At 41.5% G+C, this 143,038-nt stretch overlaps 5 protein-coding genes across 5 annotated transcripts; 1 reads left to right on the plus strand and 4 right to left on the minus strand.

Annotated features, from left to right (window-relative positions):
* Window positions 1-14,850: 14,850 nt before the first annotated feature.
* ANXA5 (annexin A5) lies at window positions 14,851-34,492 on the minus strand. The gene is made up of 13 exons (XM_082281764.1): window positions 34,371-34,492; window positions 34,257-34,299; window positions 27,692-27,776; window positions 26,535-26,629; window positions 26,049-26,162; window positions 23,682-23,772; window positions 22,654-22,733; window positions 22,173-22,229; window positions 19,595-19,688; window positions 19,121-19,216; window positions 18,617-18,675; window positions 16,453-16,575; window positions 14,851-15,384 (listed from the first exon to the last, which is right to left on the minus strand). Exons 2-13 carry the CDS (start codon window positions 34,263-34,265, stop codon window positions 15,322-15,324), a joined length of 966 nt encoding a protein of 321 aa, XP_082137890.1. The 5' UTR covers window positions 34,266-34,299; window positions 34,371-34,492; the 3' UTR covers window positions 14,851-15,321.
* Window positions 34,493-56,460: 21,968 nt separating this feature from the next.
* On the plus strand, window positions 56,461-61,145 carry EXOSC9 (exosome component 9). The gene is made up of 12 exons (XM_082282256.1): window positions 56,461-56,554; window positions 56,737-56,831; window positions 57,416-57,535; window positions 57,624-57,726; window positions 58,122-58,259; window positions 58,359-58,441; window positions 58,594-58,726; window positions 59,193-59,281; window positions 59,473-59,619; window positions 59,829-60,019; window positions 60,317-60,395; window positions 60,884-61,145. The coding sequence occupies exons 1-12, from the start codon at window positions 56,489-56,491 to the stop codon at window positions 60,963-60,965; spliced, it is 1,326 nt and encodes a 441-aa protein (XP_082138382.1). The 5' UTR covers window positions 56,461-56,488; the 3' UTR covers window positions 60,966-61,145.
* Window positions 61,146-64,352: 3,207 nt separating this feature from the next.
* Window positions 64,353-68,818, minus strand: CCNA2 (cyclin A2; the record flags this gene model as incomplete). Its single annotated transcript, XM_082281261.1, has 8 exons — window positions 64,353-64,404; window positions 64,814-64,947; window positions 65,217-65,330; window positions 66,081-66,285; window positions 66,823-67,046; window positions 67,377-67,492; window positions 68,344-68,572; window positions 68,678-68,818. 8 exons carry the CDS (start codon window positions 68,816-68,818, stop codon window positions 64,353-64,355), a joined length of 1,215 nt encoding a protein of 404 aa, XP_082137387.1.
* Window positions 68,819-70,428: 1,610 nt separating this feature from the next.
* Window positions 70,429-86,505, minus strand: BBS7 (Bardet-Biedl syndrome 7; the record flags this gene model as incomplete). Its single annotated transcript, XM_082281763.1, has 19 exons — window positions 86,388-86,505; window positions 86,159-86,224; window positions 84,846-84,908; window positions 83,828-84,003; window positions 83,056-83,242; window positions 82,240-82,312; window positions 81,213-81,329; window positions 80,243-80,373; window positions 79,581-79,665; window positions 78,053-78,155; window positions 77,292-77,484; window positions 76,156-76,230; window positions 75,021-75,086; window positions 73,983-74,122; window positions 72,857-73,021; window positions 72,671-72,780; window positions 72,459-72,562; window positions 70,878-71,001; window positions 70,429-70,562 (listed from the first exon to the last, which is right to left on the minus strand). Exons 1-19 carry the CDS (start codon window positions 86,421-86,423, stop codon window positions 70,429-70,431), a joined length of 2,148 nt encoding a protein of 715 aa, XP_082137889.1. The 5' UTR covers window positions 86,424-86,505.
* Window positions 86,506-87,407: 902 nt separating this feature from the next.
* Window positions 87,408-121,081, minus strand: TRPC3 (transient receptor potential cation channel subfamily C member 3; the record flags this gene model as incomplete). Its single annotated transcript, XM_082281412.1, has 12 exons — window positions 87,408-87,550; window positions 89,854-89,929; window positions 90,403-90,486; window positions 91,908-92,117; window positions 93,208-93,403; window positions 93,906-94,170; window positions 95,275-95,508; window positions 96,612-96,828; window positions 98,888-99,052; window positions 103,575-103,760; window positions 111,901-112,672; window positions 120,855-121,081. The coding sequence occupies 12 exons, from the start codon at window positions 121,079-121,081 to the stop codon at window positions 87,408-87,410; spliced, it is 2,775 nt and encodes a 924-aa protein (XP_082137538.1).
* Window positions 121,082-143,038: the final 21,957 nt, after the last annotated feature.

The raw sequence follows: 143,038 nt of genomic DNA on the forward strand, positions 1-143,038 counted from the left end.
AGGAGAAAAAGCAGCTTTTTCCCTTCTTACAGTGAGAGCTTTTCAGAATGCACATGAAATTGTGACCAGCATACTTCTCCCCACTTTACCTTACTCCGCTGTCACCACAGTATTACTCAGTCCTTTATATGGCATCCACAACACAGCCAAGACATCTTGAGACAGACAAGAAGCCTAGGAGTAATTTATTCCATAAAAAGTTGCAAACCCATATATAAAATCCTCACATCAGCAGCGAGGACATAAGAGAAGTGGGATCGATTCCTTTTTCTGTAATGCTTTGTTTTCCCTGTTCCAAGATCCAGAATTACCTAATCTGACTATTTTAAACTTTTGCTAGAATCCATTCCCTTTCAGATAGCTTGGAGTCAAAAAAGCCTTAAAGATAACACAAAGGTATCATTTAAAGTGACTTTCAATGTAAATCATATAAAGTCTCTGTGTCACGGCCCAACCCAAAAGGCCAAAGATGAGGGCAAGGGAAACAAAGTGTGCAAGTACGAGCACAGGATGGTACCTCATGGACTTTATCCCAGTTTTACAGCTCCACTTCCCCCTTGTGCTGCATGGATTTCTTTTTCCTTAATCAAACTTACCTGCTTACACATTTTATAAGCAAAACACTTGGATTGTTTCTCTTGTCACCAGAAACAAGCCCATTTTTTCATTACATTTGCTCCCAGCCAAATGAAATATCTTTTCATTTGTAAAAGCATAATAAAGAATCCAAAGTTAAGAGTTTGCTCTCCTGCTCCTCAGCTGTCTCTGCATGCTTGTAATGCAGTCACTGATTTGGGAGTAAAAGATTCATACTAATTGGCACAAGCTGCAGCAAGGAAAACTCTGACCAGCAATAAGAAAACAAATATTTACAGCAACAGCATCTAAGCACTGAGACAGACTGCTGAGCAAAGCTGGAGGATATTCCTGGAGATACTCAAAACTCAGCTGGACAAGCCCCTGAACAACCAGACCTAACTTTAAAGCTAGTCTTGGGTTAGACTGTATGACCTCCAAAGCTCCCTTTCAATGTAAATTTAATGCCAGATCAAACACTAGGTATTTATTATCAGCTTGTGTGCCTACAAATCTTTGTAGATTTATACCCCAAATCAATTTGTTATTGCCAGCCTGGTGGAAATGAGGCATAAGCCATGCAATTCCATGCTCTTTGTTCGACCATTGTTCCTTGCCACCTTCTCCCAAACCTGCAATAACTTTGGAAACAACTGAGCCAACATCACATAGATTTGATAGAGGGCTCAGAGCTAATCATATTTCTAAGTGTTTCAAAATAAATATAAACATTGACACACACTGAGCAGTCACACAGCTGGAGGCAACCAGAGCACACGATCCGCAGATGACACTGTCATTAAATGTTCTACAGCATTCCTCTTTCCCTGCCTAAGGCCTTCATCCTAAATGAAATACAGCTATAAAGGGACTGGCAGAGCAGGTCAGCTGCATCACTGAGACAAGATGTAAGACAGAGGATAAAGATATCCTTGAGTGTGTTAAAGGGGTCCAAGGAAAAATACTGGGCAGGAGAAGGTGCATTTCATCCACCTATATATGCTGATTTGCCTCCTCATGTGACAACTTCCCTTATGACTTGCTGTGTCTTGGTAATAGCCTAAAATTTTATAAAATAGAAGGAAAAAAACCAAACCAAAACAAAAACACCACCCAAACCAAAAACCACTTTTTATAGAGTCCTTGTCAGTAGAATAAGAAAAACCAACAGCAACAGGATCTGTCAGCAGGACAGGTCCCTCCTTGTCACTAGGAGGGTTACAGCAGCACTAACTGTACACTAGGCTGGTGCACAGCTGCTGCTGATTTTCTGTGTGGCCCACACTGGAGACAGAACTGCTATTTTAAACAAGACACCCAAGAGGAAATCTTCAAGGTTTCCTGCTCCTTCACGAGAAACTTCTTCATTGATAAAGGGGCCACAATCCAAATCACTGAACAGTAATTGGAAAGCAGATCAGAAGCACAGTAGAAAAGCAAGAAGCACCGACAACAGGCACTTACTGTGCCTTTCCTTGAAAAGCTCCACAATCTCAAGTGTTTGTGTCCAACAGACAATATTTCACACAATACACTGGAAAAACGCAAACGCCTAAGAGCTGTTAGCCCCAGTGTACCTGCAGGAAGCATTTTTCACTGGTTCATAGTTTTCCACAGTAAACAAAAAAATCTATAAATCAGATAGCGAGACTGTTGAAAAGAGAGGTGCTTTGGGGCTTACATGTTACAAACACAAATCCATCCAAACAAGAAGCTGAATGAAGGTTTTCCTTCTGCTACACACAATTTTTAAGCACTTCAAGGTCATCTAATTGTGATATCTTCTTTCAAATGGGGATTTGTCTGGTTTTCAACAAAACAGTAACTGAAGTCCCCACTTGAAAGAGAGGGTTCTGATTTAGGTGTGGGACTTCAGTGGTAAGATGTAACTCAAGCAATTTTAGATGCCTTTTCTCATAGCTTTTCTGTTTAATTATTCCATTATCAGCCTTTTGGACTCTTAAGTCATAGTCTTGTGAACAAGCCGGTACTGAATAACTCTCCTAAAGGTCAAAGTAATTTTGCATTTATGCCATTACCACAAGCAAGTTGTTACTGTGCAACAACCATTGCTTCAAGCCTGCTCTTACAGAGATCCTGAGCTCACTCTCCAGTAAGTGTTAACAATGAATTAATCTGCATTACTTTACCATATAGCCAGGTCAAAAAAACATCTAAGAATGGTCTGTACAGATATATGCAAGCCAACAAACCCATTTACTTTAGTCTACTGAGTGCCTAATTCACCGGTGAGATTGCAGCTGAGACCAACTTGAGCCAGCAACAAATACCTCTCAGTGTTCTGTTTTTATTTCTGTGAGACTTGTTTTTGTCTCATCTAAATTGTGGAAAGAGAAAAACAGCACCTCCCAATACACAGCACCCCACTGCCCCAAAAAAAAAACCCCACCACTTTTTTCAGGAATATAAATTAACACAGACCCAAAAAATGTCAACAAGAAAAATTGTCTTTCCTCAAACCTTAATAGACACAAGAAATTAAATAGCCCAAGGGTGCCATGTTGTGTCTTTTCTTAACATTATGAAAAAACTTCAGTCCTTGATTTTCAAGGGCTTTAGGGCTTTGTTAATATACACTGTTTTAATTCATGTAACTTTAATCACAAAAAGTAATTTAATCTTACTCCATCTACCAGCATATTAGCATTTCATTTTCTGAGCATTTGTTTCAGCTGGTTTTATATAACCATCTAGAAAAAACAATATCTCCTAACATTTTTCTGACACTGTTCATTCAAAACAACATCGCATTTCCTTAGTCCCCACTGAAGTCTCCCCTCTCATTTTTCTCTGTACTTATTTATTTAGCCAGGCCTCACAGAGCAGGCTAAATATCTGTCACCCTTTAAATAATGTCTTTTTCCAAAGTTCCAGAAGGTTGTAAGCTAAAGAATGTAAGTCTCTTGTGGTACCACCAGACAACCTCATGTATTTCACTGGAACTTGTAGAGATTACTAGAGTGGAAAACACATCACATACATCAAAAACAAACAAAAAAAGACAATTCTGATTTATTACTAAACCACATTTTTCAGACTTTATGTAATTGCATGCATGAAGTTTTTTCTACCCTCCGCCCAGAAAACATTTTACCTCTCCTCTCAAAATAAAGCAGCTGTTCACTGGTAGAATTGGAAATACATTTTGAGAGCCAGACAGCCATAAAATAACGTGGGACTGTCACGGCGAGTTCCTTTCTTCCTACCTTGCTTTCTCAGCTCTGCTTTGGGAAGGCAGAGCTCTTCCCCAGCACTTCCCTCCCCTGGCTCCTCAGTGCCCTGCCAAAGGGACACCTTCCCTGCTTATGGGACTGTCAACCCCATGCAACAGTGAAGGTGTTCCAAGTTCCCTCCTCCTTCACCACCTTCCCATCTCTCATTCCCTTCCCTCCTTCCTCTCTGCAGGTCCTGGAACTAGTCATATATTTGAACAAGAGCATTTTGTTACAGCCTAAAATCTCTTCAAACTATAATTTGTGACTGCATATTAGAAGCCATAGAAAAGATACTGAATTCAACCATCAGCCAGGAAAGGCCTTATTGATTACCTGCATTTACCTTTCAAAGAAATGCCACCTTTGTATTTCATGTCATTCTTTAAGTGTAAATTCCCTATGATGCGGGTCTCTCTGGCTAAATTTCTGCCATCAATTACTGTGAGAAAGCCACTGCTCCAAACAGCCACAGATTCTCACAGATTTTAAAAGTCATCATCATATTTGAGATCATTTTGTCTGGCTGTTGAGTGCACTGATGCCAAAAACTACATGAGGCAGAAAGAGCTGTCCCCTGAACTCGCAGTAAGAAAAGTAAAATACAATTCTGGGCAGAGAGAAAGATCCCAGGTATCCCTACAGCCCAGAAAACTGCCACAGAGCAGAGATGGCTCCCAAGTGGGAAGGACAGGGCTGGTAGACTCAGTGCAGCACTGAGGATGGAGCCAAGAGGTAGGAGCCCCTTGATGGGCCTGCCCAGAGGAAGTGGAAGGAAAAGCAGCAGGTAGTTTGAATTCTGTAAAAAATTGATGTACTAATGACAGAGTAAATCTAAGACCCGTGGCAAAAAGGCTTCACTGAAGTGGCCTATTCAAACATATTAAAAGGCACACATTTACCCTACCTGATCCCAAGGTCTCAGTAACCTTCATGTCATTAAAAGGCTGCCTAATGTTGCCAGATGTGATCTATCACAATCTACACCTGAACATGTATCTGTGTAACACAGTGCTTGTATAAAGCATCTGGTACTCTGTTAAGGTCTGATTTCCAGCTATCAATGCATTATTGAAATCCCCTGTATAAAATATTCTGGCAGTTTCTGAAGCCTGAAGATGCTAAGGTGCATGATTTCTTGCTGGAGCACATCTGTCTTCACAGCTCACCATCAATACCAAACCCAAGAGATCTTTTACCCTCAGTGCAGTGAATCTGCAGAAGTGCAGGTCTCTGGCAGAAATGGATAATGAAAGCTCTTCTCTGCCTCTGCTATTTTTCCACATTAAGCAGAGTGACTTCTACAAATCAGCAGTTTCCTAAGGAAATGTTATGCCAGTGCCCTGTTTTCAATACCCCTCTCTCTTGGGAAAAGCATGACAAACTGTGACTATTTACAAAATTTGCTGTTGAGAGATTTATGAGTTTATCCAACACTTAACTAAAACCTTTTTCAGTTCTACTCAGTAGAGATCCATAAAATAGAATATCCATTTAGCTTTATCAAGTTCTATCAAGCATATTACATGGAGGAAACTAAATTACATATCTTCATAAAGCCAGATGACAAAAGTGAGTCAACAGCTGAATTTGGCTTCATGCAGAAATGCATCAGTTCACTCTATTTTCCAGCTCCGTAGATTTTTTTTCTCCTCATCTGTGCATAATAGTGGTGCCATTAAAATGACAGATAAGATGACAAAACTTTAAATCTCCTGTACATCCAGTCAGAATTCCCACATGGCATGCAACCATTAGCACCCCATGAGTCATCAGTTGACACTTCTGCAGCTTTCTGAGCATTTTGTTGATTTAACAACAGTGATCCCAGAAAAGGGGGAACTCTCACTGATTTGCTGTGTTGAACCTGGACGAATACTTAGCTTTTGTTTCCATTTTCACTGCCCCAAAAATGACAAAATTCAGTCTTTTGAAAGGCTCCCTCATGGGTCAAGGAGATGGATAAAGAACATCTTTGTTGCTAATTCCAGTTTTGGTGGGAGATAGAGAGAGTTGAGCTCAGGAAACACCAGTCAGTCATTCTTAGGCAGACACAGAAAAAACATAAGTACTGCAAACCTACAGTGAAGCTGCTTAAACGTTTAATGTCTGGTTTGGGGCATGCCCAGAAGTGCACCAATCCTATGGGAGCTCAGTCAGCTCTCCCAAATGGAACTTGCAACAAAAGCTTTAGTAACATCATGTTCTGAAGTTGGCAGTGCATCTCTAAAGCAGGTGTGACTACAGCTATTAAAAGTTCTGTTAACTATGCACCATGTTATCAGTACAATGGTAACAGGTTCTCAGTGCAAAAGGCTCTGTTAGGTTCTGTTTTCCAGATACTAAACCAAACCAGTAAACCAATACATTTCTGAATAATTGGCAGCTCAGGATAGAGGTTGTTTCTCCCTGTTCTCTTCCACGAGTTTCAATGACATACCTTCTGTTACTGTAACACTTGCTAGAAAAATGATGAGGAAAAAGAGAAGCTTACACAGTCTGGGACTGAAAGCAATTTTTCAGGCCAGCCATGGTGTTTTGCGAGGTTTTCATTATGTGAGCATCAAATGAGACTCAAAGGCAGTCAAAAATTGTTCTGAAATGGCCATAAAGTCTTGATTTCTTCACTTCACTCAGTTCTCAAGAAACTTGCCCACATTGCAGCTTTTAGTGGTTGTGACTTGACACCATTTAACCCTAATCACAGCTCTCTCCCTATAACCCCTTTGCCACACACTGCTTTCTCCAGGACTGACAGCACGTTTATGGAATCAAAACCATCCCTCCTCATCTGTCCCAGTTCTCTGTGTAAGCCAGCAACAAATGAACACACTGCTCCTAGGAGCAAAGAGACATCAGGGAAGGAAGGAAAATATCACCAGGTCAGTGTTTCCCAGGATAACTTCAGAGCAACATAATATCCCAAAGACCCTAACCGCTGTGATCTAAGGCCAAAATCAAATTGTGCTTCCAGAATTTAGAGAGGAATAATCTTTTGCTCTATATTGCTCTGTTCATTCCACTTCTCTGTAATAGTGGACTGAGCACTGACAGTGTAGGAAATTACATTCTTTTTATAGACAAAACCCCATAATCTTGAAAGAAATTTTAGGGGAAAGAAGAGTGCAGTTAAGCACATTCAGAAGTCCTTTTATGGACAAAGGCCAGTTTTGAACTTACAGAAAAGGTTTAGACTTTACCAGAGAAGCAAAGAACAAAACTTCTGACCAGAAAATTGGCAAGGTCACTTCTTTTCCAACTTGCCTCTTGAACCGCTGCTGTGAAAGCCTGTTACACTTGCACTCAGAGAATGCTGAAATTACAGCTCCCACAGAAAAAATGTCCAGATCTTTTCTGATGGAAAAAATGTAACCATTACAGACTCTGCAGAAGTTGTCAATTGATTGCAAATGCACTCAACCGTGGAGTCCTCAGAGCCCCTCTGGTAGAGTGCTCTAACCAAAGCTCAAACTTTAATCCCCTATCTTTAATGCATGTTGCAGCCTGACTGCTATTTCCAATATGGGACTCTCTAACAAGTGCCTTAAAGCCTAAACTGCATCCAAGTCTTCCAATGGACCTCTTGTGTGCTTAAATCCACAAGGACTACAAGACAGTATAAGGACAGTTTTTGTGAAAGCTTCTCCATCGTTGCAGTCAACATAGACAAGATTCTCAGTAATTTCATGTAACTGATCCAAGCCCATGCATGCCCTTCCTGTGTCACTGGCCCAAGACACTCGGGCAGGCAGCCCCTTCCTGCCTCTTGCTTGCCAGGGGCACAGGACTGCCAAGAATGTATCAGCTACTATTGGAATAGATCCTTTGAAAAGATTGGTTTCCCACCACTGGGAACAGAAATTACCTTCAAAACATCTACCAAGAGATATCAGGGCAGTCCCAGTCTGCAGAGCCTTGTTGGTGAAACAGATCTGTTGAAGTGGTCATATCATACAGCAAGCCCCACTGCTCCTGGGAGCAGGTTTTGTACTGTAACACAATATTTTATAGAGCAGAACATTGCAGCTGGAGGGCAATCACTGTCAGAATAACACTGGACTTTCAGTCCAGCAGAGAAAGATTGGGCTCTACAACACAATCATGCCTCTGTCTTTTCTAACCACTATTCCAAACTGAAAACATAGACTGTATGTTCAAAACAGTGGTTACAGAGTGAAAAAAAGCCACCAACTTTGATGTGGTGAAGCATAAACTCAACCGTATTACACCAGCCTGCTGCAATGACAACTGTAATGTTACCAATACCATGAAAAATACCCTAAAGTCAATCCAGCCAATGCTGAACTAAGACATTTCTGTCTACAGAAGCCCCACATCTATGAGTTTAATGTTTGCATTTTAAAAATAAGAAGTCCCTTGCCTCAGGATGCTTGAAAAGCTTCGTGCTATTGACTATTTGACCTTTCCCTTGCTGTTACTGGCAAAGCTGACTTGACCGAGTTGAGGAAGGGACTTCAAAACCCGAACTGTCCAATTGTCAGGCCTTCAAAAGTAAATTTGTCCTGAGCAAGCAGCCTGTGCAGAAAGAAGGGAGTGCATCTGGAGAGGAACAGTGGCAGCTTTTAGCACGTGTGGACAAACAAACATGGCTGTTCCCACCGGTGGTCATAAGTAAAATTCAGTCTGTTCATTTATACCTGGTGTGGTTGTTACAGGCCAGCCCATTCGATGCTGGGCAGGTTCAGGGTCCTGCACTGAGAGCTGTGGGCACCCTGAAATGTACAAACAAGAAGAAAGACAGACCCACTTCTGTTGGTGTCAGATCCTTGCTGTCCATCAGTCTGGCACTGCTGCAGGTAAGCACAACCCGGAGTGCAGTGAGGTGGGACAGCTCTCCTCATCCACTGTTTCCAAGACTAGGGACTGGCAGAAGTCTGCTTAAAACAAAACTCCTTGAGCACATAGCCTTACACACCACTGCAAATGTTTACTAGAAAGGTCTTATTCACCTCCACACCCACACAAATGCTTTGCAAATGAATAAAGAGGGGGAGAAACAGATGCATGTTCAAAGTTTTCCTTCATTTTCACTGATTTTTTTTGTTGTTCGAAAATGTTTAGGTGAGGCTTCAACTCAAACAGGTTGAAAAACACTGCCCCATCTTCTCCCCTCCCCAAGGCAGGGCCAGCCATATCTACAACACTCCTGCCAGACTGTTCTGCACTGAATGGCTTAAGCTCATCTCGGCTGAGGTCAAACTCACCAAGGTCAGTCCCAAGAGGCCATTAAGTAACAGCCTCCTAACTAATGGCAGTACTTTCTTGTGTAGAGAAAGTCTTATAGGAGTATTTTGCAGGCAGGCATGGAGAAGACAAACTAACCTGCTGGCCAAGAAGGTAAGGGGGGGGGGTGGGTGGGGAATAACACCTGGCCCCCGGGTTGGGGATGGGCAATTTGATCAGTAACTGGCTGCCAGCAGCCAGCCGAGACAGTCACAAAATCCATCCCAAACAGGGCTTGCTGCTGGCTCCCAGAAAAAGCAGCTGGGAACAGCATGAGCTACATTCTGCATCTGGTTTTAAACTTACCCATGGACCTCTGCATGAACTTGTTACCTTCTAAGTGTAATTTGTAGTCATGGTCTCCACAGTGCTGCCTAACAGCAAGTTCTGTAACTTAATCATGTCATGACACATTCTTCCTTTCATTTTGTTTCTAAACTTCCTACCTGGCAATATTGCTGGGGTCCCCTGGTTCTTCTAGTCTGAGAACAGTAAATAATGATGACTCCTCCTGGTCATTAATCAGTTCACAGTCTTCTCTCACCCCTCCTTTCCAGTCTTCCCTTATTTTCAGTCTCTAGGCAGCATATACAGCTTATAGGCCACCATAACATCAAGGCTCTACCTGCATACGACTGAAGCAAAGTGTGGCAAGTGATCTTTTGTTTAAATGCAGTGTTAACTCGAGCCATGCCTGCTGTGAGGGCTGCTTGGATCCTCATCTGCAACACAAGAGCCGGATAAGACAGATGAGACAAACATCCAAATAAATACAGATGATGATATGTCAGCCTGGAGTGAAGGTGGGACAATAGGTGCTGAGCCAAGGCAAAACACAACATAAACAGGTTAAATAATTAGGCAATCATTTTGACTGAGTTTTGTTTCCTCTAGCCAGGGGATGCCTTTGATGGATCACAGTATATTTTTAGTCACTGTAAATGGCATTAAGAGGTGGTTGCTGTTATGCCCTTAAGGTTAACAGATGCTTTATACCCAGCTGCATGGGAGAATCACTATGTATGCTCCTCATGAAGCAGCAAGTCAGATTACCTACAGATAACAGCATCTACAAAATGTTTTAACATCTAAACAAAGCAGGAAAGAAAAGGGGAGGGGGTATAGGAAAAAAACCCCAAAACAAACTAAAAAACTGCAGCCTCATTCTTCCCTTCACAGGTCATGTCAGCTATGTCTGTATCATTGCTAAGGAAAATTTTGGCTGTGTCACTAAGGAACAACCTGAGAGACCATTTCAAGTGAGGCCCATACGTGGGACTGCCCATGCTGCAAGCAGAGCTGCTGAGATGGTGAATATGATAAAGTGCAAGCAGTGACAAAGCACTGCCTGACTGAATGTATTTGTTATGAGCAGTGAATGGCCATGGTGTAAAGTCAGTTCTCTTGCTAAGCTGCCACTGCTGAAACACATCAAAAATGAATGGGCCTTTTTTTTTTTTTTTTTCTTATTTTATCATTCATAATCACTCTGTGGTGCCAGCACAGTCAGGATCTATAAACTTCATTTCTTCCAGTCACCCTTATCACCAGAAGATTGTTTTCTGAAAGTAAACATAAAATGGCAGAAGGGTGAGCAGAGATAAATAGGTAAAGTAGTTAACAAAGCTTTAGGCGCATCCACAGAGTAACTTCCCTGATTTAATATTTCTGCATACAAAGACAAAGCAATCAGTGTGAAAGAACAGAACATGTGATGAATACTTGGCAACTGATACAGAGCAAGACTTCCAATGACATTTTCACTGGATTTCAGAGACACTACCCTGCCTTTTAAACCTCATATATGCAGCCTGTAGCCTCTTACTATTGAAGGAGGCTTTGAGAACAAGAAGGGTAACGGGAAAGTACATTTACTGTAAAGCATGTGGAAATAATCACCTACACGAGTCAGCTTTTATCCATTGTTCCTTCCTTCAGGTTCCCTCACTGTCATGACATTTCATAGATGTATGTAAGAATGACCAAGACTCAGACCTTTTGTTCTACCATTCTGCTACCTATAAAAATCAAGGCTAGAAGTAGCCAAAAAGTTAAAGCTATCAGATTATTCTGTGGATGAAATTCTATCTGCGTATGCTCTAGAGATCCCGGAGGATTTATGAGCCCATTTCCCACACGTATCAATAGAAAATTACTTCGGCCATTTTTTCTTGTGGTAGCAGACCAGATTAGTTTGTATCTTAAAACATCCTTCCCCTCTCCTGCTCTAAGTTTGTCATGACATCCTACAAATGCCACCTCTGTTGCCACAACTGTTTAAAAGTAAAATAAAAAATTTCAAAACATCATCTTTCCTGTCCTTTCCACTCCACAAGTTTTTCCTGCTAATTATAGTTACTTTATTAAATATCAGATCCTCCACAGCCTTTCAGTTTCTTTGGAGAGTGCAGGCCAATTATGCTGGTGCTTGAATAATATGAAATAACACCCCAGGCTTACTAAGCCATGGCAGTAATTCAGGGACTGCAGGTCAGAAATCTCTGTACATCAAATAATACTGCACAGCAAAACCTGTTCCACTAAACTCCCCACCTGTAAACACATGAGCTGAACAAAAACGTATTTTCTCATTTCCCATAACTGTGACTAGGAAGAGTGGATGTTGTCTATGCTCAGACTGCAGCAGCTAAATGCTTAACATTAATAAAAATGTCATGTGTATAAACCCAGCTTCTATTTCCAATGAAGTATTTTGTTCACTGTTCTCTCATTCCATAGAGGACACAAGATTACATTAAAAGATTCTGAAAATATAACAAAAAATTCCGTTGTCTGACTCATGCTTTAGGTCAAGGAAATCTGATAAAGCAATCTGGAAAAGGGACAAAAAAAAAATTAAGGAAGTGATTCAAGAGAGAATGGAAGAATTTGAGTACAACCACGGCCTGCATGAGATTACTTGGAACAACAGCACCATCCCCTGCCCACGCGGCAAATGGCACAGGCCTGGAGAAAATGACACTCCTGTCCCATTCAGGAAACGAATTCAACTCACTCCATCAACACCCAGAGGAACTGGAGCTAAACTACAGGCACTAGAAAAGGAAACAAGGCTTTCCACTTAACTTTTTGGTGAATAGAGCAACACTTCTTGAAGGCACAGCTAGAAAAAGCCTTGTGTGGTTTATCTGCAGCTACTCCATGAGGTTTCAATGTTTCTGCAGATGCTTTGTTGAACAGGGGCAAAATAAGCACATGATAAAAGCTTTTCTGAGACAAAGAGTTGAAGCCTTTTCATTTTCAAGTCAGAAATACAATGTCAAGATGAACTACAGATACTGGACAGGTGAGTTACAGAATTGACAGAATTCTGTTACCTACAAAGTGCTGTTTAGTCACACTCCACGTACCTATTCCAGGCAAGCTATCAAGTGGCATTTCCAGAAGACACCAGAAATACCCACAGAACACAAAAGCTGTGACCCACCACTCCTCATTGTAATGACTCACCAGTTCTCCAACTCCTAGATATATTCTACACTGAACCAAAAAGAAGAGTTATTGCTTAGGCTTTTCATGCATAACCTTGCTTTGTTCATAAATTACTGCTTCCAGCATGAATTTGAGTAATTGGATGCCCAGAGCAATTCCAACTGTCAGGGAGTTGAAATGGGAAAAAGAAACAATATGAATAGCACTTACCATGAATCTAAATCAAGCAAAATCATAACTTTATATGCTTCAATATCAAAATTGAGAGAAATCATGTAAAGAAGCTAGTAATCTTTTTTTCCCCCCATCAGTACAATGCTGCAAAGACAAATTCATTATGATGAAGATTATCATACTTCTATTAGTAAAATAGGAACCCCTAAAACACTTTCCTGTGGGGGGGAAGAGAAACAAAGCAAGAGGGACAGTAGCTCTTCAGTGAAAACCAACAGTATTGTAGTTACTGAAGGTTGCTTTAAAACATATTCTTCACAGGTAAAGAGGGCTGATTTTAGTGCTCATGCTCAGATCTTTGCAGACTGACTTTGCAAAGAGACTGATAGGATTTCTAAGCACTTCTGAATTGAATTGAAAATGAACAGAACACAAACTTTCATGACTCAAAATCAGAAGGAGGAGAGAAAAAACCAAACACACTAATGATTAACTACTGCCACAGATGAAGTTATTAAATTCATTGGCAGCTGTAATTTAAAGCTCTCTTAGGAATGCACTGTACTGAAGATTCCGAATTTTGTATTTCTAAAGGGATGTCATACAGTAAATACTAGAAATATTGCAATTCTATGAACTTCTTAAAGTAAGAAAGGTTCTCAGACTTTGTTTTCTCTGTTCAATTACTTCAGTAGGGAAATTCAAACACTTCTGCCCATTTGCATCTTAAAACTTTCCGTAGATGACTGATACTATACTGACCCCTAACAACTCCTGGTCAGAGTCATTACTTACAAATTCTGGCACTAATTTAGATCATTCTATTTCACTCACAAACATCAGGCTTGTGACAAGGGTCAGACTCTACTGGAATAGCTTCACATGTCAACCAAAAATCTACCAAAGAACTGAAAACAGATCATGAAAATCAGATGGTACTTTCCTCAGAATTCTAAAGAAACTGAAAGCTTTCTAAAGAAAGCTGAAAAATTAAATATAGTGTCTAATCTCTAAAGCAGTAGAAAGCAGTGCCTTAAAGATTTTTGTGCATGATTTTGCCTTGGCAAATATTAAATCGCTTATAAAGATAAAAACCAAAACCAGAAAAAGCCCCCGAAACCTCCTGTTATCCCAAGATATTTCCAGGCCAGTGGTCATGCCAAGTTTGCAGTGTATGCAGCTGGCCATGTCATTCCAGAATGAGTAGCTGTAAATGAACAGTCCTTGCTAACACATTTTTAAAAGCTCCACAAAAAGCAAAACTGACAAACCATTTCAGGAAAAGGAAGAAAACAAACTATGAACACAATATAGTTTTTTCTTCTGCATATTTTACACTGAAAACAAAACACTCAGCAGCTAGAGATCATGACAGTACTAATTCAGAATTATAATGAAAAAATTCAAATGTCACATTTATTCAATATGAAAGTTTTAAAGCTCCTAATAACCTGTGAAGAATCAGTTCCAGGAGGACTATTAAAATCTGCAGTTTCTGCCGCTGATGTATGTGACTGACTGATAAGCCAAGTTCAGAACCATGGTGTTCAGACCTTACAAGGCATGGAAGAGAAGCCTCTTTATTCTCCTTCACACACATTAATTTAATTTTCAGAGCCAGTCATAAATACTGAATTAAAGCAGAGAATTTAAGGCAGCCCATGAAACAGGCTGGTGCTTCTCTCACCCTGTGCTCTGCTCCCTCCTAACCTGAGGGGAGGGATGCTGCAACCATCTTTTCTCCCAAGATCCCTGAAGAACAGATCCCTGTCTTTCCATCTCTTCTTCACCTGCTTCCACGTCAGACACCCTTGACTGGCCCTAGAGTGCAGCATGTCTCTGCTCTACTTTGGCCCTGCACAGCAACTCTCCTTCCTTCCTTGCCCCAGGCTTTAGAGGGGAAGAAAAAGACAAAGCAGTACAAAACGAAAATGCAATGCCCAGCAAGCACCAATACTTTGGTTTTCCAACTATACTGAACAGCAGCATCACCACAACACCCATATCCTAGGCTAGACATGAAGATGGAGAGCTGCAAAACACCACAGATACTTAAACACTTCAATAATGGGAGGAAATACAGACCAACAGTCGGAGGCAGTGGAATCATATCAAAGGGAAAATAGATTAAAACCCATTGAATTAGATTAAAAACCATGTACAACTGTGATGAGAGGGGAAAAAATTTATTGGTCCTTTAGATTTCCAATGATTGCTTGTAATATATTCAGCAAGTTCATTAAAATATTACATACAAAGGATTTGTTTGCTTGCCATGTTAGAACTAGCTTAACATTCAGTGGAAATGTAAGGAATAAAAGCAAAAAAGGATAATCTTCAATTTATTGTGAAATACATGATTATATTTTCCTATTTCAGCAAAACACCTGTAAAGAACTGGGTTCTGTGCTCAGCACCCACTTTCCACAAAGGTGACTCTCTCAGATCACAGAAGGCACTTGAAATTCCTGGAAGTTGGGATGTCAGAAGAGGAGGGATAACAACGCGCTCATTTTTACTAAGTGCAATCCTAGTATAAATTCAAGCAGCCACAAAGCATTAAAGCATAAGACCTCAGGCAGACATGCTAATGAAGGGCTGCAAAGCTGGAGCACAACAAACGCTGTGTGTCCCTTCCCCATCAGTCATCGTCTCCGCCACAGAGGAGCAGCAGCGCTTTCCTGTAGTCCCCGGACGTGTCTTTCTGTTAACACAGCAGAGCAGCAGCGTGAGTCACCAGAGCAGCTGCCAAGGAGGGCCCCAGCACATTACTTGTTCATCCCACCCACAGGAAATCCACTCGGATGACTCGCCACTCAGGAATGATGCAAGGAAATTCTCTGCCTCTCCTATGAGAGTTATATTTATACAGACAGACTGCCAGAGACAAAAAACCTCCAAAAGCTTTACTAGAAAACAGAGCTGCCCGTTGCACATTTGATGCATTTGTCTGCAGGGGGAAAGTCCAAAGGAGAAGCCCAAAGCAACACCAAAAGCAACACCCTATAAATGAGCAAAGTGCACCTGCCACTGCCTAGAAAGGTGCCGGCCCTGCTCCCTGTAATCAGCGGGAAGCTTTGATACAAAATCCATAGATCAGTTGTACGGGCCTGACAGGCAGTGCCAAAAAGCAACTCCACCCAGCCTAGTTAAGGGAGCATAATGTCAGGAATGACAATAGAAAATCATAAAAAGTAGCATTTCAAAACAAAACAAGAAAAAAAAAATTCAAGAAAAAAAAAAAAGCCTTTTGGCTTAACTTTGCAGCAACAGCTGTCTCTGGATTCCTTGCTGGCTCCTTCCCATCCACTCAAAAGAAATTATGACTCAGACTGGTTCCACAGTGAAATCCGTTCCACTTGGAAATGCTGCAAAGGGTTCCACACCATAACCCAAGATGTAAATTTCAACCTGATGATAATTCAGACTCCCAACCCCAGTTTTATTATTCTGGAGCCTGCACCCTCTCTGAAGCACCGGACAATAAGGAACTCAGACAAGAACAAGGAAATGATGCAGTAGCTTAAAATGGTGTATGAGTAATTGCAATTTCAGAAAACCACATCATCTCCCCTGGTGAACACTGGAAGGAAACCCTGAGCTTTGCTTAGGAAGTGTCCCCCACTTAAACAATGCAATGTCAAAACTGAAGACAAGCCACTATCAATCTCAGAGCACAGTGTCACATCCACTCTCTCCCAAAAAAAAAAGCAGTGAAAACAGTGACATCTCAGTCACCCCTATGTTCCCTGAGAACAGAACAGTATTTTACCTGAATCATTTGATACAACGATTTAGCAAAATTCTTTCTGAATTCTCGTCTAATATCCAACAGATCAATTTCACTTCTTGAAACCATGACTCTGATCAGGGTGTCATCATCAGTACCAGCCCCCTAAGGAGGAAAGATCAAATCACATTAAAATATGAGCTTTTTCTGGACAGATGCTACAACAAAACATGAAATACAAACAACCATGGTAGAACATGAAAGCAACAAGTGGCATCTCAAAACACTCCTGCATTACAGTTCAGCTCCGAAACAGAATATTCAGGACAGTATCACAAGACATTCACACTGAAATGTGGAGAACAGAGGGCTGACCATGCCTACTATCAGGTGCCATATGCTCAGACCTCTTATTTCCCATTTCATCTCAGGCTTCAACTGTGAATGCCCATATAAATTTAAAACAATCCAGTTCCAAGCTTACCCAGCAGTATAGCTGCTTATCACCACAATCAGAATCACATGTAAATCCCCCTTGAAGTGTACTCTGAGGCTGCAGAACTGTAGTCAGTTCTGGAACTGGATACCTCAATCCTAGCAGTGACCAGTACAAAGGAACATCATACAGCAAGACACAGGCAGAGCAACTCATTCCATGAACTCTCCAGCTGTTTATTATGAGGGCAAACTTCACAAACCTTTTCCAACCACACAAACATGCCCCACTCCGTCATCTTTAATGCTTGAAACATTTCATGTTCCTGAGCAGACCAAGGCCCTGACCCCTGTGCCCAGACAAGGCAGACTCCACACAAGCTGAAGCCATACAAACTTTCACGTGCTGACCTGCGGATGCACCTCAGGGAAGGACTTGGCAGAGCCCCCACGATCATCTTCAGCCTAACGTCCAGGGTCACTCAATCCTTCTGGGTGCAATATTCTTGGTTTACACCTAAAAATGCCCTAAAGCTGCTCAAAAGTTATGCCATGAGTCCGGTGGTTTCTGAGGAATAAAAGCCAAGCTCTGCTCCACCTAATCATGAAAGCAAACTCTGCTCAGTGCAGAACCTTGTCATGCCAAACTGATAAATTAGAAGTACAAACTCCTCTGTCAAAATAATAATTGACAAAAAGCTTTCTTATCTGAAGTGTTTAATGATTTTTTATTTATATTCTAAAAAAAAAATTTGGGGATCTCACCAGCAGACATTGGTCAGGCTCCTCATAATAGAAGTGTGTAAGAATCTAAAGCCTACAGGAAAACTGCATTCTTAAAAAAATAAGAATTAATAAATAAGAAAAAAGTAATCCTCCTCAGACAGCTCAACCTACTGGTACAATATTTTGTTTTTTCACCTTAGCCTTATTCTACATTGTTATCTATAAAAGCAGTAAAGGACTTTTAAAAATTAAGCTATCATTTTGTGTTCCATCTCTAATTCTCAAGCTGTCACCTTGGAAGCTTTAGAATGATGGCAACAAACATACTTCAAGGCTTTCCAGCAAGGGAAGGGAGGAATTCTTCAGGGAAGCTGATAACTTGCCTGAAAACAACAGACTACCTACCTCTGGTTTAATTAATATTACCCACTGGGAGTTAAAAACTACAGTTTTGCCTGCTTATCTGTTCCCATCCAAGAGAAGGTGAAGCCAACAGAAACATGGATGCACTGCATAATGCAATTCCCTTGCACAATTTTTTGCAGCTGTTTAAGCCTTGCCTTTTCTCTGCTGAGTTTCTTCTGCTTCTCAAAACAGGATGGATAGTAACCAAAATGTGTTTCAAAGCTACCTAATGCCCTTGGTCTGTGAATACTCACACCCAAATCAAACAGCACTAAAATTTGCACAATTTACAGTTCTTTCCTTCCTCAGTACATCCAGCACCTAAAGACACTGGAGTCTATGCGGCTGAAAGTGCTCAGTGGATCTTGCCAGACATGTTCCAGTGTAGCAACATCAAGTCAAAAAATATCTGATGAGACTAAAAGACCTGTGTTCTGACAAACCTACAGAGAACTCCAAGGAAACCTTATGAATTGTTTGCATCCTCTCCCAGACCTTCGTTCCCTGAACCTTTTGCAGATACTTAGTGATACAGTAACCTGTGAGCATTTACAGTGGGAGAAGAAACTAAGAACAAGCTAATGGAGAGGAATTGTAGCCAGAGGAGATGGAAACTGACACAAGGAAAACAATTACATACCTTCATGGAATAATACAGGGTCTCAGCAAAATAGGCAGGCACACTTCGGATGCATTTCACTGAAAAAAGGCAAATGATTGAATTATTGACAGCTATTAAATACAGGGCAATCTTTGATTGCCAAGACAAGGTGTGTGTCACTGGGTCATTTTCTCCAGGGCTGTCACCTGGTCTGTTCCTCTGCTACAACTCTGTGGGTTCTGGGATTTAGAACAAACCATTTACTTTGAATAGCAGAAAGACTTTATTAGTCAAACTCTAAAACAGTCCTGGATGAACTGCCAGGAATACAGGTGAAGGCAGAGTTCGGTCTCACCTCTGGCAGAGGTGCACATGACCCAACAGAAGCAGTTCACCACCTCTTCTCTAGATATAAAAATAGATCCCAGGTGATTACCTTCCTAAAGGAACCCTGTTTTCATGCCAGTGTCTGTGACAACTGCAATTTAAGGAGGCCTGTGAGTAAGCAAAGGCAGCCAGTTCTAGATGTTAAGCCTTAATTACCCACTGCCAGAAGCAGCTTCTCCAAATCACCAGAGGTTTCCCGGTCAATGGTCTCTTCAATCTGGAAGCCAGAAATGGTCATGTACTTGTCAAACACTGCAAAACAAAGTGTACTTGGTCAGTGAACAGCCCACATTCCTGCCAGTCCCCCCCTCAGCTCAGGACAATGCCACCTGTGTGTCATTATCCACAGTTCAGGTGCTACTGGCTACTCACTGTCCTATTCTGAGCACCAATTTCCCATCAGATGCCCACTGTTCAACCCCTCCCTGCACCTGGAAGCAACAGCCCCATGCATTATTCCCAGTGGCCTAAACAGCTTGGTAAAAGAGACTTATGGATGGGCAAAGAGTCAGGGAAAAAGGGATTGTCTCTCTATTAGCAGCTCAAAGTATGCACCTCAAAATGGGCTGAGGTTTTCCAGGCTGGATTTCAGGCAGAAGCTTTTAGGCCCTCATTAACCACACTACCTACCCCTTCTTAAGTGGGAAACACTGCGGGTTCCCAAGATGGTGATGAACTTTTCTTCATCTGTTCCCCATTTCAGCTCCCCAGCTCTGAACAAAACCTGTTATGAATGCAAGAGATGAAAACATCAGCATTTGTTTTGCATCCTGTTGAAAAGCTCTGCTTGTCTCACTCTAAGGAGCATTAAATTTACTAACAAGCTACAGCTGGAGGGAAAAAAACCAAAAAATTGCCAAGTACTGAACTCATCTTAGAAATAAACGAAAATTGCGAAATCTCTTATCTCAGCAGACATCCCTCCAGGGCAGTGGCTGGGCATATCCCACAATTGAGTGTGACGGCATTTCCATGAGTAATGCATCTTTGGGCCCTGAAACTGACTGTGCGTAGTCCTTTTCATAAGCCTGGAGTTTTCTGAAGCCGTGATAATACAGCAAATAAAATCTATTCACAATACTGCCTTTTCTGCCCTTTTTTCCCTTCCCTTTTCCAAATCAGAGTAGCAAAACTTTGTTACATGACAGCTCTACAACAGCACAACCACGTCAGCTTGGCCCAGGAGGAAGTTTTCCAGGGAGGAGGGGAAGATGGATCTAGAAGCTCTCAGAAGCAGGATTTGTGGGCTGATAAATTGTTAGTTGTTTGAAACCACATTTTAATCACTGTTTTAGCACATTCACAGCTTTTTCAAGCAAGTCTGTCTTTGATGCAGACAAAGACCTGGGTGCATTTTCAGCACCAGGAAAGCAAAGTACTTCAAAAAGTTGGGATGAGCAAGAGAAGGGAGAAAATGAGAAGGAAAAAGAGATTTGGAAAACAAAACAAGTTCTTTTTCCTGCCGGTCGGAAAACTTTGCCTTTTTCCAAATTGTGTGCTAAACACTCTAAGGAGAAAGGTTGTACATATTGTAGTATATATGCTCTTTTTAATATTAATGGTACAGAGTAAAAGAAGGTGCAGAGGAAAAAGCTATCAAGGAACTCACTGCAAGGATATTTAGTACAAATAATATATGCTAAGCCCTCCAAATGAATAGCAGCAGTCTCCATCCAGTAACAAATGACAAGTCCCAGTCCAACATTTAGAAATACCAGCAAAGAATTTATTTAGAGATACTAGAAGTTGTAAATAGCACTTTATGCCAGCTTTAAGTTTTTGCCTGCCCTGCCACTGGGCAATACATAAAATATACCTCAACTGCACAACTTTAAAAAAACGATATTCACAAAATCTTTTCCAAAAAGTTTCCAAAAGAATGCCTTCAGGCATTCTCAGAAAAGTCTCACAATTACTTTGAATTAATATTTAGTAATCATATACACAAAAAATTTTAAAATCACCACTGAGCAAAAAGTTTGCCTTCTAATGTATCAAGTCCTTTCCAGAATATCATATGATTCGAGAAAAACGTTGGGAAGCCAAAAATCCTCCTACATTTGCCCAGTCATGTACCTCAGTTCTGACCATCTGTACCAGGCAAGAGCAATTAGAAAATGACTGAATCTCTTGAATGGAAAGTCCATTGACTCAAGGTCCCAGCTCAAGCTAAATATATGCAGCAAACCACAGAGACTATTTAGAAAACCAGGACCTTTTCAACAGCTGGGTTTGGTGCCTCCTCAATTTAGCTGCTCATTTAAACACAATTAAAGGGGCCAAAAGGAATCAATCTACCTACCAGGGTCTGTACTTCATGGGATTCCTCAATTACACAGGCCCAGCTAAAAGCAAGACTGAAAATTTCATGGAACAGTCTAGTTCATGATTCAAATGTTTGCCTCTCTAATTTTCCAGCTGGAATTGTCCCAGGAAATTAACTTCAACAGTAGAACAACAATACTTTCTAAATTTAAGTGACAAAGGATAGGCCTGTGCCAGTAAAATATATTCTGCCAGTCTGTCTCTCCATCTTGCTGTGCTATCAGGAGAATGTTTCCTTGATCTGATATTCCATGTTTACTCCATGTCACCTTGAACAATCCCTGTATTTCTTTAATCTCAACAGACAATTTATGAGAGAAACATCTTATGCAGAGTTATCTGAAATAACTAAGAAGAAACATGTATTAAATGAGTGGTAATCAAACTGCTGAAATACTGACCATCATTACAACAAAGCAAATGGCACCCAGCAAGAGACTGGCAAGGACACCAATTAACTGCTGGCATTCCCTTCCACCCAGAGCACAGGTCTAGGGAGCAGTCATGGACAAGGGATTAAATTCAGAGAGAAGTCAGATATTAAGGAATGACCTGTTAACATCTGCATTTTCCAGCAGTGGGTCCCTCAGCACCACCAAGCTTCAGCAATAACACTCTCTCTCACTGTTTCATTCAGGCCCCTCAGTAAATAATAAACAAAACAAGACACACTTTACACAGAAATGTCCAAGTGCCAAAAACTTTGATCTCGGTGTTTCAGGTTTTGGCAATTCTTTTGTCCAGAACATAAAAAAGTACATGAAAACATATTAAAAACCACAGAGAACCTGAACTATCACTCTTCCACATTTCAATTCTAGCTGTATACCATCTTTGTGACATAACTTGTAGAAATGGCCCAAACCCCAAGTCGTTCACCCACCTGAGCATCCTGCTCAACAAGAGCCTCATCAACTCCAGCATCAGGATCTCTGTTTGCCTAAAAAGAAATTCAGAAGTTGTTAAACTGAAGAATTGGAAGGTAAGTCCAAAAATACTTGTGTTATACTGAGCCTGTAAGTTACTGTGAGAAGTCACCCCCTAATGCATCTTCTCCAAAACCACCTTGTTTTTCCCTTTTGCTTGCACGTGTCCGTATGAAATAAGTGTTCTCTTGCCATTTTGCCATCAAAACCCCATGCAGCAGCACCTGCTGCACCCACAGGCATCACAGAAGTTTTTTGCTTCAGTGGTATGGAAATGACTCAGAAGAGAGCCCCAGGCTCACCCTGCACATCAGCAGAAGTGACTCAGCTCCAGAGCCAATCCTGCCCAGCACCAGGCCCCATCCAGAAGCCAGCTTAGTAAGCAGAAAGTGTTAAGTGCACCTAGAAGTGAGGATCATCACACAACAGGACACTGACCTGCAGGAGCACCACCAGCAGCCTCTGGAAGTGGCCTGATGTCTCTCCTGTGATCTTATCCTCCAGGTTGGCTTCATACTCTGCAAAAGAGGAATGCCCACTCACCACCTTACAGGCTCCCTCGCTATTTGAGGGAAAAGCAAGGAAAAGCAAATACTTCACTTGAGTCACAATTTGTAAAATCATCTATCAGAAACATCTCTAACACTCAGGACATATTCTGCTCTCACTTATAACCTAACACTACTGTAAAAGAGATGAAAATACAGCACCTCACACCTCATGTCAGGAGCAGATTACTCAAAATATTTTGAAGTACAAGGTGACATGTATAGATTTAGCTCCTTATGGACCTAAAGAGGATACAGACATGAAGTCATGCTAAAATATGGCAGTCTCAACTGTACAGAAACCATGAGCCCAGACAAGTCTACTACTTATACATTTTGCCCTTGGAGACTCTGGTTTTGGGCTCAAAATTTGTTAAGACATGAGACTTACTTGTGTGGCAGGAATCTGCATAGAAGTCAAAGACATTTGTTGAATAAAACACTGCTCTAAAAAACAACCCCACAATCACAGGGTAAAAGCACCAACTCCTGTAGACAGCCAAAAGCTGCACCTGCTTTAACACAAGTGCACTTAAACAGAACATAGAGCAAAAGGCAAAAAAAAAAATAAGGTCTGGGTTTTTTATGTGATACTAGTTTTCTTGTTTCCAGTTACTAAAAACTGCCTTTCAGTCAAAGGAATGAAAATAATGGGTGGAAGAAAGAAATGCATTTGAAAGAATTCTTACTGTAAAGCACAGAACACCGTAACCTGCAGTCATAAACCCTGAAATAAAAACTATTTAAGTTTCCAATGCAAATACTAGTTCCTTTCAATATGAAATCTTGCAACACAGCAGAAAAAACTCCCTCTTATTGGACACATCCATCAGTTCAGAGACAGACCTTACCTGAAAGATGAGCTAAAATCATATTAAGGGAACTGAACAGAAACCCTTATTTTATATAAAAAATTACCTTGCAGATAAACCTGTTTAATATTCTGCACTTCCGCAGGTGTTCTGGAGGCAAGAATTTCAGTCAACACTTTCTCATTGGTTCCTGCTCCCTGCAGGGGTGCAAGTAGGAATCAGTTGATGGAATAACAAAAGGAAAACAAGAATTCTCTTTGATAATCAAAACCAAGCATAAACTTATACATTTGGACCAAATAAAAAATATTTTCTTCTTTCTGGTATACTGTGGGGGTTTTGATGAGAATTTCTTCCAGTTCTGTCTTGATTGTTTTCAAAACCAACTCAACAATTTATAAAAGCCCAGTGCTGCAGGCTTCAGATGGGCCCTTCCATGCCCAAGCACAGCCAGGTGTGCCTCAGTTCTTTGCTGTTACAGCCAATGACGTCAAGAGAAGTGAATGAAGAGAGGAAGTTTCCATCTTAGCTCTAATTCATAGTGTCTGTCACCAGCCAGGACACAGATAAACACAGAGCCACCCAGCACAGATCTGCACCCTGCTGTGAACTGTGCTGTCAAACAAACCCCATCTTCCACTGCAAACACACTTCACAGAATTGCTAACCCAGACAGTTTCAGCAATTCTGCTGTTCTTAATAACAGCAGGCACAATAGCCACTCTTTCACTTTCACAAGGATAAAACTTAAAAAGCCAAGCCAGTATCTTGCTTCCACAAGTCTGAGCCTACTTTGTTTGCAGGAATAATCCATTGCTCTTTACACATACAAAGGAGTTGTTTCACAAATGCAACACTGAAATGCAATACTAAGCATTTTTTACTTTTATTTACAACTTTTCCTGTAAGGAAAACATTGAATACTAAACTCATACAAAGATATGCAACTGCACACAGAGCTATCCAGAATACAAGTCTGCCAGATTACAGGCAATCATTTCCAAAATACAGATGGTTTAATGAACATCCCTACTCAACAAGGGAGGCAGGCACAGTTAAACTCACTCTGATCCAAGTAGCAGCAGTGAAAATTGATAGGACAGCCTTCAGCACAGAGTTAGTGCTCTTAGCTGAGTTATCTTGCACTGAAGTCCCTGCTATCACATCTGCTTTACTGTTATCCCCTTAGCTGAAGTGCAGCCAGTATTGACATACTGTGCAGACACATTTTCTGAAATTCTATGGTCTTGGGTTTAATACCTTTTTTAAGTGACTAAAACAAAACCACCCTTGTTTCACTATCTCTACTTTCCCTCCTACACCCATCTGTTCTGTCATTTCCCTGTCAGTCCTTGACTCCTAAATCAATAAGAGGAGCTTGGGAATACAATTTTTTTTTATTCATCGACAAGGCCTTTATCAGTTTCTTTGTCAGGTACCATCTCCCCTTCCCCCAATGCACATAAAGATGTTACAGAAAACCTCCAGGAACGAAGTTTCTGTTGTCTGAGGGACTATTTGCTGGGTCACAGGTGCATGAGCACTTGCTGGCACAGTTGACTAAAGCCTACATATTAACCAGCTGCTCATCCAGGATCTTGGGAGTTTACACAGAAGTGTCATTCCATAAAGCACTACCTCACACTAGTCAAGTTCAATGTCCTCTACTTCAATCAATACTGTAAATAATCCAGGGACATCCAATTCCTGAAATTCCACGGGCTGATGAATCAGATAGGTGTGACCGGGGGGGGGGGGGGAAGAGCACATGGAAGAGACATTTCTACACGTCCACATTGTAAATTGTTTGTTTACCTGGCCTGCCCAGAAAGGCACTAAATGCATTCACTAAAGAGAAATGTTAGAAGGGTAACACTGACAGGGACATCAATTATTCCCTCTGCGTTACTGAAGGCAGATTTTAGAACACATTCCATTCTACAAACAATACCAGCTCAATTTTGGTGGACATCAGTTTACATGAGCTTGTCAATTTTGGACTTGCACTGCAATCCATCAGGGGCACAACACTCTGTAGCTTAAACAGGAGTCAAGAAGAAACAAAGAGCACCACACTTCCATTAAATCCTCTGAACTAATTTTCATACAGCTGTGTAGCTATAACACCTAGGCTGCTCACAGCACAAAAATCCAGAGCCCACTGGAGTTCAGCACTGCACTTGGAACAGCAAAAAGAATGTGAAAGCAAATGCACATCCACTCGTATTTAACCCACAAGGAACAATTCTTATGCTGTGTAGGTTTCTAAACTGCCTCTGAATTAATAGGATGAAAAAGAAATCAGGCAAAACCATGAAATTGGCAGATGTTAGCACAACTTTGCTAATTTTTATTTTAAAGCCTACTTCTATTAGCATTCCCCTTGGCAACCAAAGTTCATTCCTAGGGAAAAAAAATTAACCAAAGAGCAGCAATCATTTAATGGAACACATTAATTCTCCCCTCCTCTTACCTTGATGGCATGCTTCAGTGCATGAGCATCAAAAATATACGCTGGTCTCATCAGAGACACCATCAAGGTTTCAAATTTGCCAGTAAGTTCTGATTTCAGGTCATCCACAAGATCCTAGTGCAGAACAAACAGTGCTGTAATCAACAAGGACTAACCATTTTACAGGGATGCACATGAGTCTGCAAGCTGAAAGACCCCAGAGACACAGCAAAAAAACCAAGGGATGCCTCTCTTTTTGTTTTAATTAGTACCTCAGCTGAAACAAATAAGGCAGGAGGAAAGGATAAACAGGCATTTGGAAAACCTGAAACTCATTGTGATTTTTTTTTAGGATAAGGTAGAGGAGAGTGGAAGACCAAAGCAAAAGTAGATCTTCTTGCAAGGAATGTTTTACAGGGAACATAGTAAATGTGCCTCATAGTTTTGAGTAATCATTGTAAGCCAGAACGAGCTCATTTCCAGAAGTATTTTTTTTCTTCTTCTTACCCTGCCAAATAAGGTTTTAAAGGCAGAAGCAATTTCTTGACGCTGAGCATTGTTTCTGGTGGTGAGGATATTCAGCACAGTTCCTTCATCAGTCCCTGAAGTTAGAAAGAACAAGGAGTTACAAACACACTCTGACAAACAAACTGCAGTGGCCCAAACGCAAAAGGCAGTGAAAGACGCTTTGACAACAACAGCCTACTGGCAAACAGCAGAAGCATTTAAAATAACAAATGTTACCATACCCCAAGCTGAGCCACCAAGTTTGGTGCAGAAACATTACTGGAGGACTTAACATGTTGTTTGTTCTCCATCAGTGCTCTGACCCAGACTCTGCTCCAAGCACCAGCTATAACATTTAGTCACAGTCTGTATTCCACAGAAAGGCCTTGCCTTTGGGCTCACCAACAAACTACCAACTCCCAGCAAAACTCAGTCCAGCAATCCCAGACACCCCAGAGGGCAGCAGCATGGAACTCTTATCCATTTGATAGACAATAGCTTGCAAGGTAAGTCCTCCCAGCACAGCATCTTCCCAGCCCTACTGAATTTGCCCACAGGCTGAGGTGTATCACACATCCCTCCTTCCCTTCCTTCTGCTCCCTTCCACAGGTGGCTTCAGAGAAAGCAGCAAATCAGGGTTTGTTCTCCCAGGGAAGTTCTGGGGCAGAAAGCTACAATGTGAGTTTACAGAACACTTCTTAGTCTGCATTCACGCTGTGTGCTCGTACTCCTTGTCCCAGTAACTGCACTGTGCTCGCACACTTCCAGGCCAAGGGGGCCGTAGTGGATTTTCCACGCAGAGTTCCTACCATGCTGCTGTAATTCTCCACAGCTGTCCCTGTAAGTCCACAGTTGAGCTGCTGTGCTGTAAAACTTCTGTGCCCCCAGAACAGTGTGTGGAGCATCCATTTCTTAATGGGGAATGTGAAAACCCCCTTTTCTTTTTCTCTTATGCTAACCCAAAAGTAAACATCCTTGAGAGCTGCGCAGTCACAACCAGGACACGCCCAGACCAGTGCGGTCCTGGGGCTGTCATTCCATGCCTTGTAGACACACGCCCTACTCTCATTTACTAAAACAAAAAAAAATAGATCAGAAAGGATGTTTGCAAAGGAGGGAGAGCCCTTTCTTTCCTGTAAAATAAAAATTATTCTTACCCAGTCCCTTCATGGCCTTACGAAGGGCTTCTGCATCAGCTCTGGCATCAAAAGGAGCGAAGGCTGTCACGGTGCCTCTCGTGTACTGGAGGAGGGAAAAAGCCATTAAATAGAATATTGCACTTTTCAGTTCTCCATAGAGGAGCTCAGGCTAAATTTGAATCACAATCCAAAAGCTGAGAACATTTTTCTTGCAATTGTCTGGCTAAAGAGCAGTCTGTGGGTGTTTAAACACAGCTCACTCCAGAGGTACCACTGTGCTTTTCTTTAGCAGTGCACCAGCTGAATTTGGGTATATTTATGTAACAGTTCTGCAAACTACTGTTATCTTCAACACTGGAACCTGAATGCAGGGAAATGACTTAAGAATTTATCATTTGCTAAAGTAATTTGAAAAATTAATTGCACAAATCATGTATGCCAGACAAATGGCACAAAGACACACTTGGAAGTAAAAACTACTTCCCCTCAAGAAAACCCTACTGGAACTTTCAAGAAGTATCACACTGATTTTTTCCACCACCTTGCAAATGGTGAACTGAACTCTGCAATGGCTTTCAATTTTTCATCGTGCTGCTTTTTTGACACAAGCAACTCCTTATACAAAAGTGATTCAGCCACATTAGCTTACAGCTAAAAAAAAAAAAAAACCCACACTTCAAACATAAGGATAAAAGATCAGCTTGTCCAACCACAAAAATAATTTCACTAGGTTTCCATGGAACATGGCTCTTGAGGGAATTTCTCTTTGGATCAAACACAAAACTACATTCATCATCATGATGGAAAAGTTTTGCCTTTGTTTTAACAGGATAGTTCAAGAACTTATATGTGTTCAGCACAGCAGTTAATTCATAAACTACAGAAGTTGCCAAAAGGGGAAACAGCTGGGTTTGGGGAACAGGAAGGTGTTTCCAACAGCTGAAGAGGGGACATTTCCTGTAAGCACTGCTGTAAAAACGTAGCAATCAGTACAGGCAGGGCATTTTTCCACTCTCAAGAAAGAGAATGATAGCAAGTGCCAAGACACCTACTGAGACTGGCACCAGACTACTCCAGAGGCAGCACAGCCATCTGGCCTTCCCTGGAGTTTGGAATTTCAGCTTTGGTGTCCAGTCAATGCACTCAGAGACAGGTCAGCCAGAAGGGCAGGGAGAGAAGAGCAGTAACCAGAAACTGCTCTGGGGCACCCGTGTGCTCCTGCCACCGGAGACTCCCCACGCCTCCCACTGCAGCAGCAGCAGCCAGGAGTCAGGCTCATTTCTCAAATCTTCTGACAGATCAGAACACAAAGTATCACGATGTTTAATGGCAACAACAAATTTCTCTTTGGGGGATGATTTCCAATAGCCAGCATAACTCAGAGGCGTGACAATCCCACTGGAACACTCCGCTTTTCCCATTATAAGCAAGTTTTTTAGGTAGTACTTCAAATGTATTAGTTGTCATCTTCCTAGCTAATTCCAAAAGCTACCACAAAAAAAATCTCAAGGATTTGGGACTCACTTCTACAAACTGAACTTAATTTGGTAAAATGGATCAAGACTGAAAAACCTTTCCCTCCTCCTCCCTTACTACCACTCCAACCAGAGTGCAGTTATTTATTTCCATATCATCTCAACATAATTAACATTACAGAAGTACCACAATTCTCCTTTGGAAATGACCAATGTCAACAACTCTAAGAGGAAGCCAATATTGATCTTAAAGCTTTCTTTTGCTTTGCTTGTTATAAGCAAGTGGAATTCTCCTTCACAATTCCTAAGTCTTGTGACAACAGCCCAACATTCCTTTGTGGCTGTTACAAAGTATGTGTGAACACTAAATGCCAGATGAAATCTCTCTCTGCATCACCCTTCTCATTTTTGTTAACTGACAGGAATCCTTCTTCACTCTTTTCCAAAGCACCGCATAGAAAGCCTGAACATGCACTAAGCTTGCTGAACAGTTCCTGAAAGATCTTCTGGTGCAGCTGAAGTCAAAAAGACTTTTCTTGATGTCTGAGCACTGTTTGCATTCCCGTGTGGCACACAGCACTCAGTGGATTTTGGCTCCCCACCTGCCACAACCACCCTCCATCAGAACCCAAGCAGCACCTGCCTTTAGGAGCCATGTGTAGGCAGATGTGACACTCCCAATAGTTGGCCCAGTACTGGGAAAGGGTCAAGCCATCCCCTAACTTCCACATCAGAACCCTACTCAACCTGACTGCTTTTTAGAGCACTGCAGTGTGGCTTGACAATTGGGGTACAGCAGGGAATACTCAGACACATCATGTTTAACAACCACAAATCCATCTAAAACACTCCACTATCCACAAGTGCCCTTTTAGTTATTCCAGTTCAGATTTCTCATTTGTGAAATCAATGGTCAAGGGCAGAAAGTTCTGCAGGAGTAAGATACTCAGTCCATAGAGGGAAGAGCTGTCTCCTCCTTCCCAAACACAGCACATTTTGGCCACAAAGAGAGGGCAGCGCCTCTTCTGAACCACTATCACAGCTTGAACCAAACCTGCTGTCACAGCAAATCTGAAACAGGAGCTATGAACCAGACAAACTTCATTATCTACTTACCTCTATAAAAAGATATCTTATCTTTACTATCACTAGAAACATTTCTTGCCGTTTAAGTAAGCAGATACACTATAACACAACAGCCTCCTAAGTCCTTTTTTCTTTGAATACTAAGCTTCCCATCCAGTAGCACCCAAAACACATCAATGAAAAAGACAAATAGTCTTTGATATAAATCCTTTTGTAATCTGGAGTGATCCTTTACTTAATTGCCACACCTTATCCTGAGCAGTAAAATATAAAGAGAAGTACAACACACAAAACCTCAACACAAAGCGTATCACAAGATTGTAACACCCCAAACCTACACACATTTTTTTTTTCTACGTTCTCCAATACAGCGATTGTTGTTAAGAGGTCATGTGTAGTGCAAATGAAATTTGTGATTACACACTAGAAATAAACAGCAGCTTTCATTTTCTCCAGACACATCCCAATGAGACCAATGAAGCTTCTAGAAACACAAAAATAGCATGAAAAGGAAAGGCAGAGGGGTAAAAAAACAAAAGACAAAAAAAGGACTTCAATGCAAGAGATAATACTGTTTTAGAATTTAGAATTTATTCCCCTTCTAATGAGGAAATTCACAGTTGCTGGTATTTTTGATCAATTCTATGCTAGCAAAGGTTTCCAGAAGAAGATAAAACCTCATCAGGTGAAATGTTTCTAACCAGCACCTCAAAGCGATCATCTCCCAAGAGACAATTTAGCTTCACAAATTAATACTGCCACATATCCTGGCAACAGTAACAATAGCCACTTAACAAGGTTCCTTTTCATTTTCCTCACCAAGCACACAAAACATTTTCCACCCACAAGGCCCTGTGTTTAGCCACTGTTAAATACAAAGCATTCCTATCAGCAAACAACAGACCATACTTGAACTGATTGAGACTCCTTCCCGGCTACCATGGCTCTGTACCACGTACAGCAACTTCTTGTCAGTCAGTTTCACAGATGAAGAGCCACCCCTGTTCTCTGCAGCAACAGAAGCAGTGTCTCAAAAATTTGCTGCTGGAAAACCCAGTATTTAGTGCAGAGCAGGTGCTATGAGACTTTTTCTTTAAGCAACCACTTGTTGACAAGATGACACAGGAAAACTGTAGCGTGGTAAGATTGGAAATGGAGAATATTTACCAGTAAAGAGAGAAGGTATGCTATTTCCAGCAGACAGAAGAGAGCCCAGAAGGTCACGTGCTAGAATAAATGATAGACTGCTGTAAGACGTCTTACATAAGAACCATTTTGCAGATAAACACAACACAGTGTTCACTGCTGACCTGAAAGCCTTCATGGCCATTGAAGGCCACACAAAGATGCCAGTTCAAACTGTGCTCTAAAACCAACATGACACACGAAATATGCAATTATTTCCTGCCACTCTCACCAAAATTTCAAGGGCAGTACAATGCAAATGACATTGAGTAGACGGATACCGGCAAAGAGCTGATGCAAATGCAGAACTACAAAGACATGTCTGCAAAACACCTCTCTAAGTTTGACAGCGCTTCAGATTGTCTGCCTAAACAGGAGGAGTAAGCTCAGGTCAGCGGACTATATTCACATCTGCCCCACTAAATTTAAACTCTTGAGAAAAACCATAATTACACAACATCTGTGGTGAACTCTGAGTCAGTACACCATGGAGATATCAAAGATAGGGAGGAGGGATGGAAAAGAAAAAAAAAAGGAAGAGAGGGGGTGGGAGAGAAGGAGAAGAGCAAGCAGCAGCCACATAGGAACCAACACCCATCCTCACGAGTAACCTCAACAGAGCCAGAGGGGGCTGCTTAGCTCAATTCTGAAGGTGTTTGTACTCTGGAATGTGAGACAATCCTCTGGAGCACTATGGAGCTGGCAATACTACTGCTGTGCTCCAAGCCACACGTGCACATTGGCAGAACAGGAACTCCAGATATAGCACAGAGCGGCCACACCTTCACCAGCAGCTACAATCCTTTCCTGGCAGTTTACAACTGGACACACAAAATACTCCGAAGTTTTATTCAGGGAAAAAAATTGGGAGTATCAGACCAAAACAGATCAGTCCACAGCACTTGCTGCTTTCTCTCCAGATTTCTGAACCAGCAAACACAGGGCAGCAGTTCCCAGCCTGTTCACTGAGCAGAAAGAGATGGTGCCCTGTGCATCTCTGCAGTAACAAAGACCACTACACACACAGCTGGGAGAGAAAGGTCAGCTTGTTAGGGCAGCAGTGCTCCCTCAAAGAAAGCAGATAAACACAGGCAGGGAGAGACCAGCCTGTGCAGCACATCACAGCATGCTGTAGTTTTCCTACAAAATCAATGAACCTTTCTTTTCTGGACAGGGAACACACAAAATTCCTCAAGCCTTTGGGCAAAGGGAAAAAAAAAATCTTCACAGAACTGGGCAAGGACAGGTACTTCAGTGACCAAGACTCCAACTATAACTTGCCTTCTTCAAAGGTTTTATTCTTCAGTGATGTACCTAGGCTAAACTGGACTCCAGGGCACTGTGCTGTGCCTTGGTGAACTCTGAAGCTTTAGTTGCACACAAGAAGCTTCTGTCAATTTCATGGGCATTTTCACCCTTACCGCCACTTCGTGATGCAACATTTAGAACAGATGCTTGTCATGAGAAATAGAGTTTTTTCTTCAGCTTTGCTTTTTTTTATTTTTATAAAATGAGTTACAGGCTACAAAGCTTTAACACTCCCAATCTTTCATGGCTGCCTAACTGCACAGGCAAAGAATACTACTACTTACGTGGAAAGCAGCCCTCTGAATGTGGAACCTGGAGAACAAGGCCTACCTAATAAAAACCCTCATTGTTTCCATTACTTCAATCTACCACCATCCACCGCAGTTAAAAAACCATCCCCAAGTGTCACCTTAGGCAGTAGAAAATTTACTACCTGAAGGCAAGAGTAACTGGTTTGCACTAGTGAAGAATGAAATATTCCTGTTCAGAAGTTAATTAAAGTTTGTCTCTGTAGAAGAGACAAGAATATTGTAAATTTCCATGCTTTTACTAAAATGAAGTTACCCTTAAACCTGTAAGCAATGGTACATATTCTGTAATGAAAGTCTTAAGTGTCCAAGAATATCCCTCTGGCTAGGTGCCCTGCCCTGTTCTCCTAACATGCATCCTACAATCCAAGCCTGATGTTTAAAGAAGGGATTTTCCTTTGTCCCTCAAAGAAAAAACCCAAAACAAAACACAACTTCAAGAATTTAGAGAAATACTATTAAAAACCTTTTTTCTTTAAAAGAAGTGCCCTTTCTTTATTTTAAAACTATATCCACACATGAGTAAATATTCACAAGGGTATTAAAACACTACTAATCACTCCACTCATTAAGTGCAATTACACTCTGACCTTTGTGAAAGCCCTAATAGACCTTGATTGCTTTCACTTCCTACAGCGGTACAAACCCCATAAATAAGCCATTAAACTCCTATTTTACTTTTCAGAGGGTAAGCATTTGATGCAACTATAGAAACAAATGCTGGAGTCCTCCCCATTTTCCTTGCCTTCATCCAGGTTCAAACCACAGCAACCAAAGGGCTGCAAAGGAAAAATCACTGAACGAAGAACTGCACGACAGCTCCACGGCTCCCAGAAAAATTCATGTTCGCTATGGGAAAACTGGGAACGGGCCCCGAGCCTCCAGTACGCACTGCCACGGTGCTATTTTTTTTCTCCTTCCTTTCAGTGGAAGGAGTCTCCACCCATGCACAATATAAACACAGGGTACCGAAAACTTGGACAAATTAGTAGAAACTGAAGGAAAAAAAAAAAAAAAAAAAAAAAAAAAAAAAAAAAAAAAGTTGTGCCTGACGCGCCCTCACATGATCCCCGTCCCCCTCCCGAACGCGTCCGCCCGGGCTTGGGAAGGGGTTGGTTTAGGGGAGCCCCAAAAGAAATTGGTGAGAAGTAAAAGTAAGGAGGCTGTCCCGGGAGCGGCCGGGCAGGGACCGCGTCCGCCCGAGGCCACCGCTCTCCTCACCTTCGCCATCTCTGGGATCCGCCGGGTGGGGCCGAGTCCGAGTCTGCAAAGAGAGATGCGACAGTGAGGGACAGCGAGGAGCAGGAAGCGGCAGAGCCCGCCCGCACCCCTCACCTCCCGCCGCGCTGCCCTGAGGCACCAGGAGCACCGAGCGAGGCACTGAGGGAGGCACCGAGCGAGGCACTGAGGGAGGCAGGAGCGAGGAGGAAGGAGGTCCCGCTGCGGCGCCGCCGGCTCTTGCCTCACCCAGGGGCCGGGCCAGCCCCACCCCAGGCGGGCGGCGAGGCTCGGCCGCCTGCCGGGGCCGCCTGCAGGCCGGGCACTGCCGGCTGCGTCCCGGCTGTCTCCTCCGTCCCTGCGAGGATGCCCTGGAAGGGTGGCACTGGTGCTTCTTAGCAATCGTAAACCTTTTAAAAGAAAAACTACATTTGCCGATAGACAGCCTCCAGCAAGTGCTCAAGTCCCCTTCCCCATGAAGTCTATATAAAATCAGTTCCCGTGTATCTGGAGGGGATCCTATCCCAGCGCTAAAGGGCAAGTCTGAACTGAATTCGGTAAAAAGCAGGCATTTCATTAGCTGACCTAGGTTGGCTTCCAAGTAAGCCAGGTGAGCACAACAAGCACAGTGCTGAACAGAATGTAAGGGCTATAAATTCTGGACTATCAGAAATTACAAGCATTTCAGGCAATGACGCTTCTCACTTCACATCTTCCAGAAGGACCATTTCCCTGCCCCAGGAATAGAGAAGACATATCTAGTTTGGGAGAGCAAGGAGGATGCAGTCTGCATGGCTCCTCAAGGAGCTGCTCCATCTAAGCTGCAGACAGACTCACTCCCTCAGCCACACAGCCTTGAGTCAGACGAAAGGAGGAAAAGTAATTGCAATGTGAAAGGAATTCACTGTCTCTGCCAAAATAAAACATGAACATAATCCCGCTGTGTAAGCATTTTAACATGAAACAGTCACTTCTGTCTGAAAGTAAGTTGCCTTTACCTCACAAACAGCAAGAGAAACATAGATCATGATGTAAATTTAAATATTTGGTCCAGCATTTCTTGTTGCCCCAGCAGCGCACATACAGTTCAGCAAAAACATGGGATCCACCCATCTGGCTTCCTCTGCAGGACCGAGGACCACATGATTTGCCAAAATGTCCTTATTTACTTATTAAAGCCTCATTTGAATCTAATCCATTGAAGCAGCATTCCACATATGCCCAAAGATGCATGAAGGGAATAGAGAGCTGCTCATAGCATGCATGTGGAAAAGCACATATGGATGAGATTTAGAATAATAATATTAAAGAAAACATTACAGGTCATGAAATAGTTTTTTTTTAAAAAAGAGCAGTTGATATTCAAATATCACTTATTCGAATATTACTTCAAGCACAATCTTGCTTAGACACATCCACCCCTTTCTGCAAAATTAAGTCTTTTTCTCCTTACACATCATATCCAGGGCAGACACACGCCACATTGGATCATGTTTCAAGCTTTACCATGTAGGGAGTGCAGACATAAGGAAATGCAGTGGGAGCCAAAGCCACCCTGTTTAACACACTCCAAGATTCTGTCAATCAGAATGAGGCACATGAACACAGCAGTAAAAGCTCATTGAATGCCAAATGGAAGTCAAACCTCAGTAGTGAATCAGATGTGTGATAAAGAAAAAACTATTGGGTGATGTGGAAAATTTTAAAAAGCTGTATCAGTATCATGTGAACAATTAATGAGACTCTAGAAACCAGTAAATCTGTAATCATCATCACTTCAAAATATGTTAACAAACTATCTGCTACAGTAAATACACGAAGGTCAGTAAGTTACTTGTCCTGACATCTAAAAAATATCTATTAAACTTCACAAATAAAACAAACCCTTGTGTAATTTGGGGAAAGGTGTCTGTTTGTCCAACAAATTATTTAGCAATTAGCATGGGACCACCTGGAATGCATCTGCACTACCTCCCTCTCCTTGCTCCAGCAAGTCCATCCCAGCTCCCAGCACTGCAATCCAAGGTTTGAATCCGGGGCTCCCTGAAATGCTGAGTGTAGTTTAAACCAGGCACAGTGACACACAATTTCTGCTATCCTAAAGAATCTGTTCCAAGCGTGTCATGCATATAATAGCACAATTAGAGGCAAGAGGGGAAAGCTTGGCTTTTTACTTTCCAGTTTAGGAGAATGGATTTTTCTGGATTATAGGATTTTTGTTTCCTATGCCTTATTTAGTATCCTTACAATTGCATAGCAACTCTTAAGGAAATGATCCAACAGATGTATGGAATTCCATTTTCCCCTTTAAACTTTTTGTTGGGGGCTGTGGATTTGGAATCAAATTAGCACATGCTTTTTGTTCTGCAGTGTCTCTGTGAACACTTTGCTTCTCATTTCCAGTGGTAGAAGTCTATTCTATTCAAAACCAAAATATTTGGAATGGTTTTCCACTCTTCTACCTTCAACCAGCTCATTATTCTATTCTCTAACAAGCATGAGGTAACATTCAGTCAATGGGAGGCAACCTCTGGATTTCTAATCAGTGAAGGAAAAGGAAAAGAATCTTGGGAATGAGAACACAGAATATTTTCCTGCTCTGGAAGGGGTCTGAAATGCATGATCCAGATGAATTGCAAAGGCAGGAAAAGGTTAAACAGAGAAGGATCTTCTTGCCAACAAATGACATTGAGGGTTAAACCTACTCCAATCAATCAAAAATGTTATCAATGTGTGTTTAAGCAAGGAAATATTTACATAACTTCATAAAGCAAAGAGGCCTGGGGGAGCAGGGGGAAATGTTAGAGTAAAACCATGGGAAAGCCTCACCAGACCATGTGGCAAGAGCAGATGTTTGAAACAGAAATAAATCTGATTATCACCAAATTTCAGCCTTTGCATCGATTTGAACACAAAGGGAAGAGGCAGGAGCAGCTCTGTTAGCAAATCCAGGATGGACCTGAAGACATGAACGTATACCTGGAGAGAAGTGCATTTTGCACTGACTGCCTTCAGGAGAAACAATTCAAGTAAGGCTAAAACAGTTGGAGATGGTGACTCACAAGCACCAGATGCAGGATCTTCGTGGTCACCACGAGCAAGTATTTCACCTGACAGCAGCTCTAACAGTCAATAGTGCTCACCCAAGTCACAAATAAGTCTCCTATATTTAGTGTAATTCTTTTTCTCATTTTTTTAAAAATGAAGACAAATTTTCATGCAAGTTAAACTACATGAGGTCATAGCAATCTTTTCACCTTCCAAGCCCCTCCCTGCCCTTTGCATCTTCAATCACTACTAAAATCATACCAGGACGTAACAGTCTGCTTCCCAGGGCTGCTACTGGCACAGTGCACTTCCAATTCTTCCTTAACACAGAGCTGCAAACACCTGGAATGAAAAACAGCAATAAAGTATCAGAAAAAGACTGGCAGTGCCTTAATTTAGCTCTGGCACACATTGCAACTTTGGAAGCAGGGCCCTGTCAGTTCCCAATCCACTTCAAGGCACAAGTCTTGTCCACACAGAGTGAAATTCTGGGGTTGTAGCTGCACAGGAAGGCCAAGAGGACATTCAGGAATCATCAGATATGTGAAATAATTAGCTTGATATGGGGTTTCTAACAAGGGCCTGGAAAATGTTTTCAAAGTCTGGTTGCAGCACTAAAACATACCTGTGTGTTTTTCCAGAAACAATGGGAAAAGTCTGGGGGATGAAGAGTTAGCACAAAAGCAGTTAATTTCAGAAGCACAGCCCCTTGCAGCTGCCTTGAGGAGTTTTTAAAAAATAAATAAATAGGAAGATGGATGGTTTGCTGTATCAAGGCAGCCTTCCAGCAGGTCCTTACCTCCTGCCCAAAAGCATCATGCCTCATTTTGCTACCACTGCTATTCATGAGCTGTTATCTGACCCTACCTAACTACCTTTAAATGCATCACAGAAGAGAATAAAAGAGCAAGGCCCTCCTTGAAGCCAAGTTTACTCTGCTATGTATCCAGCAGCTGCTGAAAATGGAAAGGTCCTTCAATTTATCAAACAGATTTGGAACACAGGAATCACATTAGAGCACTTCTCACATGAGATAGAAGGGCCAAGGCCTGTTATTGTCCTAGTTAAAATATTTCCTCCTAAAAGTAAAATCCCATTGCAAAATATTTTAAAAGCCTATTGTAGAGGCACTGAAGGGCAATAGGCTTACCAAGGGAGATTTTCAAGCTTGGGAAATTTCATGGAGCAGACCATTTCCTTATGGAATTATAATGAAAGATCAACCCTTAATGCTTTTCCACACTTTAATGTCTCTTTGGAAGCGAAACAGTCCAAACTCCTTGATGAACCACAGTCAGAAGCAAAGGTGAGGGCAGGAAAAATAGAGCAGTTTCAAGTTCATGCTTTGATTAACACTGACAGAAGAAATCTGTTTTGTTCCAGACTCGGTGCCAGAGGATAGAAATTTCTCAGTGCCTCATTTCCCTGAGCTCCTACACGAGGATAGCTCAGCACAAATGGCTAGAGCTTTGTGCTGCACTCCATCACCTTGTGGGTGGAAGATGTGAGGTGAGGCAAACACTAAGCAGTAACACCATTAAAGTCAGGGACAATACAGGCAGGGAAAAAACTTCAGAGTTTAACACTGACAGAAAGTTTATAAAATTCCTTCCCTGCTGCGTGTGCTGGCATCAGGGGGCTGCTGAAGGACAGGCTAAGAGTACAAAGTAGAAGATTTTGTTGCTTCTTAAAGCACTTTGAGAGTTGCTTTGGAGACTAAATGTTGTCTTGTATTCCAGCAAAGACAACTTCCTGTAAGTGATTCATTACTTCTAATCCACAACCCATTATAGAGCAGCACTCTGTCAGATTCTTGATTTCTCTGGGGACGCCAGTACAATGTGAAAAGGTTAATGGGAGGTACAGGCATTCATACCAATCACAGCAGCAAGCAGCTGAATTCATCTTACTGGAAAACTATGTTATTTTCATTTACTCAGAGGAGGTGCAGGTTTCTTTGAGATTGTCTTCAGAGTAAGACACATCGCAAGGATGCCATCAAGGCTATAATCTGATTCAAGCAAGGATAAATCACTTGAGCCACATTCTAGTCCTTGTCTCAGGCCCCTAATGCTACTCTTGGTTACTAGAACAGCTCTGCAGCACTATACTAAGGCAGGGCTTGATTTCCAGGCTAATTCTTCCTGAGGAACACAACTTCTACCCCTAATGACTAGGGATATGGACTCCTCCTCTGGGGAAAGGAGAGGGAAAAGGGGTCAGGTGCTCAGGCTATATTCCTGCAATTCAGATGTTCTGCACTGCAGCTTACCTTGAGCATATCACTTGGCTTTGTACCCTATGCTTCCACGCAGAGATGGTGTATGAGGGCACGGCCCATCAATAATAGCAAACACTTGTCTTGTCCCCCATCCAGGAACTTGAAGCACTGTGTGAAGAACTTAAGAGCCATTGCAAACCTTTGGGACAGCACTAAGTAACCACCCAGAGCAACCAATGCAAGTTCAGAAAGGTATTTCCCTTAACCATTAGGCCATTAGTTCTACTTAGGAGAGAGGAGCAGAGAGAAAAATAATTGAGTTCTGTTAGCTTAATGGAAATTCAAAACATCTGAGGCAAGAAAATAAAAATCATCCATAAGTGGTTGTTTCCCTCTTTGTAGAAGAGGGGAAATAAGAAGTGTAGCTGAAATGAATTGGAGTAAGATCACTAAAAAAGTGTGGGCTTTGCATTTACTGTTCCCTAAAACACTTGTAAGTGAGGTCCTGTAACAAGATCTCTTTCTCACCAAGGGGCCTCCCATTAGAACCCACACAAGAGTCCTGGGATACAGGAACAGCATCATCTTCATTTTCAAATGGAGAATAAAGGCAAGCTCAGGCTCAGTGGTGTCCCCAAGGTCACTGCTGGGGACTGATAACTGAGCCCAGGTTTCAAGTCACAAGCTACTGAGTTTGCACTGCTTTTGTTCTTCCTCACTCTACTTTGCCAAAAGCCCTGTGCCACTGAGAACTGCCTCCTTGGTTTACCTATTGACTCATGAAGAAGAAAAGAATCCATAAATTATTCTGAAGGTGACAGGATAAGAAGCACCCTCCCACCGCCATGTGGCTATTCTCACCTGACACAGCACATGCCTTGGCTCCCATAAGGAACAGCAAAACCAGGCTCACAAAAATCTGGTTAGATTATGAGGAAGTAAGCCTGGAGACAACACCAAAGCCTACATCAATTTCTTTTCAGCCTTTCATTAAGCTTCTAAAACATGTTGATCTCAACCTTCCAAACGACTTTATCAAAACCCTGACTAACAGACTGCTTTGATTGCATACTGCATGGAGCCACATCATACCCAGATAACCCAACAGTTTTATCAGGAGGCACTTGTGTCCTACAGAGCTTTAATGATTTGTCTGGAACTTAATTCCATTCTTTGTCCATAACTTTCCATATAATCCACCACACTGGATGTTTAGTAGTCTAAAACACAATATTTTTAGCACTTAGCTCAAGACCTCTAAAGCCACTTTCCTGGTTTCTACACACATTTTCATACCTGAACTAGGACAAATCTGCCTAAACTGCCAGCACATAAGTAAAGTGTGTTTTAATTGCTCATTGCAAACACACGCTCAGACACAGACACTCTAGAGTAAAATGCTCCATTTCTTAATTTTTAAACTTTAAAAGGTGAGCAGGCCACTCAAAGGTTTATGCATGAACAAAGCCATGCAAACATGAGGCTTTGGGCATCATTGTGGATAGGACAAAATTCCATAAACTTTCTCTTGCTCACTGTCATACACAATCAAACAGATACACAATATTCTGAGTTGGAAAGGACCCACAAAGATCAAGGCTGGAGGGCCTATCACTGTCTAAACTGCAACCTTTGCCTTGAGGAAATATTCAAACACAGTTTTAAATAGCATTTCTTAGCATTCTACTTTTCCCACCCTGATCATTGCCAGGCACAAGAGGGTTTTTTCCTCCATGGATTACTGGCCCTACTGTTAAAAGATAGGACACTGCCAGTAGTTTAAACTTCTCACCTCCATCAGATTTTTGCAGAGTTGGCTATATGACAGAATATTTTTATTCTTCCTAACCTAGCTGTTTGCCTGGGAATAAACTATAAGTTCAGGAGAAATATCCACGGTATTGTTCCTCTAAAAAACCTCTGTGCCTCTGCATCTTCCATTTGGTGGAGTTTTTGTTCACATTTTCAAGATTAAAACAATTAATACAGCACACCAACAGTTTCCAGTGGTGGCAATGACAGCAGAGCTGTAGGTAAACCAGAGCCAGGTTAGGGTCCAGGAACACAGGAACAAGTGACATCCTGATGCAAACTGCACTTCTGTTTACTGAAAGGTGTTCCCCCTCCCCAGTAATAACTTTTATGTAGTTATTATTCAGGCGTTCACAAAGGAAAACCTGGTTTTCTTGACCCTATCGACAGCATTTTTAATGCTAATTTTTTCAGATTAGAGGATGAATTCAAAGTCAGGGGCTGTGAGTCCTTTTCAAGATCCACTATTAGGCTACTATGAAACCTCAAGCCTCTTTGTCCAGGAGTGATACGGTTAGAACAGAATTTATTCTTCATAAAAGTGCCTTGATGCAAATCCCTACCCAAGAGCTAATAGCAAGCACTAAACCCTAAACGATAGATTAGAATTGGTTTTGCTGGGTTCATGTAACTCCTGCCACGTATCCTGATCCCTCACCAGACCAAAAACCAGAGCGGTTTTTTGGCATTTAGATGTTACTGGATAATCCCATTTGCAGGGGGAACCACAGACTGCCTGATGTTAAATGTCATTCCCTGCCTCCTCCTTGTATATCCTGAGCTCCTCATTTTGTTGTATCTATTTCCAGTCAGTGGTCTGACTGACTTTTCTGAGCTTTCTGCAACACCACTTGCTCAACCATATCCCAGGTAAACAAACTCCTAAAAATAAAATTGCTATTCCATTCCAGGTCTGGAGGCCATTGGTCAGAACAGCCAACACCCAAATGCAAGCATGGAGTTAAGAAGGAATGAGATATCACAACTGAGCCAGTAAAATCATCTTCCTGGAAGGAGAAAAGAGAAATATCCAGACCTCAATATCCCCTTGGATGGGTGAAACTGAGGTTAGAGAACGTTAAAGTTTAGTCACACAACTTGTCCAAACAGGGCAAATCTTGCTCCTGTCTAACTGCACAACTCCTAGCTCTGGACTGGTAAGAGGGAGGAAAAGGGGAGAAATTCCTGCCCTGATCCCTCCAACACCTTTAAAGCCCTAAGGCACTACAGTGGCAGGACTTGCAGCACCAGGCTGTGAGCTGCAGGAAAAGGTGGTGCCATCCCATCCTGTGCCATGGCACTCGGCAAATCAGCACGTTTAACTTGGCATCCAAACTACCAAACAGCAGCAGATGCATTTCATTCTGTTAATGGCTAACCTATTTCCTTCCTGATGTTCTATTATTTGCTGAAGACAGCTGCAGACACAAATTACCTTTTTGCCTTCAGCCAAAATCAATAAATATTTATGGCTAATTAGGACTTTTCTCTCGGGGTTGTGAGCATTCACCTGGCTGAACAAGAGGCAACGCCATAGATCCCAGGAACAGGGAGCAGCTGCTGCGCCTCTAACCAGAGGGGGAAACCAGGAAACACCAACTTCACAGCAACCCCAGCCTCCACCTGCACCAGGATGTATATCCCAGCATAGCAGGGATATAGAGAACTGCTGTACAGCAGCTTAATATCAACTCACCACAAGTTATCCTGCTGAGTGCAGCGGCAGAGAAGGATGAATGCCTGCTTTTTGTCAGGCCCCCAGCCTCAGCCACTGGAGGAATTTTAGCTAAACCACGTTACACCACGCTCAGTAGCAAATTTTCCAAAAATAGCCATAGTAGTAGTCAAAGGGGAAGTGAAAAGACGAATAATGTAAACGCTGACTTGCTGAAATCCCTTCCTATAGTTCCAGTAGTCCCAGGGATTTTGAAAGCAGGATGAACCTTACGGAAAGCGGGCCATCTAGTGGCACTGCTGGGGGATTGCGGCACAGGGAGAGGCCTCCACAGACGCTCCTCCATCAGGACTGTGACGAATCAGAGGAACAAAAATAACTGCGCATGAGAGTCCTCCAAAATCCTGACACGGGATACAATTTTACCACAGGATTTCACGCAACGATTTCCCTCTCCAAATAACTAAAAAAAACTAGTACCACCACGTGATCAGACAGGTGTTCCACCTGATGGGTTTCTCTTTTCTAACGCTCTTGTTCTTTGCTTCCCTTTCTCTCTCAAAACCAGCCAAAAATTATGCATTATGCATCCTGCTGCACCTGAATTATGGATTCACACTTGAAAAAATGATGGTTTTGCCATTTTCTTTAATAAGTTAAAGGGGAGAGCTCTAGTACTGGGGAAAAGAGAAAGGTTTGTTTACCTACACATCCTAATATTTGATCCCAGAATAGTTTTGCTTACTAAGCAGCTCTAAGCAGATCCCCCACCAAGCTCTGCTTTCTGCAGCATCACACTGTGAGCAGGTTTCTGTAAGTAAAATTTTCCACAGTAATAGATAATCACATGCCAAGAGTTTGTCTTTAACACAGGAAAGCTCAGTGCTGAGCTGGAAATGAATCCAGTACAGATGCAGTAGGATTAATAGGGGAAAAAAATTAAAAGGTCCTGGTTTGGGTTTTTTAAGATTTTTTTTTTTTTTTCCCATCAAACCTTATGAAGACTTTGCACTTGATTTTGGGTTATGTGTTACACATTAAGGAAATAGTTCATGCCCCAAAAACTGCATATTAATCCTACAGTTGTAAGGAGAAAATAGTAAAGCCTGTCAATTACTCAGTAGAGACTGCAACCAAAACCATCACACTTCATAAAAGCATTTCATGCCCTCCTCTGTACTAGCACTGAATAACACTTCATTGCTTTTTAGTGTTCAAATAATTCCCCTCAAAGGAAAGCTGAAAGGGGAAAGATTTTACAACAGTGAGATATCTCTACAGTCAAGGCAGATTTTGGTCAAGCAAACTGTTTTTTTAAAATTTGATATTCATAAATGACATCAAGCAAATAGCTTTCAAATGGTGAATGAGAAATCCAGCCATGCCTTGACTATGCTCAAAGAGCCAGACTAAAGTGGAAGTACCAAATTAAAAAAAAAAAAAAAAAAAAAAAAAGGGGGGGGGTTTAATTTAATTTCTGTTTAAATTAATATTGCACAGTTCCACAACTATGCATTTCTTTAAAAAGTTAAATTATTTCTACAGAAGCTCCCAGGTGATACTTGGTTTCTCAGAGCTGCAGGCTGAGACAAGCAAGCAGATGAGTTGCTTACACCTCTTCTCACATCACAGAGATCAGCCCTGTCACAAGCATTTGTTGATGCTTGATGTCTTTTATTCCTAAAATGTTGTCACCTTTGTATTTTCCATTGAGCCTGCTGTTACTTACAGAACTGGTGGCAGAAACAGGCGTTTGAAAAGGAAACTTGTTTGGGGGCTTAGGGCTACAAGTAAAGGCCACCAACTTGCCATCACAAAGGGACCTTTGTGGGTTCATTGAGCAAGTTTCCTCACGGCACTCCCAGTAACCAGCCACCCACAGGGCAAAATAAACTCATTTTCCATAAGCAGATTCACCTGCCTTCCATGCCACAACAGGACAAGAGGGATAAGTGCTCTTTCCCCTGAGCTGAAGGGCAAATTGCAAGCTTTATTAGCTGGCATTGTAACACCCTTTCTAGCAGTTTGGGGTTTCTAACCTGCACTAAAGTGGCAGGTAAGAGTACATGCAGGAGTAGCTTTGAGTCCATTTGTATTCAGCTCCAGGAACCCAAAATTTTGGCTTCAGCCACCAAGGGCCTTGAGGCAGGTTTTGAGAGGCACATAAACTCCCCACAGGTGGTCCCCACCAGAGGCTTGCATTGTATCCCTGCTCAGAACCACTTCATGCCTCTGTTTCCCCACCTGAGGAATTAGGGTAACATGGCTTTGCCAAAAACCAGCAGCCAGGAGAGGACAAGCAGTGCACATGCAGGCCAGGTGCAACACATGTCCCTCCCAGGTTTTTTGAGCCATGGACAAGTTGATTGAATTCAGTCAAGTTTGAATGGGTTATGTGAATACAGGGCTGGGATAGAACAGCAATGAATCATCTTTTCCTCCATGCTTATTCTTAACACAATAAAGTATTGCAGACCTCTAATTCCTCTGCTAAACATCCATAATTTTCTGACAGCTGATGAGTCTTCAGGGGTTTCATAAGTGAATCAGGGCAACAGACACAGACAAGTCCATTAAAGCAGGCTTCACTAAAGCAGAGTTGTAAAATGTATAGACTTCTATTTTAACACAGAAGTGGTTGACACCACTTCAAGTACTGGCAACTTACCATGTCACTCTTAACAAAATCATTTCATTAGGGGCTTATGAAAAGACCACAAAGAGATACTGTCTATTTTCCACGATTTTAAAGTGAAAGAGGGCACATCACCCCAAGAAAAGGTACACCTCCATCCAGCAAAAGAGTGCTAAGCTGTGTTCACAGGACAGAGAAAAACCCCTGTGGAGACACGAAAACCCCTATGGAAGTGCTGGGGAGATTTGACAAAGCAGGAGAGGCCTCATCAGGTACTGCTTTGTAAAATATCACTATTTTCCTGGGAACTATTTGGCTGAAGAAGAAGAAAAAAAGTCCCTCATGCACATTTCCCTTCCCTCTCTAAGGAGGGCCATACTCTGCTCTTTCCTACACAACAACCCAAGCGTAGCAGAACACATAAACATGTCACCTGCTGCTCCTGGATCTCCTCTGCCCTGGGCCCCTCCATCCTTACCTGCTTCTCTTCACAGACACCCACCAAGTTGCTCCAGAAGGCATCACTACTGCCCAGATCAGCAGCCAAGACCTGGGATATCGCTTCCCAGCCCTCCCCCCTCTCCAGAAAACCCACAGATCCCTGTGCCAGTGCTCTTAACCTCTCTGTTTCCACCCTCACCTGCAAGTAAACGAGCCGGATCCCCTCTCTATAGGCCACACCTGTGTTTTGTTCTGCTCCACCTCCAGCCCATCCTCACTCCCCACAGGGCTTCCTCTGGCCATCAGAATCTCCCAGGGCTCACAGAAGCAGCCCTAGGCTATCCCAAAGAGTCAGCACCACTGCCATAACGTGAAGACCTGAGAGTTTTCGGGAGGGTTTTCTCAATTTCAGGACGGGAATATCAAGTTTACATGCCACGTCTGATGTTACCTGGCATTCACGTCGTGTAGAAAGGACTGCTTTGAGTACATCAATCACCCCAAAGGAAAACAACTGAGGGAAAGTATACACCAGTGATCCTTTCTCCAAGCAGAGTAGTTAAACTTGTCTGCAGCAATCAATCAAGGCTCCAGCAAAACCTGTTCTACCAAAGACAGGTGATCTTTTCGAAAGAACAGATTCCTCTGAAAACTTCATTAACATGCGTGAAGACGGAGAGTTGCCTCTTGACTGTCAAATCCTGAATGCAGCATACATTTTAATAAGCCAGCACACACCACTTCCCAGGTGTTAAATAGGTGTGAGTGTGCGCTGGTGATTGCAGCAGACTTGCAGTGAATTCAGCTTTTAAAGATATTAAATCTTACTGGGAAAGCAGAAGGACCATTTCCTACCACAGAGATTAAGTAAAGCCTTGTGTACAAAGGCTGGAATGAAAATTAATTTTTCTCTATCAACTGCTTTCTTCAGCAAGCAGGGACTTGTCCTTTAGCCATTTTTGCAGAGTGCTGTTTCTGTCAACACAGAATCAGAAAAAGTACAAAATTGAATTCTAAAAAAAGCACCCATAAAGACAGAACTAATAAACTAAGCAGACTGAGGATGTACATTTTATCCCTGATCATTAAAAAAAATGATCCAGGAGATGTAAAATATCATTTTAAGACCATTGCTATTGACATGATCTGTTCTGAAGATGTTTATTTTTCTGAAATCAAAAACAGGATATGCATTTTCAGAGAGAAGTCACCTGAAGCACATGCTGCTGAATTTCACTGGAAGTCACACTGAAAACATGTAACATTCGGATTTGTGAGGCTTTCCATAAACAATTCCTCCAATAATTATCTAGATTTCTCACGGAACTGATGAATACTTCAATTTTTGTAACTACATTAAGTAATATATTCCCCATTCTCTAAATTTTCAGCCATTACCATGTGGTAAAATACCAAAGTAGTAGTAGTAGTAATAATAGTAATAATTTTATTCTGCAAGTCCAAACCAGATGGACCATCGTCTTCCATACTGAAAGCTTTGTCAGCTGAGATGTGCCCATACACCTGAATAGAAAACCTGTTTGACTGAAGTCCCCTCAAGGCACCTCAAAACAGATCTTAAATGACTGTCAGAATTTTGACAGCCCTTCACAGAGGTGGATTTTCAAAGTGAAATTTGAGACATGTAGCAACATTTGAAAGAAAGCAGAACAATAGAGAGGTTCTCAGGAATGCCAAAAAATTAAAGGTACTGAGCAGGTCCTGCACAGCTGTGGCTGTGAGTGGAGCTCTGCTACCTGTCACTGTGAAAATACACCAGATTAATCATCAGAAAAAGAAACAGATTGCTGTGTTTGGTTTAGAGTATTTGTAAATACCCAAATTAGGACATTTCTGGCATAATGCTTCAATCCTCACTGGGAACTATTCTGGTCCACTGAGCCTTTGTGTCTTTTAATCTACAGATGGCAAAAGAGGTGACAGCTTGGTTAGTGCCTCTTCATAAGAGCACAGCATTATTCCCTCTAGTGCACGGTCTAATTTTCAACATACAGAGATGGAGGTTTGTTTGTCTTCCCTGGGAGATAATTTCTTGTGTTAACACACCTTGTTGTCAAGTGCTATCTCCTGCTTTTTGTGTTACTAATCCCTATCTGTACTCTCTTGTGCCCAGTTACAGATCATGCTAAATAAATCATCTTTTTCGTCAGAGTTAATATCTCTCAAGTATTTGCAGATGATTTAGTTACCCTATAGCTGCCAGCTAACAAAAGCATACATATTTAGCTGTTTCATTCTTTCCTTCTGGATTTCCCAAAAGCTTTTCACGGCTCTTATCGGTATTCCCTCTGGTGTTGCCGACAATGAACCAGTAATGAGGTGTCCCAGCGCCTTAGTTCTGAACAGAAGGGACACCTTGCCCCCTCCCAGGACAGGATACCTGTGCCTGTGCACTTCAGCAACCTGCAGGGCTCAGGAATAATTTACTACTAATGATTCCATCTCATATTTCTCTCACCCTGCAGCTTGTTTACATCTTCCCAGGATGATTCATCTGGCTAATCTTTTAGAGCCTTTGGCTTACTTCTGCCTCTCATCACTGATTAAACAAAATGATATACACCTTCTGTTGAGAGGCTGGACACTGGGAATTTAGAAACTTCCTAGAAGATCTCTGGATAGTGGATAGGCTCTTTGCACAAGGGGTAGCCTGCCCTCCTTCCTGAGCAAAAGGATCAATCAAAGGATTGGCAGCAACCATCTCTGGGAAAACAAAGCACCTATAACACCAGCACAGAAGAGCTGGATGGATATCCATCCACCTTCCTGCCCTGTGACCATACCAGCAGAGGAGAAAGTGCTGCCTCCATAGCTGTGCCCTAAAACACTTATCAAGAAATGGAAAATTGTTTGAATGCAGCAGATGTTTGATACCACTTGGGTATGTGATGCCAAACAACTCCCCTGCTTGTCCTTCCAAATTACACTGCAGATGACAGCACTGAAACATGGAGCTTACTTAGAAGGAGCACTTGTCTTGGGAGTCTGGGGTATTTATTCCTACACTGCAAGTATTTGTGAAATGAGAAAATTTGAGATGCAGTACTCGTACCAAAACAAGACAAAGCAAAGAGATTATAATCCTCCAACCTCCAAACGTTTCAGAGTAGCCCCTGCAAACTTTTCTGCTGCAGTGTTGGTGTAAAATGCTTGTATGTCAGAGAAAAAAGGTAACTCAGCCTGTGCTCTGTCGGTCATGCTTGTAAAGAGTCATTTCAAAAATCAGATTCTCTCTGCTCCATGCAATACAATAAGCATGAAGGGCTTCTGCAAATCAAGTTATTAGAAGTGCCCCAACCATTCCCAAGATTTTAAACACTTCAGGGCTACTTATCTGTGAAGTCACCTGGATCTAAAGGTAATCTCTTGGTGCTCATACAGAATATGCGTCACAGTTTTATGGCTATTTATATTAATTGAGCAAAACCATTAGTCACCTCCTTCCTATTCACTGATGTGAGGCCAAAATCATTCCCACCACTTTCACAGAGGAAGAACAAGAAAACCATATAGATGAGAGTGCGCAACAATTTCAAAAGCTTGCAATAAAAAGCCATAGTGAGACAGCTGGAAGAAGGGCCAGAGCAGTGCCAACCCCTCTGGAGGAGGGCCTCTCCTACTTGATTTTAACCTTACCCCTGCACCATTAGCAGATTCTTCCCCCACGCCAAGTCACCCAGCAGTGAGCAGAAGAGAGCTCAGATGACTGCAGCAAGAGCTGGAGAGCTGGAACATCCTATGCTCCCTCTAACAGTGCCCTCGTGCTCCCAGCACGCTGCCTTCTAACGGAGCAAGGCACAGCAGGAGTGAAGAAGGCAGACCGTGTATTGAGAGGCACTTGTTGAATTAGCAGCAACCTGCCCTGTAAAAATACACCCTCCAGCAACACTGGAAGCCTGGCAGCATGCAGCCACACTGCCCCAACAGCTGCCATCTAAATGTGGCCTAAAGAAGAACCCCTAAACGCCATGCTTTTAAACAAGAAAGTATTAAAATAACAACTTCTTGCCGAGCTCACTGCACAGCTTTTAGCACCTATTCTTAGCATCTTCACAAGTCCATCTTCTGAGGACAAACCCGTGTCTGTCTGTCTTCTGCCATGGTGCAGAAACTAAACAGAGTGAGCACAGGTCAGAACTTGTGCTTGCTTAAACTCACTCTCTGAAAGACACCCTGGTTCCAGAGAGCTATCAAAAAAAAACCTGCTGTGAAAGGTCTGAAGCCAAAGGTCTGCCTCAAGCACGAATTTCCTAAAGGCCCAGCGGTCGAGCTGCTTCCTCTGTGCCACCCCTGATGCCCACCACAGGATGGGGGCAGTCAGCACAAGGGTGCTCCACGCTCCGGGGCTCCACATGGATACCAGCCCCAAACAGTACCTGGGGAGCAGCAGCTGCTCTGCTGGGGCCAAAGTGGTCCCTGGGGGACATCAGAGATGGGGAAAGGTCAGCCATGGGCTGTTGCCAGGTCTGTTCCCACCCCACAGGGAGTGAAGCTTACTTAACATTTTAGCTATATGATGGAATAACTCCTGTGGAGTAAAAGAAGGAAAACTGAGTTAGATGTGGTTAAAGTTGGGGGGGGCGGGGGGGGAGGGTGGAAATAGTTCTTTTAAAAGGTTCGTGTCTTCTGCACTGGAAAACGCTACATTTAAAAATTCTCCGATCGGGTCAAATTCAGATCTCTACATGCCAAAGGAAAGCCAACATAATCTCCTTCGCAAAGAGAGCCTGAGGGGAGTTTTATAATACTTTCTTACACAGTAAAAGGTGCACGGTGAGAGCACCTTCAAATTTCCCCCGAATTTTACATGGCAAGCGTAGCTACTCTAGAGAGAGCGGGGAACCGGAGGGCGGTCGGGGGCAGGGGATGCCGGTGGAGCAGCACCCGGCCCGCGCCTTCCCGGGGGACGCGGAGAGGCGGAGGCAGCCCCGGGGGCGGCCCCCAGCCCTCCCCGCGTGTCGCGGACTCACCTGGGGGCGGCCCGAGGCGGCGGTGGCGGGCGGCTCCCAGCTCCCGGCTCCCGGCACTCAGCCCAGGGCTGCCGGGGCGGCGGGAGGCGGCGCGGGGCTGCTCCCGCCGAGCCCCGCAGCTGCCGGAGGAGCAGGCACAGCAAGAGCAGCAGCAGCAGGAGCAGGAGCAGGAAGAGCGCCAGGTAGAGGAGCAGGTTGAGCTCCCACTCCATGCCGCCCGCGGCGCAGCTCGGCTCCCCGCGGACCGCTCGGTGCCGGTGCCGGTGGCGGCCGAGCCTCCTCCCCTGCGGCAGGAGAGGGGCACGGGCGCGGAGGGGCCGCGGAGCCCGTCCTGCCTTCACCCCCCGCCTCTGCGGCACCTCCCGCCGGGGCAGCCCCGGCGGCAGGGGGGCACCGGGGCACCGGGGCTGCACCGCGCCCGTGCTCCGAGCTGGGGCGTGTTGTCCCTGCTCCTTAGGCACAGGTCCCCTGCCACAGAAACGATGTTCCTAGACCACCTGTCACCAGCAGGAGAAGCTCTTGGGGTGGCTGACTTCGAGTCTGAGCCTCCCATCCAGACTGAAATGCCCACATGTGCACCCATCCTCCCTGCGTCCCCACTCCGCATTTCACACACCCCTCCGTCAGCACAGGCCAAACACCTCCAAACTCCAGCGGTACCAGAAAATGTCCCTCTCCTTGAAGACGTTTGAGAATGACCCCCTTGGCCCGAAGCACAAACACTTATCAGGTATTGCCACGGCAGTAGGAAAGTTACAACGATTTCTGGCCGCTTGACTCAGATTTTGGTGAACGATACGATTGTGATGGACACACCATGAATTCTGCTTTTCATGGTACCATCTGTCCACTTGCCTGCATGATTTGTCTTGACTCAAGTCATACTCCCAAAGCTTCCCAAAGGTTATGGATATATAAGCCAGAGAAGTGAAATTTCACAGAGGGAACATTAGCACCGCTGCATATACTGCACAAATTTTGTGAGGGCCAGAGAAAGTGTATTACTTACTGAACAAATATATCGCAAAAAAAGGCACATAAATTCTACTTCATCGAGCCTCCCAAATTCTTAGCATAAGTATAGCATCACCCCAAGTCTGAGCTAAGGAGACAAATAGCATTGAGTTATCATTTTACACCAAATCCTCTATCCTTATTGGACCTCTGAATAATACTTTACAATAAAGCACAGTATAACAATTTTGAGGCAGTTTGGGGGAAATGATCATTCACCTTTTCCTGAAGTAACAAAACATCATTTGGACAACTTCATCAATACTGTAGCAAATATTACCTGGTGTAAAAAGGCAAGGCTAGCATCCATCATTCTCCAGTGGTCACACATCCCATCCTGGCTCTGTGTTCTCTGGCACAATAGTTGGCACTTTCCCATTTTGCTTTTATTATTACTATGAGGAATTCAACTACTCACTACAGAGTTTTCTTGTAAGCATTTCTTTGCAGGGAATGAAGAATTGGGATCTTTGGGAAATCTGGAGAGATTAAGACTTGCATGTGGTGCACAGAGAATGCTTCTTCATGTGAGACAGTCTGCTCTTGTGCATGAGACACTGGTGAGTGGCTATTCTACACAACAGGAGGCACTTCTCAACCACACTTTCATCTTTTAACAACACCTGTGTTCTAAGATACAACTGTAAAAGTGAAATTTCATTTAAAATCAGTTGAATCAGCAAAAAGATGCATCTCCTGTTTTAAAAAGAGCATTTTAGTATCAAGATTTTGGGAGAGGTTGTCCATGCAGAAGAACAAAAATACTTGATTGAGAAAGATTATGACTTTCAGCATTTCAAGGCAGTCAAGATTAATTTCTGGTCTGTAACAGATACTTGGAAGCTGAATAAGCAGGAGAAATAATTGGAAAAAAGCCATTTTGATTTAATGGTTTAACATGATTATCTGATTATCCCCTAATTTTATTAAATGGGCTGTCATCTTATGGATCAGATGTGACCTATCAGCTTGTCAGTACTCTGGATTTCCTCTGTGTTGTTGGGGTATCGATATGTGGAATCGGCAAACATTTTCCATCACCTTTCCAACAGGAAAAAAAAAAACAGCTTCCAAACAGAAATTCACTTCATTTTCACACTCCTGAGTTCTTTTATCAAGCCAGTATTTAACCTGTTTGTCAAGTAGTATTTAAGATCAGGATAAGAGAATGTGCTTTTTTTGGCAACAATTTTGGTTAATTTTTGCTGATTCTCCATGAAAGGAAACTATAGTTTTTACTTTAACATGGACATTTGTTGCTTCTTAAGAGAATTTGAAGATGCTTCTAAAAGGTTGGAGAATCTTAAACAACACTAAAGTCTGAACTCAGACATTGGTTTTGTATGTTCAGAGCCTTCTAGCGGTAACGATTCTGGCTTAGCATGACACTTAAGTCAGCAACTGGTTTCACTTGAATCCATAGAAATCATGGACACAGTTTGCCTGGAGACATGGAAATTGCAGGGTGTGGAGACAAAAAAAAGAAGGGGTGTCATTTCTTCTCCTCTGACTTTGTTGCTTGCCTGGCATCCAGCCTTACAAACACTTCTCACTTTCCCAAAAGGATTGCTGAGAGCTGGGAAGTGCTGAATGCAGCACTGTCTAGAGGATCAGAATTTCTGGCAGGACCCTTTGGTGCAAAAAACTTCTTTCATGAGAGCAGTAAACCCCAGGAGATGATGTGAAGGCTTTGTGGAGGTGGAAACAGCAAGAATATTTTGGGGTTTACTGTGAAATCTAGTCTGTGGAAGATGATCCAGCAAGTAGATGAAGATGTTACTGCCAACTTGCCTTAAGCTGGTGTTTGGATGATTTGCTGGCAGTTCTGGGTCCCTTTTTTTGAACAAAATTACTTGAGCATATATACCAGGCAATCACTTTTCTAAATGTTAGCCTTGGAAGCTGTGTCACATTCCTTCTAATTCATAAGGAAAAAAGGTACTTATCTGTGCTTCAGATAAAGAGCTTGTTTGAGTGCTTCCCTGGATCCTGGCCAGAATATCCCGTGCCTCATCACAGCAGGAGGTAGTGTTCATGCCTCACTTCTGCCAGCAGCATTGCTTGCAAGGATTGCCCATCCTCCCACCCCCCTGTGGAACTGTTAATCATAAAAACAAATTATAAATTACATGTAATTTATACAGGCTCTATGCAGAGCCTTTCTTCCCAAATAATCTTATAAACTGGAATACTGCATGTTGTGCATGGATGTGTAAATGAGCAGGACTTGCAGCTAAGCAGCAAAGGCACATTGCAGTTAAGGCTGCCATGAAAAGATAAGGTCAATTTCTTATTTATTTTGATTAGGCCATAAAACGTGGTTGCTGGCAGCTTGCTGTCAAGATACTGAGATTCTGATGCAGTTTGGCTTTCTTCTCCAGTCCTCAAATGAGATTTTCCCTCAAGGCTTGGTTCAGTAAGATAATCCAATTCAAGCATTTCAGCCCATAGAGCATTCAGCTCAAATGAAGAAACGCTTCCATGTGGGCACAGTAGATCATCAGGATCTTCTTTCTAAAAATTTCTGCTTCAGCCTAAGTGCCCATGATTTATTCACTCATTTATTCACTCTGCAGGGTATGACACTCACTCCTTCCAAACACCCAGAGTATTTCCATTATTTCATTACAGTTGTAACTCTGCCCTTCACTGTACAGAAATGCAGAAATTACTCAGCTTCTATTTCCTTAACCATTTATACTGACCTTATTTTCTATGTACCCTCCTCCTACAGATTTCCAGTGCTGTGGGTTTATGCATCCTTAATTTGTCCATTAAATTTTTTACCCTTCCAGCACATGTGCAAGCGTTTGTGTGAAGATGACATGGGTCCAAGGACAAAGCTGATTTGAGGTCCAATACATGACTTGTTTCCCCTGGAATTACATCCAGCTCCTCCTGAAGTTCACCATCACTTCTCTATTTTGGAAAGGGTATTTTGCCAACAGCCTGACAGACTGAGGCACATAACAGTTCACTGGGAGAGCTGGAACAGGAATTTTTCCCACTCTACCTCAAGCAGAAATTTCAACATATGCTCAAATTGACATTTTTTTGTAATTGATGAAGAGTAACACAGTTTGGAAGGCTCCCACACACAATAAAAACCCTCCTAATTTGCTGATAGTAAATCGAAGAGTTAGAGAATTTAACCCCAAGTCTTCACTAATGAATATTGTCACCAAATTCACACAACAAAAAAGTAAAATCAGACAGAATTTCCACATAAAGATTGCCAGTAAAACTCCAAGGACTATTTGCTTATTTTTATCCTTGGAGAAATAGTGTCCTCCTATAATCTCATCAATATTGTTGTACGCCAAATATTTGTGACTATATTCATTTATTCTAAACTGAAAATATAAAACCAGCCTGGGAAAATCAGACAGCACTTGTCCTCACTAGCACAAACTTGGGAGTTTCAGAAACATGACTTACATCATAGTTTGCACTAGAACTGCAGTGTGTTTACAAGGGTTGAACAGACAGCATAACTGAGAAATTTCAACACTTGTTTGGAAAATGTCAGTGTCTGGGGTTTAATGTCGGTGGGAAGACAATCGATTTTCTCGTTTTAGCTCAAACTGAGCATAAAAGCCACTTGGAAAGGCCTTTTTACTTACGGGCAATGTTTCAGAACACCAGGGAGGGATGTTGTTCTGCCAGACTGAATGTCTTGGCTGCATTTTTGCACGCAGCACTGATCGCCTTGTTCGTGCTACCAGCTCGGCTGTTTCCTGGGGGCTGCAGGGCATCCGCACCTTGAGGGCTGGGCACCACAATATGGTTAACTACTCGAAATGTCAGGCATGCATGTTTGTTTGTTTGTTTTAAATTCCAGATGGCTTTCCCGACGACTGGCACTCCGGCATCAGCCCTCGCAGCCTCTGTCCCTTATGTGCCGCCTCACGGCTGAGGTGCACACCCTGCAGTGGTGCGGCTTCTCCTCGGGTGCTGTGTGCAGTTTTGGGCACCACAATATGGAAAAGACACTAAGCTACTGGAGAGCACGAGGATGGTGAAGGGTCTGGAGGGGAAGCCGCGTGGGGAGCGGCTGAGGGCACTTGGTCTGTCCAGCTGGAGGAGACTGAGGGGAGACCTCGGCATCCTCAGGGCAGGGGAGCCGAGGGGCAGGTGCCGATCTCTGCACTCTGGTGACCAGGGACAGGACTCGAGGAAACAGCATGAAGCTGAGACGGGGCAGGTTTGGGTCGGATAGCAGGAACAGAGTTTTTCAAACGCTGTTTGGGCCCTGGAACACGCTCGCCATGGAAGCGGCCGCCCCGAGGGGACACGCCCGAGGGCGGGAGCGCGGCGCGTGCGGGCTGGGCACGCGCGGCGCGCGGCGATGACGCGCGCGCTCCCCGTCTCCGCGCGCTGCCCCCTCACGGCGCGGCCATGAAGGCGACGCCGCTCTCCAACTGCGAGCGGCGCTTCCTCCTGCGCGCCATCCAGGAGAAGAAGGTGCGGCGCCGGCATCCCCCCTCCCTGCCCCTTTCCCTTTCCCGATCCCCTTCCCCGATCCCCTTCCCCGCCGTCCGGGGAGCGCGGCTGTCCCCGGGTCCGCCCCTCCCCGTCCCATCGCATGCCGGGCATGGCGCACTGACCCGCTCCATGTGTGTGTCCTTGTCTGTGTGTTCCCGCAGCGCCTGGACGGGAGGCAATGCTACGACTATCGGAACATCCGCGTCTCCTTCGGCGCCGACCGCGGCTGCTGCATCGTGGAGCTGGGCAGGACCAGGTGAGCGCGGGGGCTCGGCCGCGGGCCCCGGGTTGAATAAAACCTGAGGTTCCCAAACCTGCAGAGATCACTGTAAACATATTGTAACCTTTCAAGCCTTAAAGTCGTAGTATTTCAAGGGTAGGAGCAAAGAGGAGACGATGGAAAGGAAGGAAGTGGGAAAGGGATGGGGTTTCCGTGATGATTTTAATTACAAATAATTTATAAAATGCAAAATTATTCCCAAGTTTTCATCCCTTTATTCACTGACCTCGCATTTTGCATTCTTCCACTAACCAAGCGACCCTTTATTCGCTGTGGAAAAGTGAAATACATGCACTTATATAAATATTTCATCACAGTTTCTCACATGTTCGAGTCAGTTTTTAGGCTTAAAAGACAGGAGTGTGTTCTAATTCCTACATTTGGTTCTTTCAGTGTTGACCAGAGTTTAAATGTGTATGACAGGCATTGAACAAGAGACTGTCAGGAGTGAGAATTACAAACTAAAACCCTAAACACACGCTTTTTTTCCCACATGTGTGTTTCATCTCTAGATTCTTCCTGATGCGTTCTGTGACTTGGTGCTTTATTTACCTTGGCAGGGTTCTTGCACAGGTCTCCTGTGAACTCGTTGCCCCCAAGCCCAATCGGCCCACAGAAGGTGTGCTCTTCTTTAATCTGGAGCTCTCACCCATGGCTGCACCTGGGCTGGAGCCTGGCAGGTAAAGTAGCTGTCTTAAAAGGACTAAACAAGGATGGCATAAAAGCGACTGTAACCATGTTAAGTTTGGGTTGATTTCGTTCCAACAGGCAATCGGAGTTATTGGTGTCACTGAACAGACTATTGGAGCGATGCTTCAGAGATTCCAAATGCATTGACACTGAATCTCTCTGCGTTGTTGCTGGTGAAAAGGTAGGAAAACCTCCTAGTTCCTGGTAAAAGATTCGTGTAGTCCAATTTTAACTTGGCCTGTTTCTTGTGTTGGAAAGAAATGCTGATTTTAGGTTAAAGATCCACACATCTGCCTTGACAGGTATTTTTAACTTGCATGACTACGTAGGCTTTCTGAAGTACCCGGGACCCTGCAGAATGATGCTTGAATTGTGCTGAAGTGCTACATATTTTGTCATAATTAAATCTGGCACAGTGGGTGTCTTGGAATATGCCAAGATCTCTCATCTTCTTAAGCAAAGACCTAAAGAATATATGCTGCTTCTTTTTATGGCTCAAAAAAAATTGAACTAGTTTTGAAAAAAAATTAACTTATGTAGAATCAAGCAGCTTTGTATTTTTTGTATTTTTCTCAGGTTTGGCAAGTTCGGCTGGACATGCACCTGTTAAACCATGATGGCAACATCACTGATGCTGCCAGCATAGCAGGGATTGTAGCTCTGTGTCATTTTCGCAGACCAGATGTGTCTGTGCAAGGAGAGGAAGTAACTGTGGTGAGTTGGTTTGGGTTTTTTTTAATTTCCTTAAATTTCTTTGTCATTTTGAAATTGAGTTTCATAAATAACTGTATTCTGGGCCAATTCCTTTCCAAGTACACTCCTGAGGAACGTGACCCTGTCCCCTTGAGTATCCACCACATGCCCATTTGTGTCAGTTTCGCCTTCTTCCATCAAGGGTAAGATTTCGAGGTCTTATGTACTCATATAAGGGGTATAAGTCTTGTTATACCCATAGTTACTAATATGCAAACCAACTCCTTTGTTTAATTAAGGGTAGTAAGTTGCCTCGAATTTCTACTGTTGCCTATATTTCAAAACTTGATTCTAGGACCTATTTATTGGTGGATCCAACTGAACGTGAGGAGCGGGTGATGGATGGGCTCCTTGTAATTGCCATGAATAAACACCATGAAATTTGTACCATCCAGTCCAGTGGAGTGGTTATGCTGGTGCAGGATCAGGTAAACCTTTGCCTTGACCAGTCCTTCTGTGGTATATAAACTGGTTCCTGTGCTGCAGTCTTGATATGGAAATATCCATGGCATTTGGAAGCTAAGAAACCAATTAACTGTCTGATTTTATCGGAAAAGATGGTGTAGTTTTAGTCCTAGTAGAAGAGCATAGTACTGTGTACCATGCTGCAGAACGGATGTAGAAAATGCATAGTTTTTGGTATTTTTATTTTTTCCCTGTGATTTGGCTGAGAAAGCCTGCAAATTATTTCCACTTGTACTCTGAGGGAGAGCTAGAGGCTTGTATTAAGCTTTTGCATAACTCTAAGTGAATCCAGTCCCTCATAATAAGGTGCCATACTTTGAGAGATTCCTGTGATTTAAATGTTTGTGATTCTTGTGATGCTCTACAGTTTCAGTTAAAAACTTTTTGCTTTCCTGGTTGTAAACTGTTTTTTGTATGTGTAACAAACAGATTCTGAGATGCAGTAAAATAACAGCTGTTAAGGTCGCAGAAATAACAGAACTGATTCAGAAAGCCTTGGAAAATGACCAAAAAGCCAGGTGAGTGCTTTGGGAAGGGACAGAAATGGGTGCTTTTAAGAAATGTAGTAAAAACTAATGTCAGCTTGTGGTTTCAACAGCAAATTGTCTTCACTTGTGTTTGTTTTGAATAGCAAACATTTAAATTTGAACTCGAAAAGAGAAACCATTTTTGGGTTATTCTGAAATAGTGTCTGTCACTGAATGACCAGGAAAGAAGGCGGGAAGTTCGGCTTCGCAGAATCGATACCCAACCAAAGGATCACTGCCTTCAAAATGGAGAGTGCTGCTGTGGACACCAATGACGTGGAAGAGCAAGCTGGAGAAATCATCGCTAAAGCTGACCCTCCTGCTGAAGTGTATCTTTTCCTGGGTATTACTCAGGAGAAAACCAGGCTAAACATACATCTAGGATTCCTCGTTCTTTAGGTAGCCATATATCCTTCCGAGGAAACATCATCATCATCATACTGGTTTTGGTTCTCTGTGCTTTTAATTCCTTGCCTGGTTTGCTCAGAATACAAAGAATTTTACCAGCAAACACCAAGATTTTTCTTAACTCCTGCAGTTTTGCCAATCCAGTATTGCACACTCCTGGGACAGCCCAAATTGGGGAAGGAATAGAGAGCTCCTGGGGGGACCTTGAAGAATCTGAGAAGGAAGAAGCAGCAGAAGAGGAAGGTGACAGTGAGGCAGCTGCTTTTGAATGTGAGAAAGTGGAAACTGAGGATACAAGTACAAGGAAGGAAACGAAGAATGGTAAGTATTTGTTTTTCTTAATATTAGATCTTGTTACATCATTTCAATAACAGTTTAGAATTAGAATGTGAAAGGTCCTGAGGAAGTAAAACAATTGTAGCCACTTTGCACATTTGCTAATTCACTTGACCTGGTAATTCTCTTAAAAACTTGATTTCTGTAGTATAGGGAGGGCTACAAATGAATCAGAAACCCCTCTGAATGTTTCTTTTAAAATACTGTGGTTATTAATTACAGGAGTCGTTTGTACAAAACTGATCACTGTTTTGGGGATGGTGGGGTTTGTGTGTTTTTTAGATGAACCCATTGTACTGTCTGACAGCGAGGAGGAAGAAGTTGTCATTCTGGAACCACAGGAGCTACCAAGGAAGACAAGGTAACCAGCAAGTGGAATTAGGGGGGGAAAGGAGTTTGTAAGGAGTATTTCCAGGAAGGACAGGATATTGGCAAGGCCAGGAAAGGTTTCAGTTGATCAAAGGGAGTACAGATATAGCTGAGAACAAGGAAGTTTAAATCTAGGCTAAATCTCTGGCCTTCTGTCCTGAGAGGCCAGAGCCTGGCTAGTCAGCAGCCATCTGAAATGGTTATGGGTATTTGACTCATTCTAGTCCTTCCAAAGGGAGTGAGAACATAAAAGTGGATCTCAATCAGTGGCTCCTTAGAGCTGCTGCAGAGATTCAATGTGCTGCACTAGAGCTGATGTTGAGAAGCGAGATCTGCTGCTGTATCCCTGCACGAGCCATGGAAACGCTTGGCACCAAGTGCAGTGGGAGGTTGCCAAGTTATGGATAATCAGTCTGTGTTCTTATGAAATAGTAAAGCTATTCAGTAAGTTTCTCTGATGCAACTGTTGTTTACTGACAGAACACAGACCAGCTCCAAACAAGAAAATTCAAGTAAGAAAGCATTTAACAAAAGGAGAAGAAAGAAGAGAACATCTCGTTAAAGCAGTCATCCCTCCTGCAGGAATGCTGTATAATATGGATTTTGGTGTATTATTACTGAGCTTATTTTTGTAGATAATTTTATTTCTTCCCCTTCCAATATCTGGTTCTGCTTTTATATATATGTTAAAACTATTGTACACAGATTTAAATAAAAAATGGTGCCTGTAACTGAAATCCCAGCAGAACTGCAGAGAAACTCACCTAGTTCAGCTTTCTTTACAGGGGAAAATCAAATGTGCTGTGATTAAAACCATCTTGCCCCTGTTACTCCACACCTTACCTTGTACTCAAACTGCTTCGTGCAAAAATCACCAGAAATGCATGGACTTCACAAACTAGCACAGAACTTCAGTGGAGTTTCTTAAAAAGTTTAATTAAATATTACATGCAACAGACAGGAATGCTTCTTGAACTATATGCAAAGAGTTATGCTCTGAATTTAGGATCAGGCAAAACAAAGAGACAAGGGGGATTCCAAAATACCTGATCTGGGCGCTTTGTTTGCAAACAAGTGACACTGGAAACACACACATATTTACAGAGTGAAGCAGGGCTATTTTACAGGTGACCTCAGTGTTACATGAGCTGTGAACAGGAGAGAAGTTACTGTTGCAGATTTTACGTTCCCCAAACCAGGTTAAGAACTTAATGTAAGAAAAAAACCCATATATAATCAAATTGCTCCCAGCCAGGCAAAGCTTGAATCAAAGTTGTGCTCTTTCAGAAAGGGACCAACACACAAAACCTCTTTTCTCCAGGAGCTAAACCAGTGCATTTTCTTAGTGTCAAGTTCTTCCAACCCAAAGTCACCGTCCTGAGTACAAAAATGGGTGAAGATGCAGCTCCTTCTTAATTCTGTAGTACCACAAGACTGTAAACTTCTTCAGAAAATAGAACAGTATTTTTTTGTACTGCTCTTTCCCTCTTCCCACATAACATCTCATCCCTACATTCTTTAGAGCCTTTAGTTGGAAAGGCCTAGGAGTTAACCTGGATAGGCTTAGCAGTAGTACAGTACAACCTGGGATATTTTGTTCAAAGCTTAGAAGGAAAAGCTGGAATTGTCCCATATTAACTTTGGAAAATGAGAAGGTGGAAAAAGACAGTACTTATGAGCACAAGCAAGAGCTGCCCTGAGAAAGGAGGAACTTGTCATGCTGGGCAGAAATGCCACCTCCTGACTGAAGATTTTTTGTTAGGCTGCAGAGGAAGTCATGTGGATAATGGTGAATATAAAGCTCAGGGAGCGTGGAAGAATTTTTCTCTGTGCTATGGGAACAGTAAGGGAACAACCTCCATTGAAACTTGAGCACAGCTCTTTGATTAAGCACCAAGTTAATACTAAAACCCACTGAAGTCCTTTCACCTAAGTATTGCTACTTTTTTTCTGGAGAAAATAATTAATAAGCTTGCTTTAAATTACCCTCTAATGTTCATATTTCTCAATGGTCTTGGAATACACCACAGAAAGGAAGGGGAAGGCAGAACCCAGTTTCCCAGGAAGAGCACTGTGGCCTGTTATCTTCAAGTAATCGCTGCCAGTCAGCACTGCCAGTTACCCTTCCAAGGTCAGAAACAGTGAAAAACACATTCCTCCCTGTATAAACTCCATCTCCTGCAAGGTTAAAGTGTTTCCAACCCCAAGCACCAGACATGATACACTGCACAGGCTGTCCCAAGTTCATTTTAACATTTCAGTGGCAGCCTACTGAAATTAATCTAAATAAAGGCTGTTGGCCAATGAAATATGGTTCCTCATTAGCCATCAGACAATGCATAAAAGTCCAAGTGCATCCTAAGAAGCTCAGATTGGCCAAAAAGGCCACTTCTGCTGCATATTTTGACCAGATTTTTGATCACCACTCGGCTCCATTGGTTTTGTAATTGAGGTGGTTCAGGGAAGGCTCCGGCAGCAGCACGAGGGTGGGAGCTCTGTAGTAACTTTGTAGTTGCTGCGGTGAAACAGAGTTGTGTCTTAGTAGCACCTGCTTCTCAGCCTGACAGATGAGGATATTAAAGAAATTATTTCAAATAGCCCACACCCTAAGAGCTGTTGGACATGTGTGAGGAGCTTATACTGCTGGGTGCCCAGATAACCAGAGACAGCCTTGACTCAACTTCAGGTCAGAGGCACAGGTTTCACAGGGCAGCCCTTGCCAAAAGGCTTTAGAAATGAAGGCCAGTTGAAGATGGCAGTACTGCACCTCAGTGATTTTAAGCTATTGGCAAAACCACTAACATCATCAGATAAAAAAACTGTTTATTAGCCAACCTGGAAATGGCTTAATTTGGCCCACTTCCGTGCACTCGCTGCTTTACACACAAACAACAGCAGGTACAGGGCAGCATCACTCCATTTGCACAGGCTGAAGGTAAACATTCACTTGATCTAATGCTGATTAAATGCCAGTTTGCTCATCTAACAGGTCCACAACTAAGGAAAAATATGGCACATTTTTGTTGTGTGCCACAAGCTCCTCCCAAGCATGAGGGGTGTACAGAATTCATGCTGCTCTGCACACAGCCCATCCCTGCCAGAAGACATTCCGTGCCCTTGAGAGCAGAGCAGCAGTTCACCCCCCTGAAGTTTAATCCCTCCACCACCCCTAACGAGGTATGAGGCAAGCAGACTGAGGACTCATTTTCTCAGTAGGCATCAATGGACTTTTGGGACAGCCAACACATCAGTGGGAACTCTCCATGGGTTTTAGATTAGTAGCAGTTTTACACTTGGACTAGAAAATACCGACAGCAAGACCATTTTCTGCGTAGCGGAAGCGCGAGGTATGAACTGGTGCAGGAGTTTCAACTGTGCAGTTCCTGCAGCAGAGCATTCAGCCTTTCCCTGATGAAGAGCTGGCACTACATTATATAGCAATTGGGGCATGTCCTAAAGAGCCTCATGAGTCAGTTCCAGCAAGGAGTTCTCACGGCCATAGCTTCTTCCAGTTTTGTAGCCATTAAGGCACGTTTTGGATCTATGCTAAGTCTCAGTTTAAACTAGACAGTATAAAAATGCTACTGGATACTCTGTGGAGTCCAAGTATTTCTTACCCAGAAGGAGAAAAAGCCCTACTATAATAATGCACTGCTAATATTAACATTTAGTCTATAATTAGATAAGCAGTCTCAGACTTCATGTGGCCTGCATGGTTAATTCTGTGCCTGAAGAGAACATTTTGATAAAAACACAGCTAAAACTCTTAACAAGATTGCATGTACAAAAGATTTACATTAAAACCACATGAAACTAAACTTCATAATTGAAGTCATCAAAGTCTGTATTCATATTCTGAGTGATCATATCTAGAATCCTAAACCATGTTTAAAACTGTACATCATTTCCTGGTAATATACATCTGTTAAAAAGATCAGTCTCTTGATTATTACAATAAGTTTAGTGTGTCTGGTGGGTCAATGAGCGATACTCCGTGGTACCTAGAGAGGGAAAAAGAGAGGCAGGATATCATTTTGCTCAAGTGCTCCCTGCCACGAAGAGCAGCATAACTCACTGCAGCAAAACACATTTCCCACCAGGCAGGAAACATTCTGGGGCTTGTTGGCTGCCATGCCCCACACAGATTTTTAGGAGCATTAGGTATCACCAACTGTAGGAATGACAAGAAAATTCCTCCAGTTTCTACCTGACAGTTCAGACAGCAACAGAACACCAAGTAATTGCTTTACAAACCACCGTGAAGAAACCCAGGGAGTCTTGTTCCCATTTCACTGAGGAGGTGGATTTGGTTAGTTAAGTCTACCTGAAGACTGAAAAGATACACCCACACCCCACCAGGCAGTTACCTGTATGGACAACTCAGATGTTAGCATCTCCACAGATACTCACTTGGTACTCTTGTACTTTTCCCGTATGGACTGTTGTGTGTGCTGGGCTGCTCTGAGGTAGGTGTTGTGTAGGTCTATGAGGCAAGGCTTGATGTCTTCAAGGGTGTAGCCAGTTACTTTGCACAGGGATTCAGGCTGAGGGGAAAAAAGAAAGGGAGAGGGACATTTGAATGTTGCTGTCTGTTTATGCTGACAACCAGTGGTGGAGTTTTTAGCTTACTGTTGGAAACATATTACTCACCCATCCCATTTTTCAAATACCTCGGGGAGCAATCCCTAATTAACAGGCTAGAAGCACAGAGGGGCTGCAATTCCTGCAGCCCAGACCCAGCATTCAGGACTGTGTATGAATACACTGAACACACATGGAGGCCTGTGAAGGCTCACACTGGAGTGCTACATACCCAGGTTTGTCCAGTGAGTGTGTAGTCTGCCAGATGGAATGCTGCAGCAGCAATAACTGATGGCAAGTATTTCAGGTAAGGATCAGCATCAATTAGGCTCAGCTCTCCCAGGTACTGCAAGGGAAACAAGACATGGAATAATCTTCTACAAAAGTTAACAGTTGCATTAGAACCCCAGCTTAAGCTTCCAATCCTGCCATCAGTTGGAAGGACAGCTTTTATTAGTGTACACTTACTTTCTCTTTAAGCATCTCCTGCTGTCAAACAGCATTCCACCACATGCTTTACCAGCACATATTATGTTTAGGGACATGTAAGAACTAAAGGAAAGAGTGTGGTCAGGTCTGACCTTTGCACAGTGAGACAAAGGCATCTGTTTAGGAGCTCTGGTACCTACCATACAGATAGGATCTATTATAACTTAAGACAAAATGTTATCTGTGCTCTGCTCTAGAAATTAGCCTCTGGATTTAGAACTTGCTGCTTGTTGAGGGGAAAACCAAAACAAAAGTCCTTTTTTGCCAAAGTGTGTGGGAGGGTAGGTGTGGCAGCTGTAGCTAAGAGAAAGGGAAACCCCTATCTAGCAGTGTAACAACCCCAAATTTACAGTTCATTATCTCTGCCTGCTCTGACTAAGGATGCATGCTTTAGCCAGGCAAAAGTGCCAGCCTCTGATAAGAATGGAGTATGTCAAGCAGAAAGTAGCAATAGGAGTATTAGTTTCCAGCAGTGGGGCACTACTTCTGGAGAAGCACAATTCAAAAGGTGTATATATGTTACACACATATATATGTGTGTGTGTGCAATAAATCTCTGCAATAGAACTCTCTAATTACATGGGCTGAGCTAATAATTCTTACATACCATTGACAGGCTCTCCACTTTAGCATCTGTCTGCTGGTGTAGGAAGTACTGGGTGAGGAACTGGTTGATTGTTGGAGCCGCCAAGTCAAATGACAAAACCTTCAGAATTAAGTGCTCCATCCTTAGGACCTGCTTCTTCGTGTAGGTGTCATCTGTGATGTAGACAAACTCAGCTACTTCAGGAGGGTAGATCTCTTCAAACTTTCTGCCAGGAGAAAGGTTTATGAGTAAATAATTGAGTACTAGAAAAGCAGATAACCACCAACACTTAATGAAACACTCATTTAAATTCTGATTTTGGAAGGAGCTGGGCACTGGTGCCAAACAAGTTGGCTGCAGTTGGTTCAGTAGCTCTTGAATCAGCAGAATTTGAATTTAGAGAGCTATAACAGCATGACAACTTAGGACTAAGGAATTTGGGACTTGGAGTTACTGAAACCCCAGAATAAGCCACTAACCTAGTAACTGGGGCAAGCACAACTTTCTTTTCACATGCCTTATGCATATTCCCTCAAATACTCTTTAGATGCCAGCTGCTGCATCTGGAAATAGCGGATCCTCACTTTAGGGGCAATCTACAAAGATAAGTGCCAAGCTTTTAGGTGGATAACTCCTGATTTTTATCCCAGTATGAAGCCCTCCTGAGTCAGTCCTGCTCTAGGCAACAGAACAGCAACAGCCACAAGATTTTCATCTGTATGAAACCAGCAGGTAGAACTTGAAATGAAGCAATTTCACTTACGATGCGAGCAGCATAGCTGCAGTACCCACAAGCTGAAGTTTTCCTCTCAAAACAGACATGGAAGAAAGAAACCTATCAATGTAATTTACAGCTAAGTGCAGAGTTTCATTCTGTAATTTGTATTCTTCTCCAACTTCCACCAGCCAGTCCACAAGAATAGCCCGCATGTTGTTTGTGATATCAGGTTGCTTCTTCATGTAACCTATTTTAGGCTTGCATTTCACCTGTAGGTTTAAATGACAGATAAAGTTGAGTTTGGATCACATGCTGGTAGAAAAGCAACTGTTTAAACTCCATTTATCACAGCTTAACAAATCAGAAGTAAACACTGGTGAATTTAGGATCAGTAAGTTCTATTTCTGTAATCTTGCTTTCCAGCTTGCGCATGGCACAATCAACTTTATCACAATAAACCAGTCCTGTGCTCTTATTTCTCCCTTTCTAGCAAGCTCTAATTTAGTCACTGTCATGGTAACTCATGTTCAGATGCATTTCTCCACCCCAAACTCTTCCCCCATGAGCCCATGCAAATAAGAAGAGAGAAAGCAGCTCACCTCCATTTCCCTCAGGTACGTATGGATTTCGCTGATATAATCTGGCACGTTATTAACGTTTGGTGCTTTCTCTTCTGTTTCTGAGGTTATTGAAATATCCATAATACTTGGAGAATCTAAGCAGAGCATAACAGCCATATTAAAATGGGCACCATCACACCACTCCCTCACAGCACAGGGAACCTTGTGCAGGCTCAGTCAGCTGGACTAGGAGTTGAGGAGGCTCTACAGAAGTCAAATGTTACGGCAACAGGGAAGTTTCCCCTTCCCCCTTTCTCTTCTTCCCGCCAAGAATAAAGGGATGGAAAACTCTGTTGCAATTATGTAGTGCTCAGTAGACCCTGTGTTACCTTGTTACATAGATGTGGGTCCCGTAAGCTTAGACTGTGGTTTAAAACAGGGCTCGAATGCCAGAATTTTTTGTAGATCCTGCAGAAGTGGATCACAGTAAAATCACCCCTCAGACATTCACGTGCATTGCAGAAGATGGATCTGGCAGTTCTCATTTTTCACATACTGGGAAGAGCTCAAAACACTTGCAACCACTACAGAGTATAACCTGGGAGAAAAACCTATTACATCTTGGGATCTGCCTGGGTAAAGTCCCCTTCTAACTCTGTAATGGTAGCAAAGGGCGAGGCTTTATGGGTTGCTGTTGTCTGTAATCTGGCTTCTCTCATGAGGTACTGATAGTTAAAGTAATAAAGAATAAAACTGCCTAAAAGAGCAGGGGATAAGAACACAGCAGCTCAGCTGGACTGAAGAGCTGTTGTATCCTGGTGGCAGGCTCAAAGGAACCAAACCAGCCCGTGTCCCAAACCACAGCCCTCCAGCTGCCTCTGGACATCTGAAATTCCCTGGGTGAATTCCTCCACGCTTCCCGGGGGCAGGGCCCTGCGGGGGGAGCAGGTGGGACGCGGCCTACATGGCGCTCAGGGCCGGGCAGCGCTGCCCGGGTGTCACGTACCGAAGCTCAGCTCCATGGCGTTGCCCAGGGGGGCCAGGGGCCGCCGCTCCCCCAGGGCACACACGGCCGCACGCAGCCCCAGCGCCGCCTCCTCCTTCTGCCCCGCCGGGACGCCCCGCTGCCGCCGCGGCTCCCGCTGCCCCTCGGGCTCGTCCACATGGATGGAGAAGGGCTGATGCTGCTGCAGCCCCGCCGCCGCTCCATGGCCCTCGCAGCCGCCCCGCGCCGCCTGTGGGGAGAGCGGCCGTCAGCGCCCGGCCCCTGACAGCTCCCGCCGCGCCGAACCAGCGCTGCCCCTTCCACATCCCCCCGCGTCCCGCCGCTCCCCCCTCACCTGCAGCGGGATCCCGGCGCGGTGCTGCGCCCCCCGCAGCAGCCCCAGCGCCACGCGGGTGCCGGCGGCGGGCGGCGCCGCCGCGGCTTTGCCGGCCGCCGGCGGGGGCACGTTCTCCTGGTTCTCCTGCTCCGCCAGCATGGCTGCAGGAGGAGCGGGAGGCACAGCGGAGGGGACAGCGGGGCGACCGCGGGGCCGGAGCGGCGGGGCCGGGGACGGGCGCGCCTGGAGCCGCCCGCGCCGTTCAAGTAGCCCGCGACTCTTGAACCGCCCAATGGGCGCGCGCTGCGTCACGGCCGCGCCGGATGGGGCGGGCGCGGCCCGGACGGGCGGACAGAGGGACGGACAGACTGAGACGGGCGGACACGGAGGGCGGGGAACTTATGGGGAGGGAAGGCGGCTGCCTGGGACACTAGGCCCCGCGCCCGCCCAAGGGAGGGAGAGAAGCGCCTCAGGCCTTCCCGCCGGGAAACGTGTGTGGGAAGCGTGCTGGAGCTTGCCCAGCTGGGCTCGTGAACGCGTCCCGGCAGGAGCGGCTGAGGGAGAGGGGGAAATTAGTCGGGAGAAAAGCTGGCTCGGCGGGGAGACCTCGTCACTCTCTACGGCTCTCTAAAAGGAGGGTGTAGTGAGGTGCCCGCAGTGAGGGGACAAGAGGAAATGGCCTCCAGCTGAGACGGGAGATTTAGATTATCAAGGAATCACAGACCACAAAGCTAATCTTGTTCCAACCATCCTGCCATGGGCAGGGACACCTTCCACTAGACCAGGTTGCTTGGAGCCCCATCCAACCTGACCTTTAACAGTTCTAGGGATGGGGCATTCACAGCTTCTTCGGGCAACCTGTGCCACCTTCAGATTAGACAATTAGGAAAAAAATTGTCACTGTTAGGGTGAAAGAAGTTGCCCAGGGAGGTGGTGGAGTCACCATTCCGGGAGGGGTTTAAGGGGTGTCTGGATCTGGTGCTGGGGGATGTGGTTTAGGGGTTACAGTGATAATGACAAGCTGATGGTGGAACTTGATGATCTCAAAGGTCTCTTCCACCCTGGCGGGTGGTTCTATGCCACTTCAGTGGAGTTGGTCTTTTTTCCTTGTGAACAGATCCCTGTCTCCACAAGCTGCTTCATCTCTTCTAAGTTTAAATAAAACCAAGTGAGAAGGTAGGTGGAGTTTTGAAATGAAGCACAAGGACGCTAGGGAAGCATGGAGGAAGTTTAATGCCATCCATCCCTAAACAAGAGTTTAAATGCAGCTGTCTTCAGTCTAAATTTTAGAGTTCTTCTCCCTCTCTTCATACACCAGCTACATCAAGTCTGGTGACATTCTCATACCACATTCTCAACACAACAGACAAAACTAAGTTAGGTACAGCTTAAACACACAGACGTCTCCCAAATCCATCCAAGTCTCTGGAAACCAGCTTCTTCATCCATTCTTGCAGCTGGGGGACAGGCTACTCCATGTAATCTTAAACAGTAGTGAAAACATTTTTGCCAAAAGGATATTTGGTATTTACATCTGATTGTTCTTGAGCTATTATATTAACACTGTACATAAAACCTCTGCACACAGTTAACATACACAACAGTTTATATGAAGTTTACTACTGTATCCAGTATGGTAATAAATATGAATAAAACCTAAGAGCTGACAGTACAACAAAAGACTAAAAGTGTTTTTCTTAAAAAGTGTTTTGGACTTGATACTGAAATGCCTTGGTTAAAACCAGAAAAATTACTCTGCTTTTTCCTTGTCAGGCAGCATCAAAAAAAGCAATCAATCCATCTTGATCACAGCCATCCAGAATTTCCAGAAGGAGAGGAACTTTGGTTTTCACATTGGTGCCTTTAAATTTAAATTTATCTATGAAGAGATCTGTGATCATACCTGCAAAGGTAAAATTCCAAAAATTATAATTTGCCTTGTTTTCAGTAGGAGGTATCTACTTTTAGCTCATGATTATGTACCAACTATACCAGTTGTTAGAAGACTTTTTTCACCTCATGTTTTAAACAATGGTTGAATTGTAAACAAATCCAAACCATTTAACTTTTATACATTTTTAAATGCCATCCTGAATTTGAACACTATCTTTAACCATGTCCATAAAGACAAGAATCATCTAAATATAAGCAGCTGTCTATTTCAGCCATGTCTCTGGACATTAAGCCCCATTTAAATAAAGCTGAATTATCAACAAACCATAAAGTCTCTCAAGATGTGCAGGTTGTCTCTTGTATTCCTCCAGCAGCTGATCTGCCTCTTCCAAAATGCTGCGGTATTTTGGGAGCAGGAAGTCCACGTTCCCTTCATGAACTTGTAATTCCTCAAAGACAGTTTAAAATGGTAAGAACTAACAGCAGGTAGGTCTCACAAGAGCAGGTAAGTGAGAAGAAATTAAGCTTAGATATGTCAGAAGGAAGTACTTCAAAGGGAAGACAATCCCCTTCTAAACTCTAAGTGTTATTTTCAGAGTGCCTCATTTTCTAGTCTTCTAATGAAATGCCAGATGTCACTTGTCACTTCATAGACTGGATTCTCAAAATCCTGTGAATCCTGTGTATTACAGCTTTCAGCTCTGAGCCAGAACAGGATCACACTGTACAGACTCAAGCCCTTGACCATACTTAGTCTAAAAATGAAGGTAAATTCCTAAAAAAGTGTAGCACACGCTGAAGTCTGAAGGTAAAAGTAAACTCTGAAAGTATCACTCAATTTGTGACAGCAAGAAGTTTTGAAGGCCTCTTCTAAAATGCCAGCAGACCAATGTGGGATGGTCGATAGTAGAGATCTTTTTATCCTCCAGAGAAAGACACTTCTGTTCTAGACAAGAGGTAATTATGTTGTGCACTGTGAGTCTGCTGGGATAACAGCTTTCATCGATCATTAGATTATTTTACTCCCGATCAATAAGTTATCATCCAAAAACTGAGTGACAAAATAATTTGTTGAAGACTTGCTCTCTAAAAAAAGCCTAAAACAAGCAAAATGTACAACACCATTATTATTGCACAAACACAGTACGCATTAAGAATAAATTCTCTAATAGTGTTTACATCCCTGGTTTGCCAAACCAAGCCCAAGTAAAAACCTTTTAGTGATAATAAAGATTCACACCGTTCTCCTTAGTAGCCAGCTTTTCTACTATCTAAATAATTCTGACAAGTATTTGCTGACCCCAAAAGGACAAGAGAGAACTGGTTGTCCATTTTCGCCTCCCCTCCCATTAAATAAAAAATACCAACTTGATGATGGTGAGTTTTTAACAGCAAAATTCTGGTTGTTGGCAAAGAAGTCCAAGAACTGAGGCAAGCTGCCTAACTGGTACCTCCCAAAGACTGCTGAGGAGGGTATTAAGCAAAAGATGGAAAAGCAGATGATTCAGAAATTATGAGAGAATGGTATTAAGTTCCAAAGCAAAGGAGTTGCATCTGGCCTGGATGATCTAAAAAACTATACATGTTAGTGGAAAGAGAGACAGAAGGAGCTGTAAAATAACAGCGGGCTAGAAGAGAACATTAGATGATAAACCTGGCTGCCCTTCAGCTGTCCAATTTAAGCATCTTCAGTAATCCTACATGTTATTCACTACTTATATAGCAAAAAAGAATTTTCCTTCAAGAAATCTGTCTCCTGGACACTTAAAACACATGCTTTAATTTCATTTAAGGGAACAGAAAGGGAACAGATCCCCACACAACACACACCTGACTCGAGCCATGGTTTGGTACCTGACAGCATAATCCCCCATAAAAATCAAACCCCAGGAGTCCAGATACTTACTCTCAAAGCATCTATTAAGTGAACCTTCTTGGCCAGCAGCTGCTGATACTCTAATTTAGGGTGGATAAGCTTTAATGTGTGCCTCACAGATTCTTCATTTACATCTAGCAGGGAGTAAAAAAGAATCCCAACAAGCAAATGAGTACTACATACTCCATTTATGGGAATATCAAATGAACTGAAGAACAACAAAATAGAGAATAAATTTTTACCATATGATATCTTGAGATTAATCTTCCTTTTAGTAGCCTCTTTGGAAAGCACATCTTTGAGGATAGATATTGTAGAGATGTTGTCAGATTTAAAATATCCCTCACCTTTTCTATAAAGGAAGAAAAATTTTAAATGAACAAACTTAAACACATATGCATGCATTAAGTTTAGTAATTGTATTTTACCTGTAGGTAGTTTCAAGCTGTGTTCCCAGGAAGGTGTTCTGAAAATAAAAGGTGATGCACTCTCCAGCAGGAGTCTTTTCAGGCACCTCAGGCAAGCAAAACACAATCCAGGAGTGAATTTCAGCAAAACTGAACTGGCCTTTGAGCATCAGTGTATTCATGGGCCTGTAACATTGTGAAATTAAAAGAAGAAAAAAGATAGTTAGGAAGGAGGGACACTGTCCATGTAAAAAGTTTAGTTCCACATGGTGGTTTCCTTTTAATCAGCAGCCTGTAAAAAGCCAGGTCTCTCCCTAAGTACAGATACATATTGCAGATTACAGCTATTTTTCTGTACTGCAAGATGCAAAGCTACATGCTCATTCAAGTTTTACCTCCCACTAGGCATGTCAGATCTGGAAAAAAAAACAAGTTGGAAGTTTTTGATATCCTGTTGCAAGTTGTTAAACCCGAAATTTAGGACAAAGGTGAGTAACTGACAACAGCAAATATGGCTAAGACAGATCCTCAAAAGCCTCCCGTGCTGTAAACCTCAGACATAGCATTTTTATCAAGAACAAGGCACAGTGGAGCTCATTTGCATACTGAAGCTGTTGGTATCATCCCTTCAGTCTTTCAGTTTTGGTTGGAACAAGCATATCCTTGGAGACAATACGAGATATTAGCTGAGGGTGGGCAAAAATCAATTAGAAATTGTGTAAAATACTAAATTCCTATAACACAGAGATAAAGGTAAAAAAAGTCTTGGCTCAGTTTTGGGGCCAAATTAGCTGTGAGAAAAAAGTTAGAGGAAAAGGGTGGAGCACAGAATGAGGCTGAAACTGAAAAGACACAGTTACCTCCACAGGAGAGTTTCCTTTCTACCACACCCTCAGCTCTACACATGGGGCCGGACTATAACCCAGGGCAGTAAAATGAAAAATAACCCTAAAACAAGAATAAAGAATGGCAAAGAACCTATTTAATCCGTAATTTCTATTAAGAAACCCACAAAATGGAACTACAGGCTCAAAAGTGTAGTTTAGGGCTTAGAAATTCCATACTGAAGTTTACAGAGCAAATGCTTCAGCTGGACTGTGTCATTTTTTCCAAGCGAAAAAAGGCATTGATTTTTCTTTGCAAATACCTGTCCTGGTCAATAGAATGAGTTCTCTGGTGAAGTGAAAGTGGCTTAATTTGATATTGATGAACTTGACAGGTTTTTGGTTGAATTCTGGGAGTTACATACGCCTGGAGTGTCCCGTACTGTCCTTCAATCGAGCGAACCTGCAGAGAAAAGAAGGACCCACAGAAAAGAAGAAAAAGAAAAATTTTATCACTGTTCGGAAATCTGGTGAATATTCAAAGTATGTTAAAGAAATACTGTAGCACTTCAAGAATATTTAGAGTATTATATTTACTTGGTAGTGTCAATATAAATAAAGGAGATGAGTCTTAAAACAAGATGACGCAGTGTCCAATGAAGTGCTGCTGGATTAGATGAATCAAATACTAATAAAATAACACCCACTAACTAATTTTATGATATTCTAAAATAAAAAGTCTCAAAATTGAGAGCTTTACATAAACATGTATCAGATTAGCAGGCTGCAGTAAAAAAGAGAAAACCTCATGCCTGTGTGCACATTGAGGATTTTCTAGTCAGGATTTTCTTCATTACTTCCCCTGATGGTTGCCATAAAATGTGTGAATTTGGTGGATCCTTAAAAATAAACTCCAAAACACCAACATGCCTTTAGTGTAATAAGCATGGAATGACACGATTTTCTTCCTCTCCAAAATACAAATTGAGTCTATATTCCCTTGTTGGTTCCCAATGTAACTTCCTTCAAACACTTCAAAGGATAAACAGTGCCAGAGCTTTCTCTCCCACACCTCCCTCTGCTTTAAGTTCCACACACTGCTTTCAGTATTTTCCCAATCTGTGATGTCCCCACTGCTTTCATCTTAGGGACACTCAAAAGGACCCCAGGCTCCCCTCTAACATAGTTTTAGAAGCCTTTAGAAACTCTAAGACAAATAAAAAAGGAACACAAGCCCCAGGTTAGAAGGTTCTCAGGAAAGAACCAGAAGTAAAGACTGGACTGATCCAGGTAGAGAACTCTCCATTCCAGAGCAGGAATAACCATTAATTTATTGTGGAAGATATTTTTGAGCATTTTACCTTAAGTTCAAGTCTTGTTGTATTTGCTTGGCATCTGTAAGTTGCAAGAAGAAAGTTGCTATTTGGCTGTAAACAGGAAAAAAAAACCAAACAAACAGGAAAATAATACAAAATAGGCCTGTGGATTCACAACATTTCTACTGGTCTGTTTTAACTGTAGACATGTTACAGTAAAGTTTTTGCTATGCATGTACAGCTATTTACAAGGGTTAAATACAAAAAAGCAATCCTTCGTTCCTCTGAATTTTCCAATTAGTTTTAATTATGGTAGAGTTTAAAAAAATTAAATCTCTCTATAAGGAGAATACAACCAAAGCCTCTTACACTCTTTAGTATCTCTATGAAGATTACATAGATACCTACTTTTCATCTGAAAAATGCATGTCAGCCTGCCCCACTCATCTGCAAAATTAGTTCAACATTCAAAAACTAAAGCAGGATCAGTAAGAAAATACACCAGAAAAAGTGCTGAATTAATCATCATAAATGGCAAGAAACCTAAAATAAAAAGCTGATTTCTGGGAGCTCCAGGGCAGAACAACGATGTGCAAATTCAGTTCTTAAAACTAAAATAAAGGACTGTTAGAAGGAAAAAGATTTTACAGAAGATTTTCATAAACTGTAAGGTAGTTTCTGGATTTTCCCCCCAGGCCCTCAGTGTCAATAGTAATTCCATAGCTATTCAAGTCTGCAGTTATTATGTATTAAAAAAAGCATGCAAACATTTGACTTCCCACACAGCAGAATTGTCACATTCTAAAGATGTTTTTAGAAATTAACTAAGTAACACTCTTCACCTAAATTGCTTGGAAGTAAATGTACGTGATCCTATGATACAGAGAGAAGAGAGCAATACTGAATGTGTCTCTCACAATCCTCCTCAGGAACAAAAAAAAAAGGAAGAGAGCTGATATTTTTGCACATACTTAGGTTTTCCTTACATCAGGATGTGCTACTAACTGCTAATTCTGCAGTATCTCTAATGCAGCTGTGCTCTCCACAATTACCAGATGAGTAGTTTAACTGAATATTAAACTACTCATCTACTAAATGTCCTCCAAGTTCTACTTTTACTACACAGTACTCAGTGTTTTCACCATGTAATCTCTACAAACATCATCTCTGTTTCACTCACCTCAGAATCACAGCTGCTAAAACTAACGACGGCAGAATTTTTATCCACATCCAGCAAGTCTAGTGGGGCATCACTCTGCAGCACACAGGAGGAAGGAAAAGTAAAGAGCTTACGTTTCTGAGTAGCTCCAAGTCCATTTATCCTCTAACTGTCATCAATGTTTTTAATAAGGGAGAGGCAAGAAGATTGCTTCATCTGAGAGGCAAAAGCCTAACAGACATGCAGCTTACTACTTAATCCTGGAGTAACATGATGATCTTTCTCTTATTCCCTTACAGAGTCCTGAACTCCTGGGGGGCTGGCTTACCACAACTTCAGTGTAAAATCTGTAACTATCTTTCAGACATGAAAGGTAGATTAAACAATTTCATTATTCCCCATTTAGCTATGGAAACATCAGATATTATAGAGTGGCAAATTAGCTGTAGCTTAGCATTGCTCTGTAACATCCTTAATAAAAAAAGGATTTTTATTAAGAAGTGAAAAATAAAATCCTACAGTAGTTCTTTCCCATTTGTTGTAGCCAGCTCGCCTCATAAATTCCTCCTTGTCACATTTTTCTCCTCATGCATTTCCCAAAAGAAGGTAATTCAGTACAGCTACTCTTTCTGACTACCGAAGATGACGTTAATTTCAGCTGATACAGTAGGAGGAATAATTAACCAAGGTTGCTGTGATGGGCAGGAATATTTCTCCCCAACTGCACACAAATCAGATGCTGTTCCACACTGAAAGTGCACAGGTGGCCCATAAGACTCTGAAATTAATTTTCCACTACAGAGTACTTACCTGGCAAGTGAGAATGTGCACCTCACTTAATTGGTGTTTAAATAAGGACATGAAAAAGCAAACACAAAGTTACAAAGAAATCTTCTGTTACAGCAGGCACTGTGGTTTATTTTGGTAATGTAACATTGCTCTGCTCAGTTAAAGTTTGTTGTATTTGTTCCCTAACAAGCATTTACAGCAGTTAGTTCAATACTGCAACATTGAACACTTCAGCTTCCGCTTGCAACAATTCAGACTTTTAAAAAAACAAGTACTTAAGGTGCTATAACTTGGCTTTTTGAACTAGAAAGTGTCTGAGTGTTTTATTTATGCATCAAGAAAGCCAACAAGAACAAAGCCCCACTGACCTGCACCAGGACATTATCTATGGCTGTCTGCACCTCCAAGATGAGGCTGTAGCTGGCATCATCCTTGTTCAATGTGAACTTGTCATTCACACTGAATGCAGGTACTGAGGAAACTGCAGTGCTGGACTGAGAGGACTGCTGGTATTTCTCCCGTTCCTGAAGTACTTTTATCTGCAGTTGTTCCAATTCATTCCTAGAAAAGGGAAACCACTCTAACGTCTTTAAAAAATGCAACTATAAAAGCTACCCTAGAAATTAGGTAGATTAAACTTGCAAGACAATCCTGTCTATCTCCTGTCCTCAATTTTCCAGCCAGAAGTGACTGATGACTCCCCTTCCACATACTTTGCAAAGATAAAATACAAACTCTATCACATGGACATGTAGATTTTACACGCTCCTTGCCTAAAAAGCTTTCCTGAGACACAGGAAAGGACAATCTTTTTCCTTCAAGAATGCAATGCATTTTGAATAATATGATAGTGACTTCTTTCCTGCCATCGTTTAGAAGCTATAGAGCAGCACAGAAGAAAGGAATCTTGCTGATACTGAGGCAGAAAGTATTAAGATACCATAATGTGAAGGCAAGATAGGAAAAGACCGTGAAAGGAGGCTGCTATTCATTTCTGCTTTGAAAAGGTTTGATTCTACTTCTAGGTATATTAATGACAAAGAAAATCCAGTGAGATAGGAAGGAGAGATGACATTTCAACTTTTAACATTTCAATTCTTCCATTTAAATTTCTTTCTAGTGGAATTACCTTAAGGATGAAATCTTGCTCTGCATTTCTTGACTTAATTTTAGTTCTTCCCCTGATCCACCTTCTCTATGGACAGGTTCTGTAGTCAGTCCTGTCAGCCAGCCTAAACCAATATATGAAGTTTATATTCCTTATAAGCTAAAAAGAAAAGTCTACACTCAGCTGTTGTATGCATGGAGGGATGTTTTTTCCACACACTGGGTAGAGAGAATTGAGCCTAATTTAATCCTTTTTAGTAGGATTAATCCTAGACTCTGAGCATAATTTTCTATGGGTTTCATTCTTAAACTGGAAAACATTAGTTATTCTTTTTCATTAAGTACTTTGAGCAATAAATCCCTCTATGACAGTTTTTAACTGAGCACTTTGATTTTTTCTCACCTCTCTTTTTCTGACAAAACCTTGCATTATTGGCAGTACTATAGCTGGAAACAAAACAAAAGCTGTGCAATGTGTTTTTAGCAAACTGTATGCTGCTCAGTGAGCTTAGAGATTGAATGCTGCTGCTTGAAAAAAGTTATACTTTTGCTTACTAAATTACACTTATTTATAAAAGTAAATATTAGTTGATTACATTCTGATACCTCAGGCATGATATGCAGACATGCCAAAATCAGTCTAGTGCACATCCTACCAGAATTCACCTTTGAAAGCTCACAGGGGAACACAGGCTTTCACTTTTTCCCTTTCTTCTGTGATCCACGGATCTTTACAACGTTCCCACTAAAAGCCACAAAGGACTTAGGCTGCAACAGTACTGTGGCCAATCACACCAAAACAATTCATATGAGGTCAGGTGTAAGAGTCTTTTGATCACCCAAAAATGTTTAAAAGAGCTACTTGGAACACCATTATTTCTCAGTAACTGACTGAGGAATGTATCTTGCCAAATGACATGATTTTCATTACAAGAAGTTTTAACAGGTTAAATTTTAGAACTGAAGGTAACTAAAGAGAGAGAATTAGCAATATTTTAGCTCCCAGCAGCTGACATATGCAGCATGTTTATCACGGCCTCTGTCAATCAGGCCAATACCTCAAGTCTCACAGAAGAGCTGCTGAGATGCCACACATGGGGGAGCTTTATTTTCTACTGAAAGCAAAACCAACCCCATTTAAAGCCCTGTGAAGCTGAAAAGGAACAAGATTTTGTAAAAGACATGAAAACAAAAGAAAAACATGCTTGTCTATCAACATTTTTAATATATATTAAAAAATCATAAATAAATCCTTCAGACATAACATACTCAGTATTTCATCACAGTGAGGCAGCAGTTTACACCAAAGTATAGCCAGTCACTGTGCTACACATGATGAATATCTTAAAACATAAAATCCCCACAGTTTAAGAAACATTTTCTTTAAGAGTAAATATTAAATCAGAAGAGATCTTTTCAACAAAACGTTGTTCTGGTTCCGATCAGAACACAAAATTTTAAGAGATGTGAGCTGCACTAACAACATAACCTGCTTCATTTTATCACCTCACCACACATGGCATTTATTGTGTCAGTGATATGAAGCTTACCTGAGTATGTTGCTGCTAAAATTTCATCATAGCCATCTTTTCCCACACAGCCACCCTGGATTGATGCAATGCTCTCTGATAAAGCCTTCAAATAAACACATTCAAGCAGAGGGAAATATCACTGCACTCATTTTAGAAGTTTTTAGAAGATTCTACTCCACATAACAAACACATTATGAAATTGAAAGCAAAACACTGATAGACAGTGTTTTTCCAGCAGGAATTAGCACTCTGACTGAAATGAAATGATCACTCTGGATCCAATTACTATTTTAAGCAATTCATAACCAAAGTAATTATGCTCAGTGAAGTCTTGAAGCTTCCATTTATTAATCTGTAAATTACACACTGTACACAACACTCTCTGTTTTTTCACTGAGAGAGCAGCTCTGTATTAGGTTACACCCAGCAGTCAACTGAGCCAGAATTTTAGCACGCACTCTCTACATTATCTTGATTTTTGCTCAAATCAGCACTACTTCACTTTCTGGCTCTTACGTTGCTACCATACTGATTTCAAGTTCATACTGTCAATGTTACAAACCTCTTAAATTAAAAACAAACCACATATTTTAGCAGTAATGATCATGAGAGTTTTTAAATACAGATTATCGTTTTTAATTAATGTCTTCTTCCAGCAGAGTATGAAGATGTAGACTTACATAATCATGTCGAAGGACAGGATCATCAGCACTCTCAAAGTTATAGATCTCTATCATTCCATCATCTCGTCCAACGAGTAATTCCTTAACTCCATCTCCCAGAATGTCAAAACTATCAATACACAGAATACCTAACAAAGAAGAAAACAAAGCCATTTGCTTCATCTTTATTAGTTTATGACACAATAATACAGAGGTCATGCTCAGTTACATGGAAAGAGACTCCTGGCCAGCTTTTAAGGTGTTAATAATGAGATTTCTGGATGAGTCCTCAAGAGAGCTGAAGTCCCTCCCCTGTGCTTCAGGTTCAACGTTAACTTTTATGGCTCCATATTTCATAGAAAGACTACGGACATATGAGGAAGCATTTAAAGAAAATAATGTGGTGATAACTCTTACAATTAAATAAAAATATATTTATACATTCCATCCATGATCTCCTCTTTTACAAAGAAGTATGGGCTCACAGATGCTGCAGAAGCAGCACACCAAGGGTAAAACTGGGTAAGTTTTCATCAGTTAGACCTTATTGTGGAGACATATTCCACCTTCAGCCAAAACCCCTTATTGTGACTCTTTAGAGCCCTTGAAACCATTGAACAATCTGATAAATCTGGCAGGTAAATTTGCCAAATATGCACACACTTAGAAAAATGATAAACATTTCAATCAATCATATTTGAATCAACACTGTTTTACAGATGCCACTTTAAAAATAGTGTAAAAACAAAAGTATGCTAAAATACTGGAAATAATACGAACACAAGACCCAAAGCAAGACAAACTGATTAAAAGTATTTGTCAGAAAATCAGAAGAGTGAAAGAGACCTTAGTCACATTAGTATCATATACTGACATAATCACAATATGCCTCCAAAGTTAGCTATGAACAAGATTTCCTGATTATCCTACTTGTAACAAATCCTCAGGAATGCTGGGTAACTAAAGAGGGAGGGATTGAGACACATACCTCCTCTCTTCTTTTCATTTCCAATTTCCCACTTTGGTATTGCCTTGGTACCAGTAATCTGGGTGAGACCCAGCTTCCCATCAGAAGTTCCATACACAATTTCTTCCCCAGAATCACCTAAACACAGAAACTGAACTTAGAATCAATAAAGTCATGTACACTGATTTTAAAATGCTGTGTATTTACAGTCTACAGCCAATGGGAAAAGAAAACACTAAATCAGTGATGTGCAACAGAACTGTCAGGCTTTGAACCCAAAAACAAATCCATGAAAGCTGCACCCATCCCGATCATTTCCTCATGGCTATCACTCTTCTGTGTATGGCTGCACCCCTGCACTGAAGTTCTGCCTAAAAACCACTCAAAAGCCAATACTTTCTATTTCAGCAAAGTTGGGCTATTCAGTGGCCTTTACAGAAGAAAAACAGAGAAATCCTTTCAGAACACACACCCACTATGGAATGTTGTGCCAAAATTTCAGCAATTAAGAACTACTTTTCCAAACCAGCTCTGGATGTTTGTCACATAGTCTAACTGAAACTAAATTAAGCTCCAGATTAACCCTAAAGCGATTTCTGTGAGGTTAGAGCAGATTAGCAAGAAGGATAATCAAACTATTTTAAGTTTGAACCTTCCAGTCTTAGTTTATGCCAGCTCTACTCAATATTCTCAGCCACCCATGTATTCCAGTTATGGAAAGCCATGTGTAAGAGAAACACAAACCCAAAACCTGGACATGGCCTCCAAAAGTCCAACGTGTATTTACACAGTGAGACCCCTCATATCTCACTGCTGTTGTAAGAGGCCTTCAACTGAACGTGAATATAATTCAGAACTGCCTAAAACAGTCATATCTATGTGTCTGTATTTAATGCAATGTAGAAAAATTACTTCACATAGTTTCCTGCTGAATTTATAACATCAGCTTAAAAATCAAGACAAAATAATTAACAGAGACAAGCTATAAACCTTAAAAATGTAATAAAATAACATTATTTAGTTATGTGTGTATTCAAAATCTTGTTACCCCCATTTCCATTGCTCAGAGCAAGAACAGTAGGTGGCCCAGGAACTTCTACTTCATAGAGCAAATCAGATCCCTGAAGACAAAGAGAACAATCTTGAATGAATTTGTTTAAAAAACCAAAAAAACCACAACCAAAACAACAAAAAAAGAACAACCCCAAAACACCAGCCACAAACCAAACCAAAGCCTCACAATGACAAAATTATTATGGATCATACTAATAGGTAAGATTTACTTATTCAAACCCTTATGGGAGAACCACTTCTAAGCCAAAAACAGGGTGAAGTTTGTAGAAATAAAACATAGGACTCTTGAAACGTGTTGTTATCATTAAAAATGATCCAGGAACTCACCTGGCAATTTAATTTGTTAAACCACTTAGCATCACTCAGACTTGTCACAAGAGTAATTTATGAGAGCCAGAATTCCCAAAGTGATAAAGACTTAAGGAAATTAAATGTGTATGTGAGCACTTTTAGTTAGAAGGGACCAATTTGTCATCTGATGTAGGAACCCAGAGTGCAGAGAATATTTCTCTGCACTCTGGGTTCCTACAATCTACTTCCACCTATGAATTCCAAAGCCTGTTTATAGTGGTTTCATTAATCCTTATTTTTTTGCAAGTTTATGATAATGATTTTCCTTTTAAAAAACAGAAGAATAAGAAAGGGAATGCACCAGCAGCAACACTGCCAAGTAAGGCACAATACACTGATCCTTATGATGTTTAAGCCATGCTGATATGCTGATTCCCTTAGTAATGAGTCCAATTCCATAGCATCAATACATAAAACATAAAGAAGGAAGCATTTTAACCTGTAACACCCTGAGGACTCTGTCCTGACACGCAAGCACTGGTGTGATGCAGTTCACTTTGTCTACAGGGAGGCAGAGAACATCATTGATTTTATCTCCTGATAGGAAGTAGTGCTGGTCCTTGCAGTCACAGTAATGGTTATAGATGTAGCTTGCACAGAGGAAGAGATCTGCTCCTGAAATGTACCTGAGGAAAAGAAAACACTTTCCTGTAGCATTTTGATGCAGCAACAGTCTTTTATGCTTTTATGCCTTACTATGCTTGCAGCTCCAAGGTATTATGGGGCCCTGCAAGCTATTCCAGCTTTAAAAGGTCCTTATAAATATTAACATTTACTACATGGTTTCTGTAGCTCTCATATTTCTACTTTGTCTTCAGGTAAATTCCTAAGAATATCTTTATAGAAATTTCATTACTGTATTTTTTATTATATTAATTTTTCTCAAGCTGATTTGTCTGGCAGCATCTTACAACACAATCCAAAAAAGATTTTGCTCCAGGAGGTATGTGGAAAGGACACACTGTGGCAACAACCCCAGCTCTGCTCACTTGGATTTTGCACTGCTGTGAGTGCCTCCAGACCCTGCCCAATTCCCCCTACACTTCCAAAATTTCTCCATGATATTCCAAATTCCTGCTACAGGTCGCAGCACAAGCTGAAGCTGGACTGGCACTTAGTGTCACCTACACAATATGCTTAAAATCGTTTCATAAAATCATAAACTAACAGTCTGCTACAGCTCTCAAAAAAATGCAAAATATCATACTTACATAGCTTTGATGCTTTCAGTAAGGTTAGTTTCAAATGAAAGAAACTGCTTCCCTCTTTTTGTGAAACCTCTGACTTCTGATCCTATAGCCACAAAAATTTTCTCCTGTGGTGTGTTAAGAGCTCCTCCCAGCTCCAGTCTTGAGATTTTTTGTCCTGGCAGTGTCTTGAACACTGGCTGTAAACAGAAAAGCAATTTTCATCATCACAGTATCATATTTATGGTAATTTTTTAACATAAAGGATAAGAAATTTACTTTACAATTTCTGGCAAAACTAAGATGCAATGGGTTGTACACAGACAAAAATAATCCGTACATTTATCTTCAGAATCACAGACCAGTCAAGCATTTGATAAGTAAATAAATATTAAAAGCTTTAAAATATAATAAATTAAGACTTCATTACTTCAGTATTATTTATTCCTCCATGGGAAAAATTCAGCACTACTTTCAGCTGTTTTGTTTGTGGTTTGTTTTGTATTTTAAAGAACAACACACACACTCCCTCCCTCTTACACATCACATTCTTATTCCAGAAGTCTACACAGATTTATTTGTATTGCTACAGGATCCTTATGAGCTAACCATGAACCTCCTGAAGGGGAAAAGAAAACCCATGAAAGAAAATAATAATTTTTTTATTGAGCCGGGCATAAAAAGCAATCAGTTTGTCCAAATCCCTAAGGTGATTTAATGAATCTCTGCAAGTGTTCATCCTGTTACAGTAACTGTGTATGTGTACAGGCTTAAGTCCAACTTAACTGAAGTGCAAAGGATGTGGAAATTACTTTTTTCCTGATGATCCACAACAGTGTCTCACTGTGTAACTGTGGAAGACCCTGTGTATGACCAGGCATGAGATCAGCATGCCCTCACCACAGTTACGTATCAGTGCACAGCTCTACCTAGAGACCTTTCACAGGTATCTTATTTGCCATGTCGATAAAAAAGGGACTTTCAAAGTTCACTGGGAAGAATATTTCAAAAATAAAATTTTAAATGGAACATTTCCACTTACCACAGCTTCCCCCTTTTTTATGCCAAAACACGTAACGACCCCATCCTGATCTCCAACAACCACCTTCAAAAGTACAATACATTGTTATTTTTTATTACACACACAATTGTGTTTTTCAATAATGCTTTTCCTGTATTCACAGAAGCACAGAATGGTTTGGATTGGAAGGGACCTTAAAGATCACTCAGTTCCAACCCCTGCCATGGGCAGGGACACCTTCCACTAGACCAGGTTGCTCAGAGCCCTGTCCAGCCTTCAACACTGCCATGGATGAGGGATCCACAACATCTCTGGGCAACCTGCGCCAGGGCCTCACCACCCTCACAGGGAAGTTTCTTCCTAATATCTAATCTAAACCTACGCTCTGTCAGTTTGAAGCCATTGCCCCTTGTCCTGTCACTACATGATATTGTAAGTAGTCCCTCTATTATAAAATTATTTATATTTTTATATATTTAAGGACTCGAAATTCTAGACTACTTAATTACATATGGGATTGTAGTTCAGAAATCTGTATAAAGTGCTATAGATAGGATACTGAACAGCAATTCAAGTAAAGGCATTTACAATCCCTTTCCTATTTCGACTTGTGAACACTGGCAACCATGAGGTGAAGGAGTATTTGGGAAGGGTTGTATTTTCATACTGAGACTTTATTACCGAAGGAAAAAAAATGCATTGTTATTTTTATTAAGTTTCTCTAACTAGGTTTCCTTAATTTGAACTTATATTAAGAAAAACTTAAATATAAATATTTCATAGAATCATCAAGGTTGGAAGCGATCTTTAAGAGCATCATGTCCAACCATCAAGTCGTTATTATTACTGTAACCCCTAAACCACATCACCCAGCACCACATCCAGACACCTCTTAAACACCTCCAGGGATGGTGAGTGACCCCACCACCTCCCTGGGCAGCCTATTCCAATGCTTGACCATCCTAACAGTAAAATATTTTTTCTAATATCTAGTCTGATTCTCCTGTTTCAGCTTCAGGCCATTTCCTCTAGTCCTAAAGTGTTAATAAAACCAAAATAAGAGAAATATGGAAGAACTCCCTTGTGGTTTCAGCAATGCTGTAAACTGCAAAAATTCTTTCCTGGTTCTGAAAGCTTTCCAATCACAAATTCAGATCTATTTTTCTATTTTTTTCCAAAAAAAGCTTTTCCAAAGGCCCAAAATAGGCTTGCATAGTTTTTCTCTATGACATCCTATAGCCAAGGAAACTCTGGAGATGATTAGCAATAGGATGAGGCATAGGACAGGAGAGGCAGCGAAGCCTTGCGCGGGAGCCCGCGGCACCAGGCGGTACCTTCTGCGTGGCCTTCTTCCCGGAGGCGGGCAGCAGCCTCATCGTCTTCTGCGCCGTGACTCCCACCTGTGGAAGAGACGCTCCTGAGCAGGGCCCGGAGCACCGGGACGCGCCTCGGGCCGCTCGCAGGCCCCGCCGCGCCGCCGCCCCTCGGTCCCGGGCGGGCCGTGCCGCCTCGGCCCGGTGCCGGGGCGCTGTCGGGGGGCTGCCGGGGCACTGCCGGGCCCACCTGCAGGTAATCCACGCGTGCCAGGCTCGGCTCCATCGCTCCCGCGGGACGCGCGTCCCTCCCGCGGGCACGGCGCGACCGCCGCCCGTCACCGCGGCAACCTCTGCGCGGAGCCGACCTCCCATTGGCTGGGCTGGCGGCCGGGGGGCGGGACCGCGGGCAGGCGGGCGCCGCGATTGGCCAGAATGCGCCGGGGGCGGGGCGAGGGGCGGGCAGAGCCGGGAGCGCCCCGGAGCGGCGGCGGCGGCTCGGCCGGGAACGTCCCTGAGGGATATCCCGGGCTCGGTGCCGAACCACCGGGACGCATCCATACAGTAGGAATGCTTTATTTTACAACGAAGCCAAAAATAGCAGCCCTGCACGGAGTCTGAGTTAAAAAAAAAAAAAAAATCCTTACTTTTCCCAGAGTAAATACCCTGAATTAAGAAAGGGTCGGTGCGGGTACGTGTATACACAGACAAGTTAAACAGTGCTGCTGCCATTAGATTCGCACTTACCTGGTTCTCAGCAACTCCTTGTGGTCATAACCATGAGTTCTGGGCTTACACGCGTTACTAGCACCACTAATAAAGAACAAAGATTTCACGTAATCCTCCACTCATCTCTAGTTGGTTTATTGTAGTATGAAAAATCCTATTTTGTACCTGGACACTGCAAGGAACAGAGTATTACGCTGTATCTGTTAATTTTTTGTCTTGCAAATTTAGTGCAAAGAATTCTCCATATGTAGTCATAAACCTGTTAAAATATCAGCAATCAATACCATTATACCTTTTTAATGCATAAATGCAAAAAAAAAAAAAAGTTATGATCGTTCTTGCTTTTAGACAATTGAAATGAAGAGAGCAATCTTTTTGTGGTGAGTTAATAAAAGTTCCTAAGACTAAATTCCAGAGAAGCTGTACATAAAGTTATTTAGTGCTAAAAATCTACAATACATTATTTTCAAGTATAAGATACTGAAATATTATTGCCAATAAATAGTTGTGCTGTAGTCGAAGCCACGGTTCCTTTGTTGAATCATTCACACCTCAGCATATTAGGATTTAGTTTCTCACTGAGTTTATGTATTAAAATTGCCAACTCTTCTGTTGCTTGGGACTTATCCTCCAACAGTTCGTAGCGAAGACTGGAGATGTCCTGTTTGATTTCCTTTAATTCACCTGTATTAATAATGGAAAGAAACACTTGTTAGCAAAGTTTAACATTCAGTCAATACTCTTCTGTTAAGTCACATCAGTGCCTATTTCAGGTTATCATCCCAAAATGTTCATGAGAGCAGGTACAGGATGGGTCAGGAGGATTTACCTCTTCCTCATTCTCAAAGAGACATGTCTCCATCCCTAAATAGTACCAAAGGAATTTTAACAGTCCGTTGAGGTCTCACATTGTGCTCCACATGTATACAGAACATCAAAGGTTCACAAAGGGCTGTACAAAGGTTAATGAATTAATCACACCAACATTGCTGAACAGCTGGTAAATATTAGTATCTCCTTTTTAGAGAGAAAAGGAAAAGAGATTTTTTTCTGAAGAGATGTGCCAAAATCACAAAGGAAAAGTGTGGCAGAGCTGGCAGTAAAACTCACAGCTTCTGAGTCTCTCTCCTCTTCCTTACCAACATCCTTGGAATTAGAAAAAGTCAACCAATTTAACATTATGTTACAATTTGACACAAATACAAAAAACACATTTAAACAAAGACAGCTGTCAAGTCCAGGCTTGTAATAAGCAGCACCATGTTTTCCGTTGTAGGATATTCAGTTCAAGAGCAAAAGCTTTTTAAAATGTTCAAGTACATTTCTTCCAGCAAGTGTGAGGGATGTGAATTCTTACACAGTATCTGGAAATTATTTGTCATGTATGAAATACAAGAGTATGAAGAAGCACCTAAGTTCTCTAGTGATGCAGGACAGTGAAAAATCCCTAGACTTTTGTAAAAGCAGTTGTAGTACATAGAAATGCCAATGTTTTCTATTTAGGGTATAGCAGACTTCAAAAATTGTGTCTTCAGAGGCTGGGTCTGTACTTTGGGTACAAATGAGATGCTCAGGACACAGAGCACTGGTTTGGCTGTGCAGCTGAAGAATAAAAATCAAGGGTTACCTGCCCTGCTCAAAGTGGACTGTCCTCTACAGAATCTGGTGCCAAAGCCAGAACCATGATGTCAGCAAACCCTGATTCTTCTGCACTGTCTTGCTAATTTGAACACATCTCTGCCAACACCAAAGCGGCATCAGGGACCTGGAAAGGGCTGGCACTGCTGGTGACAGAACAGTCTTTTCATCAGTCACTAGGTAGATGATTTCCTACATCACAGAGCAGGAGCAGGAGGAAGCAGTGGGAATTCAGGAGAGCAGAACACTGAGAGGATTCACTTTTAGGAGCCTTTCTGCTTTTGTCACTGACAATCACAGCTCTGTACAGACACACAGGATGGGGAAGTGTCAGGATAACAGTCAGTGCACAATGCTGCCTTTTGAAGGCACAGAAGGGGATTTAATTTAATCTTTTTTGCTCCCTGCTTCTTGCTGCAGAGAGTTATAGGTAAGCAGAGAGCAACTAAGAAGAAAAACAGAAGCTTTATTGCCTTAGCTGAGAGCTGAGCAGCCCTTTTAGGCCCCTCACATCACACATGCACACAGCTGCCTGATGCTGCCGTGACAATAAAACATCTGACCTCAGGCTGTCCATCACTGCATCACTCTATTGCTTGATAACATTCTATCTAGAGTTCTTGTCTGGGGATCTGCCCAGAGCACAACAGTTTCCCTGCTGGACTGCAGGCCTGTGTTTCATTCCTGGAAGGCTGGAGGAAGGAGGACAACATTTGCCTTAATCTCATCCCAGTGGTGAGTTAGGGTGTGCTCCCGGAGCATGCACCTCTCTCTCACAGGTGCCAGGGAGCTCAGATCCATTGTTTCTTAAAAGGTCTCCCACTAAAATAGTGGTTACATTTGCCATTTTTTATCACCATGCAGCTGACTGTGGAGCTTCGTTTTATGATGGGCAGCTTCACAGGTGATTATTCCTCACAGCTTTATGAAGGAAGGCAAAATAAGTAGTTCATGGTGTGAAGTGGTAAATTGTGTGTAATTGTGTGTTCAGATGAATGAAACAGAGAGAAAGATCCTGCAGCTTTGATTAGGACTCTGGAAGTGTGAATACAGTTAGTGGCTCCTTCACAGATTTCCTCTGTGCATTATGTCTGTGCTCTCATTTTCTATCTGTAAAATGGGGCCGATAATATTTCTCAGTTCTACTTCTTTAGTCCTACTTTTCCATTTTTTTGATGACATGGGCATACTTCCATTACTATCTGAGCCTCAGTGCATGTGCAATAGAAATAATCCCTCTTTTCACTCAAAACCCCCGTGCATCACTGTAATACTGGTTCCTAATACAATGAATTTTTTCCTAATGAAAAAAATTGTCTCTGAATATTGCAGACGGTCTTTCTTCTTACCTTCATTGACTTCATCATTTTCTTTGTCCACTTGTGCTTTCAGAACATAACGTTTTATCAGCCTCTTCATTATTTGCTGCCAGATTAAAACAGTTATATAATCAGATGGGATTATATAATTAAACACCGTTCATTTTTCTTTCTTAGCTCTCTCTGTCACATCTGCCTAAGAGAAAGAATGAACAGCCCCAGATGATGCAGTTGCCTCACGTGGGCTTTTCTGGGGGCATGCTGAGAAAGGAAGGGAAGCAGCCAACCTAGTTAGCTTTCACGTCCTCTCCCCAGAAACCAATTTCAGATGTTTGCTCCTCATGCTTTCCCAACTGGGACATCAAAGACCAATTTTAAGTACTGTATGAACTAGTTTTGAAATGCTTCAAATAATGGGGCTTGAGCACAGTAACTGTCTTTCAAGGAGCATCCTAGAGTTTGATTTCTACAGCAGGTTTTCTTTATCTGGTGAAGGCAAAATGGACTTGAAACACAAAATTCTGCTAGAACCTTGTCACAGTTCTGTTACTCAGGACAGTGATCCCTGTATGTAGTTACCTGATAGCGTGTTGGCTGATTGAGAATGCTGTTAAAACTGTGGGATTCAAAAACTCTGGAGTTCGACTGAGTGAAAAGGTTTAACTAGGAAGAAACAAGACAAAATTAAAATAAATTATGGAATTCACAGTTAGAATTCAGCTCCATTATTCTTTTTCTTTAGACATATTGGGGATGTTTCCACCTTTTACTATATCAGAATATTATTTTTTAAAAACTGAGATTGCCTTGAATTATATGTTGGTTTTGTTTTGGTTTTTTTAAATGCTGATAATTTTAGCCATCCTGTTCTGAGGAAATAGTGATAACTTGGAGGCAGGGATGAGTGGCCAGAGCAAAAAGAGACCCTCTAACCTGGCTTTAACAAAGAGCTGTTGTGGATCTGCACCCTTGAGCACACTTTTTACTACAAATACATGCTCAAATCAGCTCTGCTTAGTTGAAAGGAGTTTGCCAAAGAACCATTTTCAGGAATAGCAGTACAATTTTTAAAATGGTCATTGTTCAACTGATCACAAAGCCATCTGATACCAGATAATTTAAGGGTTTTGTAGAAGTGGGCTAGAAACAGAAGAGAAAAAGAAAAGCCACCTTGGCATTGTGACCAATGCAGAAGGTTTGTTACTTCCAGATCAGGGACCTCCCTCTTCTCTCAGATACACTGGTGGGGGTGAAGTAAAAAAAGTGTATCTATAGATTCAGCCCACTAATGTGAACCTGTCATTAATTTTGTGTGGCCAATTAGAAGTCACCAAATCACTTTCTGTTCATTTATAGCAAAACAAACACAAATTATTTTCAAAGTACTGCTTTCAGTCTTGGCAATACAAAGGGCCTTGAGCCTAACTTACAAAAAAAGCCACATGTATCCTCTTTAATCTGTCTATGCCCCAGTTTGCCATCAGTAAAACCAGGGGAATTGTTACCTAATTCTCACAAGGGCATTGAGACACTGCATTCCATTCATATTTGTAAAGAACATTTAGATACCCAAATTTAGAATGTCATGGAAATGCTGAAGATTGCTAATCTGGCCTTCTTCCAGTTGGCTTCAGCTTGGAACAAGCTTTGACAGCAGGAAGTGAATTATCACACAGACCACACTTTTCCTTTCACTAGAACAGGAAAAGGAGGAAGTTTTCCCTCCTTAACCCTCCCCCTTTTTTTACCCTGAGCTAAAACTTTTTCTGATGAAGGCTTAAAGCATCTTGATTCAATATTCAAGTAACTCCTTGTGGGAAGTGTTTGCATCTTTGAATACTCATCAATTTTTTGTTTTAATTATGTTTTCCCAGGCATTGGATTTTGTGCTCTAATAAAATTTATAGTGATTTTTTGTTTTATGCAGTATGTTTAGGCAGTCTGAAATAGAGATCTATTAATATAAACGATTAATTACTGTACTATCATCAGAAGCTTGGATTATAGGCTAAAACTAAAAAGAAACACAGCTGCTGGAATGGCCACACAATTTGTCACTGCAACGAAAAGATCTCAGAACCTACCCTAGATTTGGAGTTGCCCATTCCCATTTCAATGTCCTTCTGTAGCCGTCTCCTCCTGCACTTCGAAAAGTTAATGATCCTCATGATGAAATAGAAAAAAGATTTGGGGCTTGGTACAAGACTGAAGGGTGGAGGTAATGTTTTTCCATCATCAAAATATGACAGCCAAAGTTTAGAACGAGCAAACTTCCACTCTACATCACTGTCATCCTGTGTTAGGAAATAAAAACAGATTATGTTCTTTGTTTCTATGAAATGCAAAGCTTCTTTCAAATGAAACTTCTTTTAAATATCTTTCTGGTTTTACATAAAATATTATTTTCTTGCTAGTAAGACTTCCAGCAGCTCTGCAAAAATGCAGCCATTTTACTTAGTCTATTTCAATCAAATTTCAGTTGTCTCTTTATGGCAACATTTCATTGAGAATACTTAGTTCAAGCACATGAAGCATTTAAACAAGCATAATTTTTGCACTGAGTGAAAGCCAACATATAAACTCCTTGCTATTTAAAGTGGAGCTTTCAGGGGTTTTTCAAGTCTTGTTTTTCTTATTAAAGTGGTCACATGAGTTTGGTACTTGCACAAGTATTGAAGTACTAGACTCAAGGCAAAAAATGGCTTAAAATGGTAGTGCTCACAGCTTGTTACATAACCAGGACAAGTAACTCTGATTTATAATGGACTATAGAAAATACCAACTTCGTGGTCGTGAAGAAATTGTGTTAAATACTGACAAACTTATTTTGTCCTAATACATTCTTACTGAAGTATTCCAAGGCTGGATTATAACTAGCTTTCTCCTGCCAAATTCCCTAACATTTCCCAGAACTCATGGAAAAGACTGGGAATGACATATCCATTTGTGCACTATGTCTTAGATAATCCTTCTTCCTGTTTGTGTGGGTATGTGCCTGCATCTGTATGAATGCAGTACTCTTTGAACCCATGGTCTGGAAAGCTGGCACTATAAATACACTTTTACTTTCATTTCAGCAACCTGAGATTTATTTTTGAAATGCGAGTATCTTCATTACTCCACATTTTCTGATTTTTTTTTTTTAATTGAAGTTGGATGCCAAATATAATGTGTACATGGCACAAGATAAACTACTTTAGAACCCATGAGGTTCTGCAGCTTGGCTGAGTTGTTAGATAAAGTCAGCCCTATTTTATACATTTTGTGATATCCTTTACTGTGGTAATCTCTTCTTTGTACTTCTGCATATCACTGAAATAATTCATATTAACTCTACCCTTTTTTCAGCATAACAGAAGAGAACAACTTGAGAACAGAGCCCACCTCAATTTCTTGATATGAACTGTTGATCATGGCAATCAGCATGTTGAGCAGAACCACCACCATTGTTACGTTGTATATGCCATAAAGAACATAACCAATGTTCTCGATGAACTTATGATCGTATTTGAGGACAACAGAAGTTACTTCAGACAAGCCAAATATTGACCAAAATAAGGTCTTGAAACTTTCTTCCACTCTACAGGGAAAAAAAAAAGAGGAAGGCATTGTTACTAAGTACACAAATAAATATATAAGTTGTGTTTACAATGACTGATAAACAATCTCAATTAATTTTCCTGTGAATCAGGTTTGTAGAGCACTGATCAAAACAGCAAATACGCAAGGAAGCTTTTTTCACAGCAGTTTCCATTTCTCCCCTGTGCTCTACCTATCCATCAGAGCTAACAGAACAACAGGAACTAGAAAGGTGTTTTATATCAAGTAATATTCTCTTACAGTTGGTTGCCCACAAGTCTGCGTGATTGAAATATATACAGGTGAAGTTATGTTAGGCTGAAATGAAAGCTTCCATTATACAAACAGGGAACAATTGGTCCTTTGTGTTCTGCTTTCTAAGGTCTTCAGTTTTATTTTAATGCTAAGAGAGAGTACACAGCATCTCACAGACTTTGGTACCTTAGTGAAAAACCTGAAAGTTTCATATTGGCTTTTTACTTACACTGAAACTTCATACTTACGTTGTAAAGGCTGGGTTTAGTTTAGCTCCAAGGTAGTAGGAGTACAGTATGAACATTCCAATCATAAATGCAAGAAATACCATAATAAAAAGGACCATAAACTTGAAGATGTCCTTAACAGTCCTTCCAAGTGAGATCTGCAAGGGCCCAAAACTCTCATTTGCAGGCAGGATATATGCGATCCGAGAAAAGCTGAGAACAACAGCAATTGCATAAAGGCCTTCAGATATTATCTGGGGATCAGATGGGAGCCATTTATCTCTAGCTGGAAAATACGAAATACAGGGGTTACTCATTTATCACAACGTTGAAGAATAAACCTTGATAGGATTTTTCCACTAACATGTCTGAATTTAGTTGAGACAAATATTTGAAGAGTCTAATAGTTGCTGCTCTATTCCTATTTAATTCGAGTCACAAATGATGAATATGAGTTGCATTACCTTCTGTTAGAAGAAAAGTGACTTGAAGAAACATGACATTTTCTTCTGCAGTTTGCATCTTAACCTGAACTAGAGAGTAATTCCTTGTTGCTTTTCTTAACATGCCTGTATTAGCTATCTTAACAAGCACCATGCTAAAGCTGGAAAATTTATTCCTATTTGGTGTTTTATTGATGGGAAGTTAAGTGTTGCCTGATGAACAATTTCATTTATTAGTTACACCAAGCTTTTGCTTTTTGCAGGATATAACCTAGTTCCCATAGTGATGATAAAGATTTTTGCCAATTACCTCGAAAGAAATAAGATTGTGGGTTTTACACACAATGTGCACAGAAGCAATTGAGTTATACAGAAATACATAAATTACTATGTGAATTCATGCACCATCTTAGCAGAGCAACACTGAATTAAAGTGTGTTTCGTATCAAAATCCCATGTGTTTCTAAATGTGTATTTACACATGCACAAGTTCAGATTGGTTATATTGCAATTAAGGTAAGTAACAAAACCAAGTCTGCTGTTAAAAGATATTGAAGCTCATAAAACACATCCTAAAATACACTGTCAGCAGCATTTTCTTGTGTTGCAAATACAGACACACACCTTTATTGACAATCTCTGCACTGCAATAAGTATTTAGTACTTTTATTCTACTTAAGCAGACCTTCACAGGGCCACCATCCTTCCCTCAGGAGGAAATGCTGATAGATGTTGAGGAATATGAATAACTATCAAACAACTGAACAACAACAACAAAAAAATCACATCAACATTTTATCTGTTATGCAATTAGCCAAGAATAAAATATAACTTCCAAATGTTTAAAATAAGGGGGTCAAATTGAACTCTAGGGTAAAGAGAGGCTTCTAAATGCATCCTTCAAGCTTTCCTATGTTCAAACTGTTTTGTAGATAAACTAAGCTCACCATAAGTAAAATATTCAATTTCTGGAGGAAGTGTGACCTCAGAGAGGTCATTCTCCTCAATGTAGTTGTCCACATACTGTTGTGCTTTTGTGGCCTGAAGGAATGCCAGGAGCCTGGCTGTGAAAGCGGCAATGAAAATGGACAGCATCCCAAAATCCAGAACATTCCACAACTGCAAGATGTATTCCCTGGGTCCTTCCAGCCACAGCTCTTTGCATTCTGACCACATCATACCTGCAACAAGAAATGAAAAAGCACAGCAATGTTTGCCAAACAGTTTTCATTTAAATTCCCTGCATTCTCCCGTTTCATGGAAGTGGTTGATACCAGTGGAGCAGAGATTCACTTATTTGCAGTATCACAGCATCATCGTCCCCTTGACTAAGGTTATACTCTCTTGGTTTCAACAGGGTTGATGGAATAGCAAGGTATTAATTGAGATTAATTAATGTAAATTTAGTTCAGACATCACGACAGAGGGTAGCGTAGAGCCTTGACTTCACAGTGAAAGTATTGTGGCCTAACAACAAAACTTCTGTAATTCCAAAGGAGGAAAAATAAAGTGTGGGGAAAAAATGTCCTCTTACTTTCTTACCATTTACATTCCTAAACCACTTCTGAATCAGAGGGTTTAATTTTTCCACAGGAACACAACTACCCAACAACACAGATGACCAAATATAAATGGTACAATTATACTACTGTTTTTCCACTTTGCAGAATAAGATGCTTTTCAGCATGCAAAGTGGAATTTGGCTACGTGTAATTCGGTTTTCTTACTCAAACTTCTCCTCAGAAATTAATTTATGTGGATTCAATCCAGATCACAGCCTCACCATAACCTTGAGATGTAGTTGTTGTGAATCAAGACTTTTTCCTTGATTCAAAGAAGTTTCTTAGGGAAAATAAAAACCCAACAAATAACAACATCACAACCCTACAACTTTCTGTCCTTTTTTCCCTGGCTGTGTAATTCAGAGGGGCTGCTGCTGCCATCCCAACCACAGTCAGAGTAGCCACACACTGGATTGGAAGATCCCAGTCCCTGCCTTCTGCCAAATTAAGAGGCTCCTCCCCATGAGTATAAACTGGGACTCCCAGAGGGCAGCTCATCTTCCTACCCTGACACAGTTTAAGATAAAGCAGTGCTTAAACCAGGAGATACAAATTATTAAAAATCTGTTCTAATGCCCTGTTCATTAGGTTTATCAGGGTTTATTAGTTGCTGGACACAGCAGCTGGATCAAAGGCTTGGGACCTGGGCTTCTCTCCCCCCTTTCAGAATTTCTATTTGCAGGAAAGAAGGTGACAGTAACATGAAGAGGCAATATACCTACCAAGAACCCACACCATGATCAGCATTTCTGTCCAGGTGAACTGGGTGGTCTTCACCCTAAAGATCTGCTTGGGGTAATCAGTGACAGTGACATTCGGCAGTGTCGTTATGCCCTCAAATCTGTCTGAAGCATTGAACACAAGCAGGCCTAGGAAAATAATGAAGGAGGCTGCATGTGCCACAAATTTCATAAATGGGCTTCGAAGAATTCTTCCAAGCTGCAAAGGCAGAATGAAAGCAGTCACTCAGTTTTCTCAAAGAAACACCAGGCATTCCAGAAGCATAAATCCCTCAAAGCTCAGTACAGCCAGAAACCTTACTCCTAAAGGATATTCTTCCAAGAGCACTCAACTGTGATGCTTTGCCATGTCATACAAAAGCCTTCACAGGGAGCCTCACGGAGTATGCTGTCCTGTTAGTGAGTGCTCATGTTATTCCATAAACTCTAGATGGCAATGTTTGAGGGGAAACACTCCAAGGAATTGCAAATGAACTATGGCAGTGACCAGAAAGAGTTTGTAAAGCAAGCCCAGGGAAAGATAAATTATTAAAATCTCCGACTAGCAAAACATTTTCCCTACCAACAGGAGTGTACTATTAGCTTGTCTGTGACTACAGCTCTAGGAAAAATTGTTTTCTTATCTCTGGCTACTATATTCCATCCACAGGACATGTTCAGAGCTCTAAGTGCCAAATAAGTACCTATGTCTATTAAAAATAATGACTGTTCCACAAAATGCACTAGGAAAAATAAGATCAGAAATACTAGTGATTTTAAAATAAATCCAGCAGGTTTAATTCACATCTGCACCTGGTAAAAGAACAAAACAACAGCAGCAGGGGCAGTCTGTCTGCACCAGAAGAGAGGACCAGCTGCTTCCAGAAGACCATATGAGATTTCTTATTTCAAGGAATTGTTTTCCTTGAAATTTGGGTCAGCTACTAAGAACTAAGCAGACCAGCTCACATTAAACTGCATTTACTACCTGGGCAAACAATGTCAGGTTTGCCTTCCCTTCCTGCTCCTGACCTTTAGAAAGCATTTTGTAATTGCAGTATCCAACAACTGACCTGAATGTATAGCACTTTTATTTGATATGAGCACTCAGGAAAAACATCAGATGTTTCTGCTACTGGGAATTAGAGCTCAAACATAAATGTCACTTTTCCATATTAGACACCAGTTAAAAATATATTAATATGTTCCTATTATATGGAACTGTGAGGAATATATTTACTAAAGATATTAATGGAAAGTGACATTTCAGAGGATGAGAGTAACAGTTACACTATTTTCATAAAGCTTTATCTTTAAAGTAAATAAACATTTAACCCAGAGGAAAGACCAGGTTCCCTTCAAATGTGTAGGAAATGAGAAAAACCTTATCCTCTCTGAGATGAACTAAAATAATGAAATATAAAAACCCCTCACATTTCCTTGCTTTACACTTGTTAAGGAAATAAAATTGAAATACCACATTCAGCACAAGAGTAAATGTACTTAAATTTTTTTAAAATGCTAATGCAACAAAGAAATCTTCCTTCATCTGATTTACCAAAGATCTATCAATACACCTGATTTGCAAACAATTCACTTGCTACAGACTATCAGGATTTCAAAGACACTGCTGTTCCTTTCCTTGTGAGATCATCAGGAAAGGTAAAAGCACCCTTACACTTTCACATATTTTTAAGAAGGTAAGGGTTTACAGCTATGCTCTTTTACAAATATACCCCACTACATGGTTGGAATGATGCATTTAATTTAATTTCTGTTCTGTGGTTCAGCTGGCAAACAGACCTCCTAGGGCCGGGATAACAAATACTTTACTTAAAATTAAGTTCTGCATCAGTAAAGTCAACAGATGTTCTGCTAATGGTTTATATGGGAACAGCATGAGACCTGAAGATGCCACCAGAGGAGACTCAATAAAGAATCTGAGTGGTGACTTTCAAAAAATCCATGTTACTAATACAAATAAATTGCACAGCAGAGACTGTGAGGTGAGCACAACCTAGGGAAATTTCAAAAAGAAAAAAAACTCTCAGAGAAGGTTATTTTTCTTTCCTTCAGCTTAATGCTAAATTATAATCATACTTCATCATTGTGCAAATAAAAAAAAACCCCACAGCATCTTTTGGCCCAAGATTAGAGATTGCTAAAAATATCATTAATTAGTTAAAATTTGGAAGCAGCAGAAATTGCATGTTGACCACCAGAAAAGGAAAAGCAGCTCCCAGAACAGCACAAGACACATAATTTATAAAATTCAGTACCCTGCTACATGGTGCAATCCAATAACCAATGGCTAGAAAGGGAAGGCCCAATGCCACAACCAGCACAACCAGACACTTGATAGCAATGGTCTGCTCCCGTAATCCTGAGAGATTTTCATACCAGATTGTCAGTAGCTGTTGCTGACAGTTTGGATGGGCCACAAACTGCAAAGAAAAAAGAAAGAAAACCAAGACATGCTGTCATTAATAAGAAAAGTTGTATAACTGCTACATACACAATTGTGATCACCTTAGGGTCTAAAGTAACACTAGATGTTTAAGAACCATGGTTTTTTCTCATTTCCTTTAAAACAAAGGTTAATAAATAAAGAAGAAACTGCCACATCACAAGAGCATGTGGGACACCAGTTAAGTGCAAGGATGAACAGCCTGGTTTTCACAGCAGTTTGAAGAAATCTGGTAATACACTTGTCAATAACTAGTGAATCAGAATAAAGAAGGCTAGGTGTTTCACAAAAAGGGATTTGAAAATAAAACTGATAACTGATAATTTGGGTTGGTTTAAGAGGGAGATTTGATATCAGCTGGTTATGCTCTGGAGAAAAGAATAAAAATACTGTAAACCTTGGATACCCATTTTATTATCCCTTGTACTCTGCAGAGATCATTATGTACTACATATACTGTTGTTCGCCAGGGCTTTCTTGCAAAACTCTATTAATATTCCAAATCTCATTAAAAAGTGCATAGAGTAGTACAGCAGGACAGACTTCTTAAATAAAATCAAATTAAATCATTGGCAATGAAAACAGGGAACCTTAAACCTCTCAAGAAGAGCAACCTGAAACTGCTGCATGAAATTTAGAAAGGGAGAAAATCTTCATACTTTAATCTACTTTGCTGTAAAATTAAAGTCCCTAAGCATTTTGGTGTGTGATGCATTAAGCAGTTAGTTCACATATTAATGCAGTTTGTACATAAAGTGGAGTGGCCAAGAGAAATAAATAAAGAGGTTGTAAAAAAGTCTTTTAAGAAATTAATGTTGACTCAAACTGCTTCTGTTCTTTTTATTAGGCTGTCATCTTTGAAGCTTATGCACCATAAAAACTGCCAGCCTGGCCCATTTGAGAAGAGGAGATTGGGTTTTTGTGTGTTTGTGCATTCTGACATATGCCCCCAGCCTCTTCTTTTGCTAGGATAAATTTCATTGTCGACTCAGGACATCAAAGGGACAAATCCCACAGCAGATTAACTGTGGACAAAGGCAGGAAAGTAAATAATTATTTCAAATTACAAAGACATTTTTAAAATCAGGCTTAAAACTGTAGGGAAGAGGAGAGAAGAAACACCCGCATCATTCCTTCTGTTACCACAGGGAATGGGAAGAAACAGTAAAGGAGCTTTAAGGAAGTTTACCCAGGGCTGGGAATCAGCCCACGGGCCCTGTGGCACCTCATCCAGAGCTCTGTGCTGGTTTATTCCCCATGTCTATCAACATTTTGATCTGACACTAAGAGGAGATCTGCTATAATTTAAAAAACAAAAAAAAAAAAAAAAAAAAAAGGGAAGATTTAGTGAATAAGATGCCAAGGGTTATGGGCAAGTTCTTCTCTGGCAGTGAGTCTAAAGGCTTTTGAGAGGATCTCAGCAACTTATTTAACGGCTGGCAACTGCACAATGTGCACCACTTCCAAGCCCTTGGAGCAAGTTGTGTCACTTCTCATCCATAAAAGCTCTGAAATTCATCCCTCCTCTCTCAGTCTTTACTGAAATACTTCAACTTATGATTGTGTTTGTTGGTTTTATTTTCAGCAACTTTAACATATTGCCCACCCCTGCTGGGTGTGTGTCTGCATTACCTGTATTTGCCTGCAGCTTCATTTCCTCTAAGGACAGTAAGTTCACATCACATTTTACCTACTGCTCACATCATCCTACAACCTTGTTCTTCCTGCAATTCTCCTCTCATTCTGTTTTCCATGCAGCTTCTTACTTCTCATTACATATGTTGAATTTATTATCACACGTATCGTATACTTTCAGCTCCAGTCCTAACTCAAGCAAACAAAAATGCATGAGAACAGTATCTGGTCACTAAAAGAAAAAACATGCCAATTTTAATGTAGCTGCTTTTCCAGGCATAATTGACAGTAACACTTCTGATGTTTTCAGTTTCATGACCGTGAACCAAGTCATCAGTATGTAAATATTTTTCTGTATGACTCAGAGTGATTATGCTATTTATTTCTTCCATCATAATGGCTGGGTTTAGATGGAGCAAGAACAGATCCTGGCACACTCTGATACACAAGCACACAACATACAAAGAGAATTTTGCATCTTCTTTCTTATCTATCTATTCAAAACTTCAGGGTTTGAAAATTAACTCCTGTGATTTTATTCCAGCTCTTATTGATTTCACTTGGAAATTCCATCCTGATTTTTGTCTCAGCAAGAACTGCACATTAGTTGGCCCAATGTTGGCTCTTCTCTGGAATTTTGTTGGCAATCTAAAAGTCAGAGTTGAGACACAAAACTAAAAGCACTACTACAGCAGCAACTCAGCATACAAAGCAAGACTAATTCCTTCTTTATGTTTTGTTTTTTTTCCTTAATTCCCTTAGTCCTTCACTATTGGGGCTGCAGTTTCAGTCTGAACCTCAGCTTCAAAAGCACATCATGCTTAAAAGATGGGCTCCACTTCGGTGCAGTACCCAGGGCATTAAGTGCAAGACTTTCTTTACTAATAGAATTAAAAACTCCCTTTCCCTAGCAGTGAAGTTCTGAACACATTTGGTGCTTGTCATATGTTTTTTCCTGCCTCTCCTTCCTCTGGAAAGGGCATACAGCTCATTAACTATTTCATGGACCTGCAGCTCTGTTTGACTGCACTGACTACACAGGGAACTGACCTTGATGGACCTGACCTGGAAGCACAGCTAGGAATATGGAAAGCTAAGGAAATAGGCCACATCCTTGTCTGCTTCCTATAGTTAGAGCGTTGAAATAACCCTATGTGGAGTTCCCACATCTGAATCTGTTCCAGTCAGGATACCACTAGAATCTGTCACAGGTCTGACAGAGCAAATCCCAGCATCGAAGGACCACCACGGCAGAAACATTTCCATCCTTGCCATGCCCTGTGTAATGGCCACTTACAGGGAAATGCACATGTATGAATATGGTAACAACTCTGCACCATCTATTTCCTCCCAACAAGATCATTACTCTTGTAGGTTCTGAACTGTGTCTGTCATGAACTGGAGCCAGCACTCTGAGTTTCTCTCTTGCAAGAGAAGAGAAGAAGTTTGCTATGAGGAATTCTCCCTTCTTTTTTTGCACTATTTAGATTTCTGTTATTCTTAACAGATCTGTGTGGCCCTTTGCTCAGCAGTGAATTTCACCAGTGACAACAAACTCGTAAAAGAAAACCACAGCCTTCAGCATGAAAGCTGAGTCATGAGTCTCAACAAAGTTTTGGTACACATTAAACTGCAATAGCATAAAGAATGTATATGATATTTAGACACTACAGCTTGCTTATGCACTTCAATTTCTTCCCCCTGTTCCATTCTTTTAAATTAATTTAACGCCTGTATATATTTACCTTGTTTTTTTGTAATTAATATGCATTTATCTGCTGTAGACCAGTTCTCTACTGGAAATGATGATTTGCTGCTTAGGATCTGTGTTTACAATTTTTGTGATCAATCTTTTGGGGCCATCATAAACACCAGCAATCCCCAGTTGTTCTGGCAGGGTGCTTACAATTCATTTTATATGGCAGATTGGCTCAAGAGGTGGCCACAGAACACAGGGTTATTTATTCTGAGAGACACAAGGCTTCTTGTGGAGATGATGAAACTACAATGGCTGTAAGGGATGGAAGTGATACTAATCACGTAAATAGGTAGCTGTAAATAATACATAGGCACTGCTGTATTTCCTGGCTCCTTTCACAACAGGACACAGTATTAACTATTTTGTGTGCTAGGCTAGTGTGGGATCTTGAGGAGAACAACACAGCAATACAATAAAAACTGCAACTAAAGAATATGTATTTATGTCAAATATGTGATGCACAGCTCTGTTTTTCAATGCTTAACATTAATTCACAAAATACAAACTAATTTGAGAGAGGCATCCACTGAAAATACTTGCCAAAACACCAATAAACACAGGTACAAAGATGAAGAACTGAAATGAATTGATAAAGCAGCCACAGGTATATTCCACACATTTCCAGGGCTGAGTTATAAAATATTTTTTAAAGGAACAAACACAGTAAATCATGTGGAATTTCTCACTATGACACACAGTTGCAGATGAGCTACTTATGGGTTGAAACCAACACTTTCACCAACACAGCCTTCTCTTTGGATTAGGTATTACGACATTGACTGACAGGAAGACGCAGCCCGAGTGTCACTGAGTGAAAATCTGGCTCCACTGAAATACCTTTTGAGTTAATCAGGAGAAGGATCTGACCAACTGTGCAAAGCCTTCTAGCACATCTGATTTATGTCATTAAAATCTCCTGCCACTTCTCAGCAGTGGGAAGTAGATTAAACTAAACTCCTTCATAGTCCCCTTCTGCCTTGTGAGAAAGTCTTGATTACTCACACCATGTCTCAGTTGTGCATCTGACCACGGGTTCACAACACCTGCAGAAGGAGGAGGTGGCACTGCCCTCCCACCGCAGTGTCTGAGAGCTGTCAGGAGTTACCTTTTTGACTTCGTACTTAATGGCCAGCTTCACACGGCTCAGTGACGCTCGGTGTCTCTGCGCTTCCACCGGCTCCGCGTTCAAATCCCCGTTCAGAATGGCCTCCACTTCTTCTGAGTCCCGGCACAGATCCAGGACACCAACCACGAAGTCCTTGCACTGCATGGACAGCTTGCGATAGTCATTCTGGAACAGAAGGGGTACAGAAAATGGCCCGTGACAAACGTGCTTGAGGGTCAATGGTGAGGGAAAAAGGACCCGTATAAGTTGCTAAAAATGAAGTGTTTAATTTTTACTGTGTTAAATTAGGAGTGTATCAGACATTACAGAATTTTTGTACAGCGGAATCGTTCATTCTCTGACACAAGGTGAACACCTAACAGCAGCTGTTTAACAGAGCATGGGAACATGACATAGTAGTGGGATGAAAACAACCTGGATGGGAAACAAGGGGCAGCTGAAAATATAAGAATTGCACAAACAAAGCAGGACCAGCACTATCAAAAAGTAACCTCACTCTTGTAAAAACTTTGCAGATAACTAATGAAATAATTGCCTCCCAGGCTACAAATATATTTCAGCTCTTTCTACACTGCTAAAGTGGCTGATTACTCATTACTCTGATGTATACCAGATACATTTCCCTCTTTTTCCTTTTCTACCCTCTGCTTCCCACTTATCCTTGGAACTTCTCACACCCAACAATTGGTACAGTGGGTTACCAATGTAACTGCAGGACAAATTTGGACACCAACATTGTGTGCAAAAATACCCCAAATTTCCTGTAAGTTAACACAGGAACCAGCTTCTTGAAAGGCCAGTTCAAAGATATCAGGCTCCTGGGTCATCTCTAAGAGACCTTTTCACTGATAACACTGCTGAACTAACAGAGACACACTTCTGAAAACCTGGATCCTTTTATGTAAGAGCTCTATCCACCTTTCCCTTCCTGCCCTTCATTTCCATCTGTATCTCTCAGAAACCATTCTGTTTATGACTATTACTTTTATCTCCTTCGTGTTTGCTCTCACTCCATCAAGCTTTCCCTTCCATTATTGCTGAAATCAACAGCTCTGCTGGTGTTACCTTCTGAAAGCACACAAAGCAACCACTTGGTTTTTTGTTATTAAAAACATCCCCTTCCTCCAAGTCAGACTCTTTTCAGAACTAGTCTTGACTCTTTCTAGCTTTCCTCAGCCTCCTTCAACCCTTCAACACTCAACACAGTTTATGTCCTATCTTTGAGGTGCTACCTTTAAACATCTCAGTTGCTCAATATACATCAACATCAAATATTTGCAACTCTGTAATCTCCTTCTTCCTCTGACAAAACATTTGTGGCTACATTTCAGAATTTTTAGCTAACTTTGTAAAGTATGAATGTCTGAAATTTTGCTTGTACTTTTGTTTATACTTGTAAATGTCTCCCACCACCTCTGTGACATTACCTATAAACTCTTACCTCGATCTCTGCTTCAGCAGATACCTTGGTCTTCATTTTTGTATCCATGTCCTCTCAGACAGATTTCTAGATCTGAGATTTCATATCTGAGATGTGGCCTCTGATTTCCTCACATGAGGCTACAGCTGGAGGAGGAAACTTGATTGAATCTGCCAATTTTACCTTCAGTGCCCATCTAGAAACAGCACAGCCACCATTTTCAATTACTCCACAGCTTTTCTACACTTTTTTCCCTCCTCACCAGGCCACCAAAACATTAAATTGAGCCCTCTGACTCTCCATTTTTGTGTGGTTTACTGTTCATTTACAGACACTGCCTTTTCAAAATCACTTTTTGAGGTTACAGATTTTCCCTCAGAGGTGCTTGTCTTCTCAAAAATGCTTCCTTACTGCCTCTGCTCTCATAATTTCCTCATTTAATCTCTTTTTTTTTTATTTTCTGAAACCCTCACTTCTTCCTCCTTTCCTAAGTAATTTTACCTTCTTGTACTGGTAGTTTTGCTAAATTTTCAACTTAGCATCTATATAATGGGACAGAGAAACTAATGTGCTCTCAGTAGTTTCAAACTATTTTGGGAAATGATGGGAAAAGAGGCTGCATCGGGTAAGTGCAAGAATCAGCCATCAGTCCCATAGGTCAGATTCAGATATGTATCAAAATGAAATAGTACTGGAGACAAATAAATACTACTAGAAGTTGTGTTATTACACAAGATTAACATCCCAGATACAGACTTGGAAACAATCAGTCCTAATCATAGACCTTAAACAGGATCCTGTTATTTCCTTTGGTCATAGAGGACAAATTAATTCAGTTGTCAGTGAACCAACAGGATGTAAGGTCACTTTAGATTTGTTTTTGGTAACCAAGGAGAACAGGACAGAAGAGCCAATTATAAAAGTAATACTGGGATGCGTGGTTAAATTCAGTGAAGGGATAAGCAAGCTTATGTATGACCAAGATTTAGGACTTTGAAAAAAGGCAAAATCTCATTAAAAAGTTAATCAAGGGAGTGAAATATACTTGCAAGCATGGAGGTCTGAATGCAGATAAAGCTTTTAAGCGAAATGTGATTAGATCTCAGACACTACAAAAATAAAAATCTTGCAAAGGAAGACTCCAGGATGGTGGCTAGAATAGCAGCAGTCAAAAAAAAATACAAAACAAAACAACAAAACAACAAAGAGGAACAGTCTTTCATGACAGCCTAGTCAAGAAAGAGCTTCATCACAGAGGCCAAAACTGTAAGTATAAACTGCTAGAATTCAGGTTATGGAGAATATTAAGCAAAACACAGAGGTAAGACAATGTAAAAAGAAGATGAGGATTTTATTCACTGAAAACAAAGGAGTGACTGAAGACAATCTAATAAAGCTAAAAACAATACCATGCCTTCAGTTTACTCAAGTCCTATGTTGTTTATATTGTTTCCACAACAGAATTCTTACATATCGGTGAGAGCTCAAACACTCTTCCTCAACATCCCATTTCAAGCAAGAGTTGCTTACACACTTCACTACAGCTAAAGGAAGTATTTACTAAAGGAGATGGCTGAGCAAAAACCATGCTAATCATCAGGCACAGCTTAACATTAATTCAACAGGAATAAGACTAATAATCAACTTTTCACTAACAATTTAAAGTAGCTGTAAATACGCTATTCAAAGTGCATGGGAGGATACACTTACTTCAGTGACTTCAGTAATAACACAACGTAACTAAAAGAGAAACTACATTCTTTCTCCCCTGAATTTGCAGGCACTTTTAACTTTAACAAGAAAAAAAAGGAAGTATTTGTTTTACTATTATTCATATCTAACCTACAGTCAAAAGTAGTATCTTATTAAGGTTTAATAAAGTTTAGTTTAGATGGTTTTGTATTATTCAAGTGGTTTATGGCATAACACAACCCAAATTTTGTCCTTTTATTAATGAACATGGGCTGTCCAGTTGCAGGGAGAGGTTTCAATTACAAGTGTTTTCTCACTCTTTTGCTAATTGTGAGGAAATAGAAGAAGAAACAGTGGATTTCTAATAGGAAATAACAAGAGTTATTTCCACGCATTGCATGTTTCCCTACTACACAAGAGTTACCCAGATTTCGTCTAATTACAGTAGAATAACAGTAGGAACATGAATAACATGTTTCTTCATTGGTAGATACACCACTTGCTTATAAAAGTTATGCTTATTGCTAGGTAAGATTAATGATATAATGGATGAGGTTTTATTCTGTCAAATTTAAGGATTAGATACAGCCTACATTATTCACAGATGCTGTTATGAGAACGGAAAACCAGTATGTGCATTCTTAAAATCCCACTCTGGCTTTGAATCTTACAGCAGGAAAACTTGCCAGATTTCCCTCTCCAGGTCTTTATTTACCTACGTATTAGCAAATCAAATTTATCCCAGTCTATTTGATTGCTTTACAGAATTAAACAGACAAACACTACCCGATTCTCAAACAACCTTCTACCTCTAGGGTGTTGTGTGAATATCAGAAATCTCAATCTGTGGTCCCAGTCATCCAAATCACCTCTGCTCACTCCTGAGAATATACAAATGAAGCCACCAGATCACCACTAACAGTTGCACAAACATCTTTGTAACATCAAAAAAATATCAGCCTACACCCCGCGTTTCCCAGGTTCAGCAGCTGACTCCAACACATACAGGGCAACCGATGATGACCGGAATTGCAAAGCTGCGTCTCACAAGCAGTTTTGGAGGACTCTGGCACACATCAACAGCTGGATCTCAGCCTGCCCAACTGTGTGCGTTCTGTTCTCACTCATAATGTCAAGCACTGCCTTGTGAATTCATCTAGAATCTTTACAAAGAATGTACTGGTCTGTGTGCAAAGAACGAAGCACATGAACAGAAAACCTTTGGCTGATTTCACACAGGATTTGTAAAGGAACCACTGCAAAGGAAATTTATACTGAGCAGTCACATTCAGTCCAACAAAATGCAGGGATCTGTGTTCTGCTACAGGAGCAGAACTCCTGTAAGCAGTTCACGAGTGCTCCCAAATGCATAAGTAGTTCACACTCGTAATACTGGATTAGAAATTTATCTGGAGTATTATCTGGTAGATGGCCACTTTGAAATCACATACATGGTGAGTGTGCACATGTAACTGTATATGCAAATCAAGCACATAATTGCACTAATGATTATGGATCTGGGCCCTCTCCTTTCAAAAGCTGAGCCTAAACCTAGATTAAGCTTGAACATTCTTTGTTAGTTCAGCTGAGATAACACTATGTAAATTTACTTGGAACACTGACAGATTCCGCTTTTAGATGCACGTCCACATCTTCCGTTGGTTTAGTAGGAGCTTTCAGCAAAACTGGGAACAGGGATTTATCCTATAGAAAGCAGGAACACAACCTTTTTGACCCTTACCAGTGCAATTTCAGCTGGGAGAACTGAGCTTGATTACACAGGCCAGTATTTAGTTGAAAGCTGGTGTAAAGAGATAATCACGGGGCTTTTTAGCTACCTTGTCCTCTCTCTTCCTATGGTGACTCCAAAGGAAAGTTCCATCAGCTGTTCTGACTGCCAGAAATCCTCCCTTCCCTAGGCAGTTACAGCCCTAAAGTTCTCAGGGAGGAGGGTGAATATCAATTAACTTTAGGAACCCAGAGTAGCCGCAGTGGTCAGGATCTGCTAAAAATAGGAGAACAGGAAAACACAAAAATTGGGAATATTTGTATTGCAAAGTATTTTGTGGTGCTACTGGACAGGAAAAGATAATTCTCCAACTCTTGTAATGGTCACTTATTTACACTAAGATACAGTTCCAGTTTTTACAATTTGGTAGCAGTCTTGGCTGAGATCAAACTGAAATTTCTGATGTCATCTTAAATCCTGCAGGCAATCCCTGGAATTAGGAGACTAGCGGGACTAGAATTACAAGTAAAGTAAGAGAAATACTGTACTCCCTGCCCTGGCCATGAGAGAATTGAATAGACAAGAGGATGAAAAGATCAAAAAGGAGTAAAAGTGTCAAGAAGAAATAAATGAAATAGATGAAGAAGAGTAAAAGAACAAACAGCAGGTTGAAACAAGGATTTCACAAGTGGAAGTAAGGAAGCTTGAAGATGAAAGGAGTACGGTGAAATGGTCTTTAGGGCTCCAGTTTCCTCATCTATTTTTATTAATTTTCAGTACTTTTTTTGGCTATGTGTCTTGCATCTTCCAAGAAAAATCAAGGTTCTGTGATTTCTTTGAATCCTTTCTCCTTACTTCTAAAAGGAAAATAAACCAAAACCCTAAAAATCATTAACCAAGTTTTTAACTAGTGTAATTAACCAGGTTTTCTTGAGGAACTGACTGTAATGAATGAATGTCCTAAGTCACATTCCCACATTTCTAATTTGCTTGTGCAAACCCTGGTTTGTGCATTAGAATTTCTTAGTGTAAATGATAAGCGAGAGGTGCAGACTGGACTTTGTATATGCAATGGACATTAAGATCAATTTAACAAGCATTTACCAGGAAACTTGGCCCTCAGGTGTTTTTAAACAGGTTCAACCTATGTTCTTTCTCTGTGGGAAAACCATACAGAACAGCATATTCTGTAGGAGTGCTCTGCATCCTGGAAGCAGAGCATGCACAGGAAACATTGTGGGCCTTAATATTCCATGGATACTGAGAATAAATCATGATTTAAACAGATTTGTCCATTTTTTTTGTTGTGAGAGAGATGAAGTATTTTCCCCATTTTTCTTCACCCTGAAACAATTCTGCTCAGTGCTGTGCTACAGATTGAATTTGAGTGGAATACTTGAGCATTTCCAGTGATGATCCTAGAGGAGAGTGCAGCAGAAGTCTGCAGGAATGCAAATGCTGGATTAGAACCCTTCTCCTCTGGGATGTGACAAAGCACACAAGTTATCAGCCAAACACATTCAGATGACACATCTATAGGAAAGAAAGCACTGAAAAGACAGTTATGGATGGGAGGGAGTCCAGGAAAACACTCAGCTCTCCTACCAGGCTTGATAGAAACAGAAGGAAAAAAAAAGAGATGGGACATCAACGAGGAGAGTAATTATTTCACTGGAATGGTTTGACATTGATGACAAGCTGGAATTTCCATGCCAGCAAGGAGTCAGGAACAATTTTTACTGTAGGTGCCAAAACTGAATCATGTGATATACCTGGCAAGGTTAGTAGCAATGTAAGTGCTATCCAATAATACTGAAATCTGTTAAAACAGTGAATTTCTCAGGGTTTTAGGCATCCCAAAATAGCAGGGAATTACCATTTTAAAAACTGAAATAATTTTTTTAAGTTCTGGTTTGAAATGAGAAGCCCAATCAAAGAACTTCACCTCTTCTCCAAAATTTCAAGCTACATTTTTTTCCGATGCAATTTGTATGCATGGTATTAGTACCTGTGAGATGGGAGTCTCCCATGGATTTCTATTTCCACTGTAATTTTTCTAAGCAGTTCTAATCATCTACATCCTTGCCTAACAGAAACACAAAGCAGCTTGCCCTAATTTAGCTTTTGGTGGCAGGGTACCTTTTCATCCGAGGAAAAAGAAAAATCTGACATTTTTCCCTGAATAAATTCATCGAGGAAGTATTCAATTAATTTGCCGGATTATACAATACACAGCATGGTATGAGTGAGTTCCTTCAGCAAAGAAAGGAGAGGAAAGGTTTAAGCTGACTTTTACACTTCATTAATGTGTGTTATAATATATTAATCCTCCTCACCACCAAAACGTTCTTTTTAAATTATATTTTAACCCACTCAGCCATATCTGGAGCTATTCTTTTTCAGGAGTCTAAAAAGATTTCTTCCTCTTCTGTTAAATTTCACTTTATTAATTTCTCCCTGTATTTTTCCATGTTGTTGCATATTCTGAGTACTCCACAGGGTAAACACTGCTTGCTGTTGTTTGGAGAGGTTAATATATTTTTGTCTCTCTCAGATCATTTTTGAAGAGATGAACAAGCAAGTGGTACCCAACACTGGCCTTGCAGAACCCCAATAAATTTGCTGTTACACGCAGAGACAATGCTGTGAATATCACTACTCACTGAGAACAATCTGTCATTCCCCAAGCCGAGCTCTTGTCTTTACAAGCAGTCTACCGGGGTTTGATTTTTTATGGGGTTTGGCTGCAGGGGGAGAAGGGTGGACAAGAGGAAAGGCAGCTGTTATGGTCCTTTTCAAGGTATCCAACAGAACTGAAAACTCATTAAAAAAAGCAGTGGGCAACAGTTAACTAAGCCATTAATTGTCTGATGGAGAAGCTGAAATATATCAAGAAGTCAGGGCACTGACATACACAACCAGATACAGCTGAAAACCAGGTAAGAGGACCAACATCTGTAATAAGTTTAACAGCTGGTTTTGAACATGTGACATTCCTAAAAGGTGTGTCAAAAAAAATCTACTTTGGGTACTCTTAACAATTTGGAGGCGTCGGTCAAATTAGTACGAATTAAAAAGAGGGAATAAGGTCAGTGCTGCAGTACCTCAAGAACAGCGAAATGTTTCTGCTTTTTGCACTCATATTACTCAGCATTTGTAACTAGGAACAATCCTTGTGTGCTGCAGCAACCAGAATTGTTTTCCATCTGCTGAAAGGTTATCAGAACGCACACTTTTTCCAGTTGCCAATTTTTTCTGAACACAGCAGGTCCAAAAGCAATTTCATTCTATTAAAAATTCCTTTTAAAGGCTTATGTATCAAGAATAAAAGAGACAATAACATGAGAGTATTTGTAATTGAAAAAGTAAAGGCACAGGGAATCATTTCAGCATCTAAGGACAACATGAAGTAGCAGCAACTTTAAAACAATAACAAAGACAGAGAACCACAAAAACACCATTACCTTGAATTCTTTTTCAATGTTGGCCAACTTGGCAAGTTCATTGCTGAGCTCTAGAGCAGTGAGCACTGGATCTTCACTGGACAGGGACAGATAAGCCGGACTGGCCAGTCCTTTGTACGCGTTTATTCTTGACCTAGAGTGACTGAAAGAATCATGTTTTTGCTTCTCTGTACAGTCATTACATTTGCAGAAATAATCATGAGGTCTTTCTATCCTTGCTCCTTTCATCAACAGCATGTGCACGACTTCGTATTTTTGGCAGTGGGCAGCTAAAATTATGGGAGTGATGTCTGGAGAAAAGCGGGTACCGTCTTCGTCATAGGAATAAAAATCATCATCCTGGAGCTCCTGCTCACAAGGGCTCAGAGTCAGTCGCTTATTTACTGAAAACCCAGGATGATTCAAAATTGCTTCCACTATCCTAATGTAACCCTTGCTGATTGCGAGCAGCAGGGCATCTCCAATCCGTGCCAAGTTCTCTTTTTTTAACAGAAGTTCTGTCACTTCCAAATGTTCGTTCCCTACAGCAAGCTGCAAGGCGTTTTGGCCCATGTAGTCGACGCAGTTGACATTCAGTGTCTTTGACTCCTCCAGCATTTTGCGCACCACAGGGATGTTCCCGTACTCGGCAGCATCCAGGAATCGCTCCTCCTCGGCCGTCAGGCTCGTGCCCCTGTTGTTGAACATGAAGGCAGGGCCCCTAATGGCCTGTCGCCTTCCCTTCTCCCTCATCATGGTCATACGCCTCAGAGATGGACTCTCTTCGATGTACCTAAGGAGAAAACAAGGAAAAGGTAACATATTTTCACTATGGTGGTAAATTGTAACTTCCAATGCTGTGGCTAAACCAACTTATTTTGTCCCTTGTCCTTTGCCCCTCTACTGACAAGCAGTATCCTGTATTGGGATCACTCTTGCTTGTCTGCAATCTAAAGGCACTCACAGGCCCAGTGCCTCGGGCCATTGCTGTTCTCTTAGCATGGTCAAGATTTATTAACATTTTTTCAATCTTTTTTAAGACACCAGTCCTCTTTAGAAATCCCTGCCAGCTCACTTAGCACATATATAAAATGAAAATATATCTGCTATTCTACTTTCAGTAGTAATTAACTATTATCCACCACAGGCATTCAAGCTGATGGTATAAGTAAGGCAATAGTTAATGCTTACCATGTTGTAGATCACATAAGAGTGAGGTGAAAGCACATTTTCTTCAGGATGTCTTGCCAAGCAACACATGGTGAAGCCTGAACTCACAGCTTCTCGTGTTACTACTAGAAACGTTAAACCTGGAAGCTTCTACTCACAAGTCACTTTGATCAAATTATAAATTTTTGAAAAACGATAGTACATGCACGTTCAGCAGACTTTCTGCAACTAAACTGCTCACATGTTCCAGACACCAGGAGTCACCCAGTATAGACTGGGATCAGCTCTCACTTCAGTGGATTCCTGCAATGCTGTGGGTTATGTTGGGCCTGTTTCTACAGCTACCATTTCAGGAGCTGAGAGGGTCTGTGTATACATTCTTGTACCACAATCAAAAAAATGGGAAAGTCAGAGTTAATGAATGAAAATTTGGATAACAGGCTGCACTAGAAAGAGGAATCCTGGGTGTAGGAAAGTGAGATGTTTTAAAGGAGACTGGGAACCAGGGAACCTGTGAACTCTCCACAGAAACCAGTTGCAAAAGCAGAAAGAAGGAGAAAAGAGAAGGGTAACAGGTGAAAAGAATGGGTGAGCAAGCTAATTTGGCAAACACAGAAACTGGAATTATGAACCAGTGAACATACTGGCTAAGAGAACAGGCAGATTGGATGCTGAGCTGGATCTAGCAAGGTAAGGAAACTAGAGAGGGGTGAGAAGGTTCAGAGCAGCGAGACTGGATAGAAATTGCAAAAAAAACGGAGCTAGGATGAGAGGTGGAGGAACAGACACTGCCTAGCTGGGGAAAACAACAGCAGGAGACAACTGCCTGGCAAAGTCTGAAATAACAGAATGGATGGGATCAGGTTGAAGTGCTCACAGCTGGTGGAAGAACAGAAGCATTTGTGCCTGCCAGAGCAGAGGCCAAAGGCCTGAAAAGGTACTCACGGTACCCTAACCTTCCTTCAGCATCATCTGAAAATAAACATGAACCCAATCTCCCTCTCCTTTTCTAGTCCAGCTTGATATTGAGAAAGGCTGCTATCAGTTAATCCAGTAGCTCAAGGGATAGAGATCACTTGAGATGATTTGATGGGCATGGAGACACCAAGTGCTGCTGATAAACAGTTTGACTTAATGGGGGGTGTGCTTTGAATACATATAACACACTATATCTATATATATATACACACTAGAGATAAAGAGGTCTTTTAAGTTCCAAATTTGTTTCTTAGGTCCTACGTGCTTCTGTTCCTCATCTTTTGGAAAAGAACAGTTGGCTCCCATCTTACAGGAGCATTGTGAAAATTAATTTTTTTCACTTTGCTGAAAAACTCAGACACAGGAGTAAAAGGCTAGACAGAAAAACTGAAGAGGAAATTAATCCTTCTACCCTCAGTGCATTAAAAGAGATGTGAGTCCATGTAGTGAATGCAAAGGGCAAACCAAAATATTAAACAGCCCTTTTTAAGCAAACCCTGTGAGTCTGCAAAAAGGACAGAACCAAGGGAAAAATGCCACATGCACTTTTGGGCATGGAAAGGCTCTGCATTAAAGTGGACACAGTAGCACCTGCATGGGCAGTTTCAAAAGCTAAATATCCAAACTGGTGCAGGTTCAAATCCACAGACAGAGAAACAGCCTCCTAAGTGCCTGTGGGGGTTGTTTTCTGTGCGTGTGATGTTGCAACAATGGGCTTTGCTATATTACCACTGCACAAAATACAACCGCTGCCATCACCGGATGCAGCACTGCCAGCCCTAAGAGTTTTCACTGGGCATAACTAATTCCATTCAGGTTGTAAGGATATGCCTGCCCTTCCAGCTATCTGCATCAGTTGTAATAAATTCAGCAAAATGTAAAATCTTAATCACTTTATCACAGCAACAAATATCCTGAAACCCAGTTCAAGCCCTGAGCATTTCAGTTAACACAAATGGGCAGCTCAGTTGCACATCAAGTGAAGAGACTGTGATACTCATTAGCAAGGGCAGGTCTCTCCTGGGATGAAGCATTTCATCTTTTTACCTTTTTATCTGTGGCTGGCATTTCTGGAATACCTGAAATAGCCTGAGTGGCACTGCAGTATAAGGAATGCTAACTACTATTTACTTTTTGAAAGATGTGGCAAAACTGCTTTGGCAAACATGACATGATCCATTCTTCCTTTTTTCATTTCTGCACCGCTTTCTTTAAACCTATAAAAAAGGCTGCATAACAGAGAGGATTTGTAACTCTGTTAAACACAGAATTGATTTAATGTCTTAAACCTCAGGCATATTTCCCACTTAGGAGTACTCAGAAATAAAGATTTTAGCCAAGAGTGCACATTGTGAACAGCCACAGTGAGCTGCTATCTTATTCCCCAACAAAATCAGAAGTAAAACCAGATACACTGTCTTCTCATAGTTTCTTTTTAAACAAGACCTTACTGCCTTCTATGCTGTTACACTTCCATTCTTCCTCCACATCCAAAACTACACACGTACAGAAATGTAGTGTTTACTGTAATGTTAGGAAGAAAAAAGATATAGCTATTAAAAATGTAACAAAGACAAAACAAATTGACTCATGCTGACTTCTTGCTTTAAGAAGACTCTAAACTGCCACTTTGAATCTCATTTATCTTTTATGAAATACACAATATATTTGTCCTTATATATTCCATTTAACTTTTCAGCATATTTTGAAAGGTGACATTTATTTTCATTTTATCTATCTTCCATTCAAAACCCACTATCTGGGTGATCACTGAGGTGATTCATCTGACTTCTGTAGAGAGACACATATCCTTTCAAAAGTGTCCTTTCAAGAGTGTCTTCATAATAAGGAAGATATCCTTAACTGTAAACCTTGTGACAGAAATGATGTATCTGAAGTGACTGCAATACCTTCTCAAAATAAAGATGCACGATGCTTGGTATTTTAATGACTAAAATATTGTCAAGACATCCCCAAATAAATGAAAAGCAAAAAATCTTGTGCAGCACCAGAGGGCCATAAGGCTGTTGTGTTCATCCACATCTCTCCCCTCTTTTCTTCCACTTTTCCCTCAGCAAATTCAAAGACCTTGAAGCCAGCATAGCTCTGGTCAGACTAGTGTATGCAAGAAGAATCAGGTACAGGGTCTCCTATTCCATTTTCTGCTTTCCTTTTCTTACATCTAATATTTGTAGCTATCCCAAAGTATTAATAAAATAGTTAGAATTTTAGTTTTAGGTGTTCGACCATTTTCGGCGTATTTTATATGTATTATGTGCTGTCTGAAATAATCAAACCAGCAAAATCTCAAGTTGCATCTCTCAACATCATTGGACTGGCTTAAAAATATTATTAAAATAGAACTAAGTGTGGATTAATTGCTTGTGTTCTATTTCCAAAGCCTCTGAAGCTCCGATACTCAACCCTGTTTCTGTAAGGTGCTGACAACCTACATTAAAAGATGGAAGGAGAGGTGGAAATCAGGAGGCTCCTTTTCCCAACTGTTCCAAATAGTTGAAAGAACACACACACAAAAATATCTGTAGAATGCATGGCAAAAATCCTCACAAAAGCACCAAGTAGGAAAAATGCCCAATTATTCTGTATTAATTTGTCAGTAGAGATAAAGAAGGATGGAATGGGAGATCAGTCATGTTAACTGAAGCACACCTGTCCCACCACATCTGGACATGTTTCACTTGGCCCTGAGCCTGCTTCAGTTAAGCAGCTGTTTTGAGGAACTGAAAAACTTCACTGGAAAGAAGGAAGAACTTCAGGAACTGCACACCAACCTTCAGAATCATCTGTTCATCAGCTCTGCTTCGCAGCAGAACTCCCACATCAACGAGGCCAAGGCTCCCAGAGGAGCACATCCCCTTTCAACACCTTTACCCAGTGATAAGTATCACAAGCTCTCAGAGCAATGCTATGTGCACCCTGAACAATTAACTGGTTCATTACATACCTGGTAAATAATACACAAAAATCTATCCTACATTATAACATGTTTATGCTTATCTTAAATATTTTCATCTAAAATGTATGACCTTCGTATGGGAAATAAAAAATAAAAAATTCTGCTGAGCAATCAGTGCTCATTTATCTCTTGTTTTCTGCACATATCGCATTTACTATGACCTTACATTGCATCATATCCTTGCCTGGTCAGAGATATTCCTACAAGGAATGTACAAGGCAAGACATTTGAGCAGCACAGCAACTGCAAAGGGCTGGAGAAAGCACAGCAATCCCTCTGCTTCTACCATGGGCTGTTTCAATTACAGATTTCTACTCTGTCACTCTACCTCTCCCTTTTCATGTTCAATCTAGAACTGCAGCAGAAAAGAAGCGTGGGACAAAGAGTTGACCCGAGAATTCCTTTTTTCCTTATCCAGCTCATTATCTACAGCAATCCAAAAGATTTATAATCTTGTTTCTAAGTCTACTTTTTAACGCTGCACACGACATAAGCAATTTTAAAGAAAACAGAGTTTTCATTCTGGGCCTTCCCAGATCCATAGAGCAATTTGTGCTGAAGAACAGGCTGTTACTCTCCCTGAACTATTACATGCAATAAAAGATGGCATCAACAATTTACAAGCAGTTTACCCCCTGCTAAACTACAGTACATTAGTGATCCTGATTCCGTTCTAGCCCCGAAAAGGAAATGCAGTCCAGTGGTAACAGACAGATCTCATAAGTACATCATGCCAACAGGGTTTAAAAGCAGCAACATTGGAGTCAGCCGAGCAGGAGATGCAGATTGTGCCTCTTATTCTGCCAAAAAGTCACCTCTGAGGTCCCAGTTTTAAAATTAAAGACTGGTAATTGCCTTACAAAAGTAAGTGCTCAGACACGCACATACATTAGAGCAGCATTGTAGCTAATGACTCCTGATATCTCTCAAACTAAATGATTTCAAAGATTTTATTTGTTACTGTTACAGAAAAAGACAGCTCTTGCATGTGAGGAAGTAGCTCCTGGCTCTGAGCAGGGCCACAAGAAATGTTGGAGGGGCAACCCCCCAGCCCCACTGCCTCTCCCAAAGGAAGGCTTTCCCATCCCTCCAAGCTCTGCTACAGCCATGCGTCAGAATGGGCCACTGGTAAGTTTGTTTCTTCACCACTAAAAGCAGTGTCTCCTGTATGTATGCTCATGTTCCGAAAAATTTGGGAGTCCCTGCACCAAATCTGAAATGGATTAAATGAGAGCTTCCTTTTCCCTTCTGCAAGCTACTGCCTGGGCTTTCCAGAAGAGGGAGGCTGAAGAGCAGAACATAAATGAGGCCAGCTGCAAGATCTGACTGAGGTCTATACTCTCCCACTGGTCTGAAACAACATAATCCATCATCCAAAACGCCCTCATGTCATCTCACAGAAGTTCTGGCTCCAAACTGGAAAGATTTAGTCCAAAAAAGCAGAAAAGAAATTACAATGAGATATCAGGAGGAGGTGTACACACACTTAGGGGATGAAACAAATTCCTGCCCCATAAACTACGCAAAGCTTTTTTGACAATTACTCTTCACTAACTCCTCAAAGAAAAATACCAACCATCTGAATTCCTGTGGGAAAAAAAAGGACTATATATTGATAGCAGGATGGCATCTACCCACACACAGAACAAGGCAAATATCTCACCAGGAAAGAAACAAGTTAACAGGTCAACTTGCACCAACAAAGAATTTTAAAGCTCCTTTGAAACTTAGTCCTTTCTTTGTGTTCTGTCACTCCAGCCAGAAAACTACGCTGTGATTTGCAGAGAGACTCAGGAAGTCAGGTATCTGATGCCTGCTACATTTAATTTACAGGTTTTGTCCACCTTTTTCCCACTGGGACATATAGTACCCTGTGAAACAAGTATTGCATCCAGTCTGCAATCTTAGTAGGAATCTGAGGTTAATTACTTTTTTTCCAGCAATATTTGGCACAGGAGGGAGCCAGCTGTACACTGACAGGCACCTTACACAGGCTACTGCTTTCAGAGATTTCAAAACCCAACAGTGTCTGCCTTCTTTTGTGCAAACTACTTCACATCTTCCTGCCTCTTTGGCCTCACACCTTGTGCTGAATATTTAGACTACAAATCCTTCCAGCCAAGGGTTCTCACTCTGTGCCTGCTAAAGCCTGACCTATGTCAATCTGAGTGCATCAGGAACAAGCTGATACTCATCTTTACTTCACTAACATGCACAATGATTTTAGGCATTAGCACGAAACACACCATGTTACTCTGGGAGAAAAATCCCACTGCTATGCCAAGGGTGACCACAGGCACATAACAGGAAATATACAGGTCTGGGTGTTTTGCCTCTATGCCCCAATAGTTCAATACAGTCCTACAACATTAATCCATGTCAGCCCTTTTGTCACTCCATTGGGCTCACAGACTCCCAGGACAGGGCCACAAGAATTATTCTACCAGGGAGCAATTCCAAGAGACAGAGCTCACTCCAGGCTCATACACCTATAGCTGTGTAAACTGAACTCCAGTTTGATCCTCCCATGGTACAATATCCATTTCTTAAATACAGGAATATGCCAACCTTTCTAGAAGGACACTTGGGATCCAGGAGCTGAGGACTCACAGCTTCAACTCTGAGCCAGCTTCAACTGTCTAAAAATAACATGTCCAAGTCTCTTTTTATGGCAGATAAAGACAGGCACCTCCAAAAAAGAAGATAAATGACTATGCTTCCTTTCCCACTGCTATTTCCTCTCCCTTTCCATCATCTACATGGGAGTCTAGACAAGCAGCTCAAGCACAACTAACTTTCTGACAGCTGAAGACCCGTGAAAGACTGATTCACTCAAAGTGCAGATTGCTAGGCACAGGGCATTTCTGAAGAATTTCTGCACAGGGATGGTAAACCCCGCTTTTATTTGTGGTTGTCCCATTCTAAGCACTACCCTAATTATTTCTGTATTTTACAGTTGTCTCTGGGGTGATTTTAATTAAGGCTTCTACAAATGCTGAATATCTTATCTTAAAACTCAGTGTTTGCTATCTGGTAATTAAAATATTTAATTAAGAACTAAACGTTGTCCTGAAAACATAAAATAGTCAAGCAATCCTCTGAGGTTAAGTCTACCTAAACTGCAGTGTGTTATGAAAATTAGTGACTAATTCATGGACAACCTACATTTTGCAAGCCAGGGAAAGAAAGTTAACATCCCTACTAGTAAAATTGAATGCATTTATCTTGCAGTAAGTCTAATCATAGTCAGCATCTCTTTATAAACCTAAATAGACAGATAGATGTTTATGGTTGCATCTTTGAAAATAAACTAAAATTTTGGAAGAGCACATCCAAACAGGATAAGGTGCATCTCCAGAACTACGGCTTTTCTGCACAGGTGTCCCAGACTTCTGTGGGGAATCTGGTTGTATCCCAGCACAGATTAAAAAAACATATAGGGATAAAGGGGATACTTTAGCAATGGGTTCTCTAAACCTTAGCTGAGCCAATAATTGGGCAATTTCTCGGCAGCTACGCTTGTATCCAGGGGGGAAAAAAAAGAGGGCGAAAAAAATAAAAAGGGATGGAATCCCCTCCGCCCCGGCATACACCTGTCCCCGCCCGGCGCTGAAGAGGCAAAGCCGCGGGGCTGGGGAGGGGGGCCGAGGGCAGGCAGGGGCCGGACGATGCGCGCAGAGCACTTTGTGCCGAGTGCCCGCGGCCGCTCTGTCTCCTGCCCGCGCCGCGCGGGGCCGCCCGGGACGGGGCCGGCCGCGCCCCCGGCCCCAAAACTCGCCGGGAGCCGCATCCCTGCTCCGGGGAAGTTGCCGGACGGCCCCCTCCACATACCACCCCGGGCTCCACTTACATGGTGCTGGCAAAAGGAGGGGGCGGGTAGTATCCGTAGGGTTCCCGGAGGGTTTTGACAGCCCTCTGCGGCGGCGGAGGGGGCTCCGGCCCCCCATTGACACCTCTCCAGCCGCGGCGCCGGCGCTGCTGCTCCTCTTCCTCTGCCCCCTCCTCCTCCTCCTCCTCCTGCTGCGGGGGGAAGGTCACTCTCCCCTGCTCCTTGCTCTTCCTGATCTTGCTCGACATGGTCAGGGTCCCTTCAGGCGGCCGCGGTGGCGGCGGCTGCTCCCTCTCCCGGCCGGCCTCGTCCGGCAGCGTGTGCGGCGGGGAAGGAGGCAGGAGGAGGAGGTGGAAGACACAGGTCCTGCCCGGCGGGGGACAGAGCACCTGGAGAGGACAAACTCCTCACCACAAAACCACGGCCACCCCGTCGCCCGTCGGGAAGGCGGCGCGATGCGCAGCCCGCCAGCAGGAGCCTGGAAGTGCCGGGGAGGCGAGCAAGAGACAGGGCTCCCGGCGGCGGCGGCGGCTCTGCCCTCCTCCTCCTCCTCCTCTGCCTGTCATCATCCCTTGCTAGGACGGCATCGTCACGGAGGCAGCGGGGCCACGGAGAGCGCACCCGCCTCCCGCAGCGGGCGCTCCGGAGAGGAGGGGACGCTCCCGTCCCACCTCCGCCCCTCACGGCCCGGGGGGGGTGGGGGCGTGAGGGGGAGGCGGGCGCTCTGCCACCGGAGCGCTACCAGTGTCCCTCAGCCGCCCGCGGCTGCTGCTGGGCTGAGGTAAATCCTGTTCCCGCCAAGCCGGGCGTGAGGGGAGCCCTCAGGAGGTTCCCGCCGAGCCGGCACCCAGCCCTGGGGGAGCCCGGGATGGTTGGCCCCGGTAACAACGGGAGGTGGTGGGCTGCCAGCAGCAAGGTAATTCTCGGCAGAACGGCTCAAAAGCGGCCAACAGCCCGGCTAAATCCGCACAAAGCTCGGCAGGTACTCTGAGAAATATCCAGCCCCACACTGGAAACAGTTGAAGTTGAGATTTTCAGGTAAAAAAGAGGCACTTCTGACTGACTTACCGAGCGAGCCAAGATTCCCCGAAGTGTTCCAGATGTCTCTGCCTTAGGCTTGACTACTTTAATTCTGCGTGGTGCCAAGCTGAAAAACAGTGGGAGGATGCTGAGACGCCCATGGCATGTAATCAGGACTAATTATGCTCTACAGATCCCAGTCACAAAGATGCCTGCTGTACAGAGATGTATTACCTCTCCCAGTATTATGAGGTGGTTGTTTTTTTTGTGCATTATTTCACAGGGAATATTATTCTATGATAGAAGTGCAGCCCCTTTAAAATCAAGGCAGAGCCTGTGTGCTTTTGTATGCAGCACATACAGAACAGTAGGTACATATAGAGTACATGCATCAGTTTATATATATAAAAGATATTACTTTGTCTACATGTTGCTGAGATGCCATTTTTCTCTCGCTTTAAACATTTTGGAGTAGCATGTGGCTATCAGTATAAATTTGCACAAGCCTGCATTCCAAATCTGTATTCAGGTGCTGCTGAAATGAAAATTTATGTAAGCTTTCCAATTACTACACAGAAAGTGGTCTTTCAAACCACATATCACCACTAAGATGAAATTCTCATTTGTGAGCATCATCAAGTAGTCTCAGTGTAAAACACTTCTTAGCTCACGCTGTTTTCAGTGTCGTCCATGGTTTTGCCATTGTTGTTTTCCGTATGTACAAAGTTTGTCCTCATGAAGCACAGGAAAAGCCAACCAAGAGTTTCACAGAGATAATTTACTCTGCTACAGCTTGGAAGGAAGAATTAGGCTTTGTTTTTGTCAGTTTAATTAACTTGCATCTTGAACTGTTTAGGGAAGTGGTTTTTTATGTCTTTCATCACATGCAAAAGCCCTTTGAGCTTCAGTGGCATTACGTGCACAATAGAGCAAATTTTGCTCTCTAAGAAACTGATATATTGTGTAGCTACTGTAACTCTGAAGTGCTTGGGGTTATTAATTTAAGACAGTCTAGGTGTCTAACCTAATTATACATCTGTATCAGTATTACAAATTTTAGAGCACAGCCATGCAGCAGCCTGTCTGCATCAACTTTGTTTTCTTGTAGGGGTCCTTTGACTCAAAAAATGGTAGTGCCCATATTGCATTCCTTTTATTAAAAAAAGTCCTCTGTTATTACAGGGGGATACAGGAATGGACTTTCAATTGCCTTGAGTATTTCCCTGGAGAACAAAACATAAAAGTACAGCTGAAATTCAATGAGAAATGCTCTCACCTCACAAATGTATGCTCAGAGCAAGGCTTTTGCACATAAAGGTTTGTTGGTTTGGGGTATTTTTTTTCAGAAATAGATAGGAAATGGTTTTAATATTAGTTCTTTGTTTTGGGGAAGTCCCATTCTTGCTTTCTCCATTGCACCTCCCATCACTAATTTGAATTATGTCTTCTGTGGGCTGTGTTTTTCATAATTTGAGTGTTGTATAGTAGAGATTGGTTTGCTGTTCCTATAATGAAAGGTAATGTCCACTATTTTGTTATCCAGGTCACTGATAATACCTTGGAAGTCATCCTTGGAAGGATGATTTGGAAGTCATCCTCGCAGAAGCCTTCCCGATAAGTCTCTCTCTTTCAAGGGGTAAGATGATAACTCCATGAGTAATCTTAATGCTGAAGGACAAGGGTGATGTAAAAAAGAGTTTACCAAATCCTTTTCTTTGTCTCACCATACTGCTACAAAGCCACCAAGCTGTAATACATGGTTCCTAATATGTATTTAGGTTAAGTGTAATATTCCCCTTTGTTTCTTTCCATGAGATCCAACCTAAAACCAGCCAGCATGGGAACAAAAGAATCCATTGCAAATCTCAAACGTACTTTGTATGGTTATAGTGTTAGAAAGAATCCATATTTCTAATTGGAATGTGTAGGGTAATAATCTTGGTCACAGTAAAACGGTTTATAGAAAATTTACAGTAGTTTGAAGTGTCAGGCTGCTACCATTGGAACAGGCATGTGAGAATCCTCGTATGATTAAACTTCAGCCATCACTGCCTTACCTGACAGTAAGAATTTAATAATCATTGCTGTGCTTTGGTGGTATGGTTGAGGCTCTGAAGTGCCAGATTCAGACAAATAAAATGCATGAAGCTGCACTTTTGAAACAGCAGAACAAGTGAGAAGTCTAAGAGTAGTGAAATTCTACCTACAAAATCCTGGTCAGGGCTGAATGTACCAGAAAACTGATTTCTGTTCGTGGCTCATGTTTTTGAAAACATTTATAATGTCATTAATGCCAATGTTCTAAATGCTTACTCTTAAAAATATTTCATGTTATCACAGTATCAGATAGATGTCAACATAGCCAAGTTGCAGAAAGTGAGGGAGAAAGAATGAGTAGATTGGAAATACCAGGCAGAGCAAGGCAGGCAAGCTTGGGCTGGCTGTTGGTTGAGCCAGGTAAAGACTTTACAGCCAAAGGCTGCCAACCCAGTACGTTTTGTGAATGCCGACTTGAATTTACAGGGTTTGGAAGTGATGTCATTTTAATCTAGAAAAATGCTTCCTGGAAGTTGCTTAGACAGGAGTGAAATAATGAAAGGAATACTACTCTGAGGACAGAGCAGGAGCAGAAAAGCCCCAAAGATTTACAGCAAACAGGGAAATATAACAGGTATGGTATTATATTGCTAAAGGTGCTACATTATTCATAATTTTCTTTTAGAACATGGATTTAATGGCATAACTATTTCATTTTTGATTTGGAATAACAATCAAAATACAGTCCCTCATTCTTTTCACCAGACTGACTTGATCAAGACAGGGTGGAAATTGGAATGGGACAGGGCTTTGTTTATATGGATCAATTACCCTCTGGCAGGGGTAAAAAACCTTCTTTTGTGTCCTCCTCAAAATTATGAGAAATACACAATTCAGATATCAAAATTCCCCTTGGCAGTGTTCTTCAACTGGAAGGGAGTGATCAAGAAATGTCTTTTCTAAATTGTAACAAAGTGTCTCTTAAGAGCCCACAGCAATACATTTCCTTGAAATATTGTCAGAAACGTAAGTTTTGTATTTCTCTCTCCCACTGTTTTTCAGCTTCTTTAAGCTGAATGAATGAAGTAAAGGTCTGAAATCTGAAAACAGATAGCACAGCTAGCATTTATTATAATAAAATATCAGGAAATATATTCAGGTTCTTAGACTAAACCACCACAGCAGTAAGACCTTGCAGATCTCTGAAGCACCTAAATGAGTAGATATGCACCTAAGTAAGAATGGGAAAAGTGATGGGAAAAAGATCATTTAGGGAATTATGCCCTGGGGTTATCCCTTACCAGAACTTCTCTGACAGGTGCATTAGCACTGTTAATCTGAAAATAAATCTAACCTGTTTGTTGAAAATTGGATTGTAGCCACTGAGACCTCCTTGTTGAAACCAAGCGGTTTAGATTGAAGAAACTTCTAGTAACAATTTCTCTTGTGGAACAACTTTGTATGTTACATGCCGAATTATTATTTTCTGGCTTTATTAAAAGAAAAAGGAAGAGTACCTTCCCTCAAGAGACAAAATTGGTTTTTATTTGCTTGAAGTGATGGGTGAAGAGAAGCAAAAAGACACTCATGGTGATGCTAGAAATAGAATCCAGGTCGTGCAGTACATTGAACCCTTCTCTAACGTGTGTGTACTACTTTCACAAAAATTGGGAAGTTGGTGGGAATAGCAACAGTGTAATGAAAGCAAAATTGGCCTTCTTTGCCTCATACTGGGAATTTGCCTACTTGCCAAGAACCCAGTGTTTTCAAGGACATTTAGCTCCTACATCAAGGACTTCTATGAAAGTCTAAACAGGTTAAATCAGCATGAAGAAAAAAGGAGTGATGTGATGTCACTGATCTGTAAGCAGATCTCAGCCTCAGAACTAATATTATGGTTTAAGGCTTTTTACATGAGATGAAAAGACACATTCCTGAGATTTGAGCCTGTAATTTCAGGCACCCTGTGCAGCCATTCAGGCCCATGTGAAGTGAGTGGGTATAAAATGCTGTCAAATCACCTACTGCAAACCAGTCCCTCAGAGCTGTGCGTTGCATGTGGTCTACTTTATAATAATAGAAGGCTACTGAAGTGCCAATGGTACCATTAGATAGACACTGGCTACATTTTCAAAGAGAAAATGGACAAACACTCTTTCTTTTTGGCATTAAGTGGCAACTATATGTACATTTACGTATTTGCACCTAATAGTTCCTTTTTTTCTAAGGCAAACCAGGTAAGTCTTAGACAAATCCAATCCACTTTTGAACAAATCCACAGGATCCTGAGACCGTGCCAATTAAGTTTTATTCCTCTCTTTTCAGTCCTACTAGTAGAAATTAGAGATTAGCAGATATGCCCCTAGGAAAGGGAATACAGAATCAATTCCCTTATCTCTGCATTGCCCTGGGGACTCTATGTATCTTACAACCTCTAAAAAGTTTATGTTCCTAAGATTTGCCTATCATTTTATATATAAGGGCTGGATTTTTTCCCTTAGATTGGTTTCCCTGTCCCTGTGTCAGCCAATACTCCTAGAAAATGTAAACATGAACCTTAGCCTACAGCTGAGTGCTGGGAACCATGTGATAAGTAAATTTATCATCACAAGCCAACATCTTTAACAAATAATTTTTCTTTTTGACAGTGATTCAAATATGGGTGTGTGAGTGCAATGTGCCTGTCTGTCCCCTTGCTGGTTGATAGCAAAAGTTATTGCATGGATATTTCCAGTGTTTCAACTAATGAGGCTGCAGGTTGCAATGGATGTATGGAGTACAGAGTAGCTCTTATTTTAGAAAGTTATCAATGATTTCCATCCTGTGCAAGTAATTAAGTCTGAGTATTTTTGGACACAGTTTGATCTTTCTCTAATTGGGGGATTTGAGTCACTGTGGGGATCAGAACAGGGGAAGCAGGACATAACAAAAATAATAGCAAGAGGCAAAAAGGTCAAGCAATGTATTAAAACAATTCACGGTGAGTTTTAAAACTAGAAACAAGGGGCTTTTTCATGCTGTTTTGTGAATTGTAATATATTTTAATTTGTAGACACATTCTCACTTGTGACACCTTAGCAGAAAGAACTTTAAACAGCAGCTCACTGGTATGAAAGACAAATCTGAGTGACAGGCATGGCTCCCTGCGGAGGAAAAATCCTTCATCCTGGTTTGCACTATTCCAAGCTCCCTTGTCCAGGGTGCCTGGGAGTTTTGACTGAAAGATTGCCTGATTCTGTCATAGTTCAGAGCCTACTTTCCTTAAATCTCATCAGAACCCTTGGATAAATACCATCTGGTCCTAACTACCTGCCATACCTCAGAGCATTAAACTTGTCTGGTTGGAAGAGGAGTAAATACCCCAGTGCACAGTATTGATTGAAAATGTAATCTCTCCTTCCACGGGCTGCTGTGGAATAGGTGATAACACTCCACCAGAGGTGCTCACTGTTTGAGTGACAGCAACTCAGGGGGTCATCCCAAACCCCTGCTTTCCATCCTGCATCAGAGGGATGGACAGCTACAAAGGGGGAGGAGATCAAAGGAAGATCCTGCTGAGCACTGTAGCTATGCTACAGTGGGAGCACCTCCTGTGCAGCTCCAGAGTAATTTGGGGCCAAGTGAAAAAATGCCTCATTATCTGGTACAGCAAAAATCATGTTTCCAGCTCTACCAAATAATTCTTACCCTTGAGATGCTGTTCAGTGCAGAGTTAAGGGCTGAGCACTTTGAATATCATCATTCCCAGGGGAGCAGGAGATGATACTGGCAACTGGTAGGTTAGTCTTAAGCCTCCTGGTAATAAACTTCTTATGAAGAGGCCACATCTCAACTCTGAACCAAGATGCAGAGACATTCATTAGGAATTAATCAGAATTGATATCAGAGGCACAGTGAAGCCTGAAGTCTGATTAAAGCAGTCACAGGTGCCAACACCCCACTTTTCCATAGCATAGAACAAGTTTAACTCATGGCAAGTTGAGGTGTTCTTTAAGGTTGGGGATCCCATATCCTGTGTCATGAAAAAAACCCCAAATTTATATATACTTCTGTTGCAGTTTTTCTGCCCTGTATATAAGGAAAACCACTTTTTAGAAAAAGGAGTGAGGAAATGCCAAAGTTTCTAGCAATTGAGAGGTGCTCAATAATAAAAAGAAAGCAGAAAACCCCAAACAAACAGGATACTTGGAAAGAGACTATTCCTGTTACACTTACTGGTAACAATCTTCAAAGCAACTGACAGAGAAGATGAGAAAGTGTGGGAAAAGGGAGATATGACATTATTATAAATTATTCCCTGCAGGCAATTTAGAATATACTGAAGATACAATATTTTTTGCCATGAAAATTAGAATAACTCTTCTGTTGTCAATAACAGGTAGATGTCCAATTGAATTAATATGTGTTTTGGGAAGGAAGAGTTTTGTAGAGGTGAAAATAAGGAAGAAGAACCTCAGCACTCCTGTCTTTCACTGGTACCCCAGCATGTGACCTGGTGCTGACACAGAGGTATGGACATCACATTTCCCACTTCACTTTCCAAATTAAGAAAAGCAAAAAAGCTTTAAGGATCTTGTTCCCATTTTTTTGGCTAATTCAGGTCAATTCCATCAATCACATTGCAATCACTTTTAGTGAAGTTTGAGATTCATATTTGGCTTTTAATAGAAACAGAAACCCATGAAAAGCTGGGAGAAATTTTCCTAGGGTTTCAGAACACAGCCAAGTCCAGCTCTACTGGTACTTCAGACAAATTAAGGAGAAAAGGTAAAACTCAGGAGACCCTCACAGGTTGCTTTAATTTTTAAAACACCCATGTCCTGGTTTTTAGGAGTAAACTGTAACTGCAGCTGCCATTAAAACTCATAAGATGAGACCAGAGATGCTTATTCAGCAAAGAGCTTCAGTAGAAGGCAAAGTATTTTGTGATAACATGACAGACAGACACAAGGAAGTGTCTAAATGCAGAAAGCATTTATATGCCTATAATAGAGGTATTTCCATCTCCCTCTATATTTTTCATTACATTACCAGAGCTGCTGTGTGGAAGCTGCCTGCAACAATGGGGGCTTTGTCTAGGAATCCCACCCCCTCGGCTTCCAGGTTCAGCTAGCAGGGATTTCTTACCAATAGAGAGCTCAAAGGAAATTCATCTGTATAACCAGAGGTAGAGTAAACCCTGAAAAATTGAAATCCTAAGCATCAAAATTAGTCCACAAGGGAAGAGCGATACAAACGGTTTCCTTATCAGATGGAACAGCTGTTGACAGAAATATGTGCCTGGCAAGTCAGAGATTTTGGAAGACTGGAAATCTGCACATTGTGGACTTTGATGTGGGCATAGAATTCATTTGAAGAGATCCAAAGGTTATTCAAGGGCTTGTTAAAATCAGATGGGCAAATATACACTAAGTATACATTCTGTGTGTAAAACCAATATGTGAAAAGATTTACAGAAGTATTTTAAAAATTTGCATTTGGCCAAAATTGGGTCCTCAAATCAATAAAATTCCTTTTACACATGTAAAAAAATTAACTAATTAATTAGATTAAGAAAAGAAAACTTCAAGAGCCTCACACACTTAAACTTTCAAATATTTGCATTTGCATTGTAAAAAGGGAAGGGTGAAAATTATTGTGAACACAAGCAAAGTTCTAAAAAGGCCAAGAGTGATACACTGACTTGTCCCAAAACAAGTGAGATTGTGAGATACATAGGAAATGACTGAAAATATTTTGGGGAGGAGGCAAGAGTTTGTTTCAGCCGTCTTCAGAGATGACATTACCACAGAAAAGAGGCAGATACTGAGATGGAATGCAAGGAAGGTAGTGTGAGCGTATCAGCATTTCTGCCCTTTTCTCCCTGTGGCGTGCCCACAATTAAGACAACACAGCTCATTAGATCCTGAAAGGACTGCTAGCCACTGTCCCAGGCAGTGTCTCCCTGTAGCCCTATTAGATTAGATATGCTGAGCCAATTAAATAACCAGCATCCAGTTTTGTGGAAACCACAAATAAAATCCAGATACAAGGCACAAGGATGCCCTTGACTTGCAGGAACTGAAAGATCCCTGTCACACACTGAGATGTTAAACTTGACTGTACATCCCATGAAGACAAATAAGTAGGAAATTTTATGTACATAAAGCTTGCTTGTTCCCATATAAGTTCCCTACTTATACTCCTTTATTTTGCCCATCTTTCCTCTTTTCCCTCTGATGCCATCGCCCCCGCAGTGCAGCAATAACTGTCAGTAGTTCTTACTGAGGCATCTGGACCCAGCTCAGCAGCAACAGAATATGATTCAAATGAAGGAAATTCAGTGGAGCACTCCTGCAAGGCTCTGATCAGTGCATCCTGTTTGTTACATTAAGTAGCTGTCTAATAGAAATATCTTCTAATGTCTATTTAAAATCAGAAGTGATTTTTTTAATACTGGGAAAAAATTGTGGAGATTTGTGAATACTATTGATTTATTCGGCTGCTGAATTGAAGTAGAAATGGGAGAGGTAATGAGAATGAATGTGGGCAGCATTGTGCACAAAAACAATTGACAGTTCAAGAGAACCAGACCCAACCAGAGCATAAACACAGCCTTAAATGTTATTAAAATATTAAACCAGTACATTGGGTCCTTCATGCCATTTGATTACTTTAACATTTGCAACCCCATGGGAGAAGGACTTGACATGAAGGATGGAGTGGCTTTTGCACAATGGACTATTCAAATTGAAAAATTGGCCAAGTGCATGACGGACAATTTGACTTCCTTTGAAGCATCTTGCATTTGCCAAGCAGAGGGGACAATATTGGACTTGATAGATCATGGACTTAATGGAGCATGGCAGATCCTATGTTTCTATTAACACTGACTGGCAGAGGGCATTGTTCCAGACACAAATTTGGGATTGAAAGTAAATGTATATATTCTTCTGAGCCCTCCCTAGATAAAAAAAAAATTACAAGTTGCATTATTTCTCTTAAAACTTATTAATTTTACATAGCTCCATTTTTTAGTTCATCACTCTGATTTACAGATTTCTGAGACTCACAATTTAACATTATTATTATAATAATGTAAGGCGTTAAAATTTGTGTAGCTGAGAGTATGGTGGCTTTGTGACAGAAGTACTTCTAGTTAAAATGAAGGGAATAGTCTTGGGAAACCAGAGATACAATTCAGTGATGGCTGTCTTTATAACCTTTCAGCCAGTGTAATGCAACAAACCTACCTAGCCCACAGCCATAAAACCTTTTATCAGAATTAAGCCAGAATTAAGAAAAAAAAAAAAACATTTAAACCTTTTTACAGGCAAAGGCAGGGCTGGAATAGATAAGTATCTCAGAATGACATAATCTTCTTTGTGGCAGGTCCACACCCTTAGAAAAAGGTCAAGGCAGGGTATCTGGTGTGGTTGCCTGGCCGCCCATTAGTGCTGCAAAATGCTCTCCCTAAATCTAAAGGGACTTTTCTTGAAAGTAATTAGGTGTTTTACCTGCTTGTCTCTTGCCCTTGGTAAGAAAGCGACTCTAGAACCTTTCATCTTTGTCCAAGTAACTAATTTTCCATGGCTGAACACCACTGCTGTTGTCTAGGGACTACATGCAGCAACACAGTGGATTTGTGCATGTCATTTTTTCAAGCTAGAAAACTATGGCGGTATTAAAAGGCAAAGAGCCTTTAAAATCCATCTCCATGCAATGTACATCATAATTATGAAATTGCCTTGGAGCTCAGGTGAACATCCTGCAGTGAGCAGTGGTGGGAGCAGAGATGACTATCACACTGTTTGCCTTCCTCCCTTCTTTATGTGTCAGTGGAGAAAAGGAGCAGCTCTTCCAGACCGTCACTCTAAATGCCTGCATTAGTGAGTGTAGCAAGGGAATCTAACTGGCTTTCCAGTTTAGCCACCTACATTTGGTCCCTGAGGTCAGGTGGTGCATTTTGGTCAGAGAGGGGAAGCTCTGAAAGGGATTGCTTTACCAGCTGTATCTAAGTTTTTCTGTATTATCACAGGCACATTAGAGGCATTTGCAGACATATGCAGCACTCAAGCACTCAAGTTAAGAGCTTTGAGACATCAGCTCTACCAGAATCCACTGCTGGAAGTGGGGCTTTAAATGCCAGAAGGGTTACTGCAAGATTTCTTCTGATTCCTATCAGATTTGGACATTTCCTTGGGGAAGGATGCAAGGAAAACACAGGTAGAGGACATGAGGGAGAAGGTGAAAATGTCCCAAGTACAAAAGCTACCTTGGCTTTCTATTCAAAGCTTGCAGGATTCAGCTTCCTCCATCCTGGTAATCCCAACTCATCCAAAGAGTTTCACTTGTGAAGAGTGGTGTGAACACGACAGGTGGGCAGTGCTTAGCAGGGCCCGTGGGCAAAGTGCAGAAAGGAGATCTGAGTACCCCTGAATTTTATGCTTCTTAAAAGTGTTTTCATTTTAGACCTTTCAGTGTTGCGCAAGCACTCGCTTGGGAACGGTCATGTTGCCATATGAACAGATGCTTAATGCTTACAGAGTGCTTCATTTTTTCAAAGAGCTTAAAGAACATAAATAATTGCTATGGTGTACCCACTACTCAAAATGTTAAGTTCATAAGAAGTTTAGGGCCAGATCATCTGCCTGCATCTCAGAAAAGGTTTGAAAGTGCTTTCAAAAGCACTCATAGCTGGCAGCTATAAAGAGATGATGATAATTTCTTCGCTTTACAGCAGCCAGAGAAGACACTGAAAAGGCATAAGCTGTCACAAATAACAACTTTCCTGTCACAGGACAGGCAGGATTTTGTGAGAGCTGGAAAATGATGAGCCAAATAGTAGTTTTTCATGCTGATGACAGCTTGGGCACAAACTGAAGTCATGTCTGAGAACCCTGAAAGTGGAGGTAACAAAGAAGATTGTGGGTAATAAGCCAAGACAGTTAAATGAAGAGGTTTCTTCTGACGTTTCCTGGGTTGGTGATTTCTGCTGCTTTCTGAACTTGCTTCTTTGGAGCATGGAGGTAAACAGGTACGTCCCTTGATGCTGTACATGCCTGCAAATGCCTCCTGGCTTCCAAAACACAGTAAAACCTAAGTTTTACTACATCTTTCAGCTTGAAGGGATTTATGAGAAGCTTGCCCTCATCTGTGCAGCTCTGTGCAGCCAGGGAATATGAGGTCTCAAGGGCTTTCCTTTTTATTAGAACAAACCCATTAGTTTTATGAGCTTTTAAGTAAAGCATTGGCAAAAAGCAAAAAATAGTAGTTGATATAAAAGATGCATACATCTTTATCTGTGCATGAGAAATTAAATAATTTTCATTAATTTTCAGGGATGAAAAAGGACTTTGCCATTCATCTAAAATCAGGCCAGGCTGGGGACAAGGCAAATAAAACATTCTGTGCGAGAGCTGCTCCCAACCAACCAAAATGTTCATTTCTCATTCACTAAGTCACAGCTCAGGCAAATATATTTGGGTCATTGCCCAGCTCCTTTGCCCTGAATTTGGATTGGCCATCTTGCTGCTGTATTAGCAGTCACAGTGCTCTATTCCAGAGAATGCTTCTGGGAATACATTTTTATGTTGTGATTGCTATAACAGTAAATACAACTGGTCTCTCAGATTATGAAATACAGAGTATGTACAGGTCACTCCACTTAGTCTGGCTGCTTTTAAAGTGCATTTCCTCTCCTGCCTTTTGAGACAGCAAGGTCAATAGGTTGGCCAAATGTGGTGAGAGTTTCTTACTCAGGTTGTGGAAAATGTGTATCCATATGCATCCATTACTAGTGTACTGAACAACTTACAAATTATGTATTGAGCTTTCTTACCTAGAAAACCATTAAGGTATTAATATAATATGGCAGGGGTTGATTAGAAGATACCACATTTAAATGAAAATCTACTTTGCTACAATAGAGGTCTATGTAACCACACATATGTAGGACTGGGTATAATCCCAGCCATAAATTCTGTTCTCTGGGATCAAGCGTAGTAACTCCCACAGGTATTTGTATAGCCTGTTCTTAGGCATGCCCAGCAATGCAGATGGCACAAATTCTGTAAATTATCTCCTTATTTCTAAAATGTAGTTAGAAAGTTAGTCAGACTTTTAAAAATTATTTTTCCCTTGCCATGAAAAAGTAGACTTAGTAGACAAAATGATCACTTTGTAATTTGTTCTCTTGGTGCACTCAGGGCCCTGACTATGGTTGGCTCTTGCTAACTTGTTTCCCTACTCTACCCCTTATTATTTTAATTTTTAATTTCATAGTGCAATATGTAGATAAAAAATGGATTTTTTGACCATTCTAACCCAATTTGACCTATTCTGAGTGCAGCTATGGCACCTTAATAACACAGTCTTAGGCTTCAAGGACAGTTTCCCTACAAAGAGCTCACACTGGGAGTGCTTTATCCACTTATTTCCATGGGCTGGTATATAAATAATTACATTCACACTCGATTGACTATTATATTTCTCTTTTCCAGATAGAGTGGTACAGCTTCTACATGTAAAAAAAAGATATTTTTCAGAGAACCATGGAATAATATGGTTTGGAAGGGACTTTAAAGATCACCTTGTTCCAACCTCCTGCCACGGCCAGGAACAGCTTCCTCTAGACCAGGTTGCCCCAAGCCCTGTCCAACCCGGCCTTGAACTCTTCCAGGGATGGGACATCCATTTATAAGTCTCCCTTTTTCTTCCCCAGTTACCCCTTGCCTTCAACTCATCTCATAAGTAAGGGAAGTATCAGGCTGCCTCAGTATCTTTAGACAGATAGAACAGAGAGGTTGTGCATGTTCTTAAGAATAATAAAACAATATTTGTAGCCATTAATAATAAGTAAATAATGTTGAATTGATAAAAATAGAAGATCTAGCCTATTTTCAAGCATTATTTTTAAGGGATTATAGTTCTAGCAGCATGGTATTGGACTGCTTTGTTTTTGTATATGGATTTATCAACATTTCTGGAGGTAACATCACTGCTTTAGCAAGAAAAATACTGCATGTTTTCACTGGCAGGTGTGCAACATTTTTTCACTAAAGTGAGGAGCACATAACCAGGCATGGGGTTGAATGTACAAACTAAATTAACAGGATAACTTCATCATCTGATAAAGCCTGCAGGCCCTCATCTAACCAGCCAGCTGAGGCAGATGCAAAATACTTGGCCAGACAGAATGTGTGCACACCCTTTACAGAAACACATGAAATAAATTTTGATTAAAACAGTATTTCTGTAGAACCTGCTGTGGAAGAGGAGCCTGCCTGCTGTTCATGCTCTACCTGCCCATGAAGGGGTGGACTGGACCTATTTCCAGAACTATCAGTCAGCGTTTTCAGAACTAGGGTATCCTCTTCTTCCCTTTTCTGAGAAAAGGTGTTTGCTGAGGAATTGCAGCTTTGCCTCATTCTTTCTCCTTATTCTGCCACAAGTCTTGGTGATGGGCTGAAATAATATCAGTTGTCATGATAATAAGAAATGCTGATTTCCTCACCGCTGTGAAGTAAAACAATAAGTTGCTTGACGATAATATTTGCCTCAAACCACACTTAGACAATACTCTGAATTCCCCCTGAGAGGCTAAACTCATGCTTTAAACTCAGCTCCATGGGTTATTTATAGATCCTCTGCTGGCTGGTGATAATGATCCTCCTCAAGCTTAAGTCACAGGCAGAATAATCCCCTGAATTGGAGACCTTTTATTAATTGTTCCTGTAATTTTGCTTTGTAGGAGGAGAGCTACGTCCTACCTGCGTGTTTGGATGCTATTAACAAAACACCTCAAAGAGCATATTGTACTGTTCCAAAGGAGCCTTACCTCAGAGAGCAGGGACCTGCAGTACCCTGGCTCACAATCCCAAGAAACTGCCCAAACCTTATCCTGAGAAAGATAAAATTCTCAGTCTTTATCCTGAGAATTTGCTTACTCCAAACCACGATGACTGTGGCATCCTCCGCATGCCCACAGCAGCAAGAGCCAAGAGTAGTTGTCCCAAACCACACAGCCAAGCAGCTGTGTTGTCCGAGGTATTCAACACTGTAGAATGCTAAAATAATTATTTTCCCCCTTTTTTTTCTTTAATTTTTAATTAATTTGGAATGTAGCAAGCCCTAATCAGATAAAAGAAATGACCACTCATTACTCAGAAAGAAACAGACACAGAACAAATGCTCCCTTTTCTTTAATGTGCCTCTGGGAACAAAGAAGCAGGAAAATTGGAAAATTGAAATTGGAGCAGAGAGTCTTAGAGTCTCTGTAAGGGAGGAATGATGTAGCCTTTGCTACACAGTTCCTTTGACCTCCTTCACTCAAGTTTCTTCCATGATGCCCTCACTAATGGTGCAGATCCTGCAGAGGTACTTGGGAGCAGGAGGGGTTAATAAAATAATTCTCTGCTTTTATTCACCCCCCAAGCCATGTGTAAGTTTGGGGAGAAAAAGAGTATTCTTTATGCTGGCGTATGGAAAAAGAATGCATTCTTTGGGGTTTGTCATAATGTTTAGGAAGATTTTATTTTCATGTGAATGTCAATCCAGCCAACAGGTATTTTCTGAAGTGATATAATTATTTTCATCATGATTTTACTTCCTTCACCAGAATTTACCCAGTTTTCTGCATGTGTATGTGTAGAAAAAGAAAACACATTCCATGAAAACCTTGAAAAAGATGGGAGCACTTGAAAAATCATTGGCATTACAGATTTTCTACCAGCAATTCCACTTAAGAGTGCAATGAGAAAGCACATGGCAGATTATTTCCTCTCACTTTTCATGCTTCCAAAAGAGTTAGAGGTGAGAAGTAATATCATAATGAAGTCAGTAAAGACAAGTTTTACACTGCCCAACAAATTAAGAAGGGTCAAAACTTTGTTAGAGGATCAGGTCCTACACTAAAGGAAAAATAATTGTCTAATAAGACAGTTCATTGGTGACACAATGGAGCATTACTTGCACCACCAATAGAATGCAGCTCCATTCAGGAAAATGTTTTAAATTAATTTCTAATAGACCATGCTTGCTACACAAGAACAGGCAACAAGTTCTCGTGATATTTCTTCAGAGAAACATCTTACTGAGGGACCTGAGGAGAAATCGCTGGGAAAACTCTTTAAAGGTGCTTTTAAAATTAGAATGTTGTACTACCAGATAAAAAGACAAAGTTAAAAGTGCTGCAGATTTGCTGATAGGAAGAGTACCTACTGAAATATCTTTGTAGTCTCCCATAAAAGTTGAAAATACACTTATTTCAAATGTTGAGGAAACAGTCTCTGTCAATCTGCTTCAGTATTTCAAGCAATGTGAACCCAGAAAGAATAAATTGCTCAAATCAGGGTTATGTGAACAACGTGGGTTAATTCTCAGAAGAAGAAATGCAGACACTGCAAAGTCAGGAACTGCCCAAAGAATGGGAGGAATATTCAGAAAAATTAAACAAGGAATACTGATAATGTTTGACTAGGTAATCCTTCACAGGTATTTTGTATAAACTATACAGTATTACAGCACTGCACAGATATGTGCAACAGTTTGACCAGATGCTTATGCTTAGAAACAATTGTTATAAAAGGTAATTAAAAAATCATATTTTAACCACATTTGCTGTATCCATGTTAGCTTCCTGAGGCTCCACTGGTAAATATGAAAAGGAGCCCCATAACCAGCTGCCCCATTTGATTTCAAAGAACTAAGCTAGTAGCAATAGAGTAAACACAAAATATATTACTTTGTCACAGTTTTGCAAAACATCTGCAAAATAAGTAAATAAACAAAACCCCAGAGATTTTTTCAAAAATTCTTCAAATGAGCCTACAAAACAACACTTACCATGGAACTTCATTAAAGAAAATTAATGACATAATCTCTCTGTGTGTTTACCTCTTCAGAAAGATTACTTGAGGCAGGAAATCTTTAGATAAAAACCTTTAATGATGCTAAGTCTCCTATCTAACCTCCTTCCCGAAAACATTACAGTTAATGATGACAAATTCTTTCCTTTTGTATCATAATAAAATTCAGTCTTTGTATGTGGTTCAATAAGAACAAAAGACAATTTGCCCTCCTTCTTTCTGATTATAGATTGAAACTGGTAATTACGAGAGGTTTAAGAAGGTGGAAAAAATGGTTTTCTTCCTTTGTCACTGTAGTTTTTATTTGCTGTGAACTTGCAAACAGATCAATTTAATGAAGGACCATCAAATTCGGGAGTTCTGGGGTACAGTGAATGAAGGACTCTGCATTTGCTTTTCTCTGTCATAGGCTGCAGAGAGAATGAGATGAACCTACAGGATGCTGTCAGAGCAGATAAGAAGGATAAAAGTATAGTTGCACATGGAAGAAAGACTACCTGGTGATGTGTATGATCCTGTGAAAGTCAGGAGCTGTGAGAAGAATTTACAAACCAGAAAAATGGAAGGGAAAACAAATGCTGCCAGCCTGGAGTGTGGTATGAAGTACCGTGGCGGGAAAGCTCATTTCCAGGTAGTCCTATCTAAGGGCCACATGATGCTTGGGAGCACAAAAGTGCCAGCAGACCTGCTTACCTACTTATACTGCTAAATATATTGGGAGTTTATCACAAGTTTTCAGTTATTATGCAAAAAATGAACCTGGGCCAGTTCTGTTTGTATCTAATGAGAAAAGAGTCAGTTTTGCAGAAGAAATTATGGAGCGAGGGATTATGCAAAGAGGACTGCAGGCTTGTTCTTCAGTTTAATTATGATTTTGCATCTGAGTCTACAATAAGTGCTGTCAGTGGTGCTAGAGGCAATGAGTCCTCTGTTACTCAGAGGATTTGCAGAAACCTTTTGCCCTTTAAAGTACCCACCATCAGGGACATGCATGTAGAAAAGGCTCTGGAAAATGCTGGTACTTTGATGACATCATGTACTCCTGAGAAGGTGATACCTAGGTTTAAATCCCAGCAATAACTTAAGCATTTCCTATACTAAGGCTGTGTTCTGACAATCACTGCTGGGAAGGTGGTGGCAGCTTTAGACACATCTGTCCAGAGCTGCTTGTTACTGCTCTGCCAGAGCTCACCCTGGCAGTTCAGCTGGGGGAATTGATCACTGGAGTGCTCCTCATCAACACTGCCACAGAAGTCAGCCCATCTACTTTGTGCTGCTGCTGTGGCTACCTGAAGTCACTCAGCTGATAAAACACTGGCGTGGCTAAGGAGAGCTCATGTAGTCTGTTGCCTGGCTGAACTCTGGGGATGGGACTGCCCTCAAGCAGCTGCTGCTGACAAACAGGAGAGACTGTGCACAGATCATCTGAAGGACACCTAACGCTGCTGCCAGTGCTACCTTTGGCAGGCTGGAATCAATACCAGTTGCTTTAGAGACTCCTTATCTGTCTGGGTAAAGCCAGAGACTCTACAGAAGCAGCATCTTAAAAGCTCGAAAAGCACAAAAGCACAAAGCTGATGTTTGAGGCAATGTAGGTCCACAGTAGTTTATTAAGAAAGCTCTTACTGAAACGGTAAATGAAATTGTCTGAGCAATTGTCCCTTAGCATTGTACATGCAAAAGAAAAAGAAATGTGTTTAATTCAACATTGCATGTCTTTGTCTTTTACAGGAGCTGGGTAACAGTAAGGCATTGATAAAGTTCAATCAGGAACTTTAGGAAGTTCTTAGCTGAACAGAAGGTTCTGGTAGGCACTTTGTTACTGGAGCTGGGCCAGGGGAGTTGAGGAAGGACTCCCACAGCTCAGAGAATTGCTGATACTTTCTTGTAGGTCCAACACAGAATGTAAAACAATACATGATAATCTTTTGAAGTACTTGCTGGAGTTTCCACTTTTTGAATTTAAAATACACAGCACTGCAGTTCAGGCAAGGAAACAAAACAGCACACACAGGAGTGGACTCCCTTGCCTGAGTCTAAAATGTAAACAAAGCACACACCCTCAAACAAATACCCACCATAACCCCCAACCCCAAACTGCAGCCCTTCTGAGTATACTGAATTCTGCTCTTACCTACAGCTGTTACCAGCTTTTACTACCTCCTTCTCTCACTAAAAGTAAAATCATGCTCAATTTCAACTCTCAAATCACTGTATTTTCCAGGCAGAAAGAAAACACCTTTCCTAGAGGGGAACACCCAAAGAAGAGCTCTGTTTTAAAGTGATTTTCCATCTTTGTCTGTGCTGGAGCTGGGCTGAGGCAGAGGTGACCATCAGAAGTGACTGGGGAACTAGGAAAGAAGCTCAGTGCTCATTTTCTCATGGTGATTAGGTCTCAAACTGAGATCAAGGTCTGTGCTCTGTGTGCTCACACCTCATCCCAGTTGTGTACCAGACACAGCCTTTCTGGGAAGGAAGCTGGGGTATTTTGCTCAGAGATGAGCCCAGCACTCCTGGTGATAACCTCAGCTGGGACTGATAGATCAGACCTGCAAGTTTTCACTACATGCCCCTGCTAGGCAGAGCAGGCATCACCTCTAAGTCCCTGGCAGAGCCACACTGAGGCCAGTGTGTCCTGGGAGCTGGAAAACTGTTAATACCACTGAAAGGCTGTGTCAAGGTCCCAGTCTGGGGCTGTTTGTTCAGAAGACAGATCAACAACACAGCTGGAAAATGCCCAGGTACAGCTTCCAAGCCCTTTCCAAGCTCCCTGCCCTCATCATAACTCTTCTCCTCTATTATCTTGGTGTATCCACCTTGGATAGGGGAGCCAGACCTGCCAAGTCACCCTGTCAGAAGCTCACTGCTCTACCAGTGTGCAATTTCTCCTTGTCCCTGCTCTCCCTGTCTTTTTGCAGTTTGTCAGCATCAAGCTCTTCCATTCCCTTGCATATGATGACAAACACCCAGGGCTCTGGAGCTGGGGAGGGGCAGGTGAGAGATGCAGCAGCAACTATCAAAGAGGGAAACGTAGAAAATTGAGAACAAATAGTAAAAAAATAAATCAGTATTCAGGAGGATTTTGTGTTTGCAGATAATTATACTAAATCCATCACTTCTGTCATCATTATCAGGGCCCTGTGACACAGCCTGTCCTCACTGGTTTTAGTGGGCTTCAGATTAGATCTGTAATCAATATAAAGTATTAAAAGACCTGATTAAGAAACAGCTCCAGGAGTCTGGCTGGTCAAAAGCCATTTTGGTGCTTGAATGATACCCTCTGCTCAGCAGTCAGCTGCATCGCTCCTGGGCCCTTTGCTTTCAGAGGATGTGTCTGTGGGTGACAGTGACAAAGAGAAATACATCTAGGAGACACCATTTGATCCAGGGCTGCTCCCTGCCAGGAAGGGCTGACTCTGGACTGACAAAGATGCTTGTTCTTAGATTGAAATACTAAGCTGGCATCTCCATTGCACTAGGCCAAAAGAGAGTAGGCTTGTTTTTTTGTGGGAGTGCTGGTGCTAAAGCCAGCAGTTTTCCTTTTTGCTCAGTCTGCAAAAGCAATGACCAATATGGTCAAAGTCAAAGGAATACTGTCAGTTTAGCAGAAGCACTCTTTCTAGAGATTTTGAAGTCTCACTTGTAAAGTCTGGTAGGAGCAGAGTTTCTTCCATTGCACAGTTAATACTGAAAACACTTTCCATAGTAAATTTGATTTGCAGTTTCCTTCCCTGCCTCTTGCACATGTAAATTGCATAAAAATAAAAATGTAAACTCTGTAAACACATTCGAAAGCAAAAAATCTAAAATTCCCCAGAACTCCCCAGAACCTCATGGCACATCTTGTCCTCTGGTAGTGCTTCAAAGGGAAGCTTGCTTTAGGAAGTCATCAAAGACATTAGGAAATAAATCTGCAGACTTTTGAATAGTTTTCTACCATTTTTTGACTCATGGAAAATACAGTATATTGTTGCTGCTTGTCTGAAAAGCTGAAGTTTTCTTGTCTTGGCTCAAAAATGAGTAAAAACTCTTCTTCCTTAGCTAACAATTGGGCACCTTGGGGAAGACGTGTATTAAAAACATTAATGTTTGTCACATTAACTGTCACATTTCCCACAATGCAGTGTTGGCTAAAGCTCAAAGAAAATATCTCTGGAAAGAATACAGTGATTTAGTGGCACACATGGCCAGGTAGATCTGCTCATGAGAACTCACATGTTTCTGAAGAAAGAGGTGTAGGAAAACTCACAGACAGACCCCCCTCCTTTTACAAAGCACATGGGCTGATGCTATGCTTGTTTCACAAAACATTCTGTATATTTCTTGGAAAAAAGCACAAACAGTTCCTGAAAAGGCACTTAGAGTAACACTTTCCAAAGTGATACTGACTCTGTCCTAGCTTAAAAGAAAGCTTTCTGGCCATCCCAGGGAGAAGGGAAGGGAGTAAGTCTATCCTATCAACAAACCCTTTCCTGTGCACGTGTCGAGCCAGGGAATTTGGATAACTGCAGCCATAGGAAACTATGCAGCTCCTTCTGCTAAAAGATAGTGCTTCCCTATCTCCCCCATTCCGGCCACTGCCACAGGAAGTGTCCAGGATTTCAGATAACAGCTTTTGAGGTGGCACAGAAATGGTGACCAGTGTTCTCTTTTCAACACCAACAGTTTCAGTAACTTCGACCCTTAGTTCAAGGGCACTTGCTGGTGGTGACCGTTTTCAAGGATGGCTCAGGTAGACAGAGAGGACACACTGTGCAAACAGAAAATGTTGAGCTGTAATTTGCCAGCTATCCATGAGATGGGAAAAATGAAAAGCTGACTTTTTTTGAAGGCAAAAACCACCTCAGTCTTACAGGGTGGCAAATGGCAGTATAGTCAGAATATAATCAGGGAAGCTGCTTAGTTTAATGAATGCAAATGTGATAAAATGCTTGTTTATAAATTACTTACTGCTTGTAAATAATTTGTGAAGTATTTATTAGTTAAAATTAGCAAAATCATATGTCTCCAAGGTTGTGACCTGTATATTAGCAAAGCTAAGTGTTACCTCCTGCCAGTTTTCATCATCAATTTTTATTGCTAATAACAATATATTTATTTGCACTGCTTTGTGCAGTACCCAGGCTAGGTGGGATCTGAAGTGATTACACTGTGAAAGTGCCAGTAACACTTCCTCTGGGTCTCTGGGGAATATTAATGGCATGCACCCTGCCTCCATGGATGTCATGGTCAAAAGTTCCAGTGATTTCACTGAGAACAGGACCAAGCCTTACATTTGCTGCTCAGTTCTCTCCTGGCATG

Source organism: Coloeus monedula (genome assembly GCF_965178545.1).
Source record: "Coloeus monedula genome assembly, chromosome: 5".
Lineage (NCBI taxonomy): Eukaryota > Metazoa > Chordata > Aves > Passeriformes > Corvidae > Coloeus > Coloeus monedula.

Coding starts and splice junctions, on each gene's coding strand:
- ANXA5 (XM_082281764.1), bottom strand. Junction 23,773..26,048: donor CACTGAAGCATGCCATCAAG/GTAAGAGGAGGG, acceptor GCACCCCTGCAG/GGAGCAGGAACCAATGAGAA. Junction 22,230..22,653: donor TGCTGGTGGTGCTCCTGCAG/GTCAGTGTCCTG, acceptor ATTTCTTTTTAG/GCAAACAGAGATCCTGATGC.
- EXOSC9 (XM_082282256.1), top strand. CDS start 56,489: ATGAAGGCGACGCCGCTCTCCAACTGCGAGCGGCGCTTCCTCCTGCGC. Junction 56,555..56,736: donor GCGCCATCCAGGAGAAGAAG/GTGCGGCGCCGG, acceptor GTGTTCCCGCAG/CGCCTGGACGGGAGGCAATG. Junction 58,727..59,192: donor TTATGCTGGTGCAGGATCAG/GTAAACCTTTGC, acceptor TGTAACAAACAG/ATTCTGAGATGCAGTAAAAT.